The sequence below is a fragment of the Oncorhynchus clarkii genome, chromosome 7 (genome assembly GCF_045791955.1).
Source record: "Oncorhynchus clarkii lewisi isolate Uvic-CL-2024 chromosome 7, UVic_Ocla_1.0, whole genome shotgun sequence".
NCBI classification, from domain to species: Eukaryota; Metazoa; Chordata; class Actinopteri; order Salmoniformes; family Salmonidae; genus Oncorhynchus; species Oncorhynchus clarkii.
This window is the reverse complement of record NC_092153.1, coordinates 6926746-7064649: the sequence shown is the minus strand read 5'-3', so window position 1 is coordinate 7064649 and position 137904 is coordinate 6926746. Positions and strand designations below refer to the sequence as shown.

Here is a 137904-nt window from a genome sequence, read left to right as displayed (position 1 = left end):
GTGATTACATATCCATTAGTCAACCTGTGGTCATTATTACATATCCATTAGTCAACCTGTGGTGTGATTACATATCCATTAGTCAACCTGTGGTGTGATTACATATCTATTAGTCAACCTGTGGTGTGATTACATATCCATTAGTCAACCTGTGGTCATGATTACATATCCATTAGTCAACCTGTGGTGTGATTACATATCCATAAGTCAACCTGTGGTGTGATTACATATCCATTAGTCAACCTGTGGTGTGATTACATATCCATTAGTCAACCTGTGGTGTGATTACATATCCATTAGTCAACCTGTGGTGTGAAAACATATCCATAAGTCAACCTGTGGTGTGATTACATATCCATTAGTCAACCTGTGGTCATGATTACATATCCATTAGTCAACCTGTGGTCATGATTACATATCCATTAGTCAACCTGTGGTCATGATTACATATCCATTAGTCAACCTGTGGTGTGATTACATATCCATTAGTCAACCTGTGGTCATGATTACATATCCATTAGTCAACCTGTGGTCATGATTAATATCCATTAGTCAACCTGTGGTCGTGATTACTTATCCATTAGTCAAGCTGTGGTCATGATTAAATATCCATTAGTCAACATGTGGTGTGATTACATATCCATTAGTCAACCTGTGGTGTGATTACATATCCATTAGTCAACCTGTGGTCATTATTACATATCCATTAGTCAACCTGTGGTCATGATTACATATCCATTAGTCAACCTGTGGTGTGATTACATATCCATTAGTCAACCTGTGGTGTGATTACATATCCATTAGTCAACCTGTGGTCATGATTACATATCCATTAGTCAACCTGTGGTGTGATTACATATCCATTAGTCAACCTGTGGTGTGATTACATATCCATTAGTCAACCTGTGGTGTGATTACATATCCATTAGTCAACCTGTGGTGTGATTACATATCCATTAGTCAACCTGTGGTGTGATTACATATCTATTAGTCAACCTGTGGTGTGATTACATATCCATTAGTCAACCTGTGGTGTGATTACATATCCATTAGTCAACCTGTGGTCATGATTACATATCCATTAGTCAACCTGTGGTGTGATTACATATCCATAAGTCAACCTGTGGTGTGATTACATATCCATTAGTCAACCTGTGGTGTGATTACATATCCATTAGTCAACCTGTGGTGTGATTACATATCCATTAGTCAACCTGTGGTGTGATTACATATCCATTAGTCAACCTGTGGTCATGATTACATATCCATTAGTCAACCTGTGGTCATGATTACATATCCATTAGTCAACCTGTGGTCATGATTACATATCCATTAGTCAACCTGTGGTCATGATTACATATCCATTAGTCAACCTGTGGTCATGATTACATATCCATTAGTCAACCTGTGGTGTGATTACATATCCATTAGTCAACCTGTGGTCATGATTACATATCCATTAGTCAACCTGTGGTCATGATTAATATCCATTAGTCAACCTGTGGTCGTGATTACTTATCCATTAGTCAAGCTGTGGTCATGATTAAATATCCATTAGTCAACATGTGGTGTGATTACATATCCATTAGTCAACCTGTGGTGTGATTACATATCCATTAGTCAACCTGTGGTCATTATTACATATCCATTAGTCAACCTGTGGTCATGATTACATATCCATTAGTCAACCTGTGGTGTGATTACATATCCATTAGTCAACCTGTGGTGTGATTACATATCCATTAGTCAACCTGTGGTCATGATTACATATCCATTAGTCAACCTGTGGTGTGATTACATATCCATTAGTCAACCTGTGGTGTGATTACATATCCATTAGTCAACCTGTGGTGTGATTACATATCCATTAGTCAACCTGTGGTGTGATTACATATCCATTAGTCAACCTGTGGTGTGATTACATATCTATTAGTCAACCTGTGGTGTGATTACATATCCATTAGTCAACCTGTGGTGTGATTACATATCCATTAGTCAACCTGTGGTCATGATTACATATCCATTAGTCAACCTGTGGTGTGATTACATATCCATAAGTCAACCTGTGGTGTGATTACATATCCATTAGTCAACCTGTGGTGTGATTACATATCCATTAGTCAACCTGTGGTGTGATTACATATCCATTAGTCAACCTGTGGTGTGATTACATATCCATTAGTCAACCTGTGGTCATGATTACATATCCATTAGTCAACCTGTGGTCATGATTACATATCCATTAGTCAACCTGTGGTCATGATTACATATCCATTAGTCAACCTGTGGTCATGATTACATATCCATTAGTCAACCTGTGGTCATGATTACATATCCATTAGTCAACCTGTGGTGTGATTACATATCCATTAGTCAACCTGTGGTCATGATTACATATCCATTAGTCAACCTGTGGTCATGATTAATATCCATTAGTCAACCTGTGGTCGTGATTACTTATCCATTAGTCAAGCTGTGGTCATGATTAAATATCCATTAGTCAACATGTGGTGTGATTACATATCCATTAGTCAACCTGTGGTCATTATTACATATCCATTAGTCAACCTGTGGTGTGATTACATATCCATTAGTCAACCTGTGGTGTGATTACATATCCATTAGTCAACCTGTGGTGTGATTACATATCCATTAGTCAACCTGTGGTCGTGATTACATATCCATTAGTCAACCTGTGGTCATTATTACATATCCATTAGTCAACCTGTGGTCATTATTACATATCCATTAGTCAACCTGTGGTGTGTTTACATATCCATTAGTCAACCTGTGGTGTGATTACATATCCATTAGTCAACCTGTGGTCATGATTACATATCCATTAGTCAACCTGTGGTGTGATTACATATCCATTAGTCAACCTGTGGTCATTATTACATATCCATTAGTCAACCTGTGGTGTGATTACATATCCATTAGTCAACCTGTGGTCATTATTACATATCCATTAGTCAACCTGTGGTGTGATTACATATCCATTAGTCAACCTGTGGTCATGATTACATATCCATTAGTCAACCTGTGGTCATGATTACATATCCATTAGTCAACCTGTGGTCATGATTACATATCCATTAGTCAACCTGTGGTCATTATTACATATCCATTAGTCAACCTGTGGTGTGATTACATATCCATTAGTCAACCTGTGGTCATTATTACATATCCATTAGTCAACCTGTGGTGTGATTACATATCCATTAGTCAACCTGTGGTCATTATTACATATCCATTAGTCAACCTGTGGTGTGATTACATATCCATTAGTCAACCTGTGGTCAGTGGAAGTATGATGACCTTAAAGGAACATTACACTCCAAAAACAAGATTAGTCAAATGTTTTCAGACCTCAAAAGGTGGTCTTATTTTGAAATGAAGTTCACGTCCCTGGCCCTCTGTTGTGTAGATCCAGCTATATACCATTATCCCAAATGAATGGGAAAGATAAGCACCGTATCATTTCCTGGTTCTATTCGTTGGGGGTTATGGGGCTTTAAGGGGCTTGGGGAGTTATATATCCCTTTAAATCCACCTGTAGAAAGACTTAAAATATATGAAAGCATCAAACATGCAGTACAGATTCCCTAGTGGAGACAAAGTATTCATTTACTTTTCAGACATGTAATGGTAACCAGAGAGTTGAGGCGAAAGGCCACGTGAAAGAGAGATGTGTACAGTATTTAAATACATCTAACAGCATTTCCACAGTACATTGTGTTGCATCTACCTCCACTGTCTACCTACAGTAATTGATTCATTCTTGACTAAGGATGCTACCCGACAGGATGTCTACAAATCGCATGGCATTACAATGCTAATGATCCCATTAGGATACAGTAGCGAGGAGGAGCGATAGCGAAACACTATTCATTATGCTGCTGCACTTTTCTCAGGGAAGCCTGTGGCTACTGTGCTAAGGAAGGTGGTATACTAGATAGCATGGTATTGGTACACAGTCCGGAAGATGGTAAACTAGATAGCATGGTATTGGTACACAGTCAGGAAGATGGTAAACTACATAGCATGGTATTGGTACACAGTCAGGAAGATGGTAAACTAGATAGCATGGGATTGGTAAACAGTCAGGAAGATGGTAAACTACATAACATGGGATTGGTACACAGTCAGGAAGATGGTAAACTAGAAAACATGGGATTGGTACACAATCAGGAAGATGGTAAACTAGATAACATGGGATTGGTACACAGTCAGGAAGATGGTAAACTAGATAACATGGGATTGGTACACAGTCAGGAAGATGGTAAACTAAATAACATGGGATTGGTACACAGTCAGGAAGATGGTAAACTAGATAACATGGGATTGGTACACAGTCAGGAAGATGGTAAACTAGAAAACATGGGATTGGTACACAGTCAGGAAGATGGTAAACTAGATAACATGGGATTGGTACACAGTCAGGAAGATGGTTAACTAGATAACATGGGATTGGTACACAATCAGGAAGATGGTAAACTAGATAACATGGGATTGGTACACAGTCAGGAAGATGGTAAACTAGATAACATGGGATTGGTACACAGTCAGGAAGATGGTAAACTAGATAACATGGGATTGGTACACAATCAGGAAGATGGTAAACTAGATAACATGGGATTGGTACACAGTCAGGAAGATGGTAAACTAGATAACATGGGATTGGTACACAGTCAGGAAGATGGTAAACTAGATAACATGGGAATGGTACACAGTCAGGAAGATGGTAAACTAGATAACATGGGATTGGTACACAGTCAGGAAGATGGTAAACTAGATAACATGGGATTGGTACACAATCAGGAAGATGGTAAACTAGATAACATGGGATTGGTACACAGTCAGGAAGATGGTAAACTAGATAACATGGGATTGGTACACAGTCAGGAAGATGGTAAACTAGATAACATGGGATTTTTACACAGTCAGGAAGATGGTAAACTAGATAACATGGGATTGGAACACAGTCAGGAAGATGGTAAACTAGATAACATGGGATTGGTACACAGTCAGGAAGATGGTAAACTAGATAACATGGGATTGGTACACAGTCAGGAAGATGGTAAACTAGATAACATGGGATCGGTACACAATCAGGAAGATGGTAAACTAGATAACATGGGATTGGTACACAGTCAGGAAGATGGTAAACTAGATAACATGGGATTGGTACACAGTCAGGAAGATGGTAAACTAGATAGCATGGGATTGGTATACAGTCAGGAAGATGGTAAACTAGATAACATGGGATTGGTACACAGTCAGGAAGATGGTAAACTAGATAACATGGGATTGGTACACAGTCAGGAAGATGGTAAACTACATAACATGGGATTGGTACACAGTCAGGAAGATGGTAAACTAGATAACATGGGATTGGTACACAGTCAGGAAGATGGTAAACTAGATAACATGGGATTGGTACACAGTCAGGAAGATGGTAAACTAGAAAACATGCGATTGGTACACAGTCAGGAAGATGGTAAACTAGATAACGTGGGATTGGTACACAATCAGGAAGATGGTAAACTAGAAAACATGGGATTGGTACACAGTCAGGAAGATGGTAAACTAGATAACATGGGATTGGTACACAGTCAGGAAGATGGTAAACTAGATAACATGGTATTGGTACACAGTCAGGAAGATGGTAAACTAGATAACATGGGATTGGTACACAGTCAGGAAGATGGTAAACTAGATAACATGGGATTGGTACACAGTCAGGAACATGGTAAACTAGATAACATGGGATTGGTACACAGTCAGGAAGATGGTAAACTAGATAACATGGGATTGGTACACAGTCAGGAAGATGGTAAACTAGATAACATGGTATTGGTACACAGTCAGGAAGATGGTAAACTAGATAACATGGGATTGGTACACAGTCAGTAAGATGGTAAACTAGATAACATGGGATTGGTACACAGTCAGGAAGATGGTAAACTAGATAACATGGGATTGGTACACAGTCAGGAAGATGGTAAACTAGATAACATGGGATTGGTACACAGTCAGGAAGATGGTAAACTAGATAACATGGGATTGGTACACAGTCAGGAAGATGGTAAACTAGATAACATGGGATTGGTACACAATCAGGAAGATGGTAAACTAGATAACATGGGATTGGTACACAGTCAGGAAGATGGTAAACTAGATAACATGGGATTGGTACACAGTCAGGAAGATGGTAAACTAGATAACATGGGATTGGTACACAGTCAGGAAGATGGTAAACTAGATAACATGGGATTGGTACACAGTCAGGAAGATGGTAAACTAGATAACATGGGATTGGTACACAGTCAGGAAGATGGTAAACTAGATAACATGGGATTGGTACACAATCAGGAAGATGGTAAACTAGATAACATGGGATTGGTACACATTCAGGAAGATGGTTAACTAGAAAACATGGGATTGGTACACAGTCAGGAAGATGGTAAACTAAATAACATGGGATTGGTACACAATCAGGAAGATGGTAAACTAGAAAACATGGGATTGGTACACAGTCAGGAAGATGGTAAACTAGATAACATGGTATTGGTACACAGTCAGGAAGATGGTAAACTAGATAACATGGTATTGGTCCACAGTCAGGAAGATGGTAAACTAAATAACATGGGATTGGTACACAGTCAGGAAGATGGTAAACTAGATAACATGGGATTGGTACACAGTCAGGAAGATGGTAAACTAGAAAACATGGGATTGGTACACAGTCAGGAAGATGGTAAACTACATAACATGGGATTGGTAAACAGTCAGGAAGATGGTAAACTAGATAACATGGGATTGGTACACAGTCAGGAAGATGGTAAACTAAATAACATGGGATTGGTACACAGTCAGGAAGATGGTAAACTAGATAACATGGGATTGGTACACAGTCAGGAAGATGGTAAACTAAATAACATGGGATTGGTACACAGTCAGGAAGATGGTAAACTAGATAACATGGGATTGGTACACAGTCAGGAAGATGGTAAACTAGATAACATGGGATTGGTATACAGTCAGGAAGATGGTAAACTAGATAACATGGGATTGGTACACAATCAGGAAGATGGTAAACTAGAAAACATGGGATTGGTACACAGTCAGGAAGATGGTAAACTAGATAACATGGGATTGGTACACAATCAGGAAGATGGTAAACTAGAAAACATGGGATTGGTACACAGTCAGGAAGATGGTAAACTAGATAACATGGTATTGGTACACAGTCAGGAAGATGGTAAACTAGATAACATGGTATTGGTACACAGTCAGGAAGATGGTAAACTAGATAACATGGGATTGGTACACAGTCAGGAAGATGGTAAACTAGATAACATGGGATTGGTACACAGTCAGGAAGATGGTAAACTAGATAACATGGGATTGGTACACAATCAGGAAGATGGTAAACTAGATAACATGGGATTGGTACACAGTCAGGAAGATGGTAAACTAGATAACATGGGATTTTTACACAGTCAGGAAGATGGTAAACTAGATAACATGGGATTGGTATTCAGTCAGGAAGATGGTAAACTAGATAACATGGGATTGGTACACAGTCAGGAAGATGGTAAACTAGATAACATGGGATTGGTACACAGTCAGGAAGATGGTAAACTAGATAACATTGTATTGGTATACAGTCAGGAAGATGGTAAACTAGATAAAATGGGATTGGTACACAGTCAGGAAGATGGTAAACTAGATAACATGGGATTGGTACACAGTCAGGAAGATGGTAAACTACATAACATGGGATTGGTACACAATCAGGAAGATGGTAAACTAGATAACATGGGATTGGTACACAGTCAGGAAGATGGTAAACTAGATAACATGGGATTGGTACACAGTCAGGAAGATGGTAAACTACATAACATGGGATTGGTACACAATCAGGAAGATGGTAAACTAGAAAACATGGGATTGGTACACAGTCAGGAAGATGGTAAACTAGATAACATGGTATTGGTACACAGTCAGGAAGATGGTAAACTAGATAACATGGTATTGGTACACAGTCAGGAAGATGGTAAACTAGATAACATGGGATTGGTACACAGTCAGGAAGATGGTAAACTAGATAACATGGGATTGGTACACAGTCAGGAAGATGGTAAACTAGATAACATGGGATTGGTACACAATCAGGAAGATGGTAAACTAGATAACATGGGATTGGTACACAGTCAGGAAGATGGTAAACTAGATAACATGGGATTTTTACACAGTCAGGAAGATGGTAAACTAGATAACATGGGATTGGTACACAGTCAGGAAGATGGTAAACTAGATAACATGGGATTGGTACACAGTCAGGAAGATGGTAAACTAGATAACATGGGATTGGTACACAGTCAGGAAGATGGTAAACTAGATAACATTGTATTGGTATACAGTCAGGAAGATGGTAAACTAGATAAAATGGGATTGGTACACAGTCAGGAAGATGGTAAACTAGATAACATGGGATTGGTACACAGTCAGGAAGATGGTAAACTACATAACATGGGATTGGTACACAATCAGGAAGATGGTAAACTAGATAACATGGGATTGGTACACAGTCAGGAAGATGGTAAACTAGATAACATGGGATTGGTACACAGTCAGGAAGATGGTAAACTACATAACATGGGATTGGTACACAATCAGGAAGATGGTAAACTAGATAACATGGGATTGGTACACAGTCAGGAAGATGGTAAACTAAATAACATGGGATTGGTACACAGTCAGGAAGATGGTAAACTAGATAACATGGGATTGGTACACAGTCAGGAAGATGGTAAACTAAATAACATGGGATTGGTACACAGTCAGGAAGATGGTAAACTAGATAACATGGGATTGGTACACAGTCAGGAAGATGGTAAACTAGAAAACATGGGATTGGTACACAGTCAGGAAGATGGTAAACCACATAACATGGGATTGGTAAACAGTCAGGAAGATGGTAAACTAGATAACATGGGATTGGTACACAGTCAGGAAGATGGTAAACTAAATAACATGGGATTGGTACACAGTCAGGAAGATGGTAAACTAGATAACATGGATTTGGTACACAGTCAGGAAGATGGTAAACTAGATAACATGGGATTGGTACACAGTCAGGAAGATGGTAAACTAGATAACATGTGATTGGTACACAGTCAGGAAGATGGTAAACTAGATAACATGGGATTGGTACACAGTCAGGAAGATGGTAAACTAGATAACATGGGATTGGTACACAGTCAGGAAGATGGTAAACTAGATAACATGGGATTGGTACACAGTCAGGAAGATGGTAAACTAGATAACATGGGATTGGTACACAATCAGGAAGATGGTAAACTAGAAAACATGGGATTGGTACACAGTCAGGAAGATGGTAAACTAGATAACATGGGATTGGTACACAGTCAGGAAGATGGTAAACTAGATAACATGGTATTGGTACACAGTCAGGAAGATGGTAAACTAGATAACATGGGATCGGTACACAGTCAGGAAGATGGTAAACTAGATAACATGGGATTGGTACACAGTCAGGAAGATGGTAAACTAGATAACATGGGATTGGTACACAATCAGGAAGATGGTAAACTAGATAACATGGGATTGGTACACAGTCAGGAAGATGGTAAACTAGATAACATGGGATTTTTACACAGTCAGGAAGATGATAAACTAGATAACATGGGATTGGTACACAGTCAGGAAGATGGTAAACTAGATAACATGGGATTGGTACACAGTCAGGAAGATGGTAAACTAGATAACATGGGATTGGTACACAGTCAGGAAGATGGTAAACTAGATAACATGGGATTGGTACACAATCAGGAAGATGGTAAACTATATAACATGGGATTGGTACACAGTCAGGAAGATGGTAAACTAGATAACATGGGATTGGTACACAGTCAGGAAGATGGTAAACTAGATAACATGGGATTGGTACACAGTCAGGAAGATGGTAAACTAGATAGCATGGGATTGGTATACAGTCAGGAAGATGGTAAACTAGATAACATGGGATTGGTACACAGTCAGGAAGATGGTAAACTAGATAACATGGGATTGGTACACAGTCAGGAAGATGGTAAACTACATGACATGGGATTGGTACACAATCAGGAAGATGGTAAACTAGATAACATGGGATTGGTACACAGTCAGGAAGATGGTAAACTAGATAACATGGGATTGGTACACAGTCAGGAAGATGGTAAACTAGATAACATGGGATTGGTACACAATCAGGAAGATGGTAAACTATATAACATGGGATTGGTACACAGTCAGGAAGATGGTAAACTAGATAACATGGGATTGGTACACAGTCAGGAAGATGGTAAACTAGATAACATGGGATTGGTACACAGTCAGGAAGATGGTAAACTAGATAGCATGGGATTGGTATACAGTCAGGAAGATGGTAAACTAGATAACATGGGATTGGTACACAGTCAGGAAGATGGTAAACTAGATAACATGGGATTGGTACACAGTCAGGAAGATGGTAAACTACATAACATGGGATTGGTACACAATCAGGAAGATGGTAAACTAGATAACATGGGATTGGTACACAGTCAGGAAGATGGTAAACTAAATAACATGGGATTGGTACACAGTCAGGAAGATGGTAAACTAAATAACATGGGATTGGTACACAGTCAGGAAGATGGTAAACTAGATAACATGGGATTGGTACACAGTCAGGAAGATGGTAAACTAGATAACATGGGATTGGTACACAGTCAGGAAGATGGTAAACTAGATAACATGGGATTGGTACACAATCAGGAAGATGGTAAACTATATAACATGGGATTGGTACACAGTCAGGAAGATGGTAAACTAGATAACATGGGATTGGTACACAGTCAGGAAGATGGTAAACTAGATAACATGGGATTGGTACACAGTCAGGAAGATGGTAAACTAGATAGCATGGGATTGGTATACAGTCAGGAAGATGGTAAACTAGATAACATGGGATTGGTACACAGTCAGGAAGATGGTAAACTAGATAACATGGGATTGGTACACAGTCAGGAAGATGATAAACTAGATAACATGGGATTGGTACACAGTCAGGAAGATGGTAAACTAGATAACATGGGATTGGTACACAGTCAGGAATATGGTAAACTAGATAACATGGGATTGGTACACAGTCAGGAAGATGGTTAACTACATAACATGGGATTGGTACACAGTCAGGAAGATGGTAAACTAAATAACATGGGATTGGTACACAGTCAGGAAGATGGTAAACTACATAACATGGGATTGGTACACAGTCAGGAAGATGGTAAACTAGATAGCATGGGATTGGTATACAGTCAGGAAGATGGTAAACTAGATAACATGGGATTGGTACACAGTCAGGAAGATGGTAAACTAGATAACATGGGATTGGTACACAGTCAGGAAGATGGTAAACTACATGACATGGGATTGGTACACAATCAGGAAGATGGTAAACTAGATAACATGGGATTGGTACACAGTCAGGAAGATGGTAAACTAGATAACATGGGATTGGTACACAGTCAGGAAGATGGTAAACTAGATAACATGGGATTGGTACACAATCAGGAAGATGGTAAACTATATAACATGGGATTGGTACACAGTCAGGAAGATGGTAAACTAGATAACATGGGATTGGTACACAGTCAGGAAGATGGTAAACTAGATAACATGGGATTGGTACACAGTCAGGAAGATGGTAAACTAGATAGCATGGGATTGGTATACAGTCAGGAAGATGGTAAACTAGATAACATGGGATTGGTACACAGTCAGGAAGATGGTAAACTAGATAACATGGGATTGGTACACAGTCAGGAAGATGGTAAACTACATAACATGGGATTGGTACACAATCAGGAAGATGGTAAACTAGATAACATGGGATTGGTACACAGTCAGGAAGATGGTAAACTAAATAACATGGGATTGGTACACAGTCAGGAAGATGGTAAACTAAATAACATGGGATTGGTACACAGTCAGGAAGATGGTAAACTAGATAACATGGGATTGGTACACAGTCAGGAAGATGGTAAACTAGATAACATGGGATTGGTACACAGTCAGGAAGATGGTAAACTAGATAACATGGGATTGGTACACAATCAGGAAGATGGTAAACTATATAACATGGGATTGGTACACAGTCAGGAAGATGGTAAACTAGATAACATGGGATTGGTACACAGTCAGGAAGATGGTAAACTAGATAACATGGGATTGGTACACAGTCAGGAAGATGGTAAACTAGATAGCATGGGATTGGTATACAGTCAGGAAGATGGTAAACTAGATAACATGGGATTGGTACACAGTCAGGAAGATGGTAAACTAGATAACATGGGATTGGTACACAGTCAGGAAGATGATAAACTAGATAACATGGGATTGGTACACAGTCAGGAAGATGGTAAACTAGATAACATGGGATTGGTACACAGTCAGGAATATGGTAAACTAGATAACATGGGATTGGTACACAGTCAGGAAGATGGTTAACTACATAACATGGGATTGGTACACAGTCAGGAAGATGGTAAACTAAATAACATGGGATTGGTACACAGTCAGGAAGATGGTAAACTACATAACATGGGATTGGTACACAGTCAGGAAGATGGTAAACTAGATAACTTGGGATTGGTACACAGTCAGGAAGATGGTAAACTAGATAACATGGGATTGGTACACAGTCAGGAAGATGGTAAACTAGATAACATGGGATTGGTACACAGTCAGGAAGATGGTAAACTAGATAACATGGGATTGGTACACAGTCAGGAAGATGGTAAACTTGAAAACATGGGATTGGTACACAGTCAGGAAGATGGTAAACTAGATAACATGGGATTGGTACACAATCAGGAAGATGCTAAACTAGATAACATGGGATTGGTAAACAGTCAGGACTGGATAGGTGAGCACACAGCCAGTGGCTCTCAATCAGATAGCGTAGCCAGCTCTATGTACAGTATGTACACACAGAGTGGCAAGAAAATTATGTGAACCCTTTGGAAATACCTGGATTTCTGCATAAATTGGTCATACAATTTGATCTGATCTTCATCTAGTTCACAACAATAGACAAACACAGTCTGCTTAAACTAATAACACACAAACAATTAAACATGTTCATGTCTTTATTGAACACACCGTGTAAACATTCACAGTACAGGGTGGAAAAGTATGTAAACCCTTGGAGTTAATAACTGGTTGACCCTCCTTCAGCAGGAATAACCTCAACCAAACGTTTTCTGTAGTTGCAGATCAGACCTGCACAACGGTCAAGAGGATTTTTGGACCATTCCTCTTTACAAAACTGTTTCAGTTCAGCAATATTCTTGGGATGTCTGGTGTGAACCGCTCTCTTGAGGTCATGCCACAGCATCTCAATCGGGTTGAGGTCAGGACTCCGACTGGGCCACTCCAGAAGGCCTACTTTCTTCTGTTGAAGCCATTCTGTTGTTGATTTACTTCTGTGTTTTGGGTCGTTGTCCTGTTGCATCACCCAACTTCTGTTGAGCTTCAATTGGCGGACAGACAGCCTAACATTCTCCTGCAAAATGTCTTGATAAACTTGGAAATTAATTTTTCCGTCGATGATAGCAAGCTGTCCAGGCCTTGAGGCAGCAAAGCAGCCCCAAACCATGATGCTCCCTCCACCATACTTTACAGCTGGGTTGAGGTTTTGATGTTGGTGTCTTTTTTTCTCCACACATGTTGTTGTGTGTTCCTTCCAAACAACTCAACTGTAGTTTCATCTGTCCACAGAATATTTTGCCAGTAGTGCTGTGGAACATCCAGGTGCACTTTTGCAACTTCCGACATGCAGCAAAAAAAATATATGTTGACAGCAGTGTCTTCTTGCATGGTGTCCTCCCATGAACACCATCGTTTAGTGTTTTACGTATCGTAGACTCGTCAACAGAGATGTTAGCGTGCTCCAGAGATTTCAGTAAGTCTTTAGCTAACACTCTAAGATTCTTCTTAACCTCATTGAGCATTCTGCGCTGTGCTCTTGCAGTCATCTTTGCAGGACTGCCACTCCTAGGGAGAGAAGCCACAGTGCTGAACTTTCTCCATTTATAGACAATTTGTCTTACTGTGGACTGATGAACATCAAGGCTTTTAGAGATACTTATGTAACCCTTTATGCAAGTCAACTATTCTTAATCTTAGGTCTTATGAGATCTCTTTTGTTCGAGGCATCGTTCACATCAAGCAATGCTTCTTGTGAATAGCAAACTCAAATTTTGTGAGTGTTTTTTATTGGTCAGGGCAGGTCTAACCAACATCTCCAATCTCGTCTCATTGATTGGACTCCAGGTTAGCTGACTCCTGACTCCAATTAGCCTTTGGAGACGTCATTAGCCTAGGGTTTGACATACTTTTTCCAAACTACACAGTGAATGTTTAAATTATGTATTCAATATAGACAAGAAAAATACAATCATTTATGTGTTATTAGTTTAAGCACACTATGCTTGTCTAAATTTGATGACCAATTTATTCCAAAGGGTTCATATACTTTTTCTTGCCACTGTATGTTGTAGACACACACACACACACACACACACACACACACACACACACACACACACACACACACACACACACACACACACACACACACACACACACACACACACACACACACACACACACACACACACAGTTAAATATACAGTAACTACTGACATTTCATTACATGTTTGCTTTTAAACCAAGGCCTACTATTACTTGCTCTGATGAGTGCACTGCAGTAAAATCCTACAGGCTGTATCGTTAAAACGCTTTCTGCCTCAGATTCAAAAGAAAACGATTCCACTCGTCTGTTTTTTCTTGGCAAATTTCAGGTTTTTAATTTCAGCTTTTTTAATCGAAAGGTTTATTCCGTTCAATTCATTACGGCTGCGGAGTCAGTCATGCATGAAAGTGATCATTTTTCTCTATCTCCTCCACCTAATTTCATGCACCTCACTCTCTCACCCTACTTTCTATACTGTCTGGAATGTCATTAAAATGTCAGAAGTCTTTTGCCCTATCTCCAAAGCAGCTCTTTACCTGTCAGTTAAAAGGAAACAGCCTGAGCTTCTCTATGTATTTCACTAGACAGATAGCCAAAAGCACAGAGTGTGGGGATTTTAAAACCGTGAAATAATGTAGGCACGTGTATTCACTCCGTCAATTTGTACACCGCAGTTCAGTACTTACAGGAGATCATTCAGAAAGGAGATCTTCTTTCTCCTCTTGAGAGCCACAAATGTTCCGTTCAGAGTTCATTTCCCAGGGAGCTATGCGATGAACTGTCTCGCTCCCATCTTTAATTTCTCTGAAGGAGTTTTGATTTGGCAAAGTGTGAACAGGAGCCAATTTCACAGCCTGTTCTGTCCTAGCACCTCTCTATCACTCTCTGACAGACAGACAGACCTCTTCACTAGCTGTTTACTCCAACAGGAGGTGAAGATTACTATGAAGAAGTGGAGCATCTCACAGCAACGGGCCCTCTCCTCTTCTCTGCTCTCCTTTTCCAACATCTCCTCGTCTCTTCTACAAGAGCAAAACAGTAACAGTGGTATCAGTGGTTGAAATGAGAAAGTTTTACTTCCTTGAAGTGCAAAGGTTTTCTTGCAGTCTTATTGTTATCTGCCATAACTTCTGCAGGAAACTTCCAGAAAGAGTATGGGGTTGTATACTCTAAAGACCAAAACTGGTGAGAGAGTCCAGAGTAGAGCTTCCAATCCCTCACAGTGCGGAGGTGGGTTATGGCCCAGTCTTTCCTCCATCATTCTGAGCTCCTCCACTTGCAGTGGAGAGTAGGAGATGACAGAGTACGGGAGAGATTGCGGCCAAAAATAAAACTTCTCATCCCGACTGTGTTGAAATAGACTTAATTCACTTCCCCCATGCAATAAACCATAGTTGTTATTATGGCAAGTGTATAATAGTGCTTTCATGTATGTGGACTGCATTCAAGCAGCATAGCTGCATATAATAGAGCTATGTAAAAAAACACCATCACAGAACAAGTGTGTATAATTATTTGTGCACAGAGCTACATTTTTACCTTTATTTAAGTAGGCAAGTCAACTAAGAACAACTTGTTATTTTCAATGACAAGCCTAAGAACATTGGGTTAACTGCCTTGTCCAGGGGCAGAACAACAGATTTGTACCTTGTCATCTCAGGGATTTGATCTTGCAACCTTTCGGTTACTGGCCCAACACACTAACCACTAGGCTACCTGCCTAGGCCTATGTATCCCCTTAGTATATCCCCTTAGTAGGCATATGTATCCCCTTAGTAGGCCTATGTATCCCATTAGTATATCCCCTTAGTAGGCCTATGTATCCTTTTAGTAGGCCTATGTAACCCCTTAGTATATCCCCTTAGTAGGCCTATGTATCCCCTTAGTAGACCTATGTATCCCCTTAGTATATCCACTTAGTAGGCCTATGTATCCCCTTAGTAGGCATATGTATCCCTTTAGTAAATCCCCTTAGTAGGCCAATGTATCCCATTAGTATATCCCCTTAATAGGCCTATGTATCCCCCTAGTATATCCCCTTAGTAGGCCTATGTATCCCATTAGTATATCCCCTTAGTAGGCCTATGTATCCCTTTAGTATACACCCTTAGTAGGCCTATGTATCCCCTTAGTATATCCCCTTAGTAGGCCAATGTATCCCATTAGTATATTCCCTTAGTAGGCCTATGTATACCCCTAGTATATCCCCTTAGTAGGCCTATGTATCCTCTTAGTAGGCCTATGTATCCCCTTAGTATATCCACTTAGTAGGCCTATGTTTCCCCTTAGTATATCCCCTTAGTAGGCCTATGTATCCCCTTAGTATATCCCCTTAGTAGGTCTATGTATTCTCTTATTAGGCCTATGTATCCCCTTAGTATATCCCCTTAGTAGGCCTATGTATTCTCTTAGTAGGCCTATGTATCATCTTAGTAGGCCTATGTATCCCTTTAGTATATCTCCTTAGTAGGCCTATGTATTCTCTTAGTAGGCCTATGTATCCTCTTAGTATGCCTATGTATCCCCTTAGTATATCCCCTTAGTAGGCCTATGTATTCTCTTAGTAGGCCTATGTATCCCCTTAGTATATCCTCTTAGTAGGCCTATGTATTCTCTTAGTAGGCCTATGTATCCTCTTAGTAGGCCTATGTATCCCCTTAGTATATCCCCTTAGTAGGCCTATGTATTCTCTTAGTAGGCCTATGTATCCCCTTAGTATATCCTCTTAGTAGGCCTATGTATTCTCTTAGTAGGCCTATGTATCCTCTTAGTAGGCCTATGTATCCCCTTAGTATATCCCCTTAGTAGGCCTATGTATTCTCTTGGTAGGCCTATGTATACCCTTAGTATATCCCCTTAGTAGGCCTATGTATACCCCTAGTATATCCCCTTAGTAGACCTATGTATCCCCTTAGTATATCCCCTTAGTAGACATATGTATCCCCCTAGTAAATCCCCTTAGTAGGCCTATGTATCCTCTTAGTAGGCCTATGTATCCCCTTAGTATATCCTCTTAGTAGGCCTATGTATTCTCTTAGTAGGCCTATGTATCATCTTAGTAGGACTATGTATCCCCTTAGTATATCTCCTTAGTAGGCCTATGTATGCTCTTAGTAGGCCTATGTATCCTCTTAGTAGGCCTATGTATCCCCTTAGTATATCCCCTTAGTAGGCCTATGTATTCTCTTGGTAGGCCTATGTATTCTCTTAGTATATCCCCTTAGTAGGCCTATGTATTCTCTTGGTAGGCCTATGTATCCCCTTTGTATATCCCCTTAGTAGGCCTATGTATCCCCTTAGTATATCCCCTTAGTTTATCCCCTTAGTAGGCCTATGTATTCTCTTGGTAGGCCTATGTATCCCCTTAGTATATCCCCTTAGTAGGCCTATGTATCCCCTTAGTATATCCCTTTAGTAGGCCTATGTATTCTCTTGGTAGGCCTATGTATTCTCTTAGTATATCCCCTTAGTAGGCCTATGTATTCTCTTAGTAGGCCTATGTATCCCCTTAGTATATCCCCTTAGTAGGCATATGTATCCCCTTAGTATATCCCCTTAGTAGGCCTATGTATCCCCTTAGTATATCCCCTTAGTAGGCCTATGTATCCCCTTGGTATATCCCCTTAGTAGGCCTATGTATCCCCTTAGTATATCCCCTTAGTAGGCCTATGTATCCCCTTAGTATATCCCCTTAGTAGGCCTATGTATCCCCTTAGTATATCCCCTTAGTTTATCCCCTTAGTAGGCCTATGTATTATCTTGGTAGGCCTATGTATTCCCTTAGTATATCCCCTTAGTAGGCCTATGTATCCCCTTAGTATATCCCCTTAGTAGGCCTATGTATTCTCTTGGTAGGCCTATGTATTCTCTTAGTATATCCCCTTAGTAGGCCTATGTATCCTCTTAGTAGGCCTATGTATCCTCTTAGTATATCCCCTTGGTAGGCCTATGTATCCTCTTAGTATATCCCCTTAGTAGGCCTATGTATCCCCTTAGGATATCCCCTTAGTAGGCCTATGTATCCCCCTAGTATATCCCCTTAGTAGGCCTATGTATCCTCTTAGTATATCCCCTTAGTAGGCCTATGTATCCCCTTAGTATATCCCCTTAGTAGGCCTATGTATCCCCCTAGTATATCCCCTTAGTAGGCCTATGTATCCTCTTAGTAGGCCTATGTATCATCTTAGTAGGCCTATGTATCCTCTTAGTATATCCCCTTAGTAGGCCTATGTATTCTCTTAGTAGGCCTATGTATCCCCCTAGTATATCCCCTTAGTAGGCCTATGTATCCTCTTAGTAGGCCTATGTATCATCTTAGTAGGCCTATGTATCCTCTTAGTATATCCCCTTAGTAGGCCTATGTATTCTCTTAGTAGGCCTATGTATCCCCCTAGTATATCCCCTTAGTAGGTTTATGTATCCTCTTAGTAGGCCTATGTATCATCTTAGTAGGCCTATGTATCCTCTTAGTATATCCCCTTAGTAGGCCTATGTATCATCTTAGTAGGCCTATGTATCCTCTTAGTATATCCCCTTAGTAGGCCTATGTATCCCCTTAGTAGGCCTATGTATCCTCTTAGTATATCCCCTTAGTAGGCCTATGTATTCTCTTAGTATATCCCCTTAGTAGGCCTATGTATCCCCCTAGTATATCCCCTTAGTAGGCCTATGTATTCTCTTAGTATATCCCCTTAGTAGGCCTATGTATCCCCCTAGTATATCCCCTTAGTAGGCCTATGTATTATCTTAGTATATCCCCTTAGTAGGCCTATGTATCCTCTTAGTATATCCTCTTAGTAGGCCTATGTATTCTCTTAGTATATCCCCTTAGTAGGCCTATGTATCCTCTTAGTATATCCTCTTAGTAGGCCTATGTATCCTCTTAGTATATCCCCTTAGTAGGCCTATGTATCCTCTTAGTATATCCCCTTAGTAGGCCTATGTATCCCCTAGTATATCCCCTTAGTAGGCCTATGTATCCCCTTAGTAGGCCTATGTATCCCCTAGTATATCCTCTTAGTAGGCCTATGTATTCTCTTAGTATTGCGAGGGCAACTATACGCATTAAAGGGGTATGACAGTTCAAACATGAGCTAATATCAATGACAAAATGCTTACTTGGGCACATTTCTAAAAAGTTGATTTCCTTTAGTTGGTTAATTCAATGCAATCCAACAGCAGCAAACTAAATTCCTGAAGTAAACATTCCTCCCAATCCAAAATGGTGTATTCTGCAGCCTGTATCTCTTTGACTTGGGTTCAGGGAGAGAGTGGACCAATAATACATTGGTCATATGGTACATAGGCACATGGTGATAATACCCTCACAGGAACGTCAGTCAATGTGGCAGAAAGGCCCACTGTGTATACCTAGTCAGCACATTACTGAAATGAAGAAGTGTAACGTCACATATCACATATGTACACACACACACACACACACACACACACACACACACACACACACACACACACACACACACACACACACACACACACACACACACACACACACACATACACACACACACACACACTCCCCCAGGAAGGCCCACTGTGTATACCTAGTCAGCACATTACTGCAATGAAGAAGTGTAACGTCACATATCACATATGTACACACCTACATACACACACACACACACACACACACACACACACACACACACACACACACACACACATACACACACACACACACACACTCCCCCAGGAAGGCCCACTGTGTATACCTAGTCAGCACATTACTGCAATGAAGAAGTGTAACGTCACATATCACATATGTACACACACACACACACATACACACACACACACACACACACTCCCCCAGGAAGACCCATCACAGCAGAACAATAAAGTGATGTATTCAGTGCTGTGGCTCAGAGAGTGTTTTCTAAAGGCTGGGACAAGCTGCATTACTCTCTGCCTCATGTAACAACCAGACTGCTACAAGCAGAGCTTGGTGTAGATTAGAGTCTGTTGGGGTCGTTTGGAGCGTCTAAACACCATCCAATGCCGAAAAAATACACTTCTGAAGACAGAAAGAAAGTAAGAAAGTTGCCAGTTCTAAAGAGAAATGTGAAAGAGAGAGAAAAGGGAAGAAACAAACAAATAAATCAAGAAGAGAGAAAAATAAAGGACTTTAAAGAAACAAGCAACCAAGGTTTCCTTCTGTTTCCTCCACTCTCTCTAAAACAAAGACATGCACCACTCTCTCTAAAACAAAGACATGCACCACTCTCTCTAAAACAAAGACATGCACCACTCTCTCTAAAACAAAGACATCCTCCACTCTCTCTAAAACAAAGACATGCACCACTCTCTCTAAAACAATGACATCCTCCACTCTCTCTAAAACAATGACATCCTCCACTCTCTCTAAAACAAAGACATCCTCCACTCTCTCTAAAACAAAGACATCCTCCACTCTCTCTAAAACAAAGACATCATCCACTCTCTCTAAAACAAAGACATCCTCCACTTTCTCTAAAACAAAGACATCCTCCACTCTCTCTAAAACAATGACATCCTCCACTCTCTCTAAAACAAAGACATGCACCACTCTCTCTAAAACAATGACATCCTCCACTCTCTCTAAAACAAAGACATCCTCCACTCTCTCTAAAACAAAGACATCATCCACTCTCTCTAAAACAAAGACATCCTCCACTCTCTCTAAAACAATGACATCCTCCACTCTCTCTAAAACAATGACATCCTCCACTCTCTCTAAAACAATGACATCCTCCACTCTCTCTAAAACAATGACATCCTCCACTCTCTCTAAAACAATGACATCCTCCACTCTCTCTAAAACAATGACATCCTCCACTCTCTCTAAAACAATGACATCCTCCACTCTCTCTAAAACAATGACATCCTCCACTCTCTTTAAAACAATGACATCCTCCACTCTCTCAAAAACAATGACATCCTCCACTCTCTCAAAAAGTATTTGACCTTTATTTAACTAGGCAAGTCATCTAACAACAAATTCTTATTTTCAATGACAGCCTAGGAACAGGGGTTACCTGCCTTGTTCAGGGGCAGAAAGAAAGATTGTTTCCTTGTCAGCTGAGGGATTTGATCTTGCAACCTTTTGGTTACTAGTCCAACAGTCTAACCACTAGGCTACCTGCAGCTGCCTTGACAAGTCAATGTATTGGGAAAGTATTCAGACTCCTTGACTTTTTCCACATTTTGTTTCCTAGACTTATTCTGAAATAGATTAAATTGTTTTTTCACCCTCATCAATCTACAAACCATATCCCAAAGGAACAAAGCAAACATTTAGAACTGTTTGCAAATGTATAATTTTAAAACACTTAAATATCACATTTACATAAGTATTCAGACCCTTTACTCAGTACTTTGTTGAAGCACCTTTGGCAGCGATTACAGCCTTGAGTCTTCTTGGGTATGACGCTACAAGCTTGGCACACCTGTATTTGGGGAGTTTCTCCCATTCTTCTCTGCTGATCCTCTCAAGCTCTGTCAGGTTGGATGGGGAGCATTGCTGTACAGCTATTTTCAGGTCTCTACAGAGATGTTCACTTGGGTTGAAGTCCAGGCTCCTGCTGGGCCACTCAAGGACATTCAGAGACTTGTCCCGAAGTCACTCCTGTGTTGTCTTGGCTGTGTGCTTAGGATCGTTGTCTTGTTGGAAGGTGAACCGTCGCCCCAGTCTGAGGTCCTGAGCACCCTGGAGCAGGTTTTCATTAAGGATCTCTCTGTACTTTACTCCATTCATCTTTCCCTTGATCCTGACTAGTCTCAAATCAAATCAAAATCAAATCAAATGTATTTGTCACATGCACCAAATACAACAGGTGTAGTAGACCTTACGGTGAAATGCTTACTTACAAGCCCTTAACCAACAATGTTTTAAGAAAAACAAGTGTTCAAGTATTTACTCAAATAAACTGAAGTAAAAAAAAATCTAATAAAAAATAGCATAATTAAAGAGCAACAATAAAATAACATGAACGAGGCTATATACAGGGGGTACCGGTACAGAGTCAATGTGTGGGGGAACAGGTTAGTCCAGGTAATTCAAGTAATATTTACATGTAGGTAAAGTGACTGGTCTCTGCCTCTGGAAAAACATCCCCACAGCATGATGCTGCACCACCATGCTTCACTGTAAGGATGGTGGTGGCCAGGTGATGAGCGGTGCCTGGTTTCCTCCAGACGAGAAACTTGGTATTCAGGCCAATAAGTTCAATCTTGTTTCTCAAGGTTCTGAGTCCTTTAGGTGCCTTTTGGCAAACTCCAAGCGGGCTGTCATATCCCTTTTACTGTGGAGTGGCATCGGTCTGGCCACTCTACGAGAAAGGCCTGATTGGTGAAATTCTGCAGAGATGGTTGTCCTTCTGGAAGGTTCTCCCATCTCCAAAGAGGAACTCTGTCAGAGTGACCATCGGGTTCTTGGTCACCTCCCTGACCAAGGACCTTCTCCCTGACTGCTCAGTTTGGCCAGGCGTCCAGCTCTAGGAAGAGTCTTGGTGGTTCCAAACTTCTACCATTTATGAATGATGGAGGCCACTTTTCTTGGGGACCTTCAATGCTGCAGGACTTTTTTGGTACCCTTCCCCAGATTTGTGCCTCATCATAATCCTGTCTCGGAGCGCTACGGACAATTCCTTCGACCTCATGACTTGGTTTTTGCTCTGACATGCACTGTCAACTGTGGGATCTTACATAGACAGGTGTGTGTCTTTCCTAATCATGTCCAATCAAGTTGTAGAAACATCTCAAGGATGATCAATGGAAATAGGATGCATCTGAGCTCAATTTTAGGTCTCATAACAAAGGGTCTGAATACTTATGTAAATAAGGTATTTATTTATTTTTATTATAAATTTGCAAACATTTCTAAAAACCTGTTTTTGCTGTGTCGTTATGGGGTATTGTGTGTAGCTTGATGAGGGGAGAAAAATATTTTATCAATTTTAGAAGGCTGTAACGTAACAAAATGTGGAAAAAATTGCAGGGGGCAGAATACTTTCTGAATGCACTGTATATAGCCAGTAGCCAATAAGCTCTCAGAAAGCCCCTCCGCTGCCACTCAGATGACACAGAATGAGAGGTGCTTTCTAAGAGTCACTTCCCCTTCCTCTCTGTTAGTTCTGTAACATGGAACATCAGTCAGATGGGTTTTCTATGAATAAAGTACACTATGCTAAATGTATTACATATTACACATGCCTTCTTTTTATGTAAAAGAACCCTCCCACTAACAGACGCCACAGGCTCGTGATTGTACTGTGGTTTGATGGATGGAGGGTATGTGTCCTGTGTCATGTCATTCCACACACACACACACACATGCACACTTTCTGCAATTTCTTAAAGTGCCTCTTGCATGTTTTCATTATGCATGTTAGAGACGCTGGCTAAATATAGATACGTTTCTCACCCTTCATTAGTTCTGCAGGCTCTCCTCAGATTTTGTTGTGATGGTCTTTCGTGTCGAACCAATCATTGATTTATGCCCATCAACACACACCCTGTGTAACTAATGGAGTGGCTGAGATGTTCTAGGAATGAGACTCAGTTAGTCAGTGAAAGCATAGGGATGTGTGTTAGTTATAATTTTGAAGGCAATTTATTTGCATTTCATGTTTTATATTGACTGATTGATTTTTGCCCTTAGCTGTTTTATAATCATACCAATTAGGCAAATATGTCTCTCTCTCTCTCTCTCTCAATTTTAATTCAATGGCTGTATTGGCATGGGAAACATATGTTAACATTGCCAAAGCAAGTGAAGTAGATAATAAACACTCACTGTCAACTGAGTTTATTTTCAGCAAACTTAATGTGTGTAAATATTTGTATGAACATAACAAGATTCAACAACTGAGACATAAACTGAACAAGTTCTACAGACATGTGACTAACAGAAATTGAATAATGTGTCCCTGCACAAAGAGGGGGGGATTTGAAATCAAACGTAACAGTCAGTATCTGGTGTGGCCACCAGCTGCATTAAGTACTGCAATGCATCTCCTCCTCACGGACTGCACCAGATTTGCCAGTTCTTGCTGTGAGATGTTACCCCACTCTTCCACCAAGGCACCTGCAAGTTCCCAGACATTTTTGGTGGGAATGGCCCTAGCCCTCACCCTCCGATCCAACAGGTCCCGGACGTGCTCAATGGGATTGAGATCCGGGCTTTTAGCTGGCCATGGCAGAACACTGACATTCCTGTCTTGCAGGAAATCACGCACAGAACAAGCAGTATCGCAGCATTGTCATGCTGGAGGGTCATGTCAGGATGAGCATGAGGGAGAATGATGTCTTCCCTGTAACGCACAGCATTGAGATTGCCTGCAATGACAACAAGCTCAGTCCGATGATGCTGTGACACACTGTCCCAGACCATGATGGACCCTCCACCTCCAAATCGATCCCGCTCCAAAGTACAGGACTCGGTGTAACGCTCATTCCATCGACAATAAATCCGACCATCACCCCTGGTGAGACAAAACCGCGACTCGTCAGTGAAGAGCACTTTTTGCCAGTCCTGTCTGGTCCAGCGATGGTGGGTTTGTGCCCATAGGCGACGTTGTTGTCGGTGATGTCTGGTGAGGACCTGCCTTACAATAGGCCTACAAGCCCCCAGTCCAGCCAATCTCAGCCTATTGCGGAAAGTCTGAGCACTGATGGAGGGATTGTGCGTTCCTGGTGTAACTCAGACAGTTGTTGTTGTTGTCATCCTGTACCTGTCCTGCAGGTGTGATGTTTGGATGTACCGATCCTGTGCAGTTGTTGTTACATGTGGTCTGCCACTGCGAGGACGATAAGCTGACCTGAGCTGTCCTCTCTCCCTGTAGTGCTGTCTTAGGCATCTCACAGTACGGACATTGCAATTTATTGCCCTCACAGTACTAACATTGCAATTTATTGCCCTGGCCACATCTGCAGTCCTCATGCCTCTTGCAGAAGAAAAACTCCTTGCAGTGTTTTTCAGAGTCAGTAGAAAGGCCTCTTTACTGTCCTAAGTTTTTATAACTGTGACCTTAATTGCCTACCGTCTGTAAGCTGTTAGTGTCTTAACGACCGTTCCACAGGTGCATGTTCATTAATTGTTTATGGTTCATTGAACAAGCATGGGAAACAGTGTTTAAACCCTTTACAATGAAGATCTGTAAAGTTATTTGTATTTTTACGAATTATCTTTGAAAGACAGGTTCCTGAAAAAGGGACATTTATTTTTTTGCTGAGTTTATTTACTATGGTGTTTGTTCTTCACTGGTTGCCTTTTTCTTGTGGCAACAGATCACAAATGTTGCTGCTGTGATGGCACAATGTGGTATTTCACCCAGTAGATATCGGAGTTTATCAAAATTGGGTTTGACTTCAAGTTCTTTGTGGATCTGTGTAATCTGAGGGAAATATGTGTCTCTAATATGGTCATACATTGGGCAGGAGGTTTGGAAGTGCAGCTCAGTTTCCACCTCATTTTGTGGGCAGTGTGCACATATCCTGTCTTCTCTTGAGAGCCAGGTCTGCCACGGCGGCCTTTCTTAATAGTAAGGCTATGCTCACTGAGTCTGTACATAGTCAAATCTTTCCTTCATTTTGGGTCAGTCACATTGGTCAGGTATTCTGCCACTGTGTACTCTCTGTTTAGGGCCAAATAGCATTCTAGTTTGCTCTGTTTTTTTATGAATTCTTTCCAATGTGTCAAGTAATTATCTTCTTGTTTTCTCATGATTTGGTTGGGTCTAATTGTGTTGCTGTCCTGGGGCTCTGTGGGGTCTGTTTGTGTTTGTGAACAGAGCCCCAGGACCAGCTTGCCTAGGGGACTCTTCTCCAGGTTCATCTCTCTGTAGGTGATGGCTTTGTTACGCAAGGTTTGGGAATGGCTTTCTTTTAGGTGGTTATCCATAGACAGGATAACAGTCTAATAGTCTTTTCCCTTCTCTTCCTCCCTCAATCCCTCAATAGACAGGATAACAGTCTAATAGTCTTTTCCCTTCTCTTCCTCCCTCAATCCCTCCATAGACAGGATAACAGTCTAATAGTCTTCCCTTCTCTTCCTCCCTCAATCCCTCCGTAGACAGGATTCTAATAACAGTCTAATAGTCTTTTCCCTTCTCTTCCTCCCTCAATCCCTCCGTAGACAGGATTCTAATAGTCTTCCCTTCTCTTCCTCCCTCAATCCCTCCGTAGACAGGATTCTAATAACAGTCTAATAGTCTTTTCCCTTCTCTTCCTCCCTCAATCCCTCCATAGACAGGATTCTAATAACAGTCTAATAGTCTTTTCCCTTCTCTTCCTCCCTCAATCCCTCCGTAGACAGGATTCTAATAGTCTTTTCCCTTCTCTTCCTCCCTCAATCCCTCCGTAGACAGGATTCTAATAACAGTCTAATAGTCTTTTCCCCTTCTCTTCCTCCCTCAATCCCTCCATAGACAGGATTCTAATAACAGTCTAATAGTCTTTTCCCTTCTCTTCCTCCCTCAATCCCTCCGTAGACAGGATTCTAATAACAGTCTAATAGTCTTTTCCCTTCTCTTCCTCCCTCAATCCCTCCATAGACAGGATTCTAATAACAGTCTAATAGTCTTTTCCCTTCTCTTCCTCCCTCAATCCCTCCATAGACAGGATAACAGTCTAATAGTCTTCTCTTCTCTTCCTCCCTCAATCCCTCCGTAGACAGGATTCTAATAACAGTCTAATAGTCTTTTCCCTTCTCTTCCTCCCTCAATCCCTCCGTAGACAGGATTCTAATAACAGTCTAATAGTCTTCCCTTCTCTTCCTCCCTCAATCCCTCCGTAGACAGGATTCTAATAACAGTCTAATAGTCTTTTCCCTTCTCTTCCTCCCTCAATCCCTCTGTAGACAGGATTCTAATAGTCTTCCCTTCTCTTCCTCCCTCAATCCCTCCGTAGACAGGATTCTAATAACAGTCTAATAGTCTTCCCTTCTCTTCCTCCCCAATCCCTCCATAGACAGGATTCTAATAACAGTCTAATAGTCTTCCCTTCTCTTCCTCCCTCAATCCCTCCGTAGACAGGATTCTAATAACAGTCTAATAGTCTTTTCCCTTCTCTTCCTCCCTCAATCCCTCCGTAGACAGGATTCTAATAACAGTCTAATAGTATTTTCCCCTTCTCTTCCTCCCTCAATCCCTCCATAGACAGGATTCTAATAACAGTCTAATAGTCTTTTCCCTTCTCTTCCTCCCTCAATCCCTCCATAGACAGGATTCTAATAACAGTCTAATAGTCTTTTCCCTTCTCTTCCTCCCTCAATCCCTCCATAGACAGGATAACAGTCTAATAGTCTTCTCTTCTCTTCCTCCCTCAATCCCTCCGTAGACAGGATTCTAATAACAGTCTAATAGTCTTTTCCCTTCTCTTCCTCCCTCAATCCCTCCGTAGACAGGATTCTAATAACAGTCTAATAGTCTTCCCTTCTCTTCCTCCCTCAATCCCTCCGTAGACAGGATTCTAATAACAGTCTAATAGTCTTTTCCCTTCTCTTCCTCCCTCAATCCCTCCGTAGACAGGATTCTAATAGTCTTTTCCCTTCTCTTCCTCCCTCAATCCCTCCGTAGACAGGATACTAATAACAGTCTAATAGTCTTTTCCCCTTCTCTTCCTCCCTCAATCCCTCCATAGACAGGATTCTAATAACAGTCTAATAGTCTTTTCCCTTCTCTTCCTCCCTCAATCCCTCCATAGACAGGATTCTAATAACAGTCTAATAGTCTTTTCCCTTCTCTTCCTCCCTCAATCCCTCCATAGACAGGATAACAGTCTAATAGTCTTCTCTTCTCTTCCTCCCTCAATCCCTCCGTAGACAGGATTCTAATAACAGTCTAATAGTCTTTTCCCTTCTCTTCCTCCCTCAATCCCTCCGTAGACAGGATTCTAATAACAGTCTAATAGTCTTCCCTTCTCTTCCTCCCTCAATCCCTCCGTAGACAGGATTCTAATAACAGTCTAATAGTCTTTTCCCTTCTCTTCCTCCCTCAATCCCTCTGTAGACAGGATTCTAATAGTCTTCCCTTCTCTTCCTCCCTCAATCCCTCCGTAGACAGGATTCTAATAACAGTCTAATAGTCTTCCCTTCTCTTCCTCCCCAATCCCTCCATAGACAGGATTCTAATAACAGTCTAATAGTCTTCCCTTCTCTTCCTCCCTCAATCCCTCCGTAGACAGGATTCTAATAACAGTCTAATAGTCTTTTCCCTTCTCTTCCTCCCTCAATCCCTCCGTAGACAGGATTCTAATAGTCTTTTCCCTTCTCTTCCTCCCTCAATCCTTCCGTAGACAGGATTCTAATAACAGTCTAGGTGGCAGGTACAGTTGAAGCACCAGTGCTTCTGAGAACACTGTCCTGAGGCGACACAGCAATGATTTGTCACGTATAGGAGACACTTCTAGTGAGGAAGTGATTCACTTGTCTGTCTGACTGTGCCAACTGTCAGTGCATCTACTCTACCATGAATAAATAACATGCTCATTTTCCTTCAGCTTGAGTCAGTGGATGGGGGTGGCATGTGCCACACTCTGTGGCTTATGTCCCTGGCAGGCAGATGTCTCAGCCAGCTTATGTTTAACCAGGGCCCAGATGTCGTGCACTGCTTGTCAAAATGATGCTTCATGGTTGCCAGACTTGGTATAGCTCCCGAGTGGTGCAGCGGTCTAAGGTACTACATCGCAGTGGAAGAGGTGTCACTACAGTCCCTGGTTTGTATCCAGGCTGTATCACATCTGGCCATAATTGGGTGTCCCATAGGGCGGCACACAATTGACCATGAGTTGCCTGGGGTAGGTTGTCATTGTAAATAAGAATTTGTTCTTAACTGACTTGCCTAGTTTAATAAAAAATATAGAAGGTACCTTTAGCTCCCAGGAGATTGACTGAGGATGTGGGGTTAGAGTTTCAGAAGTAACGGTTCCAATCTGTGAGTCGATAAAAGTTTAAAACCATATCAAAATACAAGAAGAGCTTTGTTTTGTGTTACTCCCTGACACCTGACACTTCTGGATTCTGGTTTTGATTGTTTTGCCCTCAGGCTGTATGCTGGTTGGACAGCCTAGTTTAAATGCACTCTACTCTTCTTGACCATGTTGATTGACAGGTTTCATGGCTTCCAGAATGTATTCTCAACATTCCAGGGAAGTATCACTCAAATGCTCTTTACTCCTGAAGTCCTGGAAGGCCTAATCTCAGAACCAAGAACCAAATCTCCTGTGCACTGGCCAGCTACTCCTTTTATGTTAACATAACAATCTGTCACGAGAGACCTACCTTCCCTGTATGGCTTCGTAAAGGGTCTCTCAGCACCTCCACATTTAACCTTACATCCAATAATAACAGTGTATGAAAACATCTCACCACTTCTCCAGCCTTTATCACTGCGTTGTTTTTCTAGAACATGGCCCTGTTGATATGTTAGCAATGAAGTTGGTACAGAGAACACGCGTGTGAGCGGAGATTTGCCCTAATTACATGGATGAATGAAGTGAATCAAAGAAGTACTTCATGCAGCAGAATAATTGGGTGTTTTAATGTCATGGAGCAACAGCTGAAAACAAGACATTTTTTTATGGCTGATTTAATGACCAGTGGTTGTGTTCTAAGAGATTTTATAGATGCTTAGCAATGGCTGAGCGCCCTTTATAAGGATAATTTAAGGGTTTTGAAATAGCTATTGTGTCAAACCCAGTGAGCAATGTCATTAAAATAAATATGAAACGTTCATGTTATGCTTTAATCTGAGTTATCCCATAAGAGAGCTAATGAGTTTGTCTCTTATCCTTAGAAACATCAGAAACACCATCAGAGCTTCACTAATCATTTCTCAGTTCCTTTTGCATTACAATCCCTTTGCTTAAGTAGGCTTCACACAAGTTAAGGATTTTAGACTCAAAGACCCCTTGGAGTGACATGTAATGCCACTTGTTAATTTGTACATTTTCATCCCGAGAATGAAATGGGTCAAAATGTATCAAAGCTGTGTCTGGGTTCAGGAAATGACTCTCTACAATGACTGGCAGACCCTGAAATAGGTTACCTTTCTGCAGTGGATTTTGATTCAGTGTCATGGTCATTCAAATTCTGTGTAGGCTGCAGATGGTTCAGTGAGTGGAATTGATTAGGCTACTTGAAGTAGTGCCAATTGAAAGCAAGTATACTGTACAAACAAATATTCACATCAGCTTTCAGTGATTTCAAGTTGTCTTTTTTCCTTGCCAGTTCCAATATTTGTATCTAACAAAGATCCCGTCTCTTATGGATACCATCTATAACTGCATTATAATTCAGCACTAAGGCACGGAGGTTGGCTAACATACCACGGCCAACCTACCACAAACCCCTGAGGTGCCTTAATTGCTATTAGAAACTAGTTACCAATGTAATTAGAGCAGTAAAAATAAATGTTTTGTCATACTCGTGTTATACGGTCGGATATACCACGGCTGTCAGCCAATCAGGGGCAGTAGCATAGCCTAGTGGTTAGTGCATTGAACTAGTAACCGAAAGGTTGCAAGTTCAAATCACCTAGCTGACAAGGTACAAATCTGTTGTTCTACCCCTGAACAAGGCAGTTAACCCACTGTTCCTAGGCTGTCATTGAAAAGTTGAATTTGTTCTTAGCTGACTTGCAGGTATGCAAGGTAATGAAGGTAAAATAAAAAATCAGCATTCAGGGCTCAAACAACCCAGTTTATAATTAAGATTTTAAACCTGGGGTTTGTTCAGGAGGATGAAACATTATTGAACGTTCAGAGAGAAACATGGAAGTCAACTAATGTGGCTCAACTTGTTTATTTGGATGCCCATGAACTTTTGCAGAAGCAGCAGCTACTCCTCCAGGGGTAAAACATGCAATACATTTAAAAAACAGTCACACAAATGTTAAATACAACGATATATAAATACAAAATAAAATAACATTCAAACAATACAACAACAAAATAATGTGTGTGTTAAGAGTGTCTGTACAGTATGTGCGTGTTTGTGTCCCTTGCCGTTCCATGTTTACCCCACAGAGAGGCAGTATTGGACTTTAAGCAAGGAGAAAAAAGTGTGCGCTTATTTTTGGTCAAAGAAATGGGTAGATGGATCAAGTAAGTAAAGTATATGTTTTAGGTTACATTAAACTATATATATTTAGGACGTTTTTAGCTTATTTGATCATTTAAAAAATGTGTATAGGCCTATCAAATTTGGAAAATGTCGGTCAGCCTAATTCAATTGTAGTCGAAATGTGACACTCCCAAAGAATATAGAGATGTAAAATAGTCTAAATCAGAGCCAGACTGAGGGCATTCTGACATCAGCAGTCCAAAAGGGGATGAGACCCTCGGAAGGAAGAGGCGGTTTGTGATGATGTCACAGGATGCCACCGTAGTGGATCAATTTCAATTTGAAGCTCGAGCTCCTCTCCTCGCTTTTACCGTAGAGCACACTGGATTGAACCATTAGTGGACGGACAACCGGACTATTAGGGCTCTGGAAAAAGGGTCGGGAAAAGCAGAATTAGCTATTTTCTTTTCATTTGAAGGCGACATTTCTCAGTAAGGTAAGACACATTTTAATGAATTCCAGTCCAGCAGAATGACAGATTGGAATCATTTCTGGTCTCTTTCTGGAATTGGTTCTGATTGGGTTTGGGTAGGCTATCAAGGTGGATCAGAATAAAACGGTCTACACAAATAGGCCTAATGATAATAAAGTGATAGTATATTGTTGATTGTTAAGATTGGGTCAAGAGCTAATAAAGCTTGATCAACCATGCAGAGTTCCTCTGAAGAACAGTTGTTTAAACATCACGGTTTACGTCCACTCCTACCCTGTTGCTGTTGTTGTTTTTGTTGTTGTTGTTATCTGCATTTTTATGTAAGAGGGAGTTTGAAAATGATGAAATGCTAAGGGATAATATGGTTTAGATAGATAGGGCTGGCCATGGTCTGATGCAGCACGGCAGGAATATATGCACTTCTAGAAAGAAAACTTCACGACAGGCAGGGAGACAATATGAACAAAGGAAATAACACATATCAACGGCTATATCCTTCACACACAAGGTGATACTATAGAAGTTTCATCGCTTTTCTACCAACTTGTCATCTTGTTATTTTAATGTTCTTTCTTTTGAGCATTACAATGCCACATATTGGCTGGTTGCGCAGCTTCACTGAGTTATATGATGACATTGGTCCTTCTCAGGGTAATAGAACCTTCACTAGCTGTTGTCAGGGAGATTCAGACAGTTTGGAGTATGTCTGGAAGCCACTTCTTGATGCTTTCTGAATGGCGCACACTGCCTGTTACGAAATAGTCTGGACTGCAGATGTCTGCTGGCAAACGTCTCATTGCCATGGTTACGTGGTTACAAAAGCACCATGGTCAGTCTAAACAGATTGATAGAAGGCTTTGGTTCTGACTTCAGAAGCAGCACCATGTAAAATGTACACACATTGGTGATTGGTTTTGCTGCAATTCATTGATGTGAAAAGATTCCATTCCAAAGAGATGAGATGTGAGAGTACACACACACACACTGACAAAAGGTTTATCTTATTTCAATACTATACAGATGCAGGCGGTGCTTGACTTGGGCAGGAGCTCGCCGGAGCTGAGTACCGGCACCTCAACGTTTCTACTGCTTGAGCTCCTGTTCTTCATATAGAATATTACCTCAACAGTGTTGTGGAGCTCCTGCATCTAAATATCAACAGTACAGGCACCTATTTCAGTCCAAGTCAAGCACTGGTTGCAGGGCATGCTGTAACAAAACGAGTGCAACAACACTTTCATCTTCAGGTGTCTGAGCTACACAGTGGAATGGGCTTGGTGCCCCTGAAGTGCCCCTTTAAGAGAGAAAGCACTGTGTGGTGACCAGGGCTTTGGACAGTGGAAAGGTTTGGGTACATTTCCAGGGGTCTGTTGGAGAAGGACATAAGTTAAACAAACTGTCAGAGGGTTGACAAGTGCTTCCTGATTTAGGAGGGCTGGGATGGGGCTACTGCAGGAAAGTGAGAAGGAGAGGGGGAAGAAAGAGAGAGAGGGATAGAGAGAGACAGGGAGAGGAGAAGGAGAGAGAGAGGATGGTAGGGGGGAGGGGGGTAAATACCTCCATGTTTCCTTGGTTCTGCCAAGCTCTCTCTCTCCTCACCCCCTCATGAATTCCATTAATTTGGTACTGTAGAACCTTTGGGGTGTTGGCCGACTCAACCCTTCATGTTATGACCCAGGAAAGCTTGGAGAGGAAACCCTGACATGTCTCTCAGGCCCCTCCCTGCTGTTCCTCCCTGGTGCTTCAGGAAGGGCACAAGGTTATCATGGTTGGGCCTGCTGTTATTCTGCTTGGCTTCAGAGAAGAGAAGTGCTTTTGTCTTATTGCCAAGCTGATGGTTTAAACCTGACGCTGCATGTTTGGGGAACGACCGTCGCTAGCTCTGTTTTTGTTTTAGAAAAAGATAGCTAATGCATTAATATCCAGAGGTGGGAGTCTGAGTAGCCCAGATCCCTGTGGATTTATATAAATATTTGGACATTGACCAAGTTATTATCATTTTGGCTCCGAACGCTACCACAATGGATTTGGAAGGAAACACAGCATATTGGAGTTGAAAATAAATTAAATTGAAATTAAATAATGAATGTGAGCTGAAAGTGCAAACTTTCAGCTTTCATTTGAGGGTATTTACCTCCAAATCGGGTGAACGATTTTAGGGGCTCAAAATCATTGGACAAACTAACATAATCCTAAATTAAATTGTGAGTTTAAAAAAATATTTTGCAGTCAATAACTGCCTGAAGTGTGTAACCCATAGACATCACCAGATGCTGAGTTTCTTCTCTGGTGATGCTCCGTCAGGCCTTTACTGCAGCTGTCTTCAGTTCCTGCTTGTTCTTGGGGCATTTTGCCTTCAGTTTTGCCTTCTGCAAGGGAAGTGCATGCGCAATTGGATTCAGGTCAGGTGATTGACTTGGCCATTGCAGAACATTCCACTTCTTTGCCTTAAAAAAGCATTGGGTTGCTTTCACAGTATGCTTCGGGTCATTGTCCATCTGCACTGTGAAGCGACGTCCAATGAGTTTTGAAGCATTTGGCTGAATCTGAATACAAGGGAACCAATTCCATTGGCAGCCATATATGGCCATAACACCCCCTCCACCATGATTCACAGATGAGGTGGTATGCTTCGGATCATGAGCAGTTCCTTTCCTTCTGCATACTCTTCTCTTTCCATCCGTCTGGTACAAGTTGATATTTGTCTCATCTGTCCATAGGATGTTGTTCCAGAACTGTACAGGTTTTCTTAGATGTTATCTGGCAAACTCTAATCTGGTCTTCCTGTTTTTGAGGCTTACCAGTGGTTTACATCTGGTGCTAAACCGTCTGTATTTACTCTGGTGAAGTTTTCTCTTGATTGTTGACTTTGACACAGATACACCTACCTCCTGTGGAGTGTTCTTGATCTGGACAACTGTTGTGAAGGGGTTTCTTTTCACCAGGGAAATAATGATTCTGTCATCCATCACAGTTGTTTTCCGTGGTCTTCCGGGCCTTTTGGTGTTCCTGAGCTCACCAGTGTGTTCTTTCTTTTTCAGAATGTACCAAATCGTTGATTTGGCCACACCTCATGTTTTTGCTCTCTCTCTGATGGGTTTGTTTTGAAATGTCAACCTCATGATGGCTTGCTTCACTGGCAGTGACAGACTTCATGTTGAGGGTTAACAGCAACAGAGTCCAAATGCAAATGCCACACTTGAAATCAACTCTAGATCTTTCATCTGATTACTTATAAATGAACTAATGAGGGAATAACACACAGCTAGCCATGGAACAGCTGAGCAGCCAATTTCCAATGACTTTTGGTCCCTTAAAATGGGGTCACATATAAAAGTGCTGTAATTCCTACACCATTCACCCGATTTGGAGGTAAATACCCTCAAATTAAAGCTGAAAATCTGCCCTTTCAGGTTATATTCATGAATTGATTTAAACTTTGGTTGACAGTTAAAATAATAATAACTTGGTCAATGTCCGAATAGTACTGGACCTGAATGTATTTATATTACCCACTACTCGCTATGTACGCTATCTTAGGTTTACGGGTAGTATGTTTGTCAGTTGCTGCTGTTCCCTTCACAGATGCTATTGGGCTGCACCTCCATGTGTGATTTATTATTGAGGAAAGGATCAAAGGGGCCGGTTCTGGGTTCAGTTCTGTGTGATTGATGGCTTCATCACATCAACACGTGTCTCTTTAATGCTTTCAAACCAAAACAAGTGTATTTGGAAATAGACTCAGACATCTTGTTTACTGACATGGATGTGATAAGGTAGTTGGCTATGTCAGTGGTGACATAAGCAGGGGCGCAACTTTGGTTTTAGAAGTGTGTGAGGGGGGGACATTAATATTTGTTTTACGCATGGGCCTAAAGCAGACCGTTGCCTCGTTTTGTATCACATTCCAATGGTAAAACTGGGGGACAAAAATACAATTTCAGAATGTGTGGGGGGGGCATGTCCCCCTTGTCCACAGTGAAAGTTGCGCCCCTGGACATAACAGTCATATAAGTGACAATGTCATTGATAATAATGTAATTAATTTATCATATGAGTGACATAGCATTCAATCATATGAATGGTTCATCTAGATCCATCTATAAAGGTCTTCTTGAAAAAAACTTGTTTTAGTGTATGATTATGACTGTGATCTCTCTCCCTCTTCTCCCTGTTTCTCTCTGAGACCGATAGGGGGATTATTGCAAGCAGTCTTGGCTCTGAGCCGTAGATAGCAGTTCGCTTGGCTGGGAGTGAAATTTTCCTCTCAGTAAAACCCCTTCCACTGTTCACAGACCTGCTGACCTGTCTCTATCTCTCCTCCAGGACCCGTTGACAGCAGAGCCAGGATGGATGCTAACGGCATATTCTCACTTCTGTTGCTGTGTTCTGTCACTGAGGTAATATACTCAACCCAAGTTGTGAAGTCATTTGCCCTTTGTCCTCGATATGCCTTTTATAAACTCACTGTGGCATGCGGAGTGAATATGGTTGTTCTTGAAAGTCGTTAAAACATGATCATAACTCATATTTAACTCAAATCCACACTTTCACTCTCTTGATTTGGTTTGATATTCTAAAATACTCTGTCCGTGAGTGTATCGTTTCCTCTGAGTGTTAGCCATTTTTTTCACAGCTGTGTGTGTTGGCGAGCCCTGAGGGGAATGACTCCCAGCAGCACCATACCCAGAACGTCTACCACGACATCGGTGTCACCAGGAACACCATAGTCACTGCTCAGTTTGAGTGCTATCAGAAGATCATGAAAAACGACAAACACAACAAAATAGGTAAGGGTCCCTTAAGGGTGATGTGGTACAGGTTGTAATGGGGTAGCTCATTTGTTCAATTTCAATCTCATGATTTGCATGGTAGAGATTTTCAATTTACTCTTAGCATATTCAATTTCAATTTGAAACAATCCTCAGTCTTAACTGAAATGGTCCTAACCCCAGTGAATAGCACCTTCTAAGGAACTGACCTCCTAGAGTTTGCTTAAAGGGATACTTCTGGATTTTGGCTAAATCTATTTCCCTAGAGTCAGATGAACTTGTGGATACCATTATTATGTGTGCAGTATGAAGGAAGTTAGAGGTCGTTTCGCGAACCAATGCTAACTAGCGTTAGCACGATGACTATGGGTATCTGCTAGCATTCTCATTGCCAAAATCCCAAAGTATCCCTTTAAACTGCCTGTGTTGTTGTGTCCCTTCACTCAGGGCCAGTTTGTAACAGGACGTGGGATGGCTGGCTGTGCTGGGAGGACACAGAGGCAGGCTTCACTACAAACCAACACTGTCCAGACTACTTCCAAGACTTTGACACAGCAGGTCTGTATTTTGCAATCTGGCTGGTCTCTCCAACCCAACGACATTGAACAGAGATTATTGTATGACTGTATAAGGTAATGTACGAGTCAGCCTGGCTATTCTCTGTTAGGCTTTTAGAGAAATGTCCTTTGCTGTTTTCAACGTTCATTTTAGTATGGATAAAGGGATGAAAGTTATTCCCATGAATGGATATCATCTTTTTGAATTAATGCTGTGTTGATTGCTGAGATGAGCAAGTGTCACACCTGTCCACTCTTCTGTTGACTCACGTTGGTTGATGCACTACATCACTCACCTTCTGTTTCTAATCACCAGAAATGGCATCCAAAGTGTGCAGTGAAACGGGTAATTGGTTTCTACACCCGGAGAGCAACAGGACATGGACAAACTACACCAAATGTACGGCATACACCAGTGCAGGAAGAGTGGTAAGACAAGTGACCTTTTGATAAGCTTTTTAATGTAGTTATGTTGTGGATATTATATTGTAATGCATGTTAGGTTGACATGGTGTATTCTTTCTCAGACAGCGATGAATCTCTACTACCTGGTTCTGATTGGACATGGACTGTCGCTGACGTCATTGTTCTTCTCATTGGGAATATTTTTCCATTTCAAGTAAGTTACTCTGTTAGCCCATAAGTATGCTCCTGTTATATATTTTATTTCATTAACCTTTATTTTAACATGGTGTCATATTGAGACCAAGTGTCTTTTTCAAATGAGCCCTGCACAATATAAACACACATATCAACACAAAACCCAATAAAATACTAAATGACAAAACATGATCATAAAAAACGAACACAGTCTTCACTTAGAGCATTCCCCACTACTGATTTAAATTCTACAGAAATACACTGCTCCAATAAATAAAGGGAACACTTCAACAACACAATGTAACTCCAAGTCAATCACACTTCTGTGAAATCAAACTGTCCACTTAGGACGCAACACTGATTGACAATCAATTTCACATGCTGTTGTGCAAATGGAAGACAACAGGTGTAAATTATAGGCAATTAGCAAGACAGCCCCAATAAAGGAATGGTTCTGCAGGTGGTGACCACAGACCACTTCTCAGTTCCTATGCATCCTGGCTGATGTTTTGGTCACTTTTGAATGCTGGCGGTGCTTTCACTCTAGTGGTAGCATGAGACGGAGTCTACAACCCACACAAGTGGTTCAGGTAGTGCAGCTCATCCAGGATGACACATCAATGCGAGCTGTGGCAAGAAGGTTTGCTGTGTCTGTCAGCGTAGTGTCCAGAGCATGGAGGTGCTACCAGGAGACAGGCCAGTACATCAGGAGACGTGGAGGAGGCCGTAGGAGGGCAACAACCCAGCAGCAGGACCGCTACCTCCGCCTTTGTGCAAGGAGGAGCAGGAGGAGCACTGCCAGAGCCCTGCAAAATGACCTCCAGCAGGCCACAAATGTGCATGTGTCTGCTCAAACGGTCAGAAACAGACTCCATGGGGGTGGTATGAGGACCCGATGTCCACAGGTGGGGGTTGTGCTTACAGCCCAACACCGTGCAGGACGTTTGGCATTTGCCAGAGAACACCAAGATTGGCAAATTCGCCACTGTCGCCCTGTGCTCTTCACAGATGAAAGCAGGTTCACACTGAGCACGTGACAGACGTGACAGAGTCTGGAGGCGCCGTGGAGAACATTCTGCTGCCTGCAACATCCTCCAGTATGACCGGTTTGGCGGTGGGTCAGTCATGGTGTGGGGTGGCATTTCTTTGGGGGGTCGCACAGCCCTCCATGTGCTCGCTAGAGGTAGCCTGACTGCCATTAGGTACCGAGATGAGATCCTCAGACCCCTTGTGAGACCATATGCTGGTGCGGTTGGCCCTGAGTTCCTCCTAATGCAAGACAATGCTAGACCTCATGTGGCTGGAGTGTGTCAGCAGTTCCTGCAAGAGGAAGGCATTGATGCTATGGACTGGCCCGCCCGTTCCCCAGACCTGAATCCAATTGAGCACATCTGGGACATCATGTCTCGCTCCATCCACCAACACCACGTTGCACCACAGACTGTCCAGGAGTTGGCGGATGCTTTAGTCCAGGTCTGGGAGGAGATCCCTCAGGAGACCATCCGCCACCTCATCAGGAGCATGCCCAGGTGTTGTAGGGAGGTCATACAGGCACGTGGAGGCCACACACACTACTGAGCCTCATTTTGACTTGTTTTAAGGACATTACATCAAAGTTGGATCAGCCTGTAGTGTGGTTTTCCACTTTAATTTTGAGTGTGACTCCAAATCCAGACCTCCAAGGGTTGATAAATTTGATTTCCATTGATAATTTGTGTGTGATTTTGTTGTCAGCACATTCAACTATGTAAAGAAAAAAGTATTTAATAAGAATATTTCATTCATTCAGATATAGGATGTGTTATTTTAGTGTTCCCTTTATTTTTTTGAGCAGTGTATATAGAAATATGGTGTTTTTCTTACTTTAGATTGAATAATTGAATAATTTTCTATGGAAGAAGGAGGAAAAACTCATTCATACTGGCCTACTCATAAGGAGGCATTAACGACACAAGCATCATAAATTATGTTGGGAGAATGTAATTATAAGGAGTTGTAGGGAGTTTAACTCGATAAAGATGGTACATTGTTCCATCTTCCATTGTTGTCCATTCAACATAAGGATATTTTCTTTCTTTCCCTACCAGGAGTCTAAGCTGCCAGAGGATAACGCTCCACAAAAACCTATTTTTTTCATTTGTGTTGAACTCGGTCATCACCATCATCTGGTTGACAGCGGTGGCTAACAACCAGGGACTAGTGCAGAGCAACCCTGTGAGTATGATGACTAACAACCAGGGACTAGTGCAGAGCAACCCTGTGAGTATGATGACTAACAACCAGGGACTAGTGCAGAGCAACCCTGTGAGTATGATGACTAACAACCAGGGACTAGTGCAGAGCAACCCTGTGAGTATGATGACTAACAACCAGGGACTAGTACAACCCTGTCAGTATGATGACTAACAACCAAGGACTAGTACAGTACAACCCTGTCAGTATGATGACTAACACCCAGGGACTAGTACAGTACAACCCTGTCAGTATGATGACTAACAACCAGGGACTAGTACAACCCTGTCAGTATGATGACTAACAACCAGGGACTAGTACAACCCTGTCAGTATGATGACTAACACCCAGGGACTAGTACAGTACAACCCTGTCAGTATGATGACTAACAACCAGGGACTAGTACAACCCGTCAGTATGATGACTAACAACCAAGGACTAGTACAACCCTGTCAGTATGATGACTAACAACCAGGGACTAGTACAACCCTGTCAGTATGATGACTAACAACCAAGGACTAGTACAGTACAACCCTGTCAGTATGATGACTAACACCCAGGGACTAGTACAACCCTGTCAGTATGATGACTAACAACCAAGGACTAGTACAGTACAACCCTGTCAGTATGATGACTAACAACCAGGGACTAGTACAACCCTGTCAGTATGATGACTAACAACCAGGGACTAGTATAACCCTGTCAGTATGATGACTAACAACCAAGGACTAGGGCCTCCCGGGTGGCGCAGTGGTTAAGGGCGCTGTACTGCAGCGCCAGCTGTGCCATCAGAGTCCCTGGGTTCGCGCCCAGGCTCTGTCGTAACCGGCCGCGACCGGGAGGTCCGTGGGGCGACGCACAATTGGCCTAGCGTCGTTAGGGAGGGATTGGCCGGTAGGGATCTCCTTGTCTCATCGCGCACCAGCGACTCCTGTGGCGGGCCGGGCGCAGTGCGCGCTAGCCAAGGTTGCCAGGTGCACGGTGTAGCCTCAGACACATTGGTGCGGCTGGCTTCTGGGTTGGATGCGCGCTGTGTTAAGAAGCAGTACGGCTGGTTGGGTTGTGTATCGGAGGACGCATGACATTCAGCCTTCGTCTCTCCCGAGCCCGTACGGGAGTTGTAGCAATGAGACAAGATAGTAGCTACTACAACAATTGGATACCACGAAATTGGGGAGAAAAAGGGGTAAAAATTCACAAAAAAAAAAAACAACAACTAGGGACTAGTACAGTACAACCCTGTCAGTATGATGTAGTATGATGACTAACAACCAGGGACTAGTACAGTACAACCCTGTCAGTATGATGTAGTATGATGACTAACAACCAGGGACTAGTACAGTACAACCCTGTCAGTATGATGACTAACAACCAGGGACTAGTACAGTACAACCCTGTCAGTATGATGACTAACAACCAGAGACTAGTACAACCCTGTCAGTATGATGACTAACAACCAGGGACTAGTACAGTACAACCCTGTCAGTATGATGACTAACAACCAGGGACTAGTACAGTACAACCCTGTCAGTATGATGACTAACAACCAAGGACTAGTACAACCCTGTCAGTATGATGACTAACAACCAGGGACTAGTACAACCCTGTCAGTATGATGACTAACAACCAGGGACTAGTACTACCCTGTCAGTATGATGACTAACAACCAGGGACTAGTACAGTACAACCCTGTCAGTATGATGACTAACAACCAGGGACTAGTATAACCCTGTCCGTATGATGACTAACAACCAGGGACTAGTACAACCCTGTCAGTATGATGACTAACAACCAAGGACTAGTACAGTACAACCCTGTCAGTATGATGACTAACAACCAGGGACTAGTACAACCCTGTCCGTATGATGACTAACAACCAAGGACTAGTACAGTACAACCCTGTCAGTATGATGACTAACAACCAGGGACTAGTACAACCCTGTCAGTATGATGACTAACAACCAGGGACTAGTACAACCCTGTCAGTATGATGACTAACAACCAAGGACTAGTATAACCCTGTCAGTATGATGACTAACAACCAAGGACTAGTACAGTACAACCCTGTCAGTATGATGACTAACAACCAGGGACTAGTACAGTACAACCCTGTCAGTATGATGACTAACAACCAGGGACTAGTACAACCCTGTCAGTATGATGACTAACAACCAAGGACTAGTACAACCCTGTCAGTATGATGACTAACAACCAGGGACTAGTACAGTACAACCCTGTCAGTATGATGACTAACAACCAGGGACTAGTACAACCCTGTCAGTATGATGACTAACAACCAAGGACTAGTACAACCCTGTCAGTATGATGACTAACAACCAAGGACTAGTACAGTACAACCCTGTCAGTATGATGACTAACAACCAGGGACTAGTACAGTACAACCCTGTCAGTATGATGACTAACAACCAGAGACTAGTACAACCCTGTCAGTATGATGACTAACAACCAGAGACTAGTACAACCCTGTCAGTATGATGACTAACAACCAGGGACTAGTACAACCCTGTCAGTATGATGACTAACAACCAAGGACTAGTATAACCCTGTCAGTATGATGACTAACAACCAAGGACTAGTATAACCCTGTCAGTATGATGACTAACAACCAAGGACTAGTACAGTACAACCCTGTCAGTATGATGACTAACAACCAGGGACTAGTACAACCCTGTCAGTATGATGACTAACAACCAGGGACTAGTATAACCCTGTCAGTATGATGACTAACAACCAGGGACTAGGGCCTCCCGGGTGGCGCAGTGGTTAAGGGCGCTGTACTGCAGTTCCAGCTGTGCCATCAGAGTCCCTGGGTTCGCGCCCAGGCTCTGTCGTAACCGGCCGCGACCGGGAGGTCCGTGGGGCGACGCACAATTGGCCTAGCGTCGTTAGGGAGGGATTGGCCGGTAGGGATCTCCTTGTCTCATCGCGCACCAGCGACTCCTGTGGCGGGCCGGGCGCAGTGCGCGCTAGCCAAGGTTGCCAGGTGCACGGTGTAGCCTCAGACACATTGGTGCGGCTGGCTTCCGGGTTGGATGTGCGCTGTGTTAAGAAGCAGTAGGTTGGGTTGTGTATCGGAGGACGCATGACATTCAGCCTTCGTCTCTCCCGAGCCCGTACGGGAGTTGTAGCAATGAGACAAGATAGTAGCTACTACAACAATTGGATACCACGAAATTGGGGAGAAAAAGGGGTAAAAATTCACAAAAAAAAAAACAACAACCAGGGACTAGTACAGTACAACCCTGTCAGTATGATGTAGTATGATGACTAACAACCAGGGACTAGTACAGTACAACCCTGTCAGTATGATGACTAACAACCAGGGACTAGTACAGTACAACCCTGTCAGTATGATGTAGTATGATGACTAACAACCAGGGACTAGTACAGTACAACCCTGTCAGTATGATGACTAACAACCAGGGACTAGTACAGTACAACCCTGTCAGTATGATGACTAACAACCAGGGACTAGTACAACCCTGTCAGTATGATGACTAACAACCAAGGACTAGTACAACCCTGTCAGTATGATGACTAACAACCAGAGACTAGTACAACCCTGTCAGTATGATGACTAACAACCAGAGACTAGTACAACCCTGTCAGTATGATGACTAACAACCAGGGACTAGTACAACCCTGTCAGTATGATGACTAACAACCAAGGACTAGTACAGTACAACCCTGTCAGTATGCAAAGCAACACTAATTATACTGTACATGTACAGTCAAAGGTTTGGACTAGAGGTCGACCGATTATGATTTTTCAACGCCGATACTGATTATTGGAGGACCAAAAAAGCCGATACTGTTTGGACACACTTACTCATTGGCCTAGAAGGCCAGCATCCCAGAGTCATCTCTTCACTGTTGGCGTTGAGACTGGTGTTTTGCGGGTACTATTTATTGAAGCTGCCAGTTGATTTGTGAGGCGTCTGTTTCTCAAACAAGATACTCTAATGTAGTTGTCCTCTTGCTCAGTTGTGCACCGGGGCCTCCCACTCCTCTTTCTATTCTGGTTAGAGCCAGTTTGCACTGTTCTGTGAAGGGATTAGTACACAGCATTGTACGAGATCTTCAGTTTCTTGGCAATTTCTCACATGGAATAGCCTTCATTTCTCAGAACAAGAATAGACTGACGAGTTTCAGAAAAAAGGTATTTGTTTCTAGCCATTTTGAGCCTGTAATCGAACCCATAAATGCTGATGCTCCAGATACTCAACTAGTCTAAAGAAGGCCAGTTTTATTGCTTCCTTAATCAGCACAACAGTTTTCAGCTGTGAAAACGTAATTGAAAAAGGGTTTTCTAATGATCAATTAGCCTTTTAAAATGATAAACTTGGATTAGCTAACACAACGTGCCATTGGAACACAGGAGTGATGGTTGCTGATAATGTGCCTCTGTAGGTCTATGTAGATATTCCATAAAATATCAGCCATTTCCAGCTACAATAGTCATTTACAACATTAACAATGTCTACACTGTATTTCTGATCAATTTGATGTTATTTTAATGGACAAAAAAATTAGCTTTTCTTTCAAAAACAAGGAAATTTCTAAGTGACCCCAAACTTTTGAACAGTAAAGGTGTAAATATATATTTAATATATAAGGTTTATATATTAAAGGTCCCAACCTGTTTCACAAGAACAGAATTAACTTAGGATGTAAATAATGAGCAAAGCATTTCCAAGTTCAGTAGACAAAAATGTCTACTCAACCATAGACTGTTGGTTGACACTGACCGGGGATATTCCAAGCTGATACTAGTTCTGCTACCCCACCCCCCACCAGGTGAGCTGTAAGGTGATCATGTTTATTCACCTGTACCTGTTTGGCTGTAACTACTTCTGGATGCTGTGTGAGGGCATCTACCTGCACACACTCATCGTCGTGGCTGTGTTCGCCGAGAAACAACACCTCATGTGGTACTACCTGCTTGGATGGGGTACGTGAAGTTACGACAAAACTATTAACTAATGAAACCATTCACTAACTATTACACGATTAAACAACGCTTGCCTTTTTAAGGGACGTTTCTAGAGTTGAATTACAGTTGTTTGTCCATTATGTCATCCATTAAAATCAATTATTGAATAATCTCCCAGGATTTCCACTCATACCTGCATTGATACATGCAATAGCACGAAGCTACTACTACAATGATAAGTAAGTATTTTGATATCTTTCTCTCTGGTCTTTGATACGTATGCCATTCTCTGCCACATACAGTAATTCATGGATAAGCCATGTTGTCCACATGAGTCAAATATCTCTTGGCATCTCCCTCTCTCCTCCACAGTTGTTGGATCAGCTCCAACACTTCCCTCCTCTACATTATCCATGGTCCCATCTGTGCTGCCCTGCTGGTGAGCTCTTCTTTAAGCCACAATTCCAAGTACATTAACTAACGTTTATGACCATCCCTGTTCTTCCCCTTGTGTGATCACTGTAAACAGAACCGTCATCAACCTCAGGTCTCCTTTATACTCTGGCTGGGATTTTAAGTACATTTACTTTGGACATAATGGACATGTCTCTGGCAGGACTCATTGGACACATTGGCTTATTTCCAAAATCTCTCTCCCTCTCTCTCTCTCTCTCTCTCTCTCTGTCTGGCTCTCTCTGTCTCTCTGTCTCTCTCTGTCTCTTCTCCCCCTCCCCATCCCTCCCTCCTACCCCCTTCTCTATCCCTCCCTCCCCCTCTCTCTCCAGGTGAATCTGTTCTTCCTGTTAAACATTGTGCGTGTCCTCATCACCAAACTGAAGGTAATCCACCAACAAGCAGAAGATCATTTCCTCTATTTGCTGTAACAAATGGACTAATAAAGTTGCATTGTATTCTAGGTGACCCATCAAGCTGAATCTAGCCTCTACATGAAGGCTGTGAGAGCCACCCTGATCCTAGTCCCTCTCCTGGGCATCCAGTTTGTCTTGTTCCCCTACAAACCCCAGGGACGCTTCGCCTTGGAGATCTACGACTATATTATGAACATCCTCATGCACTACCAGGTAGGACAACTCTAGAACATTCTCAAATGTCTAGAACTCTAGAGACCTTCTAGAACTTCTAAGTCAACTCTAGAAGTTCAGTTAGAGTAGTGTCCCAAGCTGGTTAGTGTTATCTTCTTTGTGTTGAAGTATCCTCTTTCTATCCTCAGGGTCTCCTGGTTGCCACCATCTTCTGCTTCTTCAATGGGGAGGTAAGACTCCAGCGGGATATTACGTTATTCTGAACTAACTCTATGTCAGAAAGCTGAGCTGATGCAACCATAATTACTTTGATAAGGTGTCACGTTGGAGCAATGTAAACTGTTGTCCGATGGGACTTTCTTTCTTCCAGGTCCAAGGTGTTTTGCGAAGGCACTGGAACCAGCAGAGGATCCAGTTTGGCAGTAACTTTGCCCACGCAGATGTCTTCCGCTCAGCCTCATACGTGGCGTCATCCCTGACGGAGGTGCATCGCTGCTACAGCATCGACGGGCACACCGAACACATGAACGGCAAGAACAGCTACCACGACGTCGAGACGGTGACACCCACCATACTCCGGTCGGACAACCCGTTTGCCTGAGGCTGAAGGTCGGAAGTCGCGGGTCTTGGGTCTGTACAGTTACACAGTGGCAGTTAAACTTTTAGTTGAAATGGCTGCAGACAATTTGGAACTCTTTTCCCACCATATTCTAGAAAATGTTCTCAAACTTCTTGGCAGTAGCCTTCACAGCAATTGGATGATGGTGAAAAAGTACATGAACGTTTATAGGGAGCACTACTCAGCCTCTTGATCTGGTCAATACAGTTACCTTCAACTGATCCACTTTAACTTCACGAGGACGGAATAGGCACTTAACTAGAGACACCTGTGTAAAGGCATGGACACTACCTACACTACCTTAAGGGTTTTAGTGTAAGGAATGGACACTACCTACACTACATTAAGGGTTTTAGTGTAAGGCATGGACACTACCTACACTACCTTAAGGGTTTTAGTGTAAGGAATGGACACTACCTACACTACCTTAAGGGTTTTAGTGTGAGGAATGGACACTACCTACACTACCTTAAGGGTTTTAGTGTAAGGAATGGACACTACCTACACTACCTTAAGGGTTTTAGTGTGAGGAATGGACACTACCTACACTACCTTAAGGGTTTTAGTGTAAGGCATGGACACTACCTACACTACCTTAAGGGTTTTAGTGTAAGGAATGGACACTACCTACACTACCTTAAGGGTTTTAGTGTGAGGAATCAATCTTGCCGTTTCATCCTGTGGACCCAAGAGCCTGCGGCTCTACAACAACCTCTGACCCAAGAGCCTGAGACTCTACAACAACCTCCGACCCAAGAGCCTGAGACTCTACAACAACCTCTGACCCAAGAGCCTGAGACTCTACAACAACCTCTGACCCAAGAGCCTGAGACTCTACAACAACCTCTGACCCAAGAGCCTGAGACTCTACAACAACCTCTGACCCAAGAGGAGTACAGTGCAATTAACTTGTTGGGCCTACTGGTGATATAATGACTTCCATTCTGTAAAGGACAAAGGAAACCTAATGTACATGGACCTTAAGCACTGGATTATGTATTAAGATTGGCAGGCTCGTTATGGCTCTCTTTATGACAAGACAAGTAACTAAACGTCACAGTGGATTTTTTTGATACAGTGTACAGTTACAATTGTTTTCTTTTACAGCCATTAGCATTGAATGTGTTATCATGTGTTGTTGTCTGTGGTTTGAATTTGCATGGTCATTGATGGCTACTTATTTATAACTATGTTACAGTAGTACAAGATGGACCACCCATTAGAATGTTCATTTCCTGTCAGTGTATTTCTCTGTCCAGCGGTCTTCTCCCTTCTGTCTAGACTAGGGTTTAGTCCCTCTGTGGGAGTTTATGTCTGGCACATAAAATGACCTTGGTTTTGCCTCAGTTTTATCTGTCATAGTTGAATGTATGTAAGTCTTGTTTAAGTATGTTAAATATTTTTTTTCATAGAGTTGCTTCATATCCAAATGCTGGAGAAAATTCTGCTCACACGTGGATACTTAATGTGGAGGGAGAGAGAGCGCGTGAGAGAGAGAGAGGGAGAGAGAGGGGGAGAGGGAGGCAGAGAGTGGGGTGAAGAGAGGGAGAAAGAGAGAGAGATGGGGAGAGAGAGAGAGAGAGAGAGAGAGACGGGGGGAGGGAGAGAGGGGGGAGAGGGAGGCAGAGAGTGGGGTGGAGAGAGAGAGAGAGACGGGGGGAGCAGAGAGAGAGAGAGAGAGAGAGGGAGACGGGGGGAGCGAGAGAGAGACGGGGGGAGAGAGAGAAGGACAAAGTGTTTGTGTTTCCTGTATATTTCAATATGTATGTCTATGGATATGCCAATATAGAAATACAACATGTTCAAGGAGGAGTCTATAGGGTATTTATGTTTCTCACCTATCAACCGTGAGTTACCTATCAACCGTGGTATGTCATGTGGATTTTGTCAGCACTGTTTTCATGAACTTTGTTGTAGTATTGTATACCTTGATATTGTAGAGCTGCAGTTCTGTTTTCATTATACATGATAACTGATGGCTGGGTCTGACATGTATTATGGATGGTGTCTGAACTCATTGTAATGTTCATTTGGTCTTTGATAGTCAGGGACAGGATATAGAATTCAGAACAAACTGTTTTGTGTTCCACTCAATTCTGAGTTTTACTTAGGAACGCTTCAGGCATGTTTCTCTGTTCTTCTATGAATCTAATGTTTTTCCTTGCGCTGAGTGTTGACATTGTACAGGTGCCAAACTGTTTATTATTTTTATTGTGGAGAATGCTGTACTGAATGTTTGTGAAGTGTAATGCAATTATAGGTCATTAACAAACGTCGCTTTGACACTTCTGGTTTGTGTTATTCTGTACTGAGTTGTGAAACCAACACTGATGGGCTGTGGGGTACGCAGTGTACACACACACACGCACACGCACGCACGCACGCACACACACACACACACACACACACACACACACACACACACACACACACTCACACTCACACTCACACTCACACTCACACACAGACACACACACACACACACACACACACACACACACACACACACACACACACACACACACACACACACTCTCTAAAACATACACACAGATGAGAGACATACAGTACACAGTCCTAGACAAGCTGTTGGTCCATAGTGGAAGTGTATCAAAACTGTCTGTGTGGTCTAAGCAATGTGTAGCCTGGCTTCAAATCATTGTCCTCTTAAATGAAGTCAATGGTCATTTCAGCACTTCAAACAACATGTCTGCCTTTTGTTTTATTGGACATGATGCATGTCTGTTTTATCAGCATCTGTGCTTTGAACAAATCTGCTATTGCATGAAATTAGTATTGATTGCTACACTACAAACACTCCTATTTGTATTGATTCATTGGATTCATATGAGATCTAGAATCCCCTGTATGAAAGCTGTTACAAGTGAATACAAGTGTTATAAGCATACAGGAGAGAAAAGTCATTTCCATCAGTAGGGAACTTCAATATCTTCCAATAATTAATGCCGGGAAAACACCAAAGTGCTGAAATGAACCGTAATGATTTAATCAATGTTTGTGGAAATCTAAACTCTAGACATCTGCTTTTTGTTTAAAGCAAATTGAGGATTACTTTGAAAAATACTTAATGATTAAGTTCCCTGAGGCATAACCTCCCAGCTAACCTATTTTAACATCTGCTATGCATATTTCTTGGTAAAATTAAGTTGCATGTTTGATTTTCTCGTCCCATTATGAGAACCAACAGAGCTCAGAGGATATGCATTACTGGAAAACATTAGCCATCAATACTATGTTATATATACTGTTTCCCATAATAATGACCAATGTCCCTGAGAAAGGCATCTTGTTGATCAATGTCCCTGAGAAAGGCATCTATCTTGTTGATCAATGTCCCTGAGAAAGGCATCTTGTTGATCAATGTCCCTGAGAAAGCCATCTTGTTCATGTTATTGTATCCACTTCTTTGATCTTGTATCTGGGTCTGGAACTAGAACTGGGTCTGAAACTGCGTCTGGGTCTGGGTCTGGAACTGGGTCTGGGACTGGAACTGGGTCTGGGACTGGATCTGGGACTGGAACTGGGTCCGGAACTGGGTCCGGAACTGGGTCTGGGTCTGGAACTGCGACTGTGTCTGGGTCTGGAACTGCGACTGGGTCTGGAACTGAGTCTGGAACTGGGTCTAGGACTGGATCTGGGACTGGAACTGGGTCTGGGACTGGGTCTGGAACTGGTTCTCTAACTGGGTCTGGGACTAGGTCTGGAATTGGGTCTGGAACTGGGTCTGGAACTGCGACTAGGTCTGGAACTGGGTCTGGAACTGGGTCTGGGACTGGGTCTGGGACTGGGTCTGGGTCTGGGACTAGGTCTGGAACTGCGACTGGGTCTGGGTCCGGAACTGGAACTGCGACTGGGTCTGGGACTGGATCTGGGTCCGGAACTGGGTCTGGAACTAGGTCTGCGTCCACAACTGGGTCTGGAACTGGGACTGGGACTGTGTCTGGAACTTCCTATGGAGAGTTGGAGTTGTTTTTCATCAGAGGATGCATGTCCACTTCCTCATTGTGACACACTGCTCCATATTTTCCTCTCAGTCACTGGGTTACTGTAGCAGAACATCTCCTTTCACCTCTTAAAAGTCACTCATCAAAGACATGATACTGTATATGTAAGGTTGACACGCTTGAAATGATTGTTCCTATCTATGACAATCCACAACAACAATATCAAAACAATTGGCTTCCGCTCAGTTCTGTATTGTTGTACGGATCGAAATCTGAAATGTGTTATGTACAGAACACAGACTCACTTCCTGTTTAAAAAAATACGGCATTGAACTTGTGATCCGTCTGCTCTGGTGCTCAGTCGCAAACAGTTCCCCTTGTCTCATGACCACTGCCTGTTTACTAAGTATAGCATTCACATGGCCAGTAATACCATGGCTTCTGTCAACTGTCTGGTCAATGGATCTCTATGGAACAACCAATCTGTAATTTATATTTCTATAGGAATGGCGACTCCATCTCTGACAATGCAGAATGTTCCGTGTAGAATTCTCCGGGTCTTCTTGATCAGCTTTCCCCAGGTCCGGTACGGACCTGAACTGTTAGGATGGAAGGCCCAAAAACGTCCCACAACCAACACTTCCAGGCAACGTCAACCTTCCCCTCAGAGAAACTCAGTCAGAGTACGTTGAGCTGTAGCTCCATCAACTAACCTATTAGAACTAATGGTCAGGAATGTCACTATGTTTGTACCACCGGAACATGACTCCAAAAAGGCACCAAATGTTGAGATGATTGACCCTTCTGTGACCCCGCCCCTCCCTCCTACTCTTGGCAGTCCTCTTGGATCTAGCCGAACTTTACAAAGGGCCCATAGGCGTCACTGTGCGGCCATAATGACGTCTGTGTGACACTCACCCTGGGCAGCTGAAACAGGTGCAATGTAATCAATCTCTACCAAATGGAGGTGCAAATGGAAGAGAGAGAGAGCGATTTGAACCCTGCTCCAATACCTTCAGTTCTACATAAGGGCTTTTAGTGGTGATGACGACCAACCCTAATCTGACTTCCTTCAGAGTTTAACTCTGGCAAAACATTAGCACTCCCCCTGTCTGGCTTTAGAAGAGGAGCAATGGAACTGAATCCCATCACCACCTAAATATTTTCTAAACTATAAGGGGTCATAGCCTGTCTCTACACACTATGTATACGTCCCAAATTGCACCCTATTCCCAACGTAGCACACTACTGTTGAGCAGGGCCCATATGGCACTGGTCAAAAGTAGTACACTATGTAGCGAATGGGGTGCCATTTGGGATGCAGCCTGTATCTGCCATAGACCCAGATTCCCAGTGTGTCTGTCAGTGTGTGGGTGAAAGATGAGCGAGGGTCAGATAGATTGCATAGAGCAGGCTTGGCCTGCCTTCCATGGAACACTGACAACTTCTCTAACACATTCCAGAACTACGTATCTGTGGAAGTATGTGTGGGACATTCTTTTTGAGGTTTGCTTGATGAGGGCCATGTTGACAGGATAATCCCTTGACCACAACATCGTAATCAAGTGCTTTTTGCATGAGGAAATGAAATTGAATGGAATTGACCTCCATTACTGGTGAATCCAGTCAGCTTATAGGGTAGGCTATAGGCGAAAATCAGCCCACTTTGCTTCTACCACAACGTATTGTCGAAGATCATTTCCAGTCACACTATCATTGCCATTAGTGACAGTAAAAACCAGCGATGATGACAACACAATACGAACAACCACACCATTGGCTACTAAACTTAACAACCAGAGACAGACACACATCTGGCAAAGAGATACATGCTTAGAACATAATCTGGGCTTGCCAAGTATAGGATGTCTGCACTCTTGAGAACAATGGAATGACTTCTTGGCTGAGGCTGGGTGTGGAGGGTGTGGAGGGGTTAGGTCAAGCTCTGAGCTCCGTGGTCCAGTTGAGTGGATGTGACCTGGGCTGGCTGGGCTGGATGGCTGGGTGGGGCCCGCAGGAAGTCTGGTGCTCCGTTGGCCCCTCAGTCCGCTTGGCCTTACCGACAGACAGACATGGGGTCGTAAATTGTAAACTGTCAGGGCGCTCCCATTTGATTCCACAGTGAGGTTTTTGGGTGTCATTGGTGGTTTGGGATACATGCAGCGTAACACTCATCATGATTGAATAGATTTAAAAGGGTCTCACTGAAATTCTGTGAAACAGAATGCTCTGAAAGTTATGGGCATACCGCAACCCTAACAGAGAACAGATACTAAAGGCTTTCTGTAGAAGTTGATGAACATGCAAGCGATGGGACCATTCCTATAGTGTTTCTCACATATTGTTGTTTATCGAGGTTAGGTGAGGAAACGTCTCAAAGCCATGTTTCATTGTGGGATTTCTCATAAGACAATCCCTCCCCAAAGTCCAGATGATAAATGATCTGTGAAGGTCAAAGGGAAATGATTTAGTCATAACTATTTAGTAATTAGGTTGCCGATATTGCTTGCATGATAATGCGCAACTAAAAGCACAGTACAGTTTTGTCAGATGCAGGAAACAGAATACGTTTGTGTTCCATGTTTGATTGCCTATTGTTCATCACTGACTCACTAAACATGTAAACTCAAATGAATTTCCCACACCAGCTTGTGAAACCAAGTATTTTCCAGGCACACTTAACTTACAGTTAGTATCAGGCGAGCAACTTGAACCCAAACAAGTTCTCAAGGAAGGAACAAAGTCCTTAGTAATTCCTAGAAGAGCCCATTAAGACATTACAGAAACAATCAGGGGGCTAATAAACACAGTTCTTCTGCTATTCAGAGGAATGCTAAGAGCAAATGTCCAGCCGGTCCACTCACACTAGGTGTGCCTTCCTCCATCCCTCCAGCCCTCTACCCCTCCATCCCTCCAGCCCTCCACCCTTCTACCCCTCCACCCCTCTACCCCTCCAGCCCTCCATCCCTCCACCCCTCCACCCCTCCAGGCCCCCACACCTCTAGCCCTCCACCCCTCTAGCCCTCCACCCCTCTAGCCCTCCACCCCTCCAGGCCCCCCACCTCTAGCCCTACAGGCCCCCACACCTCTAGCCCTCCAGCCCTCCAGGCCCCCACACCTCTAGCCCTCCACCCCTCCAGGCCCCCACACCTCTAGCCCTCCCGCCCTCCACCCCTCTAGCCCTCTAGCCCTCCACCCCTCCAGGCCCCCACACCTCTAGCCCTCCATCCCTCCACCCCTCCAGCCTTCCAGCCCTCCAGGCCCCCACACCTCTAGCCCTCCACCCCTCCAGCCCTCCAGGCCCCCACCCCTCCACCCCTCCAGGCCTCCATCATGCAGTCTCCACCATTCCAACGTCTCCCAGAGAACTCTCTCACTCCTCTCCGTGTTTCCTGTCATTGTTCTTATCCCAGCGCCGACCGCAGGCTCCTCCCAGGATATGGGAAAAGGTGGGCTGTTAAAGCACATTGTTTCCTGTCGGCCAGCGCCGTGGAGAGGGAGGGGTGGACGGCCGGTGGGAGGGCGGGCCAGATATGACCATTGACCCCCCAAAAAGAAGCATGGCATTTTTAGGAGAATCCATCCAGGTGGAGGAATAGGCTGGTCCACAGACCAAGTAAGGGAACCTTTGAAAACGTGACGTATCGGAATCAGGACTTGTTACATGTACAATATCTGTATACTCACTCACAAACCAAGCCTGATCGCCAACATTATGAGTTGCACAGACCACAGCACATTTCCCATGCTTGTTCGAGTAAGGTTTCATAATCCCTGGCTTGGAAAAGTCAACTGTATAAATCAAGTAGACTTAAGAGATTCTACGTAGCCAGAAGAGTGCAGCCAGATGTCATATTGAGCAATTAGACTGTTACTGAGTGAGGATTACCGGAGCTTCCAGTCGGCAAAATGTCAGACCTAACTTTTTGTGGTTTGGTTGTCCAATGGTCATGAGTGATTAAAGCCAAGAGGTTTTCATAGGGCCAGTATGTCTCGATGCCACAACATTAAGTGTATCTACAGTATTATACGGTATTAAAAAATACATCATATTGTGCCTATCTATCTACAAGATCTTTATTTTCAACACTGAAGCAACAACATTATGTGTTCTGATAAACAGTTGGGCTGTTATGCAACCATTCTGTCAACAATCCAGTAATGAGCGTGAAGAACAGATTGTGAAGTACATAAAGTAATGAGGCCTCTAACCAGTGGCCACGGAGGAGAGCGGTGAGAGAAGAAGAACCTCCCCAGTGTCCACAGAGGAGAGCGGTGAGAGAAGAAGAACCTCCCCAGTGGCCAAGGAGGAGAGTGGTGAGAGAAGAAGAACCTCCCCAGTGGCCACAGAGGAGAGCGGTGAGAGAAGAAGAACCTCCCCAGTGGCCACGGAGGAGAGCGGTGTGAGAAGAAGAACCTCCCCAGTGGCCACGGAGGAGAGCGGTGAGAGAAGAAGAACCTCCCCAGTGGCCACGGAGGAGAGCGGTGAGAGCAGAAGAACCTCCCCAGTGGTCACGGAGGAGAGTGGAGAGAGAAGAAGAACCTCCCCAGTGGCCACGGAGGAGAGCGGTGAGAGAAGAAGAACCTCCCCAGTGGCCACGGAAGAGAGCGGTGAGAGAAGAAGAACCTCCCCAGTGGGTGGCCACGGAGGAGAGCGGTGAGAGAAGAAGAACCTCCCCAGTGGCCACGGAGGAGAGCGGTGTGAGAAGAAGAACCTCCCCAGTGGGTGGCCACGAAGGAGAGAGGTGAGAGAAGAAGAACCTCCCCAGTGGCCACGGAGGAGAGCGGTGAGAGAAGAAGAACCTCCCCAGTGGGTGGCTATGATGGAGAGAGGTGAGAGAAGATGAACCTCCCCAGTGGCCACGGAGGAGAGCGGTGAGAGAAGAAGAACCTCCCCAGTGGCCACGGAGGAGAGCGGTGAGAGAAGAAGAACCTCCCCAGTGGCCACGGAGGAGAGCGGTGTGAGAAGGAGAACCTCCCCAGTGGGTGGCCACGAAGGAGAGAGGTGAGAGAAGAAGAACCTCCCCAGTGGCCACGGAGGAGAGCGGTGAGAGAAGATCTTTCCCAGTTGCCACGGAGGAGAGCGGTGAGAGAAGAAAATCCTTCCCAGCCTCCTTTGGATGTTTGGATAAAGACAGGAAGGAAAAGGAGTAGCTGGAAAAACTCAGCGAGGCTCCTCACCAAACAGCTCTGTGATGAAGGAGACCCTGGTCTGGATGCCAACGTCACTGAAAAGCCATCACAGGGTCATGCACTGTAGTACTCTAAAATCCACAGAAAGGATGGGCGGATACACCAACATAAACACACAGAGACACAACAGACACACACACACACACAGAGACACAGACACACACACGTGACCACACACACACCCACGTGCACCCCACACACACACACACAGGCCCATACACACATACACACACAGACACAACACAACAGACCACACACACACACACACTACACCAGAAGATGAAGAGGAGATAGATGGACGGATTTAGCCAGGAAATGTGAAACGACTACTTCCTCTCAGTGATGAGCAGGAACAGAGCCTGTAGCTGCAGAACTGTAAACGCAAATGAACTGACTGTCCCAGTGGGTCGGAGAGGAAAGACCCTCGCTGGCTTCCTGTCACAGACCTCAGTCACAGGGGCCACAGGAGGAGCACAGCACCCCCCCATGTCCACCTGTTGTTACAGCAACACATTGGCATTGGTTTTATTTCTGAATATACTTCACAAATGTACTTGACAAAAACAGCAAGATATCACATGTATTTTTCTGTTCTAATTGAGACATCCATCCCCAGTCTAAAAACAGCAAGATATCACGTGTATTTTTCTGTTCTAATTGAGACATCCATCCCCAGTCTAAAAACAGCAAGATATCATTTGTGTTTTCTGTTCTAAGAGAGACATCCATCCACAGTCTAAAAACAGCAAGATATCATTTGTGTTTTCTGTTCTAAGAGAGACATCCATCCCCAGTCTAAAAACAGCAAGATATCATTTGTGTTTTCTGTTCTAAGAGAGACATCCATCCACAGTCTAAAAACAGCAAGATATCATTTGTGTTTTCTGTTCTAAGAGAGACATCCATCCACAGTCTACAAAGCTGATGTCCATGATAAAATATGCTCCTCATGCAAGTTTATTCTGGTTACATTTTACAAACATCAGAGCCTGCTGGTACAAGAACATGAAGCTTGGAGTCCAAGGCTCATTAATCCCCCAGTGACCATTAGTCCCCCGGTGACCATTAGTCCCCCAATGACCATTAGTTCCCCAGTGACCATTAATCCCCCAGTGACCATTAATCCCCCAGTGACCATTAGTCCCCCAGTGACCATTAGTTCCCCAGTGACCATTAGTCCCCCAGTGACCATTAGTTTCCCGGTGACCATTAGTCCCCCTGTCAACATTAGTTCCCTGGTGACCATTAGTTCCCCTGTCACCATTAGTTCCCTGGTGACTATTAGTCCCCCGGTGACCATTAGTTCCCCGGTGACCATTAGTCCCCCTGTCAACATTAGTTCCCTGGTGACCATTAGTTCCCCTGTCAACATTAGTTCCCCGGTGACCATTAGTTCCCCTGTCAACATTAGTTCCCTGGTGACTATTAGTCCCCTGGTGCCCATTAGTTCCCTGGTGACCTTTAGTTCCCCGGTGACCATTAGTCCCCCTGTCACCATTAGTTCCCCGGTGACCATTAGTTCCCCGGTGACCATTAGTCCCCCTGTCAACATTAGTTCCCTGGTGACCATTAGTTCCCCTGTCAACATTAGTTCCCCGGTGACCATTAGTTCCCCTGTCAACATTAGTTCCCTGGTGACTATTAGTCCCCCGGTGACCATTAGTTCCCCGGTGACCATTAGTCCCCCTGTCAACATTAGTTCCCTGGTGACCATTAGTTCCCCTGTCAACATTAGTTCCCCGGTGACCATTAGACCCCCTGTCAACATTAGTTCCCTGGTGACCATTAGTTCCCCTGTCAACATTAGTTCCCTGGTGACTATTAGTCCCCCGGTGACCATTAGTTCCCCAGTGACCATTAGTTCCCCGGTGACCATTAGTCCCCCGGTGACCATTAGTTCCCCGGTGACCATTAGTCCCCCTGTCAACATTAGTTCCCCGGTGACCATTAGTTCCCCTGTCACCATTAGTTCCCTGGTGACTATTAGTCCCCCGGTGACCATTAGTTCCCCGGTGACCATTAGTCCCCCGGTGACCATTAGTCCCCCGGTGACCATAGTTCCCCAGTGACCATTAGTTCCCCGTTGAACATTAGTCCCCCGGTGACCATTAGTCCCCCAGTGACCATTAGTTCCCCAGTGACCACGAGTCTCCAGTGACCATTAGTTCCCCAGTGACCACGAGTCTCCAGTGACCATTAATTATCCAGTGACCATGAGTCTCCAGTGACCATTAGTTCCCCAGTAGTAGGGCTACAGTGGAGATTAAGGTTACAGGAGGTTGGGGTTAGGTTAGGGTTACAGTAGAGGTTAAGGTTAGGGTTACAGTGGAGGTTAGGGTTACAGGAGGTTAGGGTTAGGGTTACAGTGGAGGTTAGGGTTAGGTTAGGTTAGGGTTACAGTAGACGGTAGGGTTAGGTTGGGGTTAAGGTTAGGGTTACAGTAGAGGTTAAGGTTAGGTTAGGGTTACAGTAGAGGTTAAGGTTAGGGTTACAGTAGAGGTTAGGGTTAGGGTTACAGTAGAGGTTAAGGTTAGGGTTACAGTAAAGGTTAAGGTTAGGGTTACAGTAGAGGTTAAGGTTAGGGTTACAGTAGAGGTTAAGGTTAGGTTAGGATTACAGTAGAGGTTAAGGTTAGGGTTACAGTAGAGGTTAAGGTTAGGGTTACAGTAGAGGTTAAGGTTAGGGTTACAGTAGAGGTTAAGGTTAGGTTAGGGTTACAGTAGAGGTTAGGGTTAGGTTAGGGTTACAGTGGAGATTAAGGTTACAGGATGTTAGGGTTACAGTGGAGATTAAGGTTACAGGAGGTTAGGGTTACAGTAGAGGTTAGGGTTACAGTAGAGGTTAGGGTTAGGGTTAGGGTTACAGTAGAGGTTAAGGTTAGGTTAGGGTTACAGTAGAGGTTAAGGTTAGGTTAGGGTTACAGTAGAGGTTAAGGTTAGGTTAGGGTTACAGTAGAGGTTAAGGTTAGGTTAGGGTTACAGTAGAGGTTAAGGTTAGGTTAGGGTTACAGTAGAGGTTAGGGTTAGGGTTACAGTAGAGGTTAAGGTTAGGTTAGGGTTAGGGTTACAGTAGAGGTTAAGGTTAGGTTAGGGTTACAGTAGAGGTTAAGGTTAGGTTAGGGTTACAGTAGAGGTTAAGGTTAGTTTAGGGTTACAGTAGAGGTTAAGGTTAGGGTTACAGTAGAGGTTACGGTTAGGGTTACAGTAGAGGTTAAGGTTAGGTTAGGGTTACAGTAGAGGTTAATGTTAGGTTAGGTTAGGGTTACAGTGGAGGTTAGGGTTAGGTTAGGTTAGGGTTACAGTAGACGGTAGGGTTAGGTTAGGGTTACAGTAGAGGTTGGGGTTATGTTAGGGTTACAGTGGAGTTTAAGGTTAGGTTATGGTTATGGTTATAGTGGAGTTTAAGGTTAGGTTAGGACTGCTGGTTTACATGGCCTGTGGAACCATGTAACATTCAATCCTGTTTGCTGGACACAGTCCAGGGTCTCTGGACAGATCTCTGGCTGACACAGCACCCCAGATGTACACACTGCTGTCTTCACCTAATCCCTCAGCACTGATCACACACACAAATACACATACACACACACCAACACACACACAAATAAAGTTCATGACACTGTTGTGTCAGGTTGGGTATCAAATGCTGGCCATAAAAAAAATGCGTCATGATTTGACATCATTGTGAACCTCTAGTGGTAGGCCGTGTGTGTGTGTGTGTGTGTGTGTGTGTGTGTGTGTGTGTGTGTGTGTGTGTGTGTGTGTGTGTGTGTGTGTGTGTGTGTGTGTGTGTGTGTGTGTGTGTGTGTGTGTTTGAACCTGATGTTGTATTCCTAATGAGATGAGTTAGTTCTCAGGTCATTATATTTCCCTCCTCGCTCTGGCCTTTCCTGTGACCCCCAGTCTCCAGCTCTGAGTGGAGGGCGTAGCAGCACTGCCATTGTGGTGAAAAAATAAACATTAGTGTCAGTGTGTGACCAACCCTCTCGTGTTTAACATATACATTGTCTCGAAGGCGTCTAGTAGACCACTTAAGATAATATATATTTCCTTTCTTTGGACAAAATGTATTAACAGTGGGACGGCTCCTACACCATTGGATGGGGCAGGGACAGGGGTGAAACACCATGGGGTTCAGGTCAAAAGTCCCCAGATGTCCTTATATGGCACATTCCTCACATGTCCTGCCTCTGTGGGATCCAATCCTGGCTTTCTCAACTATATCTCCCTCTGTCCATCTCCTCCTCACAGCAATAAAACATTTACATTACTGGTTTTGATGGTCCTGAATGACAGCAATATATAGGCCTGTCGACCTTAAAGGGGAATAGAAACACTTTAGGTAGTTTACAGTTAGCTGGTGTTCAAAATCCTAGTGTTTCCATTCCCCTTTAAGATTACATTTCAACCTCACATTAGTGCAGAAAAGGAAGAAAGGTCGCCCCAGACCACAGTACTGAGACAGTCCTCTATATTGTACCACAGTCAGACCACAGTATTGAGACAGTCCTCTATATAGTACCACAGTCAGACCACAGTACTGAGACAGTCCTCTATATAGTACCACAGTCAGACCACAGTATTGAGACAGTCCTCTATATAGTACCACAGTCAGACCACAGTATTGAGACAGTCCTCTATATAGTACCACAGTCAGACCACAGTATTGAGATAGTCCTCTATACAGTACCACAGTCAGACCACCGTATTGAGACAGTCCTCTATATAGTACCACAGTCAGACCACAGTATTGAGACAGTCCTCTATATAGTACCACAGTCAGACCACAGTACTGAGACAGTCCTCTATATAGTACCACAGTCAGACCACAGTATTGAGACAGTCCTCTATATAGTACCACAGTCAGACCACAGTATTGAGACAGTCCTCTATATAGTACCACAGTCAGACCACAGTATTGAGACAGTCCTCTATATAGTACCACAGTCAGACCACAGTACTGAGACAGTCCTCTATATAGTGCCACAGTCAGACCACAGTATTGAGACAGTCCTCTATATAGTACCACAGTCAGACCACAGTATTGAGACAGTCCTCTATATAGTACCACAGTCAGACCACAGTATTGAGACAGTCCTCTATATAGTGCCACAGTCAGACCACAGTATTGAGACAGTCCTCTATATAGTACCACAGTCAGACCACAGTATTGAGACAGTCCTCTATATAGTGCCACAGTCAGACCACAGTATTGAGACAGTCCTCTATATAGTACCACAGTCAGACCACAGTATTGAGACAGTCCTCTATATAGTACCACAGTCAGACCACAGTATTGAGACAGTCCTCTATATAGTACCACAGTCAGACCACAGTATTGAGACAGTCCTCTATATAGTACCACAGTCAGACCACAGTATTGAGACAGTCCTCTATATAGTACCACAGTCAGACCACAGTATTGAGACAGTCCTCTATATAGTACCACAGTCAGACCACAGTACTGAGACAGTCCTCTATATAGTGCCACAGTCAGACCACAGTATTGAGACAGTCCTCTATATAGTACCACAGTCAGACCACAGTATTGAGACAGTCCTCTAAATAGTACCACAGTCAGACCACAGTATTGAGACAGTCCTCTATATAGTACCACAGTCAGACCACAGTACTGAGACAGTCCTCTAAATAGTACCACAGTCAGACCACAGTATTGAGACAGTCCTCTATATAGTACCACAGTCAGACCACAGTACTGAGACAGTCCTCTATATAGTACCACAGTCAGACCACAGTATTGAGACAGTCCTCTAAATAGTACCACAGTCAGACCACAGTATTGAGACAGTCCTCTATATAGTACCACAGTCAGACCACAGTATTGAGACAGTCCTCTATATAGTACCACAGTCAGACCACAGTATTGAGACAGTCCTCTAAATAGTACCACAGTCAGACCACAGTATTGAGACAGTCCTCTATATAGTACCACAGTCAGACCACAGTATTGAGACAGTCCTCTATATAGTACCACAGTCAGACCACAGTATTGAGACAGTCCTCTATATAGTACCACAGTCAGACCACAGTATTGAGACAGTCCTCTATATAGTACCACAGTCAGACCACAGTACTGAGACAGTCCTCTATATAGTACCACAGTCAGACCACAGTATTGAGACAGTCCTCTATATAGTACCACAGTCAGACCACAGTACTGAGACAGTCCTCTATATAGTACCACAGTCAGACCACAGTATTGAGACAGTCCTCTATATAGTACCACAGTCAGACCACAGTATTGAGACAGTCCTCTATATAGTACCACAGTCAGACCACAGTACTGAGACAGTCCTCTATATAGTACCACAGTCAGACCACAGTATTGAGACAGTCCTCTATATAGTACCACAGTCAGACCACAGTACTGAGACAGTCCTCTATATAGTACCACAGTCAGACACTGCACAGGGGCTTTTCAAAACAGACAGGAAACAGGGAGAACAAGCAGAAAACACAAAAGTGATTTTAATTCCCCTCTTGCTTTTGTTGTATTGTAGTATTAGTGTTCTCTTAAGTTCTCTTTTAATTCTCCTTTTGTCAAAATGAAAATAGGTCCCACATCTAAAAATGAAAGTCTCAGCAGACAGCCTGCGGGTCATAGCCGGCTCCGAGTGAAACCCAGAGAGCGTCACGTTTTTTAAGACCGGTGGGAGACAAGAGGGTGACCCTGCAACATGTGCTCACTGAACTTTAGCTCCTTCTCTTCCTGTAGGATGCCCCTCACTCTGACTGAGAGAGCCACACACAATACAGACAATGAGAGGCTGGGGAACAACAGATGCATCAGCCTTAGTTTTGGCCCAAACTCCAGAGAGGAGAGGCGTGCATGCAGCCACTGCCCACTTTGGGAAGGTACAGATACGTGAATCAATACCAATACTCTTTCTGTGTGTGTGTGTGTGTGTGTGTGTGTGTGTGTGTGTGTGTGTGTGTGTCTACTATACTTGTGAATAGTAAAATAACAAACATTTGACCAACTGGGGACATTCTGTTGGTCCCAACAAGGAAATATACTATTTCTAGGGGATTTTGGGTTAAGCTTAGAATTGGTGTTAGGGTTAGAATTAGAGCTAGGGGTTAAAGGTCAGGTTTAGGATTAGGAGTTAGGTGTTAAGGTTAGGTTTATGGTTTGGGGTTAAGGTTAGGACTAGGGTAAAGGTTAGGTTTAGGGGTTAGGGAAAATAGGATTTTGAATGGGAATCAATTGTGTGTACCTACAAGGTTAGTTAAAGACGTGTGTGTGTGTGTGTGTGTGTGTGTGTGTGTGTGTGTGTGTGCGTGTGTGCGTGTGTGTGTGTGTGCGTGTGCGTGTGTGTGTGTGTGTGTGTGTGTGTGTGTGTGAGAAATAAAACAGAGATATGTGTCATAGTTTACAATACATAGAGGGAAACTGTTGGGAATCCATTCTGCAAACAGTCTTCAATGGAAAAGTTGTTGTGACATCAGTGGTAGATTTTACAGGACTGTAAATAATATAGCCTAACACCAGTTGGGTCTTTGGGTGACAAGTGTGATTTGCTTTCAGATGGTGTTGTGATTGTGTTGTCCCAGAACTCTCAAGCACATGCTGAGCATGAACACAGACTCACTCACAACACTCTGAAATATGATTTGCTGGGCTAAAATGGTTCCTAACCATCTACAGGTAAGACAACCGTCATAACATGCTAATATCATGGTATTGTGCTTATTACCAATTGTACAGGGGCTGCAGGTAGCCTAGTGGTTAGAGCATTGGGCAAGTAAGTGAAAGGTTGCTGGATCAAATTCCCTGAGCTGATGAAAACAAATTTAAGGAAAAATATGTCGTTCTGCCCCTGAACAAGGTAGTTAACCCAGTGTAGGCCGTCATTGTAAATAAGAATGTGGACAGATCTTTGGCTGACACAGCACCCCAGATGTACACACTGCTATCTTCACCTAATCCCTCAGCACTGATCACACACACACAAAAACAAATACACACACACACAAATAAAGTTCGTGACATTGTTGTGTCAGGTTGGGTATCAAATGCTGGCCATAAAAAAATGCGTCATGATTTTACATCATTGTGAACCTCTAGTGGTAGGCCGTGTTAAATAACGGTTTTTAAAAAATAGCATGTAATATCGCATGAATTCACAAGGGGGCACAGTTGTACCAAGGCATCTTTCTGGATTACCATGACTACAGCAAACAGGTGTCTATTAGTTGTTGCTGCTTACGTCAGCTTCAGAGTGTGTAACAATAAACTAGCTAGATGCATAGTTAGCTACTAAAGTTTAAACCTTTGCTGATATAGCAGGGCACGCACATCGACTTAGTATGAAGACATGGCTCTAGTCTTCTCTCCTCCTCAGTCCTCTTCCCTAGAAATTCTGTGAGAGTTGTGCTATGTTCAGGAAAACTGTCTGGAAGAATACCGTGAGTGATGCCGTTAGCTGGCACCAGGACGAGGCCCTGAACACGACCATGTTCATCCTGAAAGAGTATGGTCCGACCGGATACCTACTCAAAGAGGAGGGGGAACCCAAAAACTTCAAAGTAGGCCTGCATGTGCAACATCCTAACTTGACATCATCAACATTATAGTCCTATTTACATTTTGACACGAAATACTTTCTTAATTCTTAATCAGGTAGCCTATTTTTCATATTCCACAGGTGTTCTTGGGAGACCCTCATACATGTACTTGTTCAACATTCCACAAAGAGAGAGACCTCTGCAAACACATCTGCTGGTAATAATGAAGAAAACATACCGATCACACATAAAAGATCATGCTCATTCTGTACAATAATTCTACTCTCATTGTAGGGTTTTATTGCGGAAATTCCGACTGCCTAGAGAACATGAATGTAAGTTTCACTTAGACATAACATAGGCTACAATGCATATGCCGAATTGCAATTCAAACCCGAGGCACTCTGTAGAAATGATTGGATTTTTAACAGCATATCCTTAAACTCTACTGTGCCCTCTGGTATGTACACTTGCAGATTGCTTCCAGCAGGTCCTGGTTGAAAGGCAGATCCTGGAGCTGCTACAGGGTTTACACAGGAGCAGAACCCCCCGGCCTGTACATCCACCCTGCTCTGAGGCTGACCCTAACCCCAGACCAGACCCAGCTGAGGGGGACGGGGGGGTCAGACAGAAGGAGATCGAAGCCGAGGATGTGTGTCCCATCTGTCAAGAGGAGTTGCTGGGGAAACGTCTGCCTGTGTCTTACTGCAGGTCAGATCATCACGTGTATTATAATGTCAACACACTTACTGGGCCACCCTTGGTATACCTATTAAATGCTTACTAGATCTTAATGATATGATGGAGAACACAAAGGAAAGTGATTTGAGGATAGGGGAAATGTGCCTGAACTGACCTACTGTTTTACTGCAACAACAGGGGAACATGTGAGTGGGAGGGAAAATGCCTTCTGCCACTAACTGTCATCCCTTATGTCCTCTCACTCAGGTTTGGCTGTGGCAACAACGTCCATATCTCCTGTATGAAGGTGTGGGCAGACCACCAGCCACGTCCGGAAGGGGAGGGGGAAGCCATGGTGAAGTGCCCGCTGTGCCGGGAGGACTTTGGGCCGGTCAAGCTGCTCCTGGAGCAGGTGAGGAATGTGGCTAAGCTCCACACAGCTGCTGAGAGAGAGAGGCCCGACAGACACCTCGGGGTGCTCTGCAACAACTGCAGGGTCTGCCCCATCACTGGCAAGTGCTTCAAGTAAGTCTTGTTGTCATAATGCCCAGTTCCAATAGACCTTGAGCTCAAATTTACGTACTTTCCCCCCATCCACTTACCTATACTGTTGTGGATCAACTATTCATGTCTATGACTTCCCTTTAGGTGCACAGTCTGCCGGTACTATCACCTTTGCGAGGACTGTATAAGAAGGTGCTGTCACCCTCAGCATGCGTTTGCCATACGTACGGTAAGCAGTCTTCAGTTAGACTCTGTGAGCATTTCTGCATATATTTGTGTCAGGAAGTAGACATGATAAACTTATGACATCAGCTATTATGTCCATCAGAAAAGGACTGCGAAGTGGCTGTCCTTGGGTCAGCGTGTGTTCAACACACTGGGTGAACCACGTGAGATGACCACTCCGTCAGTGGGTGACAGGTGAGCACTGGAATCTCTGTGAGAACCCTGTATAAATAGATTATTATGCTCAGTGCCTGAACACCCTGAATGACATTTAGACAGTGCAAAATGTTGTCACACATACAGGCTGTTACACTTTACAACCTGCTGCGATAAGCATTGTGATTCATATTTAAGTGCAGTTAATTCCATTTTTCTTTTTAATAGATGTTTTCTTGTCACATACACCAGATAGGAACAGTGAACGTGTTGTTTTACAGGGTCAGCCATAGTAGTACAGCACCGCTGGAGTAAATTAGGGTTAAGAGCCTTGCTCAAGGGCAGAGATTTTTTCACTGGTATTCGAACCAGCGACCTTTCGGTTACAAGCCCAACGTTCTAACCACTAAGCTTCCTGCCGTTAAAATATAGCCCATGAGTCTCTGGTTTCCTCTCCCCCTTCAGCATGATTCCTGTTGAGAGTGACCCACTGCCAGAGCACCTGGTCAGGAGCCTTCTTTCGGTCAGGGTGAGGAGAGGCTGCCCCCTGCTGGACCCTGGGCAGCAGTGTAGGATCTGCCTGAAGAGCTTCCAGCAAGGGCAGCAGGCCAGACACTTGCCCTGCCATCACAGGGTAAAGACTTAACTCAAATGATCCTGTCACCGCCAAGTAAAGAGTTAGGTAAACGGACCCTGACATGTTCTGCCACCACAAGGTTAAGAGTTAGATAAACTGCCCTGACCTGGGCCTCCCGAGTGGCGCGGTGGTCTAAGGCACTGCATCACCCTTCTTTGGACACTGTGTTAACTAACCTCCAGTCGAGCTTCAATGCCATACAACTCTCCTTCCTTGGCCTCCAACTGCTCTTAAATGCAAGTAAAACTAAATGCATGCTATTCAACCGATGCTGCCCACACCTGCCCAACCGTCCAGCATCACCTCTGGAAGGTTCTGACTTAGAATATGTGGACAACTACAAAAACCTAGGTGTCTGATTAGACTGTGAACTCTCCTTCCAGACTCACATTAAGCATCTCCAATCCAAAATTAAATCTAGAATCAGCTTCCTATTTCGCAACAAAGCCTCCTTCACTCATGCTGCCAAACATACCCTCGTAAAACTGACTATCCTACCGATCCTTGACTTTGGTGATGTCATTTACAAAATAGCCTCCAACACTCTACACAGCAAATTGGATGCAGTCTATCACAGCGCCATCCGTTTTGTCACCAAAGCCCCATATACTACCCACCACTGCGACCAGTATGCTCTCGTTGGCTGGCCCTCGCTTCATATTCGTTGACAAAACCCACTGGCTCCAGGTCATCTATAAGTCTTTGCTAGGTAAAGCCCCGCCTTATCTCAGCTCACTGGTCACCATAGCAGCACCCACTCGTGCACTCCAGCAAGTATATCTCACTGGTCACCCCCAAAGCCAACTCCTCCTTTGGCCGCCTTTCCTTCTAGTTCTCTGCTGCCAATGACTGGAACGAACTGCAAAAATCACTGAAGCTAGAGACTCATATCTCCCTCACTGACTTTAAGCACCAGCTGTCAGAGCAGCTCACAGATCACTGCGCCTGTACATAGCCCATCTGTAAATAGCACATCCAACTACCTCATCCCCATACTGTTATTTTTTTTTAAATTTTATTGCCTTACCTCCCTTATCCTACTTCATCTGCACACACTGTATATCTATCTATTGTATTATTGACTGCATGTTTGTTTATTCCATGTGTAACTCTGTGTTGTTGTTTGAGTCACACTGCTTTGCTTTATCTTGGCCAGGTCACAGTTGTAAATGACAACTTGTTCTCCACTAGTCTACCTGGTTAAATAAAGGTGTTCTCCACTAGTCTACCTAAAGGTGTTAAGCCTACCTGGTTAAATAAAGGTGTTCTCCACTAGCCTAGCTGGTTAAATAAAGGTGTTCTCCACTAGCCTAGCTGGTTAAATAAAGGTGTTCTCCACTAGTCTACCTCCTACCTGGTTAAATAAAGGTGTTCTCCACTAGCTGGTTAAATAAAGGTGTTCTCCACTAGTCTACCTGGTTAAATAAAGGTGTTCTCCACTAGCCTACCTGGGTGTTCTCCACCCTACCTGGTTAAATAAAGGTGTTCTCCACTAGTCTACCTGGTTAAATAAAGGTGTTCTCCACTAGTCTACCTGGTTAAATAAAGGTGTTCTCCACTAGTCTACCTGGTTAAATAAAGGTGTTCTCCACTAGTCTAGCTGGTTAAATAAAGGTGTTCTCCACTAGTCTAGCTGGTTAAATAAAGGTGTTCTCCACTAGTCTACCTGGTTAAATAAAGGTGTTCTCCACTAGCCTAGCTGGTTAAATAAAGGTGTTCTCCACTAGCCTACCTGGTTAAATAAAGGTGTTCTCCACTAGTTCTCCCTACCTGGTTAAATAAAGGTGTTCTCCACTAGTCTACCTGGTTAAATAAAGGTGTTCTCCACTAGTTCTCCACTAGTCTACCTGGTTAAATAAAGGTGTTCTCCACTAGCCTAGCTGGTTAAATAAAGGTGTTCTCAACTAGTCTACCTGGTTAAATAAAGGTGTTCTCCACTAGTCTACCTGGTTAAATAAAGGTGTTCTCCACTAGTCTACCTGGTTAAATAAAGGTGTTCTCCACTAGCCTAGCTGGTTAAATAAAGGTGTTCTCCACTAGTCTACCTGGTTAAATAAAGGTGTTCTCCACTAGTCTACCTGGTTAAATAAAGGTGTTCTCCACTAGTCTACCTGGTTAAATAAAGGTGTTCTCCACTAGTCTACCTGGTTAAATAAAGGTGTTCTCCACTAGTCTAGCTGGTTAAATAAAGGTGTTCTCCACTAGTCTACCTGGTTAAATAAAGGTGTTCTCCACTAGTCTAGCTGGTTAAATAAAGGTGTTCTCCACTAGCCTACCTGGTTAAATAAAGGTGTTCTCCACTAGTCTACCTGGTTAAATAAAGGTGTTCTCCACTAGTCTAGCTGGTTAAATAAAGGTGAAATAATAAAACATTTAAAAATAGCTGTGCCACCAGAGATTCTGGGTTCGAGTCCAGGCTCTGTCGCAGCCGGCCGCGACCGGGAGACCCATGGGGCGGCGCACAATTGGCCCAGGGTCGTCCGGGTTAGGGGAGGGTTTGGCCGGCAAGGTTGTCCTTGTCCCATCTCGCACTAGCGACTCCTGTGGTGGGCGGGGCGCAGTGCACGCTGACACAGTCGCCAGGTGTACGGTGTTTCCTCTGACACATTGGTGCGGCTGGCTTCCGGGTTAAGTGGGCATTGTGTAAAGAAGCAGTTGGGTTGTGTTTCGGAGGACGCACGACTCTCGACCTTCGCCTCTCCCGAGTTCGTACGGGAGTTACAGCGATGAGACAAGACTGTAACTACCAATTGGATACCACGAAATTGGGGAGAAAAAAAACGGGGTAAAAGAAAAAATAATTTAAAAAACTGCCTTTCCTGCTCTGCCACCACAAGGTAAACAGAGTAAGTCTAAAGTGGGTGATGCCCTGTCTTTAACTCTAAGGCCCCCAAAACCAAAATGCTAAAATTCCTGTTGACACTTTTAAATTCTGGACTAGTTTGAGTACGTTCTGAATGGAAGTACTGTGTCCTGATATGGACGGCGAGAACAGTAACTGAATTTGATCCATCTTTGTTCCCTACTACAGTTCCACACAGACTGTGTCGACCCGTTGCTTCGGAGGTCCAACTCCTGCCCTCTGGACGGATACGTCATCTACAACCCCCTAACATGGAGCAGCGGAGGGGGGAAGGGTACACCCAAGCTGGCCTCCTCCCTTGACCATCCAAAGCTCTCAGAGCAGCACAGACTGGAGCTGTTTGTCCCAGGAGTAGCTCTGCTGGACAGAGCAGCCAGAGTGGTTCCCTCCCTGAGTATGTTCAACTCCGAGGGCTCAGCCGATGCCCTAGTACCTCTCCCTCAGGACACTATGGTCGTTGGCTTACAAGGTCTAAGCATCAATACAGTGAACATTGAGAGCATGGAGGGTGGAAAAAGCAGGACAGAGAAGGATGGAAGTCCAGTCAAATCAGTCATTCTCAACAAGAGCCTTTCCTCCCAGCATCTAAGGACAGACGTGTCTAGAGTGAGGTTGGGACGCACCAAGTCAAGCTCCTCGACCAAGAGTTTGGCCCAAAACAATGCTACCTCAACTAACAGGCTGGGTGGGGTCTCTGGAGGGACGGGAAGGGCCCAGCCGAGTCTGTTTGTGGGTGTAAACAGGTCAGACATGACTGCTGCTCAGACTAGAGCTGTCATCTCCCTGTGGAGAGCCAGGCCCCAGTGGAAGAGGAGACCCAGGGTACCCAGACCCAGTACAGGAGACAGCCAGCAAGCCACAGACCTGAGGATGACAGGGGTACTGATCAATGCTCCTCACCAGGGAGAAAAGGAGTGAGAGTTGGATTTTAGAACATATTTTGTTGTGAACAGACTGCTGCTTTTAACTACATAGGTATTGAGAGTATGGTACAGTCCTACTACTTAGTGTTTTTTTATACAGAGCATTCAGAAAGTATTCAGACCCCTTGATTTTTTTCAACATTTTGTTATGTTACAGCCTTATTCTAAAATTGATTAAATTGTTTTTTTTTTTCAGTTGTACTAGTTAGTTAGTTTATTTCTACATAAAGGAAATGGCAGTTTTGTTTTATATTTGCTTGTGTGCTCAGCTCTTGGTTAGATATCTACACTGCACAGCCATGTGTTCACTTCACCTAAGTCTGTTTGGCTTTCAGTTCCCTGTGTTTTTACAAGTGCTATTTTCATTGACACCGTTTTTCAATCTCCATTTTATTCGCTTAACAGAGCTTGTTTTAAACTAATGTCAAAATGAAATACAAAATGAGCTTTTACCTGGACATATAAAAGTACCAGACATACTGACACATTATAAAAATAAACATTTTTAAAGTATTTTTTATTATCAATCTATTTACATTTTCAGCTTGCTGTTTTTCATCTAAGACATATTGAAGCAGTGGCCCAGGTGATATCAAAATGACTAAAGGAACCACGCCCCTATGTCTTTATTTTAATCCCCGTCCCCCAGGAGGCCTTTTGCCTTCTGGTAGGCCGTCATTGTAAATAAGAATTTGTTCTTAACTGACTTGCCGAGTTAGATCAAGGTTAGATCAAAATAAAACCATCAGTCCAGACTAAAGGCGCTGTTGTGCATAATATTCCTCTTCTCATCCTGTGTGGTGACATCCTGACTCTGAGTTGTAACGGTTGACACATGACCATTGAGAACAGTAACTGTCACTGGTGGCAGTTCGACCAGCGCGTCCTGAATGTCCTTCAGAGACTCTCTCCCCTCCCACCTTCCTCGCAGAACATTTCTGATGACATGGTCCTCTACAGTGAACACCCGGCTGACCAGATCATCAGATTGTATGGAGAGCTTCCCTCTAGTTATCCTTCCCATCAGGGATAGTATGTACGACATAGGGCAATGCTTACAAGTCACCATCTTTTCAGTGGTGTCCACCCTCTCCAGGTGGTGCGCTTCTGGGCAGGTGTACTCTTGGGACAACCAGTATCCAATGATTTTCCCCTCAAACTTCTCAGGCTGTACCATGTTGTGTGGCAGATCGCATTTCCTACCACTGGCCACATTGACCAGAGTAGATTCTGGTGTTGTGTTCAGCACGGTTTGACCCCCATACTTAGCAACAGAAACATTGGTGACCCGGTACCATTTCCCCTCTTCGATCGTGTTTTCACGACCCCACACAGTCAGGTTTGTGAGTGTTGTTGAATCATCTACAATATGACCGACTAGGTATTCCACCATGGGCATGCTTTTGTTAAATCTTGTTTTACAATGGCCCTCTTTCAGTTTCTGAATCACCTCCACTGTAACGTTCACCTACAATGCAAGAAAAACCCCAAAAGGAGAAATACATTACAGGGCACTGAACTAGACAAGGTTAGAGTTTAAACATGCATACTTCATTGGTAGTGAATTATTATTATTATACCTTCTGTTTTACAGCATTTTCTGTGTTTTCTTTGTCCTCTTGAAGGTCGGCTAGCGCCACATCCTTGACCCTCCCGTCAAGGTCGCTGTTGAATTTGAAGGGTAAATCTTTGAGGATGGAAAATGTGGATGTGTATGTAAACATTATCTGCATCTTGTTGTTTCTGCTTATGGATGGCTGGAGCACCACTTTCACCAACTTCACTGGAGTTCTGCAAAAACATGCATTATAAAAGATGAATAACAGATATTCCTCATCACATAGCAGTCAAAGCCTTTGCAGAGCCCTTCATACCCAACTTACCTGCGACTCTCTGCTGTGGCAAAGCGGTCTCGCAGCTGCGGCTGAAAAACGATCAGATTCCTGCTCTCATCTTCTTGCTGTAAAACGGCATTGAAATAGCCTGTCTTCTTCCCTCTCTTCACTGCTGAGACATTGTGGATGTAGCCGCAGGCCTTGATTACTTCCTGCAAATTCCCCATTATGGAGCCTATTGGAGGGACAAAATGCAGCATTTGAAAGGAAATACATCTAGGCTATAGACATGCATAACCTAGATATTCAGAGTCAGGGATACTCCGTTTGAGATTAGGAATTGTAATAGGTGCCATGTTGGCACAATAAGCTTCACAACAGTCAGCAACATTCTAGACTAGATTAGATGGCAGGGCTGTACCTGCTCTGATGCTTGGTGGGACTGGGGGTGGGTCAGGGGCACTAGAGTCTTTGAAGGTGGTCCAGTCCAGCTCTTTGAGTCTGGGGAAGTTTGCGATGATCTCTTGCTTATGTAGGAGGGCCACAAAACCATGGCAGTACTTCTCTCCTCTCTCTCTCAGCATGTCCAGTAGCTTGATGACTGTGGTCTCTGGAGGCTGACTGGATTGCAGGTGGGAGAGGATGTTGTATCCACGCTGCTCCACAAGTTTGTTTGAATGGGCGTACTGGAGAATATTGTCGGGTTCCGCTGACAGAATCTCTGTTAGGAGCAACTTTTGATTGCATGCCGCAGCAGAAACTGTGCTGTTCTCAACGGTCGGGCAACACACCGCCACAACCACCAAACAGGAGCAAAGACCCCTCAAAGAACAGTTGGGGAGAAGCGTGTCGTTCAGGCACGTAGTAAAACGTTTAATGAACTGAACACAGCCCTGCTTCATTGGCTGGCAGAATCTACTTCCTATTATATATATGGTATGGCTTGTTGTCATGGGAGAGTCTATGGGTGCTGGCCAGGTGGTCAGGTGAAATCAAACTAGCACCTGGAGAACGAGATGGAACAACAGGTTAATTACTGTGTCAAGTCAAAATATACAGTGAGTGACAGCTGTGTTTAAGAGTGGTATCAGGCAAAAGACTATGATGCATGGTTAGTACACTACTACTGGGTTATAGCTAGGATATTAGCCTACATGATATTGCTATGATTATATTGATCTCTTGTCTTGCCTCTTTAAGGTATCAAAAGGTCAAAAGTAATATCGCTCACTGGAAAGCCACGTTGACATAAAAGGCGTTGTAATTAACAAAGGTAGCTGAAGTAGTCGGGTATGCCTTCCCCAATCTATAATTAATACACGGTTATTTGAGCCACAACACACAGCCAAGAGCAAAGTCAAGAGTATTGACCCACACAGAACTAGCAGAAGGATGGTCTCTTTAACAAGCTGATAATACCGGTTCGTTCCAACGTTTCTTTCAACAAAGTAAGTCATGATATTTTGTATATTATTAGTTATGTGACTTTTAACCCAAACTATAAGATGTTTTTTGCTGAAATGTTTGTAAACAATCTATCTATAGCTTCAAAATATGTTTCAAACTATGATATTGATGTCATATAACTACCATATTGATGTCAACTAAATATAATATTGATGTCATATGACTTTCATACTGATGTCAGTCCGTGCATCCATAACTACATGTTAATTTTAGAGTTTCAGCTACAGAATATTCATCCGGACACATTCCTCAACTTTATAGTAAAAGTGACAACTTTATAGTTGAGGAGAAGTGTCGCCCGTTTGGCAGAAAAACGAATTGTGCCGCGCTGCGCACAGCACCGCACAATTCAAAATATACGACCTGGAACGGCGCAGGAGCGAAGGCGCTAAAATGTAGGAGAGACACTTTTAACCATTTTACCTGGACCAGAGGAGTCATTTTTCTAAAGCATTATCCTGCACCACATACCCATTATTTTAAAACCAAACATTTTCACAATATCTAATAAGTAATGCTAGCTAGCTAAAAGTCCTGGTAAATAGCGGTAAGGAAATTGATCGTGCTATCAGGAATCCTTGGGACGTCCCTACCCCAAGTTGAAAATGGTTCAGGTAGGGTTATTATAGTTGGTTAGGGTAGGAGTTAAGGTTTAACCGTAAGGAAATAGTTATGTACCGATTCTTGTCTCCTGCTTTTTCCCGCGCTCTCACTGAACAAAGAAAAAGAAGGTTACTCTTTAGTGTTTACTAGCGGCTTCAACATTTCCCTGACTGTGGGCGGGTGCAGATCGTGTTCTTCTTCTTTGGTATCATGTCGTTCGCACATTTTATTTGGTGCATGCCGCCACTTACTGTGCGGTAGTGTGTGTTATATTACGTTACATTTGTGATACAAAAATAAAAAGGGGGAACATTTTTCTAAAAATCACCACCAACCATCCCTTCGCCTATATACCAATATTTCATACAAATAAAATCTCAAAACATCTTATAACCCTTCTGCAGTAAAATCTCAAAACATCTTATAACTCTTCTGCAGTAAAATCTCGTACACCCAGGTACTTCTCGGCAGCAACCACCTACACTCATTAAAAACCCACTACCCTATTCCACTACTTTGACCCTACCTGCTCTTGCACCATGCCTACTGCCTGGGAGGACTGGACACCCTCACTCAACACGCCCTGTAACTCTTCTGAAGTCAAATCTCATATACCCAAATACTTCTCTGCAGCTGCCATCGCAACACCTATTTTCTGTGAGCCAACCTTACTGAAGCATGAATCACTCGATGCTGGCACAAATCTACTACTCACTGGGATCCTCTCAGGATCCTTCACCCTTGACTCATCTCCCTCTACGTTCTTCACTGCCTCAGCATATGACACCTTCTGCACTACTCTGACTCTGGCCACCTCAACCTACCTCTCTCGCACCGGACACTTCTGATCCCCAGGAACATCAGCACCCCTACAATTGACACACAACTTTATCCACCAAAACTTCACAGTCCTCTGTGCCCTCCTGCACACTACCCATGTCCTCATGCCCTCCTGCACACTACCCATGTCTTGGAATCTCCCTCCTACACTCTGCTGTGACATGACCACAAGCGTGGCACCTGAAACACTGCAGTGGATTTGGCACAAAAGCTCTAACAGGATTAATGATGTATCCTAACATGACTTTGATGGGTAAAGACACTGACTCAGAAGGAAGGACTGACAGTGATTCCTCTTTTTCACCACGCTCCCCACCAGGCCTGCGTCACATCAAACGGTTCGCATCACAAACACCAGGAATCTTCAACCGCAATTGCTCCACCTCCACACTTAATGCTAAGCCAAAAATCCCTACTTTCAATGGTGCCCCGTTCCTAAGAGCAAAGCAAGAAACAGGCCTTGGCCCAAATTGCATTCCTGCTTCAGTGGGGTAAATGTGTGTGTGATCATCAGTAGCAAATGAGTACTATCCCCTGTCCAAAAGAATGATTTATGACCTATGACTTAATGTGTACTTCACTGATTCAACTGCACCCAACTCCTTTCTTACTCACCCTGAAACCAGAAATGGATCCGCCAAAAGACAAAGGTCCACTTTCTCACTCCTACTTAACCAGGTTCTTCTTTACCATGACCAACGATGCCAAGCTCAGGTTCCAATCTTTTCACCACACCTTCCATCTCACTTAACTCGCCCTCATTCACTTCCATTTCCCCTCCAGAACTCATTCAAATCCAACCTCTGCTTTCCTCATTATCTTCAACATCTTCTTCCTCTCTTTCCACCTCAATTCCTCCTCAGAAATCCAAGTGTCTGTGTCCCTGTCCTAATATTCCTGTTCTTGTTCCATGATTCCTCCTACGACCTCATGCATACATGTCTCTCACGCCTTCTTTCCTCTCCGATCAATTCATTCGGTTGGCTAACAACAAATCTAGTCCCAGATATTCTAATCTGACACCTTATTTGTCCAATCATGTGTCAGTCTGTATTTCAGATTTTCTTTTTATAGATAAGGCTTAGACCTTGTGATGTTATGTGTGTGTAAATGACCTTCATCGCTCTTTACTCAGGCACAAGTGTGATACCCTCATGGATATGGATAGCATTGGTGAGTAAATTCTATGTTAGAGCTCAGAGGGTCACGTTCAGTAAAGGGCTCTATTCTATTCTGTTTAATCTCTTGTTGTGCATTGTGCCCGAGCCCTAGTCATGTATTATGATATCTACATATATGTTCTAGTTCTGTGGTCCATGCTCTATGTTCTAATGTTCTAGTGTTCTATTTCTATATTATGTGTTCTTCCTCATTATTCTGTGTGTTACCTGTGTTCCAAACCTCATTTTGTGTGTCTTCTTTTCAGAGGGGTTGAATGAAGTGCGTCCTGCTGTGTACCGCACTGCAATGAAGCTCCGTTCCTTACAGAAACTCTGCCATAGTGAGTGTGTGTGTGTTTGTGTGTTTGTGTGTGTGTTTAAATGAAATGCTTTTTAGGTGTCTGTAATCTGTTACAGTGTATGTTTGTAATGCTCTGAATGTGTGTTACAGTGCATGTTGTGACACTGCGGGAGCTCATCCCAGCCCTGTGCTCTCTGGGCGGAGCCCGGGACACTGGGGCGGGGCTTAGTGAACAGGAAGTGAGACAGTGCATAAACAGGATGTTCCAAAGCGTGTCACAGGAAGTACCTGGGCAGGTGTCGGCAGAGGCGCCAGAACAGACTTGCAGACTGCTGTACAGACTGTTTGACCGGTGAGGACACACTACTGTTCAAACACACACTACTGTTCAAACACACACTACTGTTCAAACACACACTACTGTTCAAACACACACTACTGTTCAAACACACACTACTGTTCAAACACACACTACTGTTCAAACACACACTACTGTTCAAACACACACTACTGTTCAAACACACACTACTGTTCAAACACACACTACTGTTCAAACACACACTACTGTTCAAACACACACTACTGTTCAAACACACACTTAGTCTGTAAACTAAAGGGTGTATGTCTTTCCCAGGGGACAGACTGGCGCTGTCTGTCGCAGGTCAGTTGAAGCCGCTCTCATCTCTCTCTCAGCAGACACACTCTCAGCCAAACATAAGGGTAAGTAACACACACACACACACATAATATACACTGTGTTCATTCCCTGTGTGTGTTGCAGCTCTGGTTCGTCTGGCAGAGAGGTGCAGTGGGAGAGAGAGTGGCACGGTGAGCAGAAGTGGTCTCAGAGTCGTACTGCAAGACCTCAGCCAGGTTAGACACACACACACACACACACACACACACACACACACACACACACACACACACACACACACACACCTGAGTACTACCTCACATGATTATCAAATCCAATTTTATTCGTCACATGAGGCGAATACAACAGACCTTACAGGGAAATGCTTTACTTACGAGCTCCTTACCAACAATGCAGTTTCCAAAAAATACAGATAAGAATGAGTAATTAAAGAGCAGCAGTAAAATAACAATAGCGAGACTATATACAGGGGGGTACCGATACAGAGTCAATGTGCGAGGGCACCGGTTAGTTGAGGTAGTATGTACATGTAGGTAGAGTTATTAAAGTGACTATGCATAGATGACAACAGAGAGTAGCAGTGGTGTAAAGAAGAGGGGGGGGGGGGGGTACTGCCAATATTCTGGGTAGCCATTTGACCAGATGTCTAGCCTATGTGTGTGTGTGTCTGTAGGTGCCGGCTGTAGTGCAGGAGAACCATGTGTTTGGCTCAGCTGAGACAGCCGTTCGTTCCTGCTTCAGTGGGGTAAGTGTGTGTGTGTGTGTCTGTAGGTGCCGGCTGTAGTACAGGAGAACCATGTGTTTGGCTCAGCTGAGACAGTCGTTCGTTCCTGCTTCAGAGGGGTAAGTGTGTGTGTGATCGTCAGTAGCAAATGAGTACTATCCCCTGTCCAAAAGAATGATTTATGACTTAATGTGTACTGATAAGAAACTTAGGGCGGGGTTAGGGGGGTTGGTCATGGGGTTTGGAGGAGTTGGTTATGGGGTTGGGGGGGTTGGTCATACGGTTAGAGGGGAGTTGGTTATGGGGTTGGGGGGGTAGGTCATACGGTTAGGGGGGAGTTGGTTATGGGGTTGGGGGGGTAGGTCATACGGTTAGGGGGGAGTTGGTTATGGGGTTGGGGGGGTAGGTCATACGGTTAGAGGGGAGTTGGTTATGGGGTTGGGGGGGTAGGTCATACGGTTAGAGGGGAGTTGGTTATGGGGTTGGGGGGGTAGGTCATACGGTTAGGGGGGAGTTGGTTATGGGGTTGGGGGGGTTGGTCATACGGTTAGGGGGGAGTTGGTTATGGGGTTGGGGGGGTTGGTCATACGGTTAGGGGGGAGTTGGTTATGGGGTTGGGGGGGTAGGTCATACGGTTAGGGGGGAGTTGGTTGGGGGGTTGGTCATACGGTTAGAGGGGAGTTGGTTATGGGGTTGGGGGGGTAGGTCATACGGTTAGGGTGGAGTTGGTTATGGGGTTGGGGGGGTAGGTCATACGGTTAGAGGGGAGTTGGTTATGGGGTTGGGGGGGTAGGTCATACGGTTAGAGGGGAGTTGGTTATGGGGTTGGGGGGGTAGGTCATACGGTTAGGGGGGAGTTGGTTATGGGGTTGCGGGGGTTGGTCATACGGTTAGGGGGGAGTTGGTTATGGGGTTGGGGGGGTAGGTCATACGGTTAGGGGGGAGTTGGTTATGGGGTTGAAGGGGTAGGTCATACGGTTAGAGGGGAGTTGGTTATGGGGTTTGGAGGAGTTGGTTATGGGGTTGGGGGGGTTGGTCATACGGTTAGAGGGGAGTTGGTTATGGGGTTGGGGGGGTAGGTCATACGGTTAGGGGGGAGTTGGTTATGGGGTTGGGGGGGTTGGTCATACGGTTAGAGGGGAGTTGGTTATGGCCATGGGTTTAAGTCCGTCAAGATCCCTAGATCTGTAACTAAATGACTTAATAAATGACAGAAGTCATTCTTTAGAGGTCACTACAGGTGTAGAACAAGGTCAGGGTCAAGAGAACAGGGTCAGGAGAACAGGGTCAGGAGAACAGAGTCAGGGTCAGGAGAACAGGGACAGGAGAATAGGGTCAGGAGAACAGGGTCAGGGTTAGGAGAACAGGGTCAGAAGAACAGGAACAGGGACAGGAGAACAGGGTCAGGAGAACAGGGTCAGGAGAATAGGGTCAGGAGAACAGGGACAGGAGAACAGGGACAGGAGAACAGGGTCAGGAGAACAGGGTTAGGATTAGGAGAACAGGGTTAGGATTAGGAGAACAGGGTTCAGATAATAGGGTTAAGAGAACAGGGTTAGGGTTAGGAGAACATGGTCAGGAGAACAGGGTTAAGAGAACAGGGTTAGGGTTAGGAGAACAGGGACAGGAGAACATGGTTAGGGTCAGGAGAATAGGGACAGAAGAACATGGTTAGGGTCAGGAGAACAGGGTCAGGAGAACAGGGTCAGGAGAATAGGGTTGGGCTCAGGAGAACAGGGTCAATGAGAATAGGGTTAGGGTCAGGAGAACAGGTGTAGGAAAACAGGGTCATGAGAACAGGGTTAGGGTCAGGAGAACAGGGTTAGGGTCAGAAAAACAGGGTTAGGGGCAGGAGAATTGGGTTAGGGTCAGGAGAATAGGGTTAGGAAACAGGGTCAGGAGAACAGGGTTAGGGTCAGGAGAACAGGGTTAGGGTCAGGAGAACAGGGTTAGGGGGTCAGGAGAACAGGGTTAGGGGGTCAGGAGAATAGGGTTAGGGTCAGGAGAACAGGGTTAGGGTCAGGAGAACAGGGTTAGGGGGTCAGGAGAATAGGGTTAGGGTCAGGAGAACAGGGTTAGGGGGTCAGGAGAACAGGGTTAGGGGGTCAGGAGAACAGGGTTAGGGGGTCAGGAGAACATGGTTAGGGGGTCAGGAGAATAGGGTTAGGGTCAGGAGAACAGGGTTAGGGGGTCAGGAGAACAGGGTTAGGGGGTCAGGAGAACAGGGTTAGGGGGTCAGGAGAACAGGGTTAGGGTCAGGAGAACAGGGTTAGGGTCAGGAGAACAGGGTTAGGGGAATACATTCTTCTTTTCTTTTTCCATTATTTTTGATAGTACTCATTTACTGTAACTCATTTACTGTAACTCATTTACTGTAATCACATGTAGATGATGAGCGTTTATGTAAATAATCAGCAGTTAGATAGATGCTGAAGGTGTTTGTGTATGTGTGTAGGTGCTGAGTGCGTGTGTTTGTGAGGAGCATGTCCTCTCATGGCTGCAGTGTGAGCCCTGTCTGTTGCTGTGGCTCCCCACCCTGTACCGCCTGTCAGTCAGCGAGAACGTCACACACTCCGTACGCTGCCACGCCTGCAAGGCCTACCCCATCACTGGACTTAGGTGGGTGTCTGTGCTCCATATTATGCTGCATGATGTGTGTGTGTGTCTGTGTAATATGTGCGTGTGTGTCTGAGACTCTCTCTCTGTGTTGTAGGTATCGCTGTATGAAGTGTGTGTGTCTGAGACTCTCTCTCTGTGTTGTAGGTATCGCTGTATGAAGTGTGTGTGTCTGAGACTCTCTCTCTGTGTTGTAGGTATCGCTGTATGAAGTGTGTGTGTCTGAGACTCTCTCTCTGTGTTGTAGGTATCGCTGTATGAAGTGTGTGTGTCTGAGACTCTCTCTCTCTGTGTTGTAGGTATCGCTGTATGAAGTGTGTGTGTGTCTGAGACTCTCTATCTGTGTTGTAGGTATCGCTGTATGAAGTGTGTGTGTCTGAGACTCTCTCTCTGTGTTGTAGGTATCGCTGTATGAAGTGTGTGTGTCTGAGACTCTCTCTCTGTGTTGTAGGTATCGCTGTATGAAGTGTGTGTGTCTGAGACTCTCTCTCTGTGTTGTAGGTATCGCTGTATGAAGTGTGTGTGTGTCTCAGACTCTCTCTCTCTGTGTTGTAGGTATCGCTGTATGAAGTGTGTGTGTGTCTGAGACTCTCTCTCTGTGTTGTAGGTATCGCTGTATGAAGTGTGTGTGTGTCTGAGACTCTCTCTCTGTGTTGTAGGTATCGCTGTATGAAGTGTGTGTGTCTGAGACTCTCTCTCTGTGTTGTAGGTATCGCTGAATGAAGTGTGTGTGTGTCTGAGACTCTCTCTCTGTGTTGTAGGTATCGCTGTATGAAGTGTGTGTGTCTGAGACTCTCTCTCTGTGTTGTAGGTATCGCTGTATGAAGTGTGTGTGTGTCTGAGACTCTCTCTCTGTGTTGTAGGTATCGCTGTATGAAGTGTGTGTGTGTCTGAGACTCTCTCTCTGTGTTGTAGGTATCGCTGTATGAAGTGTGTGTGTCTGAGACTCTCTCTCTCTGTGTTGTAGGTATTGCTGTATGAAGTGTGTGTGTCTGAGACTCTCTCTCTCTGTGTTGTAGGTATCGCTGTATGAAGTGTGTGTGTCTGAGACTCTCTCTCTGTGTTGTAGGTATCGCTGTATGAAGTGCGTGTGTGTCTGAGACTCTCTCTCTGTGTTGTAGGTATCGCTGTATGAAGTGTGTGTGTCTGAGACTCTCTCTCTGTGTTGTAGGTATCGCTGTATGAAGTGTGTGTGTCTGAGACTCTCTCTCTGTGTTGTAGGTATCGCTGTATGAAGTGTGTGTGTCTGAGACTCTCTCTCTCTGTGTTGTAGGTATCGCTGTATGAAGTGTGTGTGTGTCTGAGACTCTCTCTCTGTGTTGTAGGTATCGCTGTATGAAGTGCGTGTGTGTCTGAGACTCTCTCTCTGTGTTGTAGGTATCGCTGTATGAAGTGCGTGTGTGTCTGAGACTCTCTCTCTGTGTTGTAGGTATCGCTGTATGAAGTGTGTGTGTCTGAGACTCTCTCTCTGTGTTGTAGGTATCGCTGTATGAAGTGTGTGTGTGTCTGAGACTCTCTCTCTGTGTTGTAGGTATCGCTGTATGAAGTGCGTGTGTGTCTGAGACTCTCTCTCTGTGTTGTAGGTATCGCTGTATGAAGTGCGTGTGTGTCTGAGACTCTCTCTCTGTGTTGTAGGTATCGCTGTATGAAGTGTGTGTGTCTGAGACTCTCTCTCTGTGTTGTAGGTATCGCTGTATGAAGTGTGTGTGTGTCTGAGACTCTCTCTCTGTGTTGTAGGTATCGCTGTATGAAGTGTGTGTGTCTGAGACTCTCTCTCTGTGTTGTAGGTATCGCTGTATGAAGTGTGTGTGTCTGAGACTCTCTCTCTGTGTTGTAGGTATCGCTGAATGAAGTGTGTGTGTGTCTGAGACTCTCTCTCTGTGTTGTAGGTATCGCTGTATGAAGTGCGTGTGTGTCTGAGACTCTCTCTCTGTGTTGTAGGTATCGCTGTATGAAGTGCGTGTGTGTCTGAGACTCTCTCTCTGTGTTGTAGGTATCGCTGTATGAAGTGTGTGTGTCTGAGACTCTCTCTGTGTTGTAGGTATCGCTGTATGAAGTGTGTGTGTCTGAGACTCTCTCTCTCTGTGTTGTAGGTATCGCTGTATGAAGTGCGTGTGTGTCTGAGACTCTCTCTCTGTGTTGTAGGTATCGCTGAATGAAGTGTGTGTGTGTCTGAGACTCTCTGTGTTGTAGGTATCGCTGTATGAAGTGTGTGTGTCTGAGACTCTCTCTCTGTGTTGTAGGTATCGCTGTATGAAGTGTGTGTGTGTCTGAGACTCTCTCTCTGTGTTGTAGGTATCGCTGTATGAAGTGTGTGTGTGTCTGAGACTCTCTCTCTGTGTTGTAGGTATCGCTGTATGAAGTGTGTGTGTCTGAGACTCTCTCTCTGTGTTGTAGGTATCGCTGTATGAAGTGTGTGTGTCTGAGACTCTCTCTCTGTGTTGTAGGTATCGCTGTATGAAGTGCGTGTGTGTCTGAGACTCTCTCTCTGTGTTGTAGGTATCGCTGTATGAAGTGTGTGTGTCTGAGACTCTCTCTCTGTGTTGTAGGTATCACTGTATGAAGTGTGTGTGTCTGAGACTCTCTCTCTGTGTTGTAGGTATCGCTGTATGAAGTGTGTGTGTCTGAGACTCTCTCTCTCTGTGTTGTAGGTATCGCTGTATGAAGTGTGTGTGTGTCTGAGACTCTCTCTCTGTGTTGTAGGTATCGCTGTATGAAGTGTGTGTGTCTGAGACTCTCTCTCTGTGTTGTAGGTATCGCTGTATGAAGTGTGTGTGTCTGAGACTCTCTCTCTGTGTTGTAGGTATCGCTGTATGAAGTGTGTGTGTCTGAGACTCTCTCTCTGTGTTGTAGGTATCGCTGTATGAAGTGTGTGTGTCTGAGACTCTCTCTCTGTGTTGTAGGTATCGCTGTATGAAGTGCGTGTGTGTCTGAGACTCTCTCTCTCTGTGTTGTAGGTATCGCTGTATGAAGTGTGTGTGTCTGAGACTCTCTCTCTGTGTTGTAGGTATCGCTGTATGAAGTGCGTGTGTGTCTGAGACTCTCTCTCTGTGTTGTAGGTATCGCTGTATGAAGTGCGTGTGTGTCTGAGACTCTCTCTCTGTGTTGTAGGTATCGCTGTATGAAGTGCGTGTGTGTCTGAGACTCTCTCTCTGTGTTGTAGGTATCGCTGTATGAAGTGTGTGTGTCTGAGACTCTCTCTCTGTGTTGTAGGTATCGCTGTATGAAGTGCGTGTGTGTCTGAGACTCTCTCTCTGTGTTGTAGGTATCGCTGTATGAAGTGTGTGTGTCTGAGACTCTCTCTCTGTGTTGTAGGTATCGCTGTATGAAGTGTGTGTGTGTCTGAGACCCTCTCTCTGTGTTGTAGGTATCGCTGTATGAAGTGCGTGTGTGTCTGAGACTCTCTCTCTGTGTTGTAGGTATCGCTGTATGAAGTGCGTGTGTGTCTGAGACTCTCTCTCTGTGTTGTAGGTATCGCTGTATGAAGTGTGTGTGTCTGAGACTCTCTCTCTCTGTGTTGTAGGTATTGCTGTATGAAGTGTGTGTGTCTGAGACTCTCTCTCTGTGTTGTAGGTATCGCTGTATGAAGTGTGTGTGTCTGAGACTCTCTCTCTGTGTTGTAGGTATCGCTGTATGAAGTGCGTGTGTGTCTGAGACTCTCTCTCTGTGTTGTAGGTATCGCTGTATGAAGTGTGTGTGTCTGAGACTCTCTCTCTGTGTTGTAGGTATCGCTGTATGAAGTGTGTGTGTCTGAGACTCTCTCTCTGTGTTGTAGGTATCGCTGTATGAAGTGCGTGTGTGTCTGAGACTCTCTCTCTGTGTTGTAGGTATCGCTGTATGAAGTGCGTGTGTGTCTGAGACTCTCTCTCTGTGTTGTAGGTATCGCTGTATGAAGTGCGTGTGTGTCTGAGACTCTCTCTCTGTGTTGTAGGTATCGCTGTATGAAGTGTGTGTGTCTGAGACTCTCTCTCTGTGTTGTAGGTATCGCTGTATGAAGTGTGTGTGTGTCTGAGACTCTCTCTCTGTGTTGTAGGTATCGCTGTATGAAGTGTGTGTGTCTGAGACTCTCTCTCTGTGTTGTAGGTTTCGCTGTATGAAGTGTGTGTGTCTGAGACTCTCTCTCTGTGTTGTAGGTATCGCTGAATGAAGTGTGTGTGTGTCTGAGACTCTCTCTCTGTGTTGTAGGTATCGCTGAATGAAGTGTGTGTGTGTCTGAGACTCTCTCTCTGTGTTGTAGGTATCGCTGTATGAAGTGCGTGTGTGTCTGAGACTCTCTCTCTGTGTTGTAGGTATCGCTGTATGAAGTGTGTGTGTCTGAGACTCTCTCTGTGTTGTAGGTATCGCTGTATGAAGTGTGTGTGTCTGAGACTCTCTCTCTCTGTGTTGTAGGTATCGCTGTATGAAGTGTGTGTGTCTGAGACTCTCTCTCTGTGTTGTAGGTATCGCTGTATGAAGTGTGTGTGTCTGAGACTCTCTCTCTGTGTTGTAGGTATCGCTGTATGAAGTGTGTGTGTCTGAGACTCTCTCTCTGTGTTGTAGGTATCGCTGAATGAAGTGTGTGTGTGTCTGAGACTCTCTCTCTGTGTTGTAGGTATCGCTGTATGAAGTGCGTGTGTGTCTGAGACTCTCTCTCTGTGTTGTAGGTATCGCTGTATGAAGTGCGTGTGTGTCTGAGACTCTCTCTCTGTGTTGTAGGTATCGCTGTATGAAGTGCGTGTGTGTCTGAGACTCTCTCTGTGTTGTAGGTATCGCTGTATGAAGTGTGTGTGTCTGAGACTCTCTCTCTCTGTTGTAGGTATCGCTGTATGAAGTGTGTGTGTGTCTGAGACTCTCTCTCTGTGTTGTAGGTATCGCTGTATGAAGTGTGTGAACCTTCATCTGTGCCAAACCTGCTTCCTGACAGAGAGACACACAAAAAAACACAAGAGCTCCCACCCAGTGCTGGAGCACTGCACTCAGGTATAGGTACACACACACACACACACACACACACACACACACACTTGTGATTGACTGTTGTGTTTCGTCTCCAGCCATCCTGGAAAGAATCCCTAGCCTCATTAGCATACAGCGCCCGCCACGCCTTGTTACCACGGCGATACACACACAGGGAGGCAGAGAGGAGAAGGTGCCTAATCAGGGCGGAGTCACGAGGGGAGCCGCAGACCAGGTAGACCAATCAGAGATGGACCTGTGTGTATACCAAAAGAGAATAACTTTTGTTTTAGTTTAAAAAAAGAGTAATACATGTTTCCATTGTATTTTCTGTGTTTACAGCTTCACCACCCCTGACCCTTCACCTCAGTCAGCCGCTGAGGACACACCCCCTGACGACAGAGCCCCTCCCACTAATCCTCCCCAACTGCTGGCCACACCCTCAGCTGTTCGGCCCAGGAAGGCATCTAAAGCCCTGCAAACTGAGGAAGAGCAGGAGGAAGCACAGCCACAGGTGACCTTTCACCTCTACCCCTCTCCCTTCACACCTCACCTCTCAGCTCAGTGGATTTTTAGTACGGTTCAGATTTATGCTAAATGAATCTTCAGAAGATTATTGATGCGCTCCACTAGATCCTCTATTGATTCATGTCTGTTGTTTCTGTCCCCAGAGGAGAGACTCTGTCCTCATTAAGGACATCAAGGACCTGCAGAGGGACAAATGGTGAGCCTCAATCACTGTAGCACTCTAACCTCCTAACCTAGCACCTAACCTATAGTCTGGGTGATGCTCATTACACGTGTGTGTCAGGCTGCTGGAGAGGGAGCTGCAGGTGTGGAGGGTAACGGTTCAGTCGGAGCAGGGCTCGCTGGAGTACCGCTGCTCTGAGATGGAGGCCAACATGGAGACTCTGAGACAACACAACCTCAGACTGCAGGACATGATGTCACAGGTAGACACACACAGACTGCAGGACATGATCTCACAGGTAGACAAACACAGACAGACTGCAGGACATGATGTCACAGGTAGACACACACACACACACACAGACTGCAGGACATGATCTCACAGGTAGACACACACACACACACACACACAGACACACACACACACACAGACACACACAGACTGCAGGACATGATCTCACATGTAGACACACACACACAAACTCAGGTTGCAGGATATGCTCACAGGAAGACAAACACACACACCTCAGACTACAGGCCTGACTCGCTGTGCTAAAATTTCCATCTTCCTTTCAACAGGCTCTTAGCATGTCAGGGAAACATGCTGACATCATGCCTCATGCTAATGTCATCCCACATGCTAAATACAGGCCAGAGAGAGACATAGCCTGTCCTGTAGAGTCCCAGAGCTCTGCATCTTCCTCTGGATCCAGAGAAAGAGAAGAGGAGGAGGAGGAGAGGGAAGAGGAGGATGAATGTTGCACAGCAAAGATGCAGAGGAATGAGATGAAGACAGAAGAACAGAGAGGTGATGATGATGAAGAGGAGGAGCAGACTGAGACTGACTCAGTCACAGAGACTCATACTCCCACAATTACCTCTAACCCACAGCCCTGTGATGGGCAGGTCACTGGGCCAATGAAAGACCAGAGTGTCTCTGAAGAGGAGTATTCTGGGATGTGTAGTTTAGCGGAGGAGGAGCGACTGTGTGAGCTGGTGCAACGACTAATAAGTGAGCTGTCGCTACACACTTACACACATACAGGTGAGTTTACGGATGAGCTCTCTCTAGTTCTACACACTACTACACTTGTGTGTGTGTAGTTGTGTGGAGGTGTGTAGTTGTGTGTGTGTATTAAGGTATGAGTATGTTTCTCCAGACTGCAGACAGGAGTTGGAGTTGTTGGAGGCTGCAGAGGAAGTGGGGGACTCTGTGTGTCATCTCGTCTATGCAGTGAACACACACTCCGTCCCAAACACACACACTTCATGCCCCATCCTCCTACACAACCACAGGCCAGAGTATGTATCCAAAAGGCTTCTCTAGACTTTGACGCCTGATGATGTGAGTTATTGTGTACTTTCCTGATATTTGTATGTAACACAGTTGTACTGAAATTATTCTGCTCTTTCATTAGAGAAACCTATGACAAAATGTTTTAATTCATGTACATTATTTATTAAATAAACAAGCTTTTTGACAAAGACCTTATAAACGTAAAAAAATATCCTGATTGTAAAAAATAAACTGAGAGCACAACAACCACCATGTCAGAACAGACAGCTTGACAAACATCCTGCTAACTATTCTACTGCTGGTTTCTGGGTAAAACATGACCGTATGAGAGAAGGATGGGAAGCAGAGGAGAGAGGAAGAGGCAATCTCTCCTCCACTTCTCTACATTCTCTCTCTCACCCCGTCTCTTCAGAGAGCCAGGGTACATCTCAATAGATGCTCCTCGTCTCCTCTCCTTCATCTGCACCGAGAGCAGGACAGGAGAAAGCCATGTGGAAACAGTCAACGTTTCAGGTAGAATTGTAATGAAGTGGAGCAGACAAAGCTCTTATCATGTGAAGTAGTAACATTTGTATCTGCTACATTATGAACCTTCACCCTGCTAAACACGCCCATTTTATTTCATGTCAGTGTATCTGGAGGAAAGGAGACAAGGAAAGGAAGCCCCTGTAGACTGTTGAGATGCATCCCGTCATCTCCTCACCCTGCTAAACACGCCCATTTTATTTCATGTCAGTGTATCTGGAGGAAAGGAGACAAGGAAAGGAAGCCCCTGTAGACTGTTGAGATGCATCCCGTCATCTCCTCACCCTGCTAAACACGCCCATTTTATTTCATGTCAGTGTATCTGGAGGAAAGGAGACAAGGAAAGGAAGCCACTGTAGACTGTTGAGATGCATCCCGTCATCTCCTCACGCTCCTCCTCAGTGTTCGGGTGGACAGTGGAGCAGGGGATTGTCGGGGGGACGACCGGCGGCTTGGTGTTCTGATGGCCTGTTTCAGAGGGGTCGAAGTGACCCCCCTGGCTGGGCTTTTGGGCCTTGGGAGTTTCTTACTCTCTGCGACCCGTCTCGAGCACCCTTTCCTGGACCCGACTGTGGGAGAGAGGTCCTGGGGTGGTGGGGGTTTAGGTGGAGGGCTGATTTGAGGTGGTCGCCCCCTTTTGGAGCTGCGTCTTGCTGGTTGCCGTTCTCCCCTACCCCCTCTTGTCCAAGGCCTGTACGGAGGAGAGTGGTCTTTCTCAGGGGTTAGAGGTCGGTCCGTCTTTAACTTCCGTTCTCCTCCTCTCCGCCTCCGCTGCCGGGTCACTTCTGGGTTAGAGTTTGTGTCGGGAGAGAGCGTGCTCAGTAGAAATCGGCTGCTATTGGACAGAGAGGAGCGGCTGAAGGGCGTAGTCACAGATGACCCTGCCTCCGATGAACCCTGACCTTCAGCTCCAAATGACCCCACTGCCTCTAAGAGTGACCCCGACGCCACACTGTCCCCACTACGACCCCTCCTCCTACCCCCAGACCCATCTCTCCCTCCCTCTCCCCCCTGTCTCTCTGTATTGATGTCTGGACTCAGGCTCCTGAACAGTTGTCTGACCACGTGGGACTGGGGGGGTCTGGGGAGGCCAGAGGAGGAGGGGGTGAGATTCAAGCCCTTGGGGGGGGTCTTCAGAATGCGGTGTGTGGCAGGGTCATAGTACCTCAGAGGAACCCTTTTGTATTTGACCTTGGCCCCCACGTCGCCTTCACACCCGTCACATGACCTTTTCCTGCGGCGGTTGCCCCTGGCGATAGGTCTGAGGCGGGGCTTGGGGTCAAAGGAAGGGGTTTCGGGGGAGGAGAGGACATAGATCAGGGTGGTTTTGGGCTGCAGGGGGGTCATGATGCGGGAGTAGGAGACAGGCAGGCGGAGAGAGCACAGCCTTGTCTTCATCTCTGGGGTCTTCTCCTGGTCAACGCCGGGGTCCTGACAGGGCAGCGTTAGGATGTCCGGGGATGTGCTCGTCTGGTCCAGTGTTCTCTGTCGGATGGTGGGGATGATGGCTGCTGTAGTCTGTGTCCCGTGACTCACTTTGACCACCTGACACCTGGACGCCAGGCGATAACTCCTACTAACTTTCCTCCGCCTAAACACCTCCCTCCCCCTCCTGTGGCATTCTGGGTCGTCATCTTCATTGTCATGGTCACCAAGGGGAACCCACCCCCCGTCTTCCAACCCCTCTTTCTGGCCACGCTCCATATCTCTGCTGCTCCGCTTCCCATGCCTGTGAATGACATCAGAAATATGAACATGAGGAGAGAGAATAGTAGCCGTTTGGTGGATTTCAATGATGTAGAAATACTCGTGATGAGGCAGGTCAAAATCTGGTCTGTGCGTACCTGGCGAGGGATTCGCTTTTGAAGTAGCAGATGAACCTTCCTTGTCGGAACTCTCGGACCATGTTCTCCACCTTCTGCTCGTCCTCCAGCAGCACCTGGGTCCACGTCTTCCCCAGGAAGGACACAGGGATGTGGGGGAGTGCAGGGAGAATCTCCTCCACTGTTTGTTCCATTTCTCCCTCTGTCTCCCCCATCCCTGCCTCCCCCGCTGTCCTAGTCTCAGGGTTGAGGGCAGAATCCAGTTGGCTGGTGTACATCTGGTCCTCCATGTTCACCTGTACCTCCATGAGACAGGCCAGGGCCCTGCCCTCCCGCTCCCCTCCACCCTGCCTTAAGCCCACGACCACAGGGATGTCCTTCCTCCGCTCCTGCCCCCTCCCAATAGCCACCTGCAAAGGGGTATCCCAGTCCGCATCCGATCCCGAACCCACTCCCAGTGAGCCAGGGAGGCTAAGGTGGAAGCTGTCCGTATCCCCCCTTGCCTCTCCTCTCTCCCCCCCTGTCCATATGTTGTGGTCCCTCTGGTGGTGTTGTGTGGGACTGCGGCCGTAGCAGTGTCTCTGGATCACCTCCTCTATCGTGTCCCCCTCAGGGTCGGAGTGGTCACTGGAGAACGCCTGCTCCTTCTGGGTCTCCCTCCGCCTCCATGGGGGCACCCCCGCCCACGCGGCCCAGCCAGTGTTTACCGTCCGGGGCTTGGGGTCTGGGGTCCGGTCCCTCTGCCTGTAGGGAGGCTGGTTCTCTGGTGTTCCCTGGGTTATCTGGTCCGTTGGGGTAGCACACAACTGTGGAGAAGCGGGGGAGCAGGGAGGATGGATGGAGGAAGAGGAGTTGCTCCCTCTCTCTCTCCGCCGGTTGGTCTTCCTGTGTGCTTTCCGGTGGAGCGGAGGAGGGGTTTGCTTCTGGCTACAAGGTCTCGTGGGGTGTGTTGGTAAGTGGTCCAGGGAAGGTGTGTGTGAGTGAGTCCCTTCCTCAGAACGTGGTCTTATATCCTGGTCTGGAGCAGTTGGGGTTAACCTCTCTGACCCCACATTTCCCCATCTACCTTCTTCTGGTTGGCTGGTCCTTGTTTCCGAGGCAACATCCGCTTCCTGTACGTAAACGAGCTGACAGGAAGAGTCGTCAGAGCTGGGCATGTGCTCTCGGGTTCCGAACGATGCCCCGTCATCGTTGCTGGCGCAGAGATCCAATAGCTCCTCCCTGGGAACCAGCGGGCTGCTCAGAAATGGCAGGTCAGCGTGGGTGGGGCTTAAGACACACAGAAAGGTAAATCAGAGGAAGGAGACTAGGGCTGACTGAAATAATACTGACAGGGATAGATAGTTGAGGGTGATGTTAACAGATTGTGTGTGTGTGTGTTACCGAGGGTCGTTGTAGAGGTTCGGGTGATGCTGGATTACATCAGATAAGAATCTCTCCATCAGGCTTCCAGAGGGGACGTAGGTGCGAGTGCTATGAACCACCTCCCTGTGTCTGGGGCTTAGGATGTGCTGCTCCACGTTGTTGTAGAGTATCTGGCAGCAGCTGCAGTAGCCCTGTCTGGGGGGAGGAACTCTGGACGGCCCGGGCTGCTCCTCCTCCCTCTCCCCCCTTGAGAATACGGAGAACACGACATGTAACACAACACAACTGATGTGGACACAACCAAAACACGACAAATTAACCCTGTGGGTGTTTGTTGACTCACCTGCTAACAGTGTCCATCTCCTTCTGTGGATCTGTCTGACCCTGCTCTGCATCTGTCAGAGATAAGGACGTTCACTCCAAAGCTAGCTTGAAATATCGCAAATGGTGCAATTGAATTGGATCATTTTCTATACGTTGTAAAGCAGGCGGGCGGTCACGTGTGTTAGTGAGTTAGAGGACCCTGGCTCAAACCCAGTCAGAGGCAAGTTCATAGAGGCAGCGCTATATGCTACGCTAGCACACTGACGCCGTTTACGCTCAGACAATGCAAACTTATATGCACGCTCACAAGCATTTCGCTACACCCACAATAACATCTGCTAAACACGTATATTTTACAAATAAAATGTCATTTGAGTTGGCTAGTAGTACTTTCTGTCCTCTTACCTTGAGCAGAGGGGGCAGACTGCTCGTCAGCAGGCATTTGGTGTTCTACATCTGAAAAGACACACAAAGAGGATACTAAAATATAAAAGTGTATCCTGTACATAAAAGTTGTGTGGCTTGTTATGAAATAAATCACATCCAAAACACCAGAAACCAACTCACTCGCTGGGGGAAGAGTCAGGGAAGCTTCAGTCTCAGGCTGGCCAATCACATTATGTCAGATCAGTCTCCCATCTCCAAGGGCAACCTGATTCTGGACCAACTACTGAAGTAGTGACACATGACAATTAAAAGATGCGGCATTTCAGAGGTTATTTCCTTTTCCAGCATTGTCATAAGGATACAACAAAAGTTATCTGGCTAGTTTACAATTCCAATGTTATTGCTTAGGCCTACTGAGATCTGTATCTTGCATGTACGCTATTTATTCCACGGCGCGCGGGGTTCCATTGGAAATCTGCAGATCGCGCGAGTGAATCGGCTAGACAGCAAGCTCCGCCGTGATTGGTTGGGACGAGGACACGCTGGGCACAGGAAGCCAACTTGGCCTTCTGCTCTCCTCGATTAGCTTTCTCAAAAGAAATCACAATTTCGCTTCTACAGCAAGGAGCTAGCTGGATGACTGCAATATGCAGCACTGCTGATATGCATAATTAATGAACACAACATAGCTTTAGGTATCTAGCAAGTAACGAAGTTTTAAAACAGTTGGGAAATAGCTGATTTCGTTATGCTAGCTAGTAGTAGCAGCCTCACTGACGTTAGCTAGCCATGCTTGCACGGTGAGATTCCGGGACTAAAAACACGCTAGAGAAATATAATACAGCAGAGACCCGTTGTACATTTTAACGAGTTTAGTTTCCATATCCACACAAACATTCCTTCCCGCCTTTTCACCTGTTTTGTTATTCCATTCGGCATCCGTATTTTGCTCTTCTCTTCCCGGAGAAGTGACGTTACCCGGCTTGGCGGACACGAACTCCTACCGGTACCAGAGATTACGGAAGAGGAAGCAAGACATCCATCTCGCAAATATTTGCTGGTTCATATGTTAGTCAATGAACTAAGCCGACCAGACAGATGTCGCATTTCTCCATAGGAGGCACCCCCTAAATTGCAAAGTATTTTGCAACACCCCGGAATTGCGGCCATTTTTCTTCAATGTAAACGCCTTGAGCTAGAGCTCTTTATTCGGCCATTGAACTAAGCTGAGTCTCGCCTACCTCGGGTCCCCAGGTTACCTTTGTGTGAAACGACAATTGTCTCCCAAGGGTCAACTGAATTTAAGGGTAAATCCTATTTTTGAAATGAATGAGCTATGCCCTGCATCGCTATGTTCAAACATTTCAGAATGACAGCTTTAAAGCTACCATGTAACTGTTTGGGGGAATCCGACCAAATGCAGACTTTTTGTAAATCTGTCACTTGGCTGCTCGCCCAAAACGAGTTGAACTCAGGGTCGTCCAGGCATCCCTATGGGAAGAAATGACAAACGTGTTTGAATAGCCGAATATAAGGTCTGAGGCAAGTCTCAGATTTTATACTTTTGTCAGAGATGGCAGTCAGTTGACCTTTATGAAGACTGCTCATTACATGTTTACTGATGATACCTAGAACACAAGACCTAAGCCTGTGTTTACTTGGGTGTTTCACCCCAAAACTGAAAATACTCAGCTCAATAGAAGATTTCCACCAACCATTTCTATGCGTCCAAGTTGTTACATTACCATAAACAGCTGAAAATAATGTGTTTTACTACATTTCAGCAGTTTAGAATGTACAATGAATCTCTACACAACCCATTTTAGCAACCAGGAAATGGCAGTGATTTCAGCACATTTAGGACCATCAGAGAATGCAATTCACCAGCCGAGTTTAACCCAAACACCTAAGTCTTTACTCAAAAGCTACATAAACCAGGCAGAACCACTTGTCAGAATATGTAACAAACATTTTCCATCTGAAGTGCTTTTTATTACAGCTCCAAAGTGCTCAGTGTCTTTGTTGGTAAGTGTTTTGAGTTTTAGATCTTGTTGAAGGCAGCCACATCCATAGACTGGACGTAGTCCTCAAAGGCTGTAATCTGTTCCTCCAGCTGGTCTGTTCCCACCTTGTCGTCCTCTACCACACACCCGATCTGCAGCTTCTTGATGCCATAGCCCACTGGTACCAGCTTGGCTGAAGGGGGAGAAGGGAACAGATGTCAACACGAGTTTTGGTGGAGACATTCAAACAAGAGCAGAGCCCATGACAGATTGAGCAAGATCTACAGAAAAGTGTTTGAGACAAAGCATCCCTGCCTTCCGTGGAGTGCAGAAAGACCGGGACAGTAGGAAACACATTTCTGTGTTTAGGGGCAGCACTGAACCAGCTGCATTGTAACTTAACCTGCAGCAGTCAATAGTAGCACTGGTAACTGTTGCACTGTCCTCAGGTTGTTCCCAGTGAATGGCTGGAATGAAACCATAGCAGGTCCATTCCAGCCTTTACCATGCGCTGTCATCCTTTCACCAGCCACCACTGTAGTGCACTCTTCCTGCACTTACACTGTCCCCAAAGCAGGCCGTCCATTGAGATGCTGCGAACACACTCCTCCAGCTTGGCCATGTCCGTCTCATCATCCCACGGTTTCACATCAAGCAGGATCGATGACTTGGCGATGAGTGTGGGCTCTGTGGTGGTGAGATGTGCACACAGAAAGAACAGACATACTGACCGTGAGTGTCAACCCCTCAAAACAACCAAGCAAACAATGACCTTATATTGTCTGGCAGTACTCAGATTATAAAAAGGTGTCCATCACGAATCAGCCGAAAGATGGTGTTAGAATCATCATAGAATAGCCAGCTTTGTGCATGTGGGCAATGTTCCGTCCTTCACAGCGTCGCAGGACATGCGCGTTGTGTAATGTAGACTAGAAAAGTCACAAGGCATGCAATGTTAGCTGTGCATGACGTACTCTTTGACTTCTTGGCGGCGTAGGCTGCGATTCTCTCCTCCTTCAGCCTTTCTGCCTCTGCGTCCTCCTGCAGGGGTGAGAGAGCAAAGGTTAGTGGGATCAGCTATGCTTGAGATGGATTTCCAACAGCCAACCATGTTAAATTCCACAAATACAAAAACATGAGGGGGGGCGCAATGTATGTCAGCTCGCTGAAGACTCCATATAAGACAGTCATTGTCGTAGAACATTTGGGGCCAACGTGGATAGCTCTGCGTCTGACATCTCAGATAATTTGAAACAGCTCACCCGCTGAGGATTAATAAAGTTGAATTGAATTCAAAACAGGAAGCTGTCACCTCGTCGTCAGAGCCAAACAGGTCCATGTCATCGTCGTCATCCTTTGAGTCTGCAGCTGTGTTGTCCTCCACGCCGGAAGGACCATACTGGCCCAGGGGCTTCTTAACTCCTGGCAAACTGCAGTGAGGGGAGGGAGACGAGAGAAGGGGAAGACAGACGTAGAGATCAGGAAGGGCAGGGAAGAACAGTGAGTAGAGAAAGGGTAAAGAGAGGGCGGGGAGGTCAGAAAGGGAAGTTAAACAGATGTCCCAATCCGTGTATACACCAATCTTATTTTCATCTATGATCCAGACTCATCAGTACTAAAAGTTTGTGCATCAGGCAATCAGGCGAAAGATGGTGTGAAATCATCATGCAAATCCTAGATCAGTAGCAAAGGGTAACTAGTAATTAACTGGCAATTATAGTGCACAACTCACCTGCCCTTCTGGTTTTGGAATGACTTGATGTGGTTGTACCAGCGAAGAGCATGGCACTGGACTGTTGAGGGGGCTGAGGGGATTGCATCGAACACAGCCACGTCGGCCTGGGAGGGCACCCACCTGCACAGGGAGGAAAGTTAGAAGTCAGCATAGAATGAGGACAATTGGATCCTAGATCTGTGCCTACAGCACATTGCAGATATAAAAGTAATGTAGCGCAGATTCCCGTGATTTCATACTTGATAACCATCACGCAAGTCGCAGAATACTACCTGAGCATTCTGGACCTTCCAATTAAACCAAATACGCCCGCCCCCCCCCCGGTTCAGTACCAGAGCCTCACTAAATTTCACTCAACGTGTAGTGGAGTTACCTAGCCATTTTAGTTAAATATTCGACTTCCCCTCCAATCTAGCACCTTCATGTGCAGCCGTCCACGTACTTCAAACTAAAGTTAGCAGTTAACCTCACCGAAGAGCATGTAACACCATTACCTACTATAGGTGTCCACAAAAGCTAGCCTCTGGTTTGGCGTCTACTTTAGGACGACACGAGTATCATAACTGAATTCAAAATCATATCCGTAAAATAATTTGCACGAAGTTCAGATCGCTAAGGTTAGCGAGAAGGTCGCTAACATAGCGAACTTGCCTTATGCGACGCCATTGTCGGTTGGCTGGCTAACTTGGTCGATACATACAACAAAAATGGCTACAAATGCCTACCAACCCCTCGATGTAGCTCTTGTCGGCTAAAAAGTCGTTGAGGACCTTGAGGCCGCCAGGGGTTTTCAGGTCGCCAAAGCCCATTGTTCAAGATGCTTCTGAGACGAGACAATACGTGCAGTGCAGGAAGAGCGAAAGAACGAGGAAGGAACACGAGGAGGATTTTATACCAGTGACGGCGACCCGTGCGACTCCACCTCCTTGTTCTCTCCTTTGAATGTTATTTTCTTCCATTCTAAAAATAATGTTACTTTCACCAAACTGCAGCTATACAATTTGAGATTCTATTATTATTTTGATCGTTTCACGTTTATACAAAAGTCTCACAAAATGCAGCATATAATCAGCATTCATCACTCTCGTAACAATACTGTTATAATACGATGCAAATAAAAAATCTGGCTTGCTAATGTATTTCAATATATATATCTATTAAACATAAAAGTGGTTATTTAAACAGTAAAAGCACACAAATCACGAACATTTAGGAAAGCATTTCAACCGGAAGTACAAACGTTTTACGGGGTGAAAGGGCATATTATAACTCGACAACGTTAAATATCTTTATGGTTATAATAGTTTTGAACATATGCATATGTTTTATTATTATGTAAATACATGTAACTTAATTTTAAATTAAGAAGTATGGGCAAAATTAGCTATTTCTTCCTTTAATATATCGTGGTGAATCGTTCATTTTCGTTGTTGTGACGGAGATTCGCAGTAGGATTGCTAGCTAGTACATACATAAATCGCTGTTCTGGTCAAGAAGGCCAAATAGCGACAAGGTGAGAATAAAATACCAATACTTCATTCCTATGTGACCATGCCGATTGTATAGTTTACAATCTTTGGATTTAGTAACAGCCAGCCGCTGAAAAATCAGTGCGATGTCCGGTGTCCTTGACTTGTAGTTAGCTAACATTGAACGCTTTAACTTGCTAACCTAGAAAGCATTCAACACCAACTCGAGTGGGGAGAAAACGTCAACAGCTGTACCAGGGCTAACATCAGAGATAGGGGAGACCGTTAGATGTAACTTAACTGACGTGGACATGGATTCACTCTTATTTTGACTGTGTGTGTGACAACTTCTAGCAAGGGTGTCCGATTTTGTAACATCTTGAGTTTACAGCTCGTTACCCATTTGCCATAGATCACCGGTAGTGGTGCACATATATGATCATAATTAATCCAACTAATGTAATTTGTTATGACATATGTAACCCATACAGCGAATTACTCCTAGATAAGATAGCTAGAAGTATTAGCTATAGCCACAGTAGCCAGTTAGAGATGTTTGACTTATGCGCTCTCTCTTTCTAGCGTCATGTTGCGTTTGCCATCCGTTAGCCGCGCGCTAGCAGGGGCAGCCAAGGGCAGCCTGGCCCCCTCCAACAATGGTAAAGATCGTGTGTGCACCCTCAAGCTACTTGGATACATTCATGTGTTTTGAAGAGAACACTCACAATTTATCTCTAGGGTTTCTGGTTGCTTTGAAGTGTAATCTCTATCTGTGTTTGCAGTGCGTACCTCAGCGAGAGCTGCCAGTAACATGGTAGAGGTGTTTGTTGATGGGAAACCAGTGGAGGTGCTGCCTGGAACCACCGTGCTGCAGGTAACCTTTGAACTTTGACCTCACCCTGACCCCAATCACCCTGTAGGGTTAAATTCTAGGCCTGGTGACTAATTGGGGTTGTGTGTTTTATCGTGACTGACTCATTGTATCTGTGTGTGTTTAGGCCTGTGAGAAGATGGGGGTGCAGATTCCTCGGTTCTGCTACCACGAGCGCCTGTCCGTGGCTGGGAACTGCAGAATGTGTCTGGTGGAGATTGAGAAAGCCCCAAAGCTGGCGGCCGCGTGCGCCATGCCAGTGATGAAAGGCTGGAACATCCTGACCAACTCAGAGAAGACCCGCAAGGCCAGAGAGGGAGTGATGGAGTTCCTGCTGGCTAACCACCCTCTGGACTGCCCCATCTGTGACCAGGGAGGAGAGTGTGACCTTCAGGTAAAAACACACTCTGGATGTGTAAATGGACACACACACACACACACTGACTGACTGTTGTGTTTTTGGGTTTGGTTTGTGTCTCAGGACCAGTCCATGCAGTTTGGTTCAGACCGCAGTCGTTTCTCTGAGGACAAGCGGGCTGTGGAGGATAAGAACATTGGACCACTCATCAAAACAATCATGACCCGCTGCATCCAGTGCACACGCTGCATCCGGTGAGTACTATGCTCAGTATGTCCCTCTCAGCCACCGTACTCCTCACTCTCTCTCTCACTCCCTTCGCTTGGTTAAAAAAATATATATATATATATATAAAAAAAATATATATAAAAATATATATATATATATAAAAAAAAAATATATAAAAATATATATATATATATATATATATAAAAATATATATATATATTTTTTTTTATATATATATATACACACACACACACTACCATTCAAAAGTTTGGGGTCACTTAGAAATGTCCTTGTTTTTGAAAGAAAAGCTTTTTTTTTTTGTCCATTAAAATAACATAATATTGACTGTTGAGCCGTTGTAGCTGGAAACGGCTGATTTAAAAAAAATGGAATACCTACATAGGCGTACAGAGACCCATTATCAGCAACCATCACTCCTGTGTTCGAATGGCATGTTGTGTTAACTAATCAATTTTTAGAATTTTAAAGGCTAATTGATCATTAGAAAACCCTTTTGCAATTATGTTTGCACAGCTGAAAACTGTTGTGCTGATTAAGGAAGCAATTACAACTGGCCTTCCTTCTCTTTTGAGTATCTGGAGCATCAGCATTTGTGGGTTCGATTACAGGCCAATTTCTAGCATGGAATAGCCTTCATTTCTCAGAACAAGAATAGACTGCCAAGTTTCAGAAGTTCCTTGTTTCTGGCCATTTTGAGCCTGTAATCGAACCCACAAATGCTGATGCTCCAGATACTCAACTAGTCTAAAGATGGCCAGTTTTATTGCTTCTTTAATCAGAACAAGTTTTCAGCTGTGCTAACATAATTGCAAAAGCGTTTTCTAATGATCAATTAGCCTTTTAAAATGATAAACTTGGATTAGCTAACACAATGTGCCATTGGAACACAGGAGTGATGTTTGCTGATAATGGGCATCTATGTAGATATTCCATTAAAAAAATCTGCTGTTTCCAGCTACAATAGTAATTTACAGCATTAACAACGTCTGATCAATTTGATGTTATTTTAATGGACCATTTTTATTTTTCCAAAACAAGGACATTTCTAAGTGACCCCAAACTTTAGAACGGTAGTGTATATTTAACTTTTATTTAAGTCCATTAAGAAAAACATCTTATTTACAATGACGGCCTATCCCGGCCAAACCAGGACGACGCTGGGCCAATTGTGCGCCGCCCTATGGGACTCCCAATCACAGCCTGGGGTGTGATACAGCCTGGATTTGAACCAGGGACTGTAGTGACGCCTCTTGCACTGAGATGCAGTGTCTTAGACCGCTGTGCCACTCGGGAGCCCCAGTATGTCCTTGTCATCCACTGTATTCCTCTCTCTCTCTGCTCTGAGTGTCCTTCTCAGCCACCGTACTCCTATCTCCACTCTATATACATTCTAATGCTAGGCCTTTGTGCCCAAATGCCAGTTTTGCCTGTGAGATTGCAGGCCATGGGGTGGTATTGACCAGTTGATTTGATTGTTTTTTTTCTCCCTATGCCAGTTTTGCCAGTGAGATTGCAGGTGTAGAGGACCTGGGTACCACAGGCAGAGGGAACAACATGCAGGTGGGAACGTACGTGGAGAAGATGTTCATGTCCGAGATGTCAGGAAACGTCATCGACATCTGTCCCGTAGGAGCCCTCACTTCCAAACCATACGCCTTCACCTCACGACCTTGGGAGACCAGGTAAGTGTGTGTGTTTGTAAAAAGGAAGATGGAACTACACTCTAGATCTAGTATATAGACATGATAGAGGTGTAGGCAGTACCATTGTTGGGTGTGTAACCTTGCTGTGTGTTTGCAGGAAGACTGAGTCTATAGATGTGTTGGATGCAGTAGGCAGTAACATCATTGTGAGTACGCGTGGTGGAGAGGTGATGAGGGTTCTGCCCCGCCTGAACGAAGACATCAACGAGGAGTGGATCTCAGACAAGACCAGGTGAGACATAGAACTTGCCCACACCTGGCCCTAACCACGCCCCTTACCTGTCTATCACCCTGCAAACAGCTGGGACTTCAATAAGTATATATAATGTGTGTGTGTGTGTGTAGGTTTGCGTATGACGGTCTGAAGCGCCAGAGGCTGACCCAGCCTATGGTGAAGGACGCGTCAGGACAGCTGGTCCCCACATCCTGGGAAGACGTACTCACACGCGTGGCTGGAGCAGTAAGTCTGTGTGTAGTGTCTGTCACTGATGTCACTCAACAGACATGTTGGACACTGTAGGCAATGACATTGTTTACTGTCTGTCTGAAGATCTGAAGTGGTGTCTAGTCTTTATGTCTGTATAAAAAGTTAGTATATACAGTACATTCCAAAAGTATTCAGACCCCTTGACTTTTCCCACATTTTGTTGCGTTACAGCCTTATTCTAAAGGTGATTAAATAGTTTTTCCCCCCTCAATCTACAGACAATACCCCATAATGACAAAGCAAAAACCGTTTTTTAGAAATGTTTGCAAATGTATTAAAAATTAACATATTACATAGGTATTCAGACCCTTTACTCAGTACATTGTTGAAACACCTTTGGAAGCGATTACAGCCTTGAGTCTTCTTGGGTATGACGCTACAAGCTTGGCACACCTGTATTTGGGGAGTTTTTCACCTTCTCTGCAGATCCTCTCAGGCTCTGTCAGGTTGGAAGGGGAGCGTCACTGCACAGCTATTTTCAGATCTCTTCAGAGATGTTTGATCTGGTTCAAGTCCAGGCTCTGGCTGTGCCACTCAATGACATTGAGACTTGTCCCGAAGCCACTCCTGCGTTGTCTTGGCTGTGTGCTTAGGGTTGTTGTCCTGTTGGGAGGTGAACCTTCGCCCCAGTCTGAGAACCTGTTCCAGAGTGCTCAGGACTTCATCAAAGATCTCTCAGTACTTTGCTCCGTTCATCTCCATCCAGGCCAAAGTGTTCAATCGTGGTTTCATCAGACCTGAACCATCTTTTCTCATGGTCTGAGAGTCATTTAGGTGCCTTTTGACAAACTCCAAGCAGGCTGTCATGTGCCATTTACTGAGGAGTGGCTTCCGTCTGGCCACTCTACCATAAATGCCTGACTGGCGGAGTGCTGCAGAGATGGTTGTACTTCTGGAAGGTTCTCCCATCTCCAAAGAGGAACTCTGGAGCTCTGTCAGAGTGACCATCGGGTTCTTTGCCACCTCCCTGACTAAGGCCCTTCTACCCCGATTGCTCAGTTTGGCCGGGCGGCCAGATCTAGGAGGAGTCTTAGTGGTTCTAAACTTCCTCCATTTAATAATGACGAAGGCCACTGTGTTCTTGGGGAACTTCAATGCTGCATAATTGTTTTGGTACCCTTCCTCAGATCTGTGCCTTGACACCATCCTGTCTCAGAGCTCTTTGGACAATTCCTTCAACCACATGGCTTGATTTGACTTGACTTGGTCTGAATACTTTCCTGAATGCACTGTATGTATGTTTAGGTATCATGTGTGTGTATAGTTGCAGGGAGCCCAGGGCAGTGACGTAGCAGCCATAGCTGGAGGCATGGTGGATGCAGAGGCTCTGGTGTCTCTGAAGGACCTGCTCAACAGACTGAACAGTGACAACCTCTGTACCGAGGAGGTCTTCCCTGATGCTGGGGCTGGGTGAGTCAGGGTGAGGGTCTTCCCTGATGCTGGGTGAGTCAGGGTGGGGGTCTTCCCTGATGCTGGGTGAGTCAGGGTTGGAGGTCTTCCTTGATGCTGGGTGAGTCAGGGTGGGGGTCTTCCCTGATGCTGGGTGAGTCAGGGTGGAGGTCTTCCCTGATGCTGGGGCTGGGTGAGTCAGGGTGGAGGTCTTCCCTGATGCTGGGACTGGGTGAGTCAGGGTGGGAGTCTTCCCTGCCACTGGGGCTGGTTAAATCAGGGTGGGGGAGCGTGCTGAGTCAGTGGGGAGGGAGGGGAAGAATAAGGGTGTGGGAGTAAGGGGTGAGTAGTGGGGAAGGAGTTAGTGGGAGTGAGTGTTGTGTTATGGTTAGATTATGGTTGGTTATGGTATATTAATAATAGTTTGTATTATGGTAAGTAATAGGTTGGCTCATGATTAGTAAAAGGTTGTATTGTGGTTTGTGTAGCTCTGACCTGCGTTCCAACTACCTGCTGAACTCTGGGATCAGTGGCATTGAGGAAGCTGACCTGCTGTTACTTATAGGAACCAACCCTCGTTACGAGGCCCCACTCTTCAATGCACGCGTCCGCAAGAGGTACACACACACACACCTAAACTCACTCACACACACACCTAAACTCACTCACTCACACACACACACACACACACCTACACACACACACACACACACCTAAACTCACTCACACACACACACACACACACACACACCTAAACTCACTCACACACACACACACCTAAACTCACTCACTCACTCACTCACTCACACACACACACACACACACACACCTAAACTCACTCACTCACACACACACACACGCACAAACACATCTAAACTCACTCACACACACACACCAACCCTCGCTACGAGACCCCACTCTTCAATGCACGCGTCCGCAAGAGGTACACACATACACACACACACACATCTAAACTCACTCACACACATCTAAACTCACTCACACACACACCAATCCTTGCTGTGAGGTCCCGCTTTCTTCAACAGATGTATCCAAAAGTGCTACCTGCACAAACACACACACACATTAATTGATGTCTACAGCACACACACACACACCAACTTGCAGTAGGAAGCCTCCCTCATCATCTCCCCCTCCCCTCTCAGCTGGTTGCATAATGATTTGAAGGTGTCTGTGGTGGGGAGCAGTGTGGATCTGAGTTACACTTACGACCACCTGGGAGAGTCCACTCAGGTGCTGCAGGACATCGCTAACGGAACACACCCCTTCTGCCAGGTAACCACGGCCACCACAGACCGGGAAGCGATTGGCAGGGGAGGGTGGGGGGGGGAACAGTCGGCGGGAGCGGGGGTTGTGTTGTTGTTGATAGAAATGTTGTAACAAACATTGTTACAGATAGAAATGACTTGAATAAACCTGACATGATTGGTCATTCTGCATGACAGAGAAGCACGTCTGTTCTAGAATCTAGTCAATGAATTTCCACCTGCCTTCCATAATGGTGTGTTCTACTGGACGTGATCCAGCTCTGTTTGTGGTTATGCCCTGCCCTAACCTTTCCCCTGTCCCTCTCTCTCTCTCCCCGCCAGGTGCTCGCGCAGGCCAAGCAGCCGGTAGTGGTGGTGGGCAGTGCCTCTCTTCAGAGGGAGGATGGAGGAGCCATCTTGAGCTCTGTGCAAACCATCGCCCAGAATGCCCGGGCCAGCAGCGGAGTGGAGGAGGGCTGGAAGGTCCTCAACGTGCTGCACAGGTTAGCATGCTAAAGCTATCACTGGGCTAACTTCTAATCGCATTTAGCATCCAGCTATTATTAGCATTTAGTATATAGCTAATATTAGCATTTAGCATCTAGCTTTTACTAGCATTTAGCATACAGCTAACAACTTAGTCTATCCCTACTAGCATCCAATCATCATCCAATCAAATAAAGGTGGGAAAGAAAGAAAAAAATCTGTGTGTACTAGCGTCCAGTCATATTTTTGTCTATCTGCAGGGTAGCCAGTCAGGTGGCAGCTTTGGACCTGGGCTACAAGGCGGGGGTGGAGTCTATCCGTAAAGCCCCGCCCAAGGTTCTGTTCCTGCTAGGAGCTGACAGAGAATGCATCACCAGACAGGACCTGCCTAAAGACTGCATGATCATTTACCAGGGTACACACCTATCTCTACACACACACACACACACACAGGACAGCATGTTCATTTATCAGGGTAGAACACCCAGTGCACTTCCCATGACACACACCATTGTCATGCTATATACAGCATATGTATGGTACATGTGTGTATCGTTGCCAGGTCACCATGGAGATGTGGGTGCCACCATGGCTGATGTCATCCTGCCCGGCGCGGCGTACACTGAGAAGAATGGAACATATGTCAACACAGAGGGGAGGAGTCAACAGACACGCGTGGCCGTCACTGCGCCCGGCATGGCCAGGGAGGACTGGAAGATCATCAGAGCCATCTCCGAGGTACACACACACACACACATATACCGTATACATTTATTGATGACGCTGTGTGTGTGGTTGTATATGTAACTGTATGTGTGGGTGTATATGTAACTGTGTATATGTAACTGTGTGTGTGGGTGTATATGTAACTGTGTGTGTGGGTGTATATGTAACTGTGTGTGTGGGTGTATATGTAACTGTGGGTGTATAAGTAACTGTGTGTGTGGGTGTATATGTAACTGGGGGTGTATATGTAACTGGGGGTGTATATGTAACTGGGGGTGTAAATGCAACTGGGGGTGTGTGTGGGTGTATATGTAACTGTGTGTGGGTGTATATGTAACTGTGTGTGTGTATATGTAACTGTGTGTGGGGGTGTATATGTAACTGTGTGGGTGTATATGTAACTGTGTGGGTGTATATGTAACTGTGTGTGTTGCAGCTGGCGGGGCTGACTCTGCCCTATGACTCTGTGGATGAGGTGAGGGGTCGGCTGGCCGAGGTTTCTCCTAACCTGGTCCGCTACGACGACGTTGAGGAAGCCAACTACTTTAAACAGGCCAACCAACTCTCACAGGTAACCCTTAACCTTTTACCCCTAACCTCAAAGTCTCACAGGTCAGAACATAACCTTGAACATTCCTCCCCTTAACTGACTTTTCTTTACGATCAGCTGTTATGAAATCAGAAATGGAGACTGTGGTCTTTGACACTGAAATTGAGAGCAACCTCAACTGTCCTTTATTTCTCTGTCTCTCTGTCTGTCTGTCTGTCTGTCTCTCTCAGGCTGTGAATCAGACTCTTCTAGCAGATCCTCTGGTCTCTCCTCAGCTGACTGCTAAAGACTTCTATATGACAGGTATGTATAATGTATCATAGCACAGCTGTGAATGTGTTGTCAGACTGATGAGAGGGTGGAATGCACATGGATAACTATTGGGATCCTCTCGTCACGTGTGTGTGTGTGTGTAACATTCTCTATCTCTCCCATAGATCCCATTAGCAGAGCGTCTCAGACCATGGCCAAGTGTGTGAAGGCCGTCACAGAGGGAGCTGACGCCGTCGATGAACCATCCATCTGCTGAACTCATACACACTCAGACAGCCAAAACACACACACACAGTGATGTTGCTCTCCTTTATTTAAGTTGTTTTTTGCTGATTGCTGTAAAGATGTTCGAGGGAAGAGGCTTTGTTAAAGAAAGCTGAAAATGAAACTGTACTCTGATTATGAATAAAATCCTATCCTGTAGCACTCTGTCCTTGTGTTATTACCCTCATGAGGTCATCTCCAACACCACTGTTTGACCTTTGTTCCACACACATTATAACAGTTTTCTGTCTTGTTTCTACTTTGTGGAGTTGAAGCGTTGTAGCCAACACAGAGTGACGTCAGCAGAGATGTTCTGTTCTAAACCTGTCAGACATCAATTTCATTCAGACTCCTGTCTTGAACTTCCCTAAGACGTATTTTAGGGTGTGGAGAGCTAATGGCAGGACAGGTCAAATGTTCTTCTGTAGTGCAAGATGTGTGGGGAATGGTATCGTAGGTGCCTGCTGTTATGTCCTCTCCCCAGGGGTGGTAATAGATGGGGCTGGTGAGAGGAGTCTGTTCACGTGATGCAGATTGTGATTTGTGTGCTGGGGCTCGCTGTGCAGTTCAGTGTGTTCTGCCTGGGCTATGACCTCATCACAAGGACCAAGAGTGTGGTCACCTTGCTGACCTCCAAAGATGCCATGGTGGAGGTGTACTACAGTAGTGCTGGACCCAGCAGAGTGGAGAGAGTAGGAGACAGATAAGCTGTGAAGGAGACCGAGAAGCTGTGGAGGAGAGAGAAGGAGACAGAGAAGATGTGGAGGAAAGAGTAGGAGACAGAGAAGCTGTGGAGGAAAGAGGATACATAGCTATGTTGTGGAGGAGAGAGGAGACAGATAAGCTGTGGAGAAAATAGAATACAGAGAGAGATATGTTGTGGAGGAGAGAGAAGGAGACAGAGAAGCTGTGGAGGAGAGAGGAGACAGATATGTTGTGGAGGAGATAGACAGAGAAACTGTGGAGGAGAGAGTAGGAGACAGAGATAGGCTGTGGAGGAGAGAGTGGCAGACAGAGATAGGCTGTGGAGGAGAGAGAAGGTGACAGAGATAAGCTGTGGAGGAAAGATGATACAGAGAGATATGTTGTGGAGGAGAGAGGAGACAGAGATAAGCCATGGAGGAGAGAGTAGGAGACAGAGAGAGAAGTTGTGGAGGAGAGAGAAGGAGACAGAGATAAGCTGTGGAGGAGAGAGAAGGAGACAGAGATAAGCTGTGGAGGAGAGAGAAGGATACAGAGAAGCTGTGGAGGAGAGAGGAGACAGAGATAAACTCTGGAGGAAAGAGAAGGAGACAGAGATAAGCTGTGGAGGAAAGATGATGCAGAGAGATATGTTGTGGAGGAGAGAGGAGACAGAGATAAGCCGTGGAGGAGAGAGTAGGAGACAGAGAGAGAAGTTGTGGAGGAGAGAGAAGGAGACAGAGATAAGCTGTGGAGGAGAGAGAAGGAGACATAGATAAGCCGTGGAGGAGAGAGTAGGAGACAGAGAGAGAAGTTGTGGAGGAGAGAGTGGGAGATGGAGAAGCTGTGGAGGAGATAGTAGGAGACAGAGAAGCTGTGGAGGAGAGCATGGATTGTCTGGATGGGGACTGACTGAGATTCAGAGGTGTGCTAGAAGAGCTCTGGACCCAAAAGAGTGGGAGAGAGAGTGGAGCATCTTTGTTCATGGACTGACTGAGCTCAAACTGCCTACATTACCAATGTAGATTAAAACTATATTCTGGGATGTATGGACTGTTGCATTTGCACTATGGACTATTTCTGGACGGTACTATATCCATTACACTTGTCGTGTCTTTGGCTATGCCAGATTAAGTGATATGACATGCTATTGTAGTGTAGTGATTAAGAGTAGTGAATAAGAGTTCAAAGTTCATACCATTCACAACCAAAGCTTATGCTGATGTTGGCTTCGTTCTGTAGTTATTATCTGAACCACACTGACATCGGACCGTCGTCCTCACATCCTCGGAACAGGAGGTTATATTGTCGTCAAGGCTTTATATAGGAAGGGAGAGGAGGGCGTGTTTGAAAAGTTTTATAGCCCATGTCCCTTCACAGGGGCGGGCCACTGATTGAGCAGAGGCCAATCTTATGAAAACCCACATCTCACATTTTAGAAGCTAAAATCACATTTCATCCCTTCACGAATAATTTCATATTCAAACATTTAAATTGAACAACAATTCCATGTGAATCCGATAACTCTGATGTGTAGACTTTCCACTGTAGAGTTTATGTCATCTTATCATTGATGAGAATGTCTCAGATGACAACCGAACTGACATATTATTCATTAAGTACCACTGCATATGTTCAATTGGTCGGATTACCAGAATATAGCTCATTTCCCCCCACCTTCTGATGTTCCTAGAATCTCTATGTTAACCAAGGGTTTTGCAAATGTAACATCAGTAGGGTAGAGAGAGAGGAAAAAGTGGGGAAGAGGTATTTATGACTGTCATAAACCTACCCCCAGGCCAACGTCATGACACACTGTATTACTGTCTGCCTGTATTGTATTGTACTGTTGGTTGTGTTTATTATTAGTGTATGTTAATCCTGCCAGCAACAACAGCCCCTCTAGGATGAATAAAGTTAACTGAATTGAATCACAGCACCTTCGTTCATTTCCTACCTTATGTGTGTATCCAGGAGTTGTTCCCTATGTGTGTATCCAGGAGTTGTTCCCTATGTGTGTGTCCAGGAGTTGTTCCCTATGTGTATCCAGGAGTTGTTCCATGTGTGTGTCCAGGAGTTTATCCCTATGTGTGTCTCCAGGAGTTGTTCCCTATGTGTGTCTCCAGGAGTTGTTTCCTATGTGTGTATCCAGGAGTTTATCCCTATGTGTGTCCAGGAGTTGTTCCCTATGTGTGTGTCCAGGAGTTGTTCCCTATGTGTGTATCCAGGAGTTTATCCCTATGTGTGTCCAGGAGTTGTTCCCTATGTGTGTGTCCAGGAGTTGTTCCCTATGTGTGTCTCCAGGAGTTGTTCCCTATGTGTGTCTCCAGGAGTTGTTTCCTATGTGTGTGTCCAGGAGTTGTTCCCCATGTGTGTGTCCAGGAGTTGTTTCCTATGTGTGTATCCAGGAGTTTATCCCTATGTGTGTCCAGGAGTTGTTCCCTATGTGTGTGTCCAGGAGTTGTTCCCTATGTGTGTGTCCAGGAGTTGTTCCCTATGTGTGTGTCCAGGAGTTGTTCCCTATGTGTGTGACCAGGAGTTGTTCCCTATGTGTGTCTCCAGGAGTTGTTTCCTATGTGTGTGTCCAGGAGTTGTTCCCTATGTGTGTGTCCAGGAGTTGTTCCCTATGTGTGTCCAGGAGTTGTTCCCTATGTGTGTGTCCAGGAGTTGTTCCCTATGTGTGTGTCCAGGAGTTGTTCCCTATGTGTGTGTCCAGGAGTTGTTGGTGTGTTGTGAGGAGGATAAAGGTGAGATCAAGGAAGGAATGGACATCCTGCTGAGGGCCTGTGTGTGTGTGTGTGTGTGTGTGTGTGTGTGTGTGTGTGTTTGCGTGCGTGCGTGCGTGCGTGTAAGAGACATCATTTCAGATAGGAGAAAAGATACAGAAGGCAGGTGAGAGCTTCTTTACTGTTCAGTAGTACAGACAGTGTGGGAAGGAGAGACAGTGAAAGCATCATTCAGTGGTTCAGTGAGAATAACAGTCAAATGCACAGATACACTGCATGGAACATACCTCTACAGGTTATATATTAGACTTACAATAAACTATAGATTTAGAATGTGTGAGCCACATTTAATATTTTAAATGTTCTCTTTATAGCACTAATTTGGCACAAAAACCTCTTTAGCCTAGATATATCACAATATACAGTACATTAAAAAAGGTATCCTGACTTTGTAGAAACCTGGGACTCAACACTGCATCAGCCTGGGACTTGGCCAAGAAATGGACAGCATGGAGAACCAAATGACAAGGAGCTAGTGAGTGAGATGCTGACTTTAGTACTGGACACATTGTCTCATAGTATCACATCATGTTCTACTGCTTCTCTTGATATGTACACTTACACATGGGAAAGATTGTGTGTAAAGTCAGGTAGAACAAGGGGTTCTGGGTAAGGTGAGAGGGTTGTGGGTCAGAGCAGGGGGTTGTGGGTAAGGTCAGGTAGAACAGGGGGTTGTGAGTAAGGTCAGGTAGAACAGGGGGTTGTGGATAAGGTCAGGTAGAACGGGGTTGTGGGTAAGGTCAGGTAAAACAGGGGGTTGTGGGTAAGGTCAGGTAGAACAGGGGGTTGTGGGTAAGGTCAGGTAGAACAGGGGGTTGTGGGTAAGATCAGGTAGAACAGGGGGTTGTGGATAAGATCAGGTAGAACAGGGGGTTGTGGATAAGATCAGGTAGAACAGGGGGTTGTGGGTAAGGTCAGGTAGAACAGGGGGTTGTGGGTAAGGTCAGGTAGAACAGGGGGTTGTGGGTAAGGTCAGGTAGAACAGGGGGGTTGTGGGTAAGGTCAGGTAAGGCTCCAGATGATGGTGATCGCCGCTACAATGCCATTTAGGACCGCCACACTGTAGCTCATGTGGAAGGAGTGACCTGTCACCTGCCTGAGACACACACACACAATTAGACATCAAAGGTGGCAACACATAGACAGCTTGGGACTGTAAGGTTCTATCTGAAAAAAGATGATTATGAGATAATTGGCTTTAAAGTTCTGAACCCTCATTGGTTTGAATGGTGTCAGACATTTTGAACTGAGGTATTTAGACTACTGTATAGGTAGAGAACATTGAACAGAACAAGGCTGTTTCAATAACTACATGTTGACTAAAATACAGATAGAACATTATAGTCCCAAGCTCTCTATATGTCATTATTCTCTTTACACACGTGTGTGTCCTGCTATCTGGGCTTGGGAGACAACAGGGAGCGATGGAACAAGAGGAGTTAGGAAAAGGACAAGAGAATTAGGCTAAGGCCAGTGGAAGAGTTAGGGAATGTAGGTTAGTCAGTAGAGGCTTCTGAGGGGAGGACGGCTCATAATAATGGCTGGAATGGAGTCAGTGGAATGGTATCAACTACATGGTAACCACATGTTTGATATGCCTGATATCATTCCATTGACTCCATTCCAGCCATTATCATGAACCGTGTGTGCGCGCGTTACCTGAGGTGGCCAGGGGACAGGGGCGTTGGGGGGAACGTGCCGGGCTCAAAAGAGTCAAAGTAGGTGATGGTCCATGTGAAGCTACAGCAGCAGAACCCTGCTAGCACCGACATGACCAGAACACTCCAGAACCCTACAGAGAGGGGGAGGAGAGAGAGACAGAGGGAGAGAGAGGGGGGGGGGGGGGGGGGGGGGGGGGGGGGGGGGGGGGGGGGGGGGGGTAAAGGGGAGAGAGGTGGGGCGGAGGGGAGGGAGAGAGAAAGGTGGGGCGGAGGGGAGAGAGAGAGGAACATGTTTTGTTAATTTTCTATTCTGGAGGCTTTGTGTGTATGAACATTTGTGAACAGACCTGTACTTGCCTAGGAGTCTAACCTCTGAGCCATCCTCTCCAATCACTCTCTCATTCTGCATCTCTGAAACACAAACACACAACAAACAGTATACAGAAGTGACAAGATGACATATTTACATAACAATTAACAGAAAGCAATATCATTCAGCTACTGTCCAAGAGGGTCTTCATCCGCGCATGCGCGACTAGAAATTCTGTAACTCTTGACAGACGATGTACCTTTCAAGATTAGGTAAACAAAGGCGCAGAATACTGCAACGACCGACATCACCATTGCACAGCAGAGCATGGAGAAAATCCTTGCGGTCCACAGTCTTCGGTTTTCCCAAAAACTCTGGTCCGGTTTGACCGGACGCTGCCGGTGTTGTATGTCCATCTTGGTAAAAGTCAAGTAATACAATTCAAAAACGTTTAACTAGTTGTCAAAGCAAGCACACGCTAGATATCAACGTAGCGATGTTAGTTTCCTCCCCCAAACTGCCTTCCTTCAATTAGTGACACGCACGTTGTTAAAATAGAATTAGGATGTATTTTAATAGTATCACTGCCCTATGTAAATAATGTAATGTAAAATTATTTCAACAAGTCCCCTTTTCGTAACTTTCTAAACTTCTGACAATTGCTTTCAAAACATAGCTCCTTCCTCTTCCGTATCCGAAAACTAAACCCGCCCTAAAAACGTAAATCCAACCGAATAGCATAACTTTCCCTGAAGCAACCAACGAACATCTTGTCTATTGGTTTGAACACGTCTATCATCTTCTTTTCTCACCAATGTTCAGTAGGGCACACCTTATCTATACTTGACCTAGAGTGACGTTCAGCAGAGCACCGTGTAGCTAAACAATTTGCAACATCATTATCAAACAATGTATCACACGTTGAAAGAAAGTGTACCAAAACACGCCTCAGCCCAGCTTGAACAAAATGGACTCAGGTGCTCGACTGAGGGACATTCCTTACCCCAAGACACTTCAACGGGTGATTATCCACTAAAATAAAGAGAAATGATTATTCTGTATATATCCCATACATTAGGCCAAATATATCTGTAGCACAACTGTCCAGACCAGATTTTTTTTAAATTACGTGCACCTACCTGGTCAGAAATGAAAACGTTTGAGAAAACCTGTTGCCTATTTTATCAACAGTAAACCCGTTGTCTTAACTCTGTCTATATGGTTTAATTTTTTTTTAAACGACGTGCAACTCTGTCTGTTTCCTTGAATCCTCCCATCTCTGCAATAATACAAATCTTATACAATGTATTAATCTGACAAATACGACAGTGACCAATCTCTCAGGATTTGGCTTGGACTAGAGATAGTTAGAGAACGCAACATTGTATGTGTCCCATTATAGTGTTGCCTATGCTAAAACGGGCTTTTGGGAACTAGAGTCCTCTATTAATCTCTATGTTTGACTTTTACTATGTGTTTCTGGCCTCTTGTGGCAGCCTCAATCAGTGATGACTTTTCATGATTGACTTTTCACTTCATGTAATACACAAACACTGTCCTCTGATATTGATGGAGGATATACACAAACACTGTCCTCTGATATTGATGGAGGATATACACAAACACTGTCCTCTGATACTGATGGAGGATATACACAAACACAGTCCTCTGATATTGATGGAGGATATACACAAACACTGTCCTCTGATATTGATGGAGGATATACACAAACACTGTCCTCTGATATTGATGGAGGATATACACAAACACTGTCCTCTGATATTGATGGAGGATATACACAAACACTGTCCTCTGATATTGATGGAGGATATACACAAACACTGTCCTCTGATATTGATGGAGGATATACACAAACACTGTCCTCTGATATTGATGGAGGATATACACAAACACAGTCCTCTGATATTGATGGAGGATATACACAAACACTGTCCTCTGATATTGATGGAGGATATACACAAACCCTGTCCTCTGATATTGATGGAGGATATACACAAACACTGTCCTCTGATATTGATGGAGGATATACACAAACACTGTCCTCTGATATTGATGGAGGATATACACAAACACTGTCCTCTGATATTGATGGAGGATATACACAAACACAGTCCTCTGATATTGATGGAGGATATACACAAACACTGTCCTCTGATATTGATGGAGGATATACACAAACCCTGTCCTCTGATATTGATGGAGGATATACACAAACACTGTCCTCTGATATTGATGGAGGATATACACAAACACTGTCCTCTGATATTGATGGAGGATATACACAAACACTGTCCTCTGATATTGATGGAGGATATACACAAACACTGTCCTCTGATATTGATGGAGGATATACACAAACACAGTCCTCTGATATTGATGGAGGATATACACAAACACTGTCCTCTGATATTGATGCAATAACAGAGTTTTTCTTTGGAACCATCTTTATTAGAACAAAGTTCTAAAGGGGAAAGAGGGTGAGTCTATCCCAAACGCACTTTACGACTGTTGACGAAGTCCGACACCTTCACCATCCCATCACGCGCCTTCCTGAGAGACAGACAGACAGTCAGAGATACACACATTTTGTGCGAAGTCAATTTTGTTTCTCACACCTGTGTCTCCTGGTACTTGAGAGCTTTTGTTTTCACTGTGTAGCTGCTGTGTAGTTGTTGTGTAGTTGTGTCTCTGTGTAGTTGTTGTGTAGTTGTTTTGCAGCTGTGTATTTTTTTTGTTGCTGTGTTGTTGTGTAGTTGTATAGCTGTGTAGCTGTGTTGTTTTTTGTGTAGTTGTGTAACTGTTCAACTCACGCCTGAGCCTCCAAGTAGGTAATGGTTCGGTCTATCTGGGCCTGGGACACCTCTTTGTCCACCGCTGCCAGGTAGGAGTATAGGAAGCGGAAGGTCTCGAAGGGGACGCAGGCGTCTGGGGGCTTACACGAGCTGTCTGAGTTCAGGATGTACAGCGCGTGGGTCATGGCGTTCTTGATCGTCTGCCAGAGAGAAGTCAGAGGTCACCAAGATAACGGGCCCAAAGGTCATTTGATAATGTCTGTATGTTATTAAGTGTGTGTGTGTGTGTGCAACATGCATGCATGAGTGTATGCTTGCATGCATGCACAACATCATATGTACCCCTCCCAGATAGCTGCAGCACAGGGCGAAGAATTTTATCCAGTCGAGTTGGTCTCCGAAGCAGCCCACTGTCATGATGTGTCTGAGAAGGTCGTCAGCCAATCCTAACGACCGCCACAGCTTGCTCACCTCCTTCTTACTGACTGTGCCATTCTTATGTAGCTGGGAAGGGGAAGGGGAGAGAGAAGGGGGTAGGGAGATGGGGACAGAGAGAGAGAGGGAGAGAGTTCACGTTTATGTGTGTGTGTGTGCACACGCGTGAGTCATGCATGTGTGTGTCTAGCTGTGGTGTGTTTGTGTGTGTGGCCCGGTACCTTTTCGTGCATTGTGGTGAGTACCTCAGGTGTGAGGTCCATGGTGTTGGGGGTTACCACTGTGTCTGGTGTCCTGTTCACAGGTAACGTCTTCCCCTGGACCAGAGCACTGAAGTACCTGTAGCAGACATGCATACCAGCACAATACTGGGTTTAATACAGCAGAGCAGGAATCCTGATCTTGGAGGACTATAGTGAATGTATGCAGGCATATATTCCACACAGTTCAGCTACAACTGACCTTAGATCAGTGGACTTTGTCCCCTATAGGCCCTGGTCAAAAGTAGTGCACTATGTGATGAATACGGTTTCATTTGGGAAGCAGACGAGGTCAAGGGCCAATTTTCATCCTTCTCCTCTCAGAAGCTACAATACTAAACTGACCTTGGATCAGTGGCTAGGCATAACTTCAAGCTACTCACAGTGTGGCCCATTCCAGCAGGTCTTCAGGTTGTGTCCGGATGGCGTCCTTGGTGAACTGCTTCAGAATGCCGGGGAGCTCTGGAGGGATGACCACTGTTTTACCTGTGTGAGACATTCTAAACCCAGAATGGGAACCAGTGGCAACAAAAACACCTGTATGGTGAAAAGAAAATGGTATTTTAACCTCATTCTTGCAATATCTGCCTGACTCTAAAATAAAAATGTTATAGGCCCAATGCAGTCATTTTTAAGTCAATATCAAATAAATTATTGTTAACAATGAAGTACCGTACTGTAATAGATTTATATTAAAATCAGCCGAAGGGTTTTTATTTATTTTTAATATTTTCTACATGTAGAATAATAGTGAAAACATAAAAACTATGAAATAACACATATGGAATCATATAGTAACCAAAAAACTGTAAAACAAATCAAAATGTATTTTATATTTGAGAATCTTCAAATAGCCACCCTTTGCCTTGACAGCTTTGCACATTCTTGGCATTCTCTCAACCAGTTTCACCTGGAATGCTTTTCCAACAGTCTTGAAGGAGTTCACACATATGCTGAGCACTTGTTGGCTGCTTTTCCTTCACTCAGCAGTCCGACTTATCCCAAACCATCTCAATTTGGTTGAGGTCGGGGGATTGTGGAGGCCAGGTCATCTGATGCAGCACTCCATCACTCTCCTTCTTGGTAAAATAGCCCTGTTGATAAACAAATGATAGTCCCACTAAGCCCAAACCAGATGTGATGGCGTATCGCTGCAGAATGCTGTGGTAGCCATGCTGGTTAAGTGTGTCACCACCAAAGCATCCTCACACTATAACACCTCCTCCTCCATGCTTTACGGTGGGAAATACACATGCAGAGATCATCCGTTCACCCACACAGCGTCTCACAAAGACACGGCGGTTGGAACCAAAAATCTCCAATTTGGACACCAGACTAAAGGACACATTTCCACCAGTCTAATGTGCTCGTGTTTCTTGGCCCAAGCAAGTCTCTTATTATTGGTGTCCTTTACTAGTTGTGTCTTTGCAGCAGTCTCCTGTGAACAGTTGATGTTGAGATGTGTCTGTTAATTGAACTCTGTGAAGCATTTATTAGGACAGCAATTTCTGAGGCTGGTAACTCTAATAAACTCTGCAGCAGAGGTAACTCTGGGTCTTCCTTTCCTGTGGCAGTCCTCATGAGAGCCAATTTCATCATAGCGCTTGATGGTTTTTGCGACTGCACTTGAAGAAACTTTCAAAGTTCTTGAAATGTTCTGTATTGTCTGACCTACATGTCTTAAAGAATGATGGACTATCGTTTCTCTTTGCTTATTTGAAATGTTCATGACATAATATGGACTTGGTCTTTTACCAAATAGGGCTATCTTCTGTATACCACCCCTACCATGTCACAACACAACTGGTTGAAGAAAAAGAGGCTAAATTAGGAAGTTCAGCCCCACTTTAAAATATATGCATTAAGAAGGAAAGAAATTCCACAAATGAACTTTAAGAAGGCACACCTGTTAATTGAAATGCTGTAATCAGGGAAAAGGGTGGCTATTTGAATCTCATATATAAAATATATTTTGATTTGTTAAATACTTTTTTGGTTACTACATGATTCCATGTGTGTTATTTCATAGTTTTGATGTCTTCACTATTATTCTACAACGTAGAAAATGTTAAGAATAAAGAAAAACCCTTGAATGAGGAGGTGATCTAAAAGTTTTGACTGGTAGTGTGGCTTTTTACCAAAAAAACATTTTAAAAGCAAGAATTTAGCTAGGAATGTCTGAGTGGGGAGGGTAACGCTGAATAGTGAGGTTTGGAACTCCCGCATGACGATGTCAACATGGAAAACCGAAACTCACGCCTATGCAAACCACCTGATTAGAAGGTCCTATGTAGATTGTATATTCAATAAGCAACTATCAGGAAATAACACTGATACAAAAAAAGCTCACTTTTACAGTGTTAGTTTCATCAGCTGTTGTACATTATTATATAAAATACAGGAAAACTGAATTTGGACTGCACTGGGCCTTTTAAATGGCAGGCCTATAGCCCACTAATAACTGTGGATTAATTTATGAAAACCATGTAAATCAATTAAATAATTAACCTGTAAAAGACGGTGCAGTTCTCTGCGCTTGATCAGACGACGTAAACGCTGTGAAAGCGGGAAGAACAGTAGCAGGTGATGCGCCGGTTATTTTGTATCAGTTTGTGATTCCCGCGTAACAGGCGGAAATTGTGACGTCACAGTGTGTGCGTCCTGGGTGTGTGTGAAATGAAAAATAACAAATGTCAGCACTGGGGCGACATTTCCTCATGTTTTATCATTTGCAGCTCTCGACAGACATTTCTGGGACATTTTCGCAGTAGAATAGCAGTTGATCTATACGAGACGATAGTTTACCTTGAGTCATTCTACCTATAATCGAATAGTAGGGCTATATAACTTTCCTAAGATAAATTAGTTAAACTAAAAGTGATATCAGATATGCCAACATTCCCTTTAACCTTTTATCTTTTATATTTGACAGACATGAATCATCATGTACATCCATATTATAAAGCAATGATAGATTTAATTAAAAAGGCAAAATGTAGAAGGGAAGGGAGAGATAGATGGGGCACGTGTGTGTGCGCCTGCTTGCTTGCATATGTGTGAGTCACAGGGGGTTGGTGGCACCTTAGATGGGGAGGACGGGCTTGTGGTAATGGCTGGAGCTGAGTCAGTGGCGATTTTAGCATGTAAATCATGGTGGGGCAAAATCCCCAAACCAATTTTAGATGCATACCAGCAAAGCCACTACACAACACTAAACAATATATTAATTGCACAATAACGGTGACAAACAGAGCCCACAAAATGTTAGGGCCTACATAAAGCTGTCCCGACACGGAGCTTTTGTTTTCAGCACCATGGAGTGAATCCTTACCACCGCTACACCTGGCTATCAGTGGAGCCTTGTCTGGCAGCGAAATAGTTCATTCAGCCCCATTTACTACCTTTTATCAAACATAGCTGATATGGCTGACTTGCTTAATCAAATGTGGTTTCTACTGACAACAGAGATGTAAAAACTATGGCATAAGGGAATGACAAACGGATAAGAGGCAATCCCTAATTTCGATAAAGACATTAATGAACGAGCTAGGACGGACGTAGTCAATATAACTATTTGTTCAGCACTTTTGAAATGTACAGCGCCAGAATTCAGAACATGGGCCGTTCTTACAGTATTCTCCCTGTACACCAAGTCAGAACCAAAGAACCAAAGAACCAAAGGATAAATAGATGGGGCATATAAGCAGCCTGCCCTGAGCCTGCCTGCCATTCTGTACCTTGTGACTCTGCTCAGGATTACTGACCTCTGCCTGCCCTGACCTTGAGCCTGCCTGCCATTCTGTACCTTTCAGACTCTGCTCTGAATTACTGACCTCTGCCTGCCCTGAGCCTGCCTGCCATTCTGTACCTTTCAGACTCTGCTCTGAATTACTGACCTCTGCCTGCCCTGAGCCTGCCTGCCATTCTGTACCTTTCAGACTCTGCTCTGGATTTACTGACCTCTGCCTGCCCTTGACTTGTCGTTTGCCTGCCCCGTTTTTTGTAATAAAGTTTTGTTACTTCGAACTGTCTGCATCTCGGTCTGATCTAGAAAGAGGCCGGAGTTCCCGACTTGGAATTCCGAGTTGGATGACCGTTCAAAGCGTATTTTCCCAGTCGGAGCTCGTTTTTTTCCAAGTTCCCAGTTGTCTTGAACTCACTGAAGTCTGAGATTTCCAGTTCCAGTTGTTTTGAACACGGCTTAAGTCATGCTGGATTGACAGCATGGAACACGGCTTAAGTCATGCTGGATTGACAGCATGGCCAATGTATTCAACCTTTTCTGGCCCAAGGCATGTGAATGTTTATCCATTTAAGCTTGGAAAAGAGACCCTTAAACCCAAACTTGGACCACACTCTCACTCCACTGAATAGCAGGCTAGTGATTGCTTTCCAACACTTACAGTTAGCCACTGATTCATTCCAAACCACTCATTGTTGAATTGGCTGATGAGCACCGATACATTTTATCTATCATTTCTCTTCATATGACAAGGATGGAAAAGGATTTGCCAGTAGATTGTCGACTTGATTCATTATGATGGCTGCTTGTCCAGCTTGCTAGCTAACATTTTGAAAGTATGTTGACATGATCAGTCAAATCAAGTCTACGATAGATATAACGTGATTTGATGTCATTTTATCTGTGGCCGGTAACCTTGAGCCTTCTTGGATGGGCACTTCTAATGTAAATCTATGGCAGCACCCAAGGGGCTTGAATTTTCGAGCTCTCCCCATAGATTTTGCAGTGACGTTGTCCCCATGAGTGATAGAACATTGAGCCAATCACGGCGCAACTACAGAACATTACCAACCCCTACACTCCATATTTTCGTTGGCTGCCCCACCACAACAGAAAGCACTGAGCTAGACTGAAACACCTGCATTTTGAGCTGCTTTACTCAAGAAAGCAAAACAGAGACCATGTTTGTATGCGGCTCTATAAAGTCAATGATTTAAAAAAAACTTATTTTAGCTAAACAGGTGTTTCTTCCCCACCTGCCCTGAAGGACCGGTTGCCACTGAGTGGTATGTTATCAAATACATCAAACACTTGGTTTCCAAGGTTTCCAGGTGTTTGATGCCATTCCATTAGCTCCATTCCAGCCATTATTATAAGCCCCCCCCCCCCCCCCCCCCCCCCTCTGCAGCCTCCAATGGTGTGTGTGTGTGTGTGTGTGTTTGTGTGTGTGTGGAGATGAGAGGGAGGTTTGGTCTGTTGTTGGGAGGCGATAACAGTAGGTTACACAACCACAGCGGGCGACACATTGATGTTGCGGGTGTCACGGTTAATTGAGTGATGTCACCGGGAACGGTGTTTTTTTCTAGATAGGCGGTTACTGCTTTTATAAATAAGAGGAGGCTGGCTGGTGATGCAATAACCAAAGGGTAGCTTCTCTAGGCTATGCAATCAGCATCAAATATAGGCAGCTTGACCCCATTAAGATAGCCCCCTCTTCTCTAATCTGGGAAGAACAAAGCAAACCATGATGTTGCCATCGTCCTTGGTATGTGAAGACTGGTGGATGAATGACGGCATAGATCGAGCGCATTGATTTTATAGTGCCTGCCAGGGAATAAGGGAAAGCCCCTCCTACAGCACAGCGATGATGTTCTTCTTGAATCACTTCAGGCAACGTATGTAGTCTATACTACGGGCCTGCCTCGCCTCCGGTTGCACGCGCCGTGCATGGACAGGCTCGGGACTGTCGGTGCTCATGCAGTCAGCTGAGCCCGAGTCATCTGCACCGGGTGCGTTTCGGTATAACGCTATTGTTAGATTGGTCGGTAGGTCGGTTGTAGTTGGCTAGTAATGGAGCATGCTGCACGAGCTTTCGCCTCGGTTTTCGGTAGGCCTACTAGTCAACTACTGAACAAAAGCGCGCAAGGCGATACCGTGGGATATGATGTGATGTGATGCCGCGCAGGATCACGGTGACAGTAGCGGAGGAACGGGAATGCGCGCGACTACGGACGAGAATCGCTGCTAGGATACAGAAGAGAACATGGGGACGGGGCCGCGCGATGACTGACTGACTTTCTCCCGGTAACGACCATCTCTGCATACCGAGGGGTTCAAAAAAGAAGAAAAAAAAAGAACCGGCCAGCCTCTCGTTGAAGGCGTGGAGGATCTATCGGAGAGGATGAATCCCGGGGACCCTGCCCAAACCGGACCCGGCGAAGCCGGTCAGGACGGGTTGGCCAAAGCAGGTGGGCAGGCTGGGTGTTAACGGCATCCCGTGCCGAGATCGATAATGGGTGAAAAGGCTAAACCGGAGGGATTGGTCACAGCTGCCTGGCCCCGGGTATGGGTGGATGTAGCCTATCGTTACCGTGCAGGAATGTGCCTGTCCGTTACCGTGAGAAATAGCATTGGCAGAGCTGTATATTCATCCCATTATAGAATTAGACTATTTCACCGCAGCGTGCATGGTCAGGGAGGACGAAGCATATACGTTGAGTTTTTGGTCAGTTTGTGTGATTGAGGATCCATCATGATCACTTGCTTTGGCGATGTAAACATGTTTCCCATGCCAATAAAGCCTATTTAATTTAATTGAGAGAGAGACAGAAAGAGAGAGGGAGAGAGAGAGAGAGAGAGAGAGGGAGTACAGTAGCAGCATTGCCTATATATGTTCTATGTAGCTTGCAGCATTTGATCCGCGGTGTTATAAAACGATATCAATACAGACACACCCACATAATCTATGTGAATGTTTATTTGACCGTATTCTGTCTCGCGTTGATCTTTATACAATCCACAAACGGCCGAGCACAGGCCCGAGGCTTTTCGCCGTGATGTTAAATCGTCAGCACTTCCATTCATCCTCTCTGTGTGTGTAGTAAGCATGTACAGCTGCTATAGGCCACTGTATCGGAGCAAACATGTTACCGCAGCTGTGTGTGGAGTAAGACACTAGCTACCGTTACACACACACACACACACACACACACACACACACACACACACACACACACACACACACACACACACACACACACACACACACACACACACACACACACACACACACACACACACACACACATGATGATTATGCATGACTATCAGACATGAAATAAGGTGTGTGTGTGTGTGTGTGTGTGTGTGTGTGTGCGCTCTCTCTAGTGAGCATGGATGGCAGAGGTCCCAACTGGTCCACAGGGCTGCATCTAGTCTAAACAGGGGTCCTCTCCTAGTTTCCTCTCCTTTATCTACACTGATCTGAAGACACTGGACAACACACTGTGGTGGATGCCTCATCCCCTTGATTGGCCAAAAGGAGAGGACTACAGCCTAGTGAGGAATATAAGGGCTATGTCTCAATACTCTTAAATTGTTTCCTCTTCATGCCTCTTTTCGTCCATGATATCTTCTCCTTCATCAGCACTGACCTGAAAAACACAGGATGGGTGAAAGCAACATTGTTTCACGTCAGATGGAGGAAAATAGATATTGAGAGGGAAAGGACTTAAGACTATTGAGATGCATCCCAGTAGGCTGTCTCATCCTAAGGGCATTGTAAGACATGGAGAGAACGGAGGGAGAGGTTGTCACAGCGCGCCTGTGATCTGCTTCCTGGCTGCTACTCGCAACGATCAGTGAAGGGTTCCTCTTAATTTCTCTTCATTCCTCCTCTTCCTCTCAACGCTTCTCCCCCTCTCCCTCCCCTCCCCTCCCCTCCCCTCCCCTCCTCTCTCCCCCTCTTCCTCCTAAGGTTATCATTGGTCCCTGTGCTGGGAATATTCAAACACAGCGGTGTGTTAATGCCCTGTTTATGCTCAGGATTAGGTGTCTCTCCCACTGAGATGGATAAACCTGCCTCAGTACAGACAGACACACACACACACACACACTACATCAATAGACCGGCACAGAGGGGCCTACTCACCTTGGATACCAGGACTGCATCCCAAATGGCACCCCATTCCCTTTTATAGTGCACTGCCTTTGACCAGGGCCTATAGGGCTCTCATCAAAAGTAGTGCACTATATAGGGAATAGGGTGCCATTTGGGATGCAGTCCCAAAGGATTTGTTGGTGCACACTCCCCTTGCTCAGTCCTCTGTGCCTTTAGCATGCTAGTGTAATAATCATGCTGGTGATATTAATTCATGGTGAATGAGTGCCATTATGGCCCATTCCTAGATGACTGACACACACACACACACACACACACAGTATATATACTGTATATTACATGACCAAAAGTATGTGGACACCTGCTCCTCGAAAATCTCATTCCAAAATCATGGGCATTAATATGGAGTTGGTCCCCCCTTTGCTGCTCCCACAGCCTCCGCTCTTCTGGGAAGGGGTTCCACTGTGTTAGAACACTACTATGGGGACTTGCTTCCATTCAGCCACAAGAACATTATTGAGGTCGGGCACTGATGTTGGACGATTAGGCCTGGCTCGCAGTCGGAGTTCCAATTCATCCCTAAGGTGTTCGATGGAGTTGAGGTCAGGTTTCTATGTAGGCCAGTCAAGTTCTTCCACACCAATCTCAACAAACCATTTCTGTATGGACCTTACTTTGTGCCCGGGGGCATTGTCATGCTGAAACAGGAACGGGCCGTCCCCAATCTGTTGCCACAAAGTTGGAAGCACAGAATTGTCTAGAATATCAATGTATGCTGTCGCGTTAAGATTTCCCTTCACTGGAACTAAGGGGCCTAGCCTGAACTGTGAAAAACATCCCCAGAACATTATTCCTGACACTATGCATTTGGGCAGGTCGTGTTTTCCTGGCATTGCTTTCTACTTTTTAACCCAAAAACATGAGGCATGTTGCTTTTCCTGACTTGTCTACGAGAGGGAGGGGCTACAGGTTAGCAAAGAGTTAAGTTTTATTAGAAATGAAGAACAAGTGTGTAAGACCAGATACACAAACAGACAGGAGAGAGTACGAGGAGCCATGAAGAGAAGTGTCCAGATTCCGTACAGCAGAGCAAAAAAAAACAAAACAAACCAAAGAAATACTTGGCATTGCGCATGGTGATCTTAGGCTGGTGTGGGACTGCTCGGCCATGAAACCCATTCATGAAGTTCCCGACAAACAGTTATTGTGCTGACGTTGCTTCCAGAGGTAGTTTGGAACTCGGTAGTGTTGCAACTGAGGACAGATGATTTTTACACACTTCAGCACTCTGCGGTCCCGTTCTCTGAGCTTGTGTGGCCGACCACTTTGCGGCTGAGCCGTTGTTGATCCTAGAAGTTTACACTTCACAATAACAGCACTGACAATTGACCGGGGCAGGTGGTATCCTATCACGGTGCCACGTTGAAAGTCACTGAGCTGTTCAGGAAGGCCATTCTACTGCCAATGTTTTCTATGGAGATTGCATGGCGGTGTGCTACATTTTATACACCTGTCAGCAACGGGTGTGGCTGTATTAGCCAAATCCACTAATTTGAAGGTGTGTCCACATACTTTTGTATATACAGTGTATATAGAGCATTCAGAGCCTCCCTGTCTGGGGGTACACTGGTGGTGATGAATGCACTGCAGTGTTGTCTATAAACTGCTTAGGAATAGTGTGTGTGTGTGTGTGTGTGTGTCTGTGTGTGTGTGTGTGTGTCTGTGTGCTTTATTCTCAATCTCGTAGTGTAGTTGTAATCTGTGTTGCGGTGGTGCGCTGTCTGTGGCCTGGCCTGCTCTTTCGTGTGACCAGCCTGGTCTGTTTAGCCGTGTGTGTGTCAGATTCTCTGTCAGATACACAGAGTAGTAGTAATCCGCCTTCGGCTGCACACCGTCTGGCTGTCTGTCTGCGTGCGGTGTGTGTGTGGTTGTACAAGCAATGCTCTTTTAGTCTTGCAGGGTAAACATCTGGCAGCACGGTTACAGGGCCAGCGTGACTAAGCGTTAGCACCTGCCGTTTTCAGAGGGGAATAGAGAACATATAAATGCAAAGATAAAGATATGAAACAGTCCTGTTAATCTTCCACTTTACCTGAAGATGTTAAATCCTGCCCTGTCTGCCTGTTATATGGAACGTATTGGGGTGTGTGATGTTTCCAGTCACCGGCTGGCAGCCGCAGGGAGTTATTAGTCTTGGTGTGTGTGTGTTTGCATGTGTACGTGTGTATGTATGTGTGTGTGCGTATCGATGTGTGTGATAAACAGCGCGTCGGTTGGTTTGGTACAATTATTTTATTTCTACTTCCTGCCACTCCCTGGAGTTCTGTGTTATAGGAAGTCTGGAGTGCCACGCTTCCTGTCACATTGGTTTCCTCTTCCTGTCCTTCACTCCTTCATGTTCATTTCTTTGTGCTTCCTCTTTCCATCGTTTTCATGGGTGAATTCACAATCGATAAGGAGAAGCCAAAACGTCTGTAACACACATGTACGCACAAAGGCGTGCACACACACACACACACACACACACACACACATAAACCTTTCAACAAACAACATTCAGCAAGCTATTTCCTCCATTCTGTCACAAAATGTTTCATCACAATGACATTCAATGACATTCTAATGTGGACTAGAATGTTATTGTCTTGGACACACACACACACACACACACACACACACACACACACACACACACACACCTATATGCACACAACTACACACACACATACACACCACACCTACACACACACACCTACTATTCATACACACACACAACTACACACACACACACATGCATACACACACACGTGATGGTTTGCTTGCAGAGCAGATAAACAGTATACAGTGAGAGAATAACCTCTTAGTGACGTGGAGAGGTCAGCTAGACCCCTTGAGCTACATACTCTTACCTCCCTCCCTCCCTCCCTCCCTCCCTCCCTCCCTCCCTCCCTCCCTCCCTCCCTCCCTCCCTCCAACGTTGCCCTTCATCCCTTTCTCTCTGTCATCCATTGCTACCCCTACCCTTTCCAAATACTGTACACACACACACAGCCTGAGGAAAGGCAGGTGAGAAGGTTTGTCCCTTCACTCTACTTCCTCTGGTACTGTATGGGAGACTGCAGAACCACACACACACACACACACACACACACACACACACACACGCATGCACACGCGCGCGCGCACACACACACACAGAAACACACACACACGCACTCACGCACACGCGCTCACACACACATACACACACGCACACATGCATGCACTCACGCACACGCACGCGCGCACACACACAGAAACACACACACACGCACGCGCACACATACACAGACAGACGCACACAGACACACACAGACACACACGCACACGCACACAAGTGCTCCAGCTTACACTAACACAGACACATGTCCCCTCTGCAAACATCCCCCCTACCTCTGTCCCTGCCCTATGCCCCAGTGCCCCAGCTGTTCCAGTCAGGATTATACCCACATCAGATTACACTAACAGGCCTAAACACCAGATGGGTTTTGTCTGCTGTCTACATGCTGTCACAGCAACCTATACACACCACATACACATAATCACAACACACACACATTTATTTACAGTCATTTAATGTGATAGTGTCATTACAGCCTGCTGCTCAAACCCTAGTTATTTTTCTCCCTCTGTTTCCAGGGGAGATTGTTGTTGATGTGGCTGTTCATTTGTGATCGAGGAACTAAGTAGGGTTTACAGGGATATTTGAAATGTAACTATCTGTCTATATCACCTTGTCTGCCCCTCCTCATTCTCTTTTCTCTCTGTCTCCCCCTCTCCTCCCTCTCTCTTCTCTCCCTCTCCTCCCTCCCTCTCTCTCTTCTCTCCCTTTCCCCCTCCCCCCTCTCTCTCTGCTCTCCCTCACCCCCTCCTCATTCTCTTTTCCCTCTGTCTCCCCCTCTCCCTCTCTCTTCTCTCCCTCACCCCCTCCTCCCTCTCTCTCTTCTCTCCCTCACCCCCTCCTCCCTCTCTCTTCTCTCCCTCACCCCCTCCTCCCTCTCTCTCTTCTCTCCCTCTCCCCCTCCTCCCTCTCTCTCTTCTCTCCCTCTCCTCCCCTCTCTCTTCTCTCCCTCTCCCCCTCCTCCCTCTCTCTCTTCTCTCCCTCACCCCCTCCTCCCTCTCTCTCTTCTCTCCCTCACCCCCTCCTCACTCTCTCTCTTCTCTCCCTCTCCCCCTCCTGCCTCTCTCTCTTCTCTCCCTCTCCTCCCCTCTCTCTTCTCTCCCTCTCCCCCTCCTCCCTCTCTCTCTTCTCTCCCTCACCCCCTCCTCCCTCTCTCTCTTCTCTCCCTCTCCCCCTCCTCCCTCTCTCTCTTCTCTCCCTCTCCTCCCCTCTCTCTTCTCTCCCTCTCCCCCTCCTCCCTCTCTCTCTTCTCTCCCTCTCCTCCCCTCTCTCTTCTCTCCCTCACCCCCTCCTCCCTCTCTCTCTTCTCTCCCTCACCCCCTCCTCACTCTCTCTCTTCTCTCCCTCTCCCCCTCCTGCCTCTCTCTCTTCTCTCCCTTTCCCCCTCCTCCCTCTCTCTCTGCTCTCCCTCTCCCCCTCCTCCCTCTCTCTCTTCTCTCCCTCACCCCCTCCTCCCTCTCTCTCTTCTCTCCCTCTCCCCCTCCTCCCTCTCTCTCTTCTCTCCCTCTCCTCCCCTCTCTCTTCTCTCCCTCTCCCCCTCCTCCCTCTCTCTCTTCTCTCCCTCTCCTCCCCTCTCTCTTCTCTCCCTCTCCCCCTCCTCCCTCTCTCTCTTCTCTCCCTCACCCCCTCCTCACTCTCTCTCTTCTCTCCCTTTCCCCCTCCTCCCTCTCTCTCTGCTCTCCCTCTCCCCCTCCTCCCTCTCTCTCTCTCTTCTCTCCCTCACCCCCTCCTCCCTCTCTCTCTTCTCTCCCTTTCCCCCTCCTCCCTCTCTCTCTTCTCTCCCTCACCCCTTCCTCCCTCTCTCTCTTCTCTCCCTCACCCCTTCCTCCCTCTCTCTCTTCTCTCCCTCTCCTCACTCTCTCTCTTCTCTCCCTCTCCCCCTCCTGCCTCTCTCTCTTCTCTCCCTCTCCTCCCCTCTCTCTTCTCTCCCTCTCCCCCTCCTCCCTCTCTCTCTTCTCTCCCTCACCCCCTCCTCCCTCTCTCTCTTCTCTCCCTCTCCCCCTCCTCCCTCTCTCTCTTCTCTCCCTCTCCTCCCCTCTCTCTTCTCTCCCTCTCCCCCTCCTCCCTCTCTCTCTTCTCTCCCTCTCCTCCCCTCTCTCTTCTCTCCCTCTCCCCCTCCTCCCTCTCTCTCTTCTCTCCCTCACCCCCTCCTCCCTCTCTCTCTTCTCTCCCTCACCCCCTCCTCACTCTCTCTCTTCTCTCCCTTTCCCCCTCCTCACTCTCTCTCTTCTCTCCCTCTCCCCCTCCTGCCTCTCTCTCTTCTCTCCCTCTCCTCCCCTCTCTCTTCTCTCCCTCTCCCCCTCCTCCCTCTCTCTCTTCTCTCCCTCACCCCCTCCTCCCTCTCTCTCTTCTCTCCCTCTCCCCCTCCTCCCTCTCTCTCTTCTCTCCCTCTCCTCCCCTCTCTCTTCTCTCCCTCTCCCCCTCCTCCCTCTCTCTCTTCTCTCCCTCTCCTCCCCTCTCTCTTCTCTCCCTCTCCCCCTCCTCCCTCTCTCTCTTCTCTCCCTCACCCCCTCCTCCCTCTCTCTCTTCTCTCCCTCACCCCCTCCTCACTCTCTCTCTTCTCTCCCTTTCCCCCTCCTCCCTCTCTCTCTGCTCTCCCTCTCCCCCTCCTCCCTCTCTCTCTCTCTTCTCTCCCTCACCCCTTCCTCCCTCTCTCTCTTCTCTCCCTTTCCCCCTCCTCCCTCTCACTCTTCTCTCCCTCTCCCCCTCCTCCCGCTCTCTCTTCTCTCCCTCTCCCCCTCCTCTCTCTCTCTCTTCTCTCCCCCTCCTCTCTCTCTCTCTTCTCTCCCTCTCTCTCTTCTCTCCCTCTCCCCCTCCTCCCTCTCTCTCTTCTCTAGGGGGTGCGCAGGGGGAGGGGGTGAGAGCGGTGGATGTGCTGACAGTTCTGAGGGAAAAAGTGGCCTTTGTTTCAGGTGAGTTGAGTACGGCCCTGTCCCATTTTGTTCCCTAGTCTCTTTTCCAAGCTCCCTCTATCCCCTTGCTCCATTTCGTTCCCTTGCTACGTTCCCTTGTCCCTTCACCTAACTCCTTACCCTTGTCCGACCAAGCCCCTCCCCTAGGCTGACACGGTATATGTCCTAGTTGAGTGTCTTGGTTCAAAACCTCTCTGGTAATGATGTGTTATGTTGCTTTTTGATGATGTCACTGTCCCAGGGGGGAGGGACAAGAGAGGCGGGCCCATCCTCACCTTCCCAGCGCGGACCAATCATGACCGAGTGAAACAGGAGGATCTAAGCAGACTGGTCACCTATCTGTCCACCATACCCAGGTAACACTCCTTCTATCACTTTATCTCTCTATCTGTCCACCATACTCAGGTAACACTCCTTCTATCACTTTATCTCTCTATCTGTCCACCATACCCAGGTAACACTCCTTCTATCACTTTATCTCTCTATCTGTCCACCATACCCAGGTAACACTCCTTCTATCACTTTATCTCTCTATCTGTCAATCATACCCAGGTAACACTCCTTCTATCACTTTATCTCTCTATCTGTCCACCATACCCAGGTAACACTCCTTCTATCACTTTATCTCTCTATCTGTCCACCATACCCAGGTAACACTCCTTCTATCACTTTATCTCTCTATCTGTCAATCATACCCAGGTAACACTCCTTCTATCACTTTATCTCTCTATCTGTCCACCATACCCAGGTAACACTCCTTCTATCACTTTATCTCTCTCTCTGTCCACCCTACTCAGGTAACACTCCTTCTATCACTTTATCTCTCTATCTGTCCATCATACCCAGGTAACACTCCTTCTATCACTTTATCTCTCTATCTGTCCATCCCTTTACCCCTGCATCATACCCAGGTAACACTATCACAGTTATTCTACCTCTCCATCTCTATAACTCTATAGCATCATCCCTGTATCACACCGTCAGTGTATTATCTCTATAGCATCATCCCTGTATCACACCGTCAGTGTATTATCTCTATAGCATCATCCCTGTATCACACTGTCAGTGTATTATCTCTATAGCATCATCCCTGTAAGCATCATCCCTGTATCCCACCGTCAGTGTATTATCTCTATAGCATCATCCCTGTATCACACCGTCAGTGTATTATCTCTATAGCATCATCCCTGTATCACACCGTCAGTGTATTATCTCTATAGCATCATCCCTGTATCACACTGTCAGTGTATTATCTCTATAGCATCATCCCTGTATCACACCGTCAGTGTATTATCTCTATAGCATCATCCCTGTATCACACTGTCAGTGTATTATCTCTATAGCATCATCCCTGTATCACACTGTCAGTGTATTATCTCTATAGCATCATCCCTATATCCCACCGTCAGTGTATTATCTCTATAGCATCATCCCTGTATCACACTGTCAGTGTATTATCTCTATAGCATCATCCCTGTATCACACCGTCAGTGTATTATCTCTATAGCATCATCCCTGTATCACACCGTCAGTGTATTATCTCTATAGCATCATCCCTGTATCACACTGTCAGTGTATTATCTCTATAGCATCATCCCTGTATCACACTGTCAGTGTATTATCTCTATAGCATCATCCCTGTATCCCACCGTCAGTGTATTATCTCTATAGCATCATCCCTGTATCACACCGTCAGTGTATTATCTCTATAGCATCATCCCTGTATCACACCGTCAGTGTATTATCTCTATAGCATCATCCCTGTATCACACTGTCAGTGTATTATCTCTATAGCATCATCCCTGTATCACACCGTCAGTGTATTATCTCTATAGCATCATCCCTGTATCACACTGTCAGTGTATTATCTCTATAGCATCATCCCTGTATCACACTGTCAGTGTATTATCTCTATAGCATCATCCCTATATCCCACCGTCAGTGTATTATCTCTATAGCATCATCCCTGTATCACACTGTCAGTGTATTATCTCTATAGCATCATCCCTGTATCACACCGTCAGTGTATTATCTCTATAGCATCATCCCTGTATCACACCGTCAGTGTATTATCTCTATAGCATCATCCCTGTATCACACTGTCAGTGTATTATCTCTATAGCATCATCCCTGTATCACACTGTCAGTGTATTATCTCTATAGCATCATCCCTGTATCACACTGTCAGTGTATTATCTCTATAGCATCATCCCTGTATCACACTGTCAGTGTATTATCTCTATAGCATCATCCCTGTATCACACTGTCAGTGTATTATCTCTATAGCATCATCCCTGTATCACACTGTCAGTGTATTATCTCTATAGCATCATCCCTGTATCACACTGTCAGTGTATTATCTCTATAGCATCATCCCTGTATCACACTGTCAGTGTATTATCTCTATAGCATCATCCCTGTATCACACCGTCAGTGTATTATCTCTATAGCATCATCCCTGTATCACACTGTCAGTGTATTATCTCTATAGCATCATCCCTGTATCACACTGTCAGTGTATTATCTCTATAGCATCATCCCTGTATCACACTGTCAGTGTATTATCTCTATAGCATCATCCCTGTATCACACTGTCAGTGTATTATCTCTATAGCATCATCCCTGTATCCCACCGTCAGTGTATTATCTCTATAGCATCATCCCTGTATCACACTGTCAGTGTATTATCTCTATAGCATCATCCCTGTATCACACCGTCAGTGTATTATCTCTATAGCATCATCCCTGTATCACACTGTCAGTGTATTATCTCTATAGCATCATCCCTGTATCACACTGTCAGTGTATTATCTCTATAGCATCATCCCTGTATCACACTGTCAGTGTATTATCTCTATAGCATCATCCCTGTATCACACCGTCAGTGTATTATCTCTATAGCATCATCCCTGTATCACACTGTCAGTGTATTATCTCTATAGCATCATCCCTGTATCACACCGTCAGTGTATTATCTCTATAGCATCATCCCTGTATCACACTGTCAGTGTATTATCTCTATAGCATCATCCCTGTATCACACTGTCAGTGTATTATCTCTATAGCATCATCCCTGTATCCCACCGTCAGTGTATTATCTCTATAGCATCATCCCTGTATCACACTGTCAGTGTATTATCTCTATAGCATCATCCCTGTATCACACTGTCAGTGTATTATCTCTATAGCATCATCCCTGTATCACACTGTCAGTGTATTATCTCTATAGCATCATCCCTGTATCACACTGTCAGTGTATTATCTCTATAGCATCATCCCTGTATCACACTGTCAGTGTATTATCTCTATAGCATCATCCCTGTATCACACTGTCAGTGTATTATCTCTATAGCATCATCCCTGTATCACACTGTCAGTGTATTATCTCTATAGCATCATCCCTGTATCACACTGTCAGTGTATTATCTCTATAGCATCATCCCTGTATCACACTGTCAGTGTATTATCTCTATAGCATCATCCCTGTATCACACTGTCAGTGTATTATCTCTATAGCATCATCCCTGTATCACACTGTCAGTGTATTATCTCTATAGCATCATCCCTGTATCCCACCGTCAGTGTATTATCTCTATAGCATCATCCCTGTATCACACTGTCAGTGTATTATCTCTATAGCATCATCCCTGTATCACACTGTCAGTGTATTATCTCTATAGCATCATCCCTGTATCACACTGTCAGTGTATTATCTCTATAGCATCATCCCTGTATCACACCGTCAGTGTATTATCTCTATAGCATCATCCCTGTATCCCACCGTCAGTGTATTATCTCTATAGCATCATCCCTGTATCACACTGTCAGTGTATTATCTCTATAGCATCATCCCTGTATCACACCGTCAGTGTATTATCTCTATAGCATCATCCCTGTATCCCACTGTCAGTTTATCTTTCTCTTCCCTCATAATTCACACTGATATATCCCCGCTCTCCCTCTCCCTGACACTCCACCTCCTTTACTCTCTCTCTCTCTACTTGATTCTCCCTCTCTGTTTCTCGCTCTTCCTGACCCCCTCCATCTCCTCTCCCATCCTCTCTCTTCTCAGTGATGACGTGAGTGCCAGGGGCTTCACGGTGGTCGTAGACATGCGTGGTTCTAAGTGGGAGAGCGTCAAGCCGTTGCTACGGACACTCCAGGAGGGGTTCTCCGCCCACATTCACACGGCCCTCATCATCAAACCAGACACCTTCTGGCAGAAACACAAGACCAACCTGGGCAGCGCCAAACTCACCTTTGAGGTGTGTGTATGTGTGGAGTGCCTCTGTTTATTGTTCCTAACTATAATTTATCCATTTCTCTAATCTCTCTCTCTTTCTGTCTCAATCCTCGTGCCCCACCCCCTCTCTCTTCCCTCTCCCCTTGTCTTTTTCCCCATCTCCCTCCCTCTTTCACCTCTCTCTCTCTTTCTCCCTTTCCATCTCTCTTTCCCCCTTTCTTTCTCTCTCTTTCCTCTCTCCCTCTCTCTTTCCCCCTCTCTTTCTCTCTCTTTCCTCTCTCCCTCTCTCTTTCCCCCTCTCTTTCTGTCTCTTTCCCCCTCTCCCTCTCTCTGTTCCTCTCTCACTCTCTTTCCCCCTCTATCTCTCTCTTTCCCCCTCTCCCTCTCTCTTTCCCCCTCTCCTCTCTCTTAACCCCTCTCCCTCTCTCTTTCCCCCTCTCCCTCTCTCTGTTCCTCTCTCCCTCTCTCTTTCCCCCTCTCCCTCTCTCTGTTCCTCTCTCCCTCTCTCTTTGCCCCTATCTCTTACCCCTCTCCCTCTCTTACCCCTCTCCCTCTCTCTGTTCCTCTCACCCTCTCTCTTTGCCCCTATCTCTTACCCCTCTCCCTCTCTTTCCCCCTCTCCCTCTCTCTTTCCCCCTCTCTCTTTCCCCATCACTTTCTCTCCCATCTCTCTCTCTCTTTCCCCCTCTCCCTCTCGCTTTCCTTTCTCCCTCTCTTTCCTCTCTCCCTCTCTCTTTCCTCTCTCCTTCTCTCTTTCCCCTCTCCCTCCAGACCAGTCTAGTGTCGGTGGAGGGCCTGTCCAAGCTGGTGGACCCGTCCCAGCTGACCTCTGACCTGTGCGGTTCTCTGGAGTATGACCATGTGGAGTGGACAGAGCTACGGCTGGGCCTGGAAGAGTTCTCAGGGGCTGCTGGGCAACTGCTGGCCCAGCTAGAGCAGCTGGAGGCTGGGCTGACCCGCGTAGGCGAGCCCCAGGGCGTGGATGAGGCCCGCAAGTAAGACAGATGCAGATGTGTGTGTGTGTGGCTGGTGCAGTAAGCTATGTTTTTGTGTGTGTGTGTTCAAGCTGTGTGTGTGCGTGTGTGCGTGTGTGTGTGTTTGACCAGGCTGCTAGAGGAGCATGGCCGACTACGTACCACCGTTGCCACGGCTCCCATCGATGCCATCGACCGTGAGGGGCGGAGCTTGCTCCAGCGCATGCGTCTTGGCCCTGCCCACAGCGGTGAAGCCCCTAGCGACGTGCCCAGCAGTAACCAAGGTTACGGAAGCTGGTTGTCGGGCGGGGCTGATTTCCAGAGTGTAGCTCCGAAGGTGGCCGCCCTGCTGGAGAGGCTGCAGACTGCCAGGACACACCTGCAGAAGAGCTGGACTGAACGGAAAGCACACCTAGACCAGACCTTACAGCTGCATCTATACGAACAGGACGCTGCCAAGGTGTGTGTTTATGGGTGGGGAAAGAGTGTGTGTGTGTGTGTATGTGTGGGAGTCAGAGGGAGAGAGAAGAAGAGACAAAGGTATAAGTCTCCCTGTGGTGGTACAGTTTAGAGCCCGCTGGTAGTGACCATCTGTTGTCTGAATGAACAGCAGTGGTGGAGACAGCAGGTCGATTGGCAGACAACCCTCCCTTTTTCTCCCTCCCCCTCTCTTTCTCTCTCTCTCCCGTTCTCCATTATTCTGTACATGTCTAAATAGATGAAGTGTGTGTGTGTGTGTGTGTGTGTGTGTGTGTGTGTGTGTGTGTGTGTGTGTGTGTGTGTGTGTGTGTGTGTGTGTGCGTGTGCGTGCGTGTGTGTGTGTGTGTGCGTGTGTGTGCGTGCCTGTGCGTGCGTGCGTGTGGATGTGTAACCCTCTGTGTGTGTGTGTGTTGTAGATGTCCGAGTGGATAGCCCACAGTAAGGATCTGTTCCTGCAGAGTCAGACAGAGGTTGGCCTCAACCACCAGCATGCCCTGGAACTCCAGACCCAGCACCAGCACTTCACCATCAACTCTATGGTACAGACATTCTGTTACCCTTTATCATCAACTCTATGGTACAGACATTCTGTTACCCTTTATCATCAACTCTATGGTACAGACATTCTGTTACCCTTTATCATCAACTCTATGGTACAGACATTCTGTTACCCTTTATCATCAACTCTATGGTACAGACATTCTGTTACCCTTTATCATCAACTCTATGGTACAGACATTCTGTTACCCTTCATCATCAACTCTATGGTACAGACATTCTGTTACCCTTTATCATCAACTCTATGGTACAGACATTCTGTTACCCTTTATCATCAACTCTATGGTACAGACATTCTGTTACCCTTCATCATCAACTCTATGGTACAGACATTCTGTTACCCTTTATCATCAACTCTATGGTACAGACATTCTGTTACCCTTCATCATCAACTCTATGGTACAGACATTCTGTTACCCTTTATCATCAACTCTATGGTACAGACATTCTGTTACCCTTTATCATCAACTCTATGGTACAGACATTCTGTTACCCTTCATCATCAACTCTATGGTACAGACATTCTGTTACCCTTTATCATCAACTCTATGGTACAGACATTCTGTTACCCTTTATTATCAACTCTATGGTACAGACATTCTGTTACCCTTTATCATCAACTCTATGGTACAGACATTCTGTTACCCTTTATCATCAACTCTATGGTACAGACATTCTGTTACCCTTTATCATCAACTCTATGGTACAGACATTCTGTTACCCTTGATCATGAACTCTATGGTACAGACATTCTGTTACCCTTTATCATCAACTATATGGTACAGACATTATGTTACCCTTTATCATCAACTCTATGGTACAGACATTCTGTTACCCTTTATCATCAACTCTATGGTACAGACATTCTGTTACCCTTTATCATCAACTCTATGGTACAGACATTCTGTTACCCTTTATCATCAACTCTATGGTACAGACATTCTGTTACCCTTTATCATTAACTATATGGTACAGACATTATGTTACCCTTTATCATCAACTCTATGGTACAGACATTCTGTTACCCTTTATCATCAACTCTATGGTACAGACATTCTGTTACCCTTTAGCAGAGGTGGGACCAAGTCATTGTTTTACAAGTCACAATTAAGTCTCAAGTCCCAAGTCAAGACAGGCAAGTCCGAGTCAAGTCCCAAGTCAAGACAGGCAAGTCCAAGTCAAGTCTCAAGTCAAGACCGTCAAGTATCAAGTCAAATCTCAAATCCTAAACTTTGAGTTTCGAGTCCTAAACAAGTCATAATGTGTTCTTCAACAAATGTAATACCATTTCATATTTTTAACAAGAGTAATAGTTAGTATATTACATTTACACAAATCATGAATGCTTTTAAAAATATCTCTATATTTATTACTTTCCAAATAAACGTTATATTTCCATGGAAATACATGGGTAGCCATGAGGAATACCCCCCCCCCCCCCCCCCCCCCCCCCCCCAATAGTGATCGACTATCGAGGATCGCTATGGGTCGCAATCGGGCAATGTAGGCTTGTACACAATCACCCAACCTTAACACACACATACACTGTACACACACACACTTTCTCTCTGTGTAGTTACAGTAGGCTAACGTATGTCAATGGTTTTAGGAACAGCAGTAACATCAGGCAGGATTTAGGCTACCAACTGCCTGGCCAGACCATGTTCCCGCACTGACTGACTGTGTGGAGGCTGATTGGGGACATGAGTTGTAAACTCTAATGTATGGTACCGTCACTTGATGAACACTGATCTTTAACTCCTAACCTCTGACCCCTCCTTAGAACGGGAGTGTGAACGTGGACGGGGTGGTCTCCGTGGCGATGCAGCTGTGTGAGGGGTGTCACTACGGAGCGGAGCGGATCGCGTGTGTCTCGTCACGGCTACAGGAGGACTGGAAAGGGCTGACGTCAGTGCTGGAGGAACGCAGCAACACGCTGGTCATGTCCACCGACTTCCACCAGGGGGCAGAACAGGTGTGTCTGGGTGCTTCCTTCTCATGGACATCACTAAGAGCTTTGTGATTTATTTTCTGTGAATGAAAAAGGCAAATGCATTTTATTAACATTAAAGGTAGACTCAGCGATATGACGGAGATGCTGAAAGATAACAGCAGTGGGTCGATTTCAGCAACAACTAAGAGTGTTGAAGTGCGTGGCTCAACTTCAACTTATTTGTTCCCATGGCTACCATGCTGTAGCAGTGTGTGAACCCGTGCCGTGTGCAGATACTGTGTGTGACTGTGTGAGAGCCAAGTCTTGCATCTCACTCAGCTCCATCTGCGGTGCTGCTGGTGGCAACATCATTTCACCCAGTCTACCTTTAAAGAGAACTCCATGTGTAATGAGTTTGACAGAAAATACAACTGTGTTTACAACTTGTTTGTTTTTGTGAATGTTGGCATGTGTATGACGTGTGTGTGTATATATATACATGTAACGTGTGTGTATATAACGTGTGTGTATATATATAATGTGTGTGTATATATATAATGTGTGTGTATATATATAATGTGTGTGTATATATAACGTGTGTGTGTGTATATATAATGTGTGTGTGTATATATATAATGTGTGTGTGTATATAACGTGTGTGTATATATAATGTGTGTGTATATATAACGTGTGTGTGTATATATAATGTGTGTGTGTATATATATAATGTGTGTGTGTATATAACGTGTGTGTATATATAATGTGTGTGTATATATAACGTGTGTGTGTATATATAACGTGTGTGTATATATAATGTGTGTGTGTGTATATAACGTGTGTGTGTATATATAACGTGTGTAT

The 137904-nt window shown here is 45.0% G+C and overlaps 10 protein-coding genes across 11 annotated transcripts in view; 5 read left to right on the top strand and 5 right to left on the bottom strand.

Moving 5' to 3' along the window:
- Positions 1 to 31980: 31980 nt before the first annotated feature.
- LOC139412787 (calcitonin gene-related peptide type 1 receptor-like) lies at positions 31981 to 49195 on the top strand. The gene is made up of 14 exons (XM_071159502.1): positions 31981 to 32145; positions 36469 to 36542; positions 36779 to 36932; positions 37362 to 37472; positions 37788 to 37900; positions 37999 to 38090; positions 40159 to 40285; positions 45122 to 45275; positions 45436 to 45496; positions 45630 to 45696; positions 46043 to 46096; positions 46175 to 46339; positions 46489 to 46530; positions 46671 to 49195. Exons 2-14 carry the CDS (start codon positions 36492 to 36494, stop codon positions 46899 to 46901), a joined length of 1422 nt encoding a protein of 473 aa, XP_071015603.1. The 5' UTR covers positions 31981 to 32145; positions 36469 to 36491; the 3' UTR covers positions 46902 to 49195.
- A 15281-nt stretch (positions 49196 to 64476) lies between these two features.
- On the top strand, positions 64477 to 70589 carry LOC139413990 (E3 ubiquitin-protein ligase ZSWIM2-like). The gene is made up of 9 exons (XM_071161875.1): positions 64477 to 64626; positions 64746 to 64822; positions 64900 to 64940; positions 65082 to 65316; positions 65554 to 65811; positions 65935 to 66019; positions 66119 to 66210; positions 66637 to 66805; positions 69840 to 70589. Exons 1-9 carry the CDS (start codon positions 64477 to 64479, stop codon positions 70587 to 70589), a joined length of 1857 nt encoding a protein of 618 aa, XP_071017976.1.
- A 146-nt stretch (positions 70590 to 70735) lies between these two features.
- On the bottom strand, positions 70736 to 76785 carry LOC139412786 (uncharacterized). The gene is made up of 5 exons (XM_071159501.1): positions 76728 to 76785; positions 72851 to 73433; positions 72478 to 72664; positions 72175 to 72385; positions 70736 to 72062 (listed from the first exon to the last, which is right to left on the bottom strand). Exons 2-5 carry the CDS (start codon positions 73380 to 73382, stop codon positions 71340 to 71342), a joined length of 1653 nt encoding a protein of 550 aa, XP_071015602.1. The 5' UTR covers positions 73383 to 73433; positions 76728 to 76785; the 3' UTR covers positions 70736 to 71339.
- On the top strand, positions 76494 to 88038 carry LOC139412780 (dystrotelin-like). Its single transcript, XM_071159486.1, has 14 exons — positions 76494 to 76512; positions 76766 to 76840; positions 76951 to 77152; positions 77435 to 77520; positions 77582 to 77673; positions 78132 to 78203; positions 80638 to 80801; positions 85646 to 85757; positions 85832 to 85968; positions 86076 to 86247; positions 86405 to 86457; positions 86545 to 86686; positions 87003 to 87468; positions 87584 to 88038. Exons 1-14 carry the CDS (start codon positions 76494 to 76496, stop codon positions 87748 to 87750), a joined length of 1959 nt encoding a protein of 652 aa, XP_071015587.1. The 3' UTR covers positions 87751 to 88038.
- Positions 88039 to 88623: 585 nt separating this feature from the next.
- LOC139413989 (uncharacterized) lies at positions 88624 to 92626 on the bottom strand. Its single transcript, XM_071161874.1, has 7 exons — positions 92325 to 92626; positions 92163 to 92213; positions 91777 to 91828; positions 91452 to 91679; positions 91187 to 91337; positions 90090 to 90874; positions 88624 to 89974 (listed from the first exon to the last, which is right to left on the bottom strand). The coding sequence occupies exons 2-7, from the start codon at positions 92197 to 92199 to the stop codon at positions 88624 to 88626; spliced, it is 2604 nt and encodes an 867-aa protein (XP_071017975.1). The 5' UTR covers positions 92200 to 92213; positions 92325 to 92626.
- Positions 92627 to 94114: 1488 nt separating this feature from the next.
- Positions 94115 to 96781, bottom strand: LOC139412794 (elongation factor 1-beta-like). Its single transcript, XM_071159515.1, has 6 exons — positions 96612 to 96781; positions 95880 to 96002; positions 95460 to 95577; positions 95122 to 95188; positions 94709 to 94834; positions 94115 to 94340 (listed from the first exon to the last, which is right to left on the bottom strand). The coding sequence occupies exons 1-6, from the start codon at positions 96689 to 96691 to the stop codon at positions 94186 to 94188; spliced, it is 669 nt and encodes a 222-aa protein (XP_071015616.1). The 5' UTR covers positions 96692 to 96781; the 3' UTR covers positions 94115 to 94185.
- A 322-nt stretch (positions 96782 to 97103) lies between these two features.
- LOC139412779 (NADH-ubiquinone oxidoreductase 75 kDa subunit, mitochondrial-like) lies at positions 97104 to 106134 on the top strand. Of its 2 annotated transcripts, none has more exons than XM_071159483.1 (17): positions 97104 to 97395; positions 97934 to 98010; positions 98134 to 98225; positions 98350 to 98616; positions 98704 to 98834; positions 100326 to 100511; positions 100630 to 100764; positions 100878 to 100992; positions 102284 to 102429; positions 102897 to 103025; positions 103575 to 103704; positions 104019 to 104179; positions 104423 to 104577; positions 104725 to 104900; positions 105325 to 105459; positions 105669 to 105741; positions 105876 to 106134. In XM_071159483.1, the coding sequence occupies exons 2-17, from the start codon at positions 97938 to 97940 to the stop codon at positions 105965 to 105967; spliced, it is 2196 nt and encodes a 731-aa protein (XP_071015584.1). In that variant the 5' UTR covers positions 97104 to 97395; positions 97934 to 97937; the 3' UTR covers positions 105968 to 106134. The 2 variants fall into 2 exon arrangements, with proteins under 2 accessions (XP_071015584.1, XP_071015586.1); XM_071159485.1 differs by lacking the exon at positions 97104 to 97395 and adding an exon at positions 97531 to 97642.
- A 3410-nt stretch (positions 106135 to 109544) lies between these two features.
- On the bottom strand, positions 109545 to 112122 carry LOC139412797 (ADP-ribosylation factor-like protein 6-interacting protein 6). The gene is made up of 4 exons (XM_071159519.1): positions 111673 to 112122; positions 111461 to 111514; positions 111102 to 111234; positions 109545 to 110538 (listed from the first exon to the last, which is right to left on the bottom strand). The coding sequence occupies exons 1-4, from the start codon at positions 111827 to 111829 to the stop codon at positions 110445 to 110447; spliced, it is 438 nt and encodes a 145-aa protein (XP_071015620.1). The 5' UTR covers positions 111830 to 112122; the 3' UTR covers positions 109545 to 110444.
- A 1751-nt stretch (positions 112123 to 113873) lies between these two features.
- Positions 113874 to 117498, bottom strand: LOC139412793 (ropporin-1-like). The gene is made up of 7 exons (XM_071159514.1): positions 117430 to 117498; positions 115832 to 116015; positions 115305 to 115458; positions 114883 to 115000; positions 114569 to 114730; positions 114245 to 114426; positions 113874 to 113984 (listed from the first exon to the last, which is right to left on the bottom strand). Exons 2-7 carry the CDS (start codon positions 115869 to 115871, stop codon positions 113918 to 113920), a joined length of 723 nt encoding a protein of 240 aa, XP_071015615.1. The 5' UTR covers positions 115872 to 116015; positions 117430 to 117498; the 3' UTR covers positions 113874 to 113917.
- A 3143-nt stretch (positions 117499 to 120641) lies between these two features.
- The window catches only part of LOC139413988 (kalirin-like), a 40608-nt gene continuing 23345 nt past the window's right edge, over positions 120642 to 137904 (top strand). The window contains exons 1-8 of the mRNA XM_071161873.1: positions 120642 to 121131; positions 128781 to 128855; positions 129097 to 129211; positions 132928 to 133120; positions 133870 to 134093; positions 134205 to 134532; positions 134969 to 135091; positions 136894 to 137085. Of these exons, the coding sequence (XP_071017974.1) occupies positions 121065 to 121131; positions 128781 to 128855; positions 129097 to 129211; positions 132928 to 133120; positions 133870 to 134093; positions 134205 to 134532; positions 134969 to 135091; positions 136894 to 137085 (1317 nt within the window). The 5' untranslated portion in view covers positions 120642 to 121064. The remainder of the gene's footprint in view (positions 121132 to 128780; positions 128856 to 129096; positions 129212 to 132927; positions 133121 to 133869; positions 134094 to 134204; positions 134533 to 134968; positions 135092 to 136893; positions 137086 to 137904) is intronic.

What these genes read in the sequence shown, in the direction of transcription:
- LOC139412793 (XM_071159514.1), bottom strand. Translation starts at nt 115,871, where the DNA reads ATGTGTGAACTCCTTCAAGACTGTTGGAAAAGCATTCCAG. An exon ending in CTGTTGGAAAAGCATTCCAG is followed by an intron (nt 115,459 to 115,831) that starts GTGAAACTGGTT and finishes TTCACCATACAG; the next exon opens with GTGTTTTTGTTGCCACTGGT. An exon ending in CTGCTGGAATGGGCCACACT is followed by an intron (nt 115,001 to 115,304) that starts GTGAGTAGCTTG and finishes TGTCTGCTACAG; the next exon opens with GTACTTCAGTGCTCTGGTCC.
- LOC139412787 (XM_071159502.1), top strand. Translation starts at nt 36,492, where the DNA reads ATGGATGCTAACGGCATATTCTCACTTCTGTTGCTGTGTTCTGTCACT. An exon ending in GACTAGTGCAGAGCAACCCT is followed by an intron (nt 40,286 to 45,121) that starts GTGAGTATGATG and finishes ACCCCCCACCAG; the next exon opens with GTGAGCTGTAAGGTGATCAT. An exon ending in GTACTACCTGCTTGGATGGG is followed by an intron (nt 45,276 to 45,435) that starts GTACGTGAAGTT and finishes ATAATCTCCCAG; the next exon opens with GATTTCCACTCATACCTGCA.
- LOC139412779 (XM_071159483.1), top strand. Translation starts at nt 97,938, where the DNA reads ATGTTGCGTTTGCCATCCGTTAGCCGCGCGCTAGCAGGGGCAGCCAAG. An exon ending in TTCCCTGATGCTGGGGCTGG is followed by an intron (nt 102,430 to 102,896) that starts GTGAGTCAGGGT and finishes TGGTTTGTGTAG; the next exon opens with CTCTGACCTGCGTTCCAACT. An exon ending in AGGCCAACCAACTCTCACAG is followed by an intron (nt 105,460 to 105,668) that starts GTAACCCTTAAC and finishes TGTCTCTCTCAG; the next exon opens with GCTGTGAATCAGACTCTTCT.
- LOC139412786 (XM_071159501.1), bottom strand. Translation starts at nt 73,382, where the DNA reads ATGACAACAAGCCATACCATATATATAATAGGAAGTAGATTCTGCCAG. An exon ending in CCCACCAAGCATCAGAGCAG is followed by an intron (nt 72,665 to 72,850) that starts GTACAGCCCTGC and finishes TCCCTCCAATAG; the next exon opens with GCTCCATAATGGGGAATTTG. An exon ending in GCCACAGCAGAGAGTCGCAG is followed by an intron (nt 72,386 to 72,477) that starts GTAAGTTGGGTA and finishes ATGTTTTTGCAG; the next exon opens with AACTCCAGTGAAGTTGGTGA.
- LOC139413990 (XM_071161875.1), top strand. Translation starts at nt 64,477, where the DNA reads ATGTTCAGGAAAACTGTCTGGAAGAATACCGTGAGTGATGCCGTTAGC. An exon ending in CTGCCTGTGTCTTACTGCAG is followed by an intron (nt 65,317 to 65,553) that starts GTCAGATCATCA and finishes CCTCTCACTCAG; the next exon opens with GTTTGGCTGTGGCAACAACG. An exon ending in ATCACTGGCAAGTGCTTCAA is followed by an intron (nt 65,812 to 65,934) that starts GTAAGTCTTGTT and finishes ACTTCCCTTTAG; the next exon opens with GTGCACAGTCTGCCGGTACT.
- LOC139413989 (XM_071161874.1), bottom strand. Translation starts at nt 92,199, where the DNA reads ATGCCTGCTGACGAGCAGTCTGCCCCCTCTGCTCAAG. An exon ending in GTCTGCCCCCTCTGCTCAAG is followed by an intron (nt 91,829 to 92,162) that starts GTAAGAGGACAG and finishes TATCTCTGACAG; the next exon opens with ATGCAGAGCAGGGTCAGACA. An exon ending in GAGATGGACACTGTTAGCAG is followed by an intron (nt 91,680 to 91,776) that starts GTGAGTCAACAA and finishes CGTATTCTCAAG; the next exon opens with GGGGGAGAGGGAGGAGGAGC.
- LOC139412780 (XM_071159486.1), top strand. An exon ending in GACCTGCAGAGGGACAAATG is followed by an intron (nt 86,458 to 86,544) that starts GTGAGCCTCAAT and finishes CGTGTGTGTCAG; the next exon opens with GCTGCTGGAGAGGGAGCTGC. An exon ending in ACACACTTACACACATACAG is followed by an intron (nt 87,469 to 87,583) that starts GTGAGTTTACGG and finishes ATGTTTCTCCAG; the next exon opens with ACTGCAGACAGGAGTTGGAG.
- LOC139412797 (XM_071159519.1), bottom strand. Translation starts at nt 111,829, where the DNA reads ATGGACATACAACACCGGCAGCGTCCGGTCAAACCGGACCAGAGTTTT. An exon ending in TGTTTACCTAATCTTGAAAG is followed by an intron (nt 111,515 to 111,672) that starts GTACATCGTCTG and finishes TTTGTGTTTCAG; the next exon opens with AGATGCAGAATGAGAGAGTG. An exon ending in CTGTCCCCTGGCCACCTCAG is followed by an intron (nt 110,539 to 111,101) that starts GTAACGCGCGCA and finishes TGTGTGTCTCAG; the next exon opens with GCAGGTGACAGGTCACTCCT.
- LOC139412794 (XM_071159515.1), bottom strand. Translation starts at nt 96,691, where the DNA reads ATGGGCTTTGGCGACCTGAAAACCCCTGGCGGCCTCAAGGTCCTCAAC. An exon ending in TTCCAAAACCAGAAGGGCAG is followed by an intron (nt 95,578 to 95,879) that starts GTGAGTTGTGCA and finishes CCCTCACTGCAG; the next exon opens with TTTGCCAGGAGTTAAGAAGC. An exon ending in CGGCCTGCTTTGGGGACAGT is followed by an intron (nt 94,341 to 94,708) that starts GTAAGTGCAGGA and finishes CTCCCCCTTCAG; the next exon opens with CCAAGCTGGTACCAGTGGGC.